The sequence below is a fragment of the Cnephaeus nilssonii genome (genome assembly GCF_951640355.1).
Source record: "Cnephaeus nilssonii genome assembly, chromosome: 4".
NCBI classification, from domain to species: Eukaryota; Metazoa; Chordata; class Mammalia; order Chiroptera; family Vespertilionidae; genus Cnephaeus; species Cnephaeus nilssonii.
In genome coordinates this window covers 78,782,131-78,900,638 of record NC_137075.1, presented here as the reverse complement: position 1 = coordinate 78,900,638, position 118,508 = coordinate 78,782,131, and the positions used below count along the sequence as shown (strand labels likewise).

Sequence of the window (118,508 nt, the reverse complement as noted above, 5' to 3'; positions counted from 1 at the left end):
CCTCCATCTCCAGTCACTCATCCCTATGCCCAAATGACTTTCCGTTCCCTGACCCTTCTGAGTTCCCTCTGACTTCTGAGTGTTCTCATGCTCTTTCTCTACCAAGTGTCCTTTTCCTTTCTCTACATGTTTAGTCTCAAGTCCTTCATGTGCTCAGAAGACAACTCATTCCAGGAAGCCTTCCCTTCCTCCTCCTTGTTGGGTTAACTGTCTCTCCTAACCTAGAGCCTCTATACATATATCTACCATAGCCCTTATCACTGTTGAAATTATTGATTTATTTTTCAGTCTTTCCTAATGGCAAGAACTATTAATTTGTTTGTCATCTCTAACCCAATACCTAAAATGGTGCTCAATAAGCAACTGCAGAATAAATGGTGTTGAAGAGGCAACTAAAACCTCCAAATGAAAAAAAGTGGTCAAGTATTTAGGGCCAAGTAAATGACATTCAAATAGATCTTACAGAACTGATAGCAGAACCATCGCTAGTGAACTCTTGGAAGCATGGAGGACAACAAGAGAGCCAAGAGATCAGCAAATGCTGCTTAAATAAAAAGCAAAACAAAATGAAAGGTGAATTATTGAAATTAGACAGGTAAGATTGATAGGTGTACATGCATTTAAGAAGGCACTACTTAAAAGCGATCAACAGAAACTCACAAAAATGTCATGCCAAACTAAAAAAGTTACTTTGAGAGATTTATGAAGCCACTAGATAAGGAGGATACAGAGCATATTGATTTTAGAAAAGTGCCTCAAATATCTTATTTTCAAGATAGAGGAGAGACCCAACATGGTGACTGTCATTAATGATATTCCAGGGGCTCTGTTTGTGGCCCCATCTGTTTTCTCAGCCTCTCCCCCCTTCCCCTAAAACTATTTGGGAAGATGGGCCCATTGGCCAGTAATTTTTTTTAAATATATTTTTTATTAATTTTTTACAGAGAGAAAGGGAGAGGGATAGAGAGTTAGAAACATCGATGAGAGAGAAACATCGATCAGCTGCCTCCTGCACACCTCCTACTGGGGATGTGCCCGCAACCAAGGTACATGCCCTTGACCGGAATCGAACCGGGGACCCTTGAGTCCACAGGCCAACGCTCTATCCACTGAGCCAAACCGGCCAGGGCAGGCCAGTAATTTTTAACAAGAATTGAATGAGAAAGAAAATACTTTGCTTTGGGTTCAAAGAAGATTCCATATTTGTGCCCATTTGCCTATCCCATTCGTCCCTCCTTGACATTTTAAGTCATCATAAGGTCCTTTGTGGGAACTTTGGGTAGGATGAAGAAAAAATTATGCAAACTTCTTTCTCCCTCTCTTTATTGAAAACCTATGTAAAAGTTTTAGCAAAGAAATGCAGTACATAGTTAAAAAGAGCTATAATGAAAAATGGCGTTTTCTTGCTCTGTCCCACCTCACTCCAAATTCAGCTCTCCTGCAACAACCATTTTTAATACTTTTTAGCAGTATCTTTTGTAATTTACTTCTTTATTTCCAAGTAATATGCCTCTATTGCTATTTCTACATGTATAAATTTCAACCTCTCTGTATTGACTTTGAGCTATGGAAGATGAGGGGGCAGTATAAGCCAGGCATGATGGTAAAATAGAGCACACACATCGCCAGTTCTCTTCCCCTTTCCTTGTCCTTCAAATGCAGTTACCCTGTACCCTCCTGCTCCCATTTGAGCCTTTATACAGCTGTTATATCTGGGCTTCTCTTCCACACTCTTATGTTAGATCCCTAATTCCTGCTTTCAATGTTTTCTTCTTCCATTATTTACTTCCTTGTTTACATTCTTTGGGAGCTTCCTGTGATCATGCATGTCTGAACATTTATTTTTTTCTTTTTAATCCTCACCCGAGGATATTTCTCCATTGATTTTTAGAGAGCGTGAAAGAGAGAGGGAAAGACAGAGAAATATCGATGTGAGAGAAACACATCGATTGATTGCCTCCTGCACGAACCCTGATCAGGGCCTGGGCCGGGGATGAGCCTGCAACCTAGGTACATGCCCTTGACCTGAATCCAACCCGGGACCCTTTGGTCTGCAGGCCGACGGTTTATCCACTGAGCCAAACTGGCTAGGGCTGATCGTTTCTTTATTCTACTCTCATGCTTGATTAAAAAGATGCCTGGGTATAGAATTTCCCAAGATGAAAATAATTTTAATTAGAATTTTGAAGGCATTGTTCCATATTCCTGTGAAGAAGCTGTGGTGGAACACTACTATATGTTCACCAATTTATTTCGTCTTCTTGGGCTTATAGGACAACCTCGTTCCTCAGCTTCATTTGCAGTTAGGTCAGGGTTGTTCAACTGAGTTATGGCCAGTGGATATGGGTGGAAGGGATGTACCCACTTCAGACTTCCACAGTCCTCCAGGCTCTCTCTTACCCTTCCATGGATGTCTTAACAGGCCATACCTTGGAGATGGTGGCACCACAAGATGGATTCTCTGTCCCTTAATGTTTGCAGAGCCCATCTCTCTGCTTTTGCTGACTGTGACTGGTTTTATTATCTTAAGTCATTGATATTTGGGGGCTATTGTTAGCTGACCCTGATTCATAATCAAAACTTATGTCATTCTGATTCTAGGTCCCTTTTACATGACTTGTTTTCCATATGATCTATTTTTCTCTTTGGAAGATGGATGGGAAAAACACAACAAAGATATGTTATTTGAGCACATTTCTGAAGGAAGTGTCTGTTGAGCAGAAGGAGCAGTATAAGCTAGGGTACAATGATATAATAGAGTGTGTGTGAAGAACAGTGAAAATCTGCACGGGAATTCATTCATTCATTCATTCACTCACTATTTATTCAGTGTCTATTACCTGACAGGTACAATACTAGGGTATATAAGAAAAAATGGCCTTTATGGGTTAGAAATAGAACTGTAAGCAAACATTTATAAAATAATATTTAAACACTGTAAGAACAATATAACATATTGACTAAAGGCATGGGCTCTAGATATAGACTGCCTAATTCAAATTATGTCTCCACCAGCTTTAGATGTGTGACTTTGGGCAAATTACTTACCTTTGGTTTCTCCATAGGTAAAATGGAGATAATAATATTTTAACAGTATTCTTGTTGTGAGAGTAAAAGGGACAATGAAATGTAGAGTGCTTCACAGAGGAAGACTTTAAAAATATTACCTGTTATTATTATTCAGTATGTACTCTATAGGGTACATCTCAAACACCTTGACATATCAGATCCTTCCCAGCCAAGCATCAGCCTACACCTACATACTGAATAATAATAACAGGTACTATTTTAGACATTAGTATAGACATTAGCAATTCTTTCAAATCAGAGATGGAGAAATCTATTTTTTTAGTGCCTTGTCATTCTACTTCCTTCCAAAACTCAATTTTAAGGGAACAGCAATTTTCCTAAACTTTTATAAGCCTTTTTCATGGCTACCCTCAACAGCATGCTTGGGGCATGTTCACAAGTTCTTATTTTTATTAAACTGACACTAGTTTCAGAGTTCATCATTCTTTCATCATATACTAGTTTGGCATGTACTAGTTTTGATTTCCCAAGGCCAATGTGAGTCAAATTTCTTCCTTCCATAAAATATCTGAGGCTACTGTGATTTGACTTACTGCTTCGAGACATTTGAATGTCAGGGCTGGAAGGAGGCTTTGGAGATGCTCTCATCCAACCTCCTAGCTTTCCAGATAAAGAAACTGTGGGCCAAAGGGGTGATGGTGATAGATTTTCCTATAGTCAACAATGCTCCTGGCAGTAATTGTTAATGTTTAGGGGTGATAAGTAATCATGACCCTTTCCTTGCTCTGAGCTGCAAACTAATAAAAATAAAATAAAAATAAGAGCCCTAGCTGGTTTGGCTCAGTGGATAGAGCATCAGCCTGAGGATCAAAGGGTCCCAGGTTTGATTCCAGTCAAGGGCACATACCTCGGTTGCAGGCTCCTCCCTGGCCCGGGCCCTGGTCAGGGCACATGCAGGAAGCAACCAATTGATACATTTCTCTCACATAGATGTTTCTCTCTGTCTTTCCCTCTCTCTTCCACTCTCTCTAAAAATCAATAGAAAAATATCCTCGGGTGAAGATTAGAAAAAAAACACCCAAAAACACAGAAATATAACAGGAGGAGGTAAAAATATTGGCTTTCGTACTGAATGAAGTTAAATTAGAGAGCACAACTTGATATGTAGTCACATGACTTTTGCTCTGGGGTTGAGTATGCTATGGTCGTGCCAGCTCGCCACAGTGTAGAATAGAGAGATGGAGGCCTGAGTGTCCCATCAGACTTTTTTCTCTTGTCTGCTACAGAAAAATGAGAGTGGGAGATAAACACCCCCTCCCCCCAACCAGCTCTGATCATAACAGTGGGAGGAAAAGATTAGACTGGTGTCTAAAAATAAAAGGATCCTGTATCTTGCGATTGTTTAAATTGAGAACTCAGACCGATAATTTTCTGTGATGAACAGAGCTGATCTGTGTGTGTGTGTGTATGTGTATGTATGTGTATTCTGACAGTGCTGCTAAAGAGTCACGCCTTTGGCTCAGTCTGCTTGGGCCTCACGGATCTTCAAGGCAGTTCAGAAAGCAGAGCATCAGCCACAGTGTTAGGCTGGCCCGAAATACGTGTCTTCTTTCCAGAGTCCTAGGCATGAACAATGCAAAAAGGATGAATCTAGTGATTACATCTTTGAGGCACAGCAATTTCATTATGAAGTTTCCTTCTTCACTTTTGACCCTGAAGGGAACGGATTATTAAAGTTATGTCATTACCTATTAGGCTGTCAGAAAAGGCCAACTCCTTTAGAGAGCTCTGGGGTAACAGCAGTGATGGAAATGAATAGCTCTCTGCCAGTCAAATCTGATTTCCATACTCCCCACATTTCTTTGAGGAGATATTTCAAGCTGCAAAGAGGGAAAATATTTCCCCCCCTCTCCAAGTAATTGACTTGGAGAGTGGGGAAATTAATCATAAAACCCAACCAGACCAATGTGCCAAGGAGCCGATGTGTGCCCTGTTCAAATTGGTGGGGGTGGAAACCATGAGGTTTCCTGTCCTGTGATGGGCAAGAAAATAATGAGGAAGTGGACAGTGACCCTGCTCCCTGGGCCTAATGCTTCTAGGATTGCTTGTTGACTGGGTCAGTCCACACCCCCCCGTGTGGCCCCACATGGCACTAACTTGAAGCTTGAGGCATTTCATGAGGGTGCCTGCGCGGACCCACTGAGTTTTCACTTAGATATGGGAAGGCAAGTCTTGTTGAATGGACTGTTTGCTCTTCTGGACATATTTGCTACACTTTAATGGAGACTGACAAAGTTCTGAGTTGGAGGAAAATGCAAATGTGATATTTGCTGTTCTTAATTGTTTATTGCCTACCACGTGCGGGCATTGGGGATGGAAGGGTGAACAGATGATCACAGTGCAGCTACTTGGAGCTAACATCTGGAAGCGGTTGGAGACAAGGGAACTGTTGATGAGGTTGCAACGTGAAAGGAGCTGTGACAGGGAGGTACGAGCCACGATGAAAGCACGTGACTTGGGCACCCACCTCCGACTTTGAAGATCAGAGGAGGCTTCCTGAAGGATGCAGTAGCTAAGCCAAGTCCTAAAGGATGCATAGGGGTGAAGCTGAGGTAGGGGTTGGGGAGGGGAAAGGGCGAGTGCGAAGACCTGATGGGAGAGAGAGTGGTGCTTGGCTCAATCTATAAGTCCTGAGCTTGGAGTGAGCATGGGGAGAGGCAGGAGGAGAGGCGGCGGGGCTAAGCAGAGAGCTTTGGTGAGGAGTTTGTATTTTATCCTGCGTGCCGTGGGGAGCAGGGCAGAGTTTCAACCAGAATATACAAATCAGGGTTAGACTAACATTTACAAAGTTCCTCTCCAGCTACAGTGAACAGAGAGGAAGGAGTCAGAGGCATCAGTAAGAAGGGTCCTCAAGGATTCTGAATTAGGAAACTGAGTCACAATGTGTTTGGAGATAGAACTGACAGAATTGTGTGTGTAGGGGGGTGTGGGGTGCGGGACAGGGAGGTGCCTAGAATGAATCTCGGGTATCATTTAGAGATGGGGAATGCCAGGTGAAGGGGGGGAAGAGCCTGGAGAGAAAGATAATGAACTTTGTTTGGGACATAATAATTTTGGGGTATTTCTGTGATATTTACACAAAGAGGTCATGTAGATAGGAAGGAAATCCATTAGATATTTAAATGGTAACATTCAGACTGTTTCAGCTTTGTGTTCTGGGCTTAGTTGGCTTATTATCCATGGCTTGTTAACTCAGAATCATGGTTTAGAGACTTTGACTATACTCAGCTCTGAGGTCCCAGACTACATCTCTAATCCTTGGCCAGCATTTTGCAAAGATGAGTCAGAGGTTCCAAGAGACAATGGGTTCCAAGAGATGCCCTGGCCCCAGGGGCCACAGCTAGAGAGAGAAATGGGCCTTAGGTCCGTCTACCCTTTATTATGAAATTCCTCCAGCCCCAGATTATATTAGCTTCCTTTCTCTCGATCTGATTACTCTCTTGGCTCCATTGTTCACGAAATGTCAAGGCCATCTCTGCTTTGGAAAATTTCTCCTCGTAATTTATTTTGGTGCAGGCCCTTCAGTGACACTAGGTAAGAAGCCGTGCTTAAGTCAGGCAAACAACCCATTTCCAGAAATCTAGACTCTCAGACAACGTCATTAGGCGCAGCAGATCGGAAATCAGGTTCTGGATAAACAAGCAGTTTGACAAATTCCCAAACAAAAATATTTTGTGGGCTCTTGGCTGCTTTAAGCTTTGAAATTTCCCATGCATCAGCTGCATGGGCTCAGCTGGCGAGGACTCAGAGATATCAATAAGGTTGATCTAATAATCCCTTTCCCGTAGGCCATGGTTTCTCACTGCAGGAACAACAGTAGCCATGGCAGCCGAATACAGTCAAGATCAGTGGATTTGAATCCTAGCTCCACCATTGATTCGTCAATTTGTTTAACTTCTTGGGTCTCAGTTTCCTCATCATAAAGGGTAGGTAATAATACTTCATAGGATGTTGTTGTGAGAATTAACAGGCATGCCACATGAAATAGGGCTAGAAAGAGTTCAAATGATTACTCCTTTCCACTGGGTGGTAAATCTATGCATCTGGCCTGCACTGTAGCTCTTGAACACGTGAAGTGTGGCTGGTTTGAATTGAGATGTATTGTTAATTATACGTGTTATCAATACAAATCAGACCCAAAGACTTAGTGTAGGAAAACTATGTAAAAAGAGTATAAAATATTTTATTAGTAACTAGAGGCCCAGTGCACAGATTCGTTCACCAGTGGGGTTTCTCAGCCTGGCCTGTGGGGATCGGGCCAAAACCAGCTCTCCAACATCCCCTGAGGGGTCCCAGATTGTGAGAGGGTGCAGGCCAGGCTGAGGGACTCCACCAGTGCACGATCGGGCTGGGGAGGGACTGCAGGAGGGCTCCAGGGTGTGTCCGGCCCATCTCGCCCAGTCCCCATTGGCTGGACCCCAACAGCAAGCTAACCTACCGGCTGGAGCATCTGCCCCCTGGTGGTTAGTGCACGTCATAGCTACTGGTCAAATGGTTGAACAAACGGTTGGACACTTAGCGTATTAGGCTTTTATTATATTGGATATTTTAAATTGGTTACTTGTTAAGATATATTGGATAACATTAAGCTAAATATAATGTTTTATTTGTAGCATTTACCATACTGGAATTAATTATTAAAATTAATCTCACATGTTTTCTTCTTCTTTTAAAAAAAAATTTCTTTTATTGATTTCAGAGAGGATGGGAGAGGGAGAGAGAGATAGAAACATCAATGATATAGAGAATCATTGACTGGCTGCCTCCTGCACACCTCCCAAAGGGGATTGAGCCAGCAACCCAGGCATGTGCCTTGACTGGGAATCAAACTGTGACCTCCTGGTTCATAGGTTGATGTTCAACCACTGAGCCATACCTGTCAGGCTTCTTCTACTTTCTTAATGTGGCTACTAGAAAATTGGAAATTGCGTATGTGGCTTGAATTTCATTTTTACTGGACACACCTGTTTTGAACATAGGACTTTTTTTTTTTTCATTTTTACTGGACACCCCTGTTTTGAACATAGGACTTTTTCTGAAGGGCTTCCAAGATCTGAGGTTGTGAGTAAAGTGCTCACCTGGATCACCACTGCAACCCCCCAGCTGGCATCTTTGCTCTAATCTGTCTCCTCACCATGTCCACAGGGTCTTTCTAAACACAAACTTGGCTCCCACTTTACGTTAAAATAAAGACAGAAACATTGATAGTACCTGTCTGACAGCCCACCTGCTGTTACCTCCTCCTCCCTGTCTCTCTTCCTGGACACACTCTGTGCTCAACCATGACTACTCCTGTAGCTTCCCAAACTCACCACACCCACTTCCATGTCTTTAGTTATTCATTCAACAAAACGGTTTTTGATAATTAACTCTGAGCCAGGCAGTGTTCTAGGCATTGGGGAAATAGAGGTGAACAAGACAATGCTTCTGCTCTGAATTCCAACAGTAGAGTCCATGTGTGGATTCCTCTGCCTGTAATGAGGCCTCTCCCAACTCACGGAAGTCACCTCTGTAGGAAGTCTCTCCTGACAACACCCCATCACATACCCTCTCATAGCATCCTACCTCCATTTTATGAGAATACTTATCCATCTAATGTTATATTGATTTATTTATTTTTAAGTTTCTAGTTGTTTTAATTCAGTTTCTTAATAGTAATGCTTAAAAATAATCGTATTTATCTTAATACATAATAATAACTATATTATCATTTAGAAATGGAGATATAACTGATATATCATATCGTATTAGTTTTAGGTGTACAAGGTTGTTGTTTTTTTCTTGTGCTGAGAACTTTTAAGATCTACTCTCTTAGCAACTTTCAAAGATACACTATGCAGTATTAATTGCAGCCACCATGCTGAAGATTATGTCCCCTGGACTTATCCTATATAATAAAAGGCTAATATGCAAATCAAACAAATGGCGGAATGACCGGTCGCTATGATGTGCACTAACCATGAGGGGGCAGACGCTCAATGCAGGAGCTGCCCCTGGTGATCAGTGTGCTCCCACAGGGGGAGCGCCACTCAGCCAGAAGTTGGGCTCACGGCTGGTGAATGCAGTGGCAGTGGCGGGAGCCTCTCTTGCCTCTGCGGCAGCATTAAGGACCTCTCAGCAGACATCTCCCGAGAGGTCCCGGACTGTGAGAGGGTGCAGGCCAGGCTGAGGGACCCCCCCGTCCCCCCAGTGCATGAATGTCATGCACCAGGCATCTAGTTTATCTTATAAGTCTGAACAATTTTTTTGCCATTTTTTAAAAATAAATCTTTATTGTTCAGATTATTACAGTTGTTCCTCTTCCCCCGCCCCCCCCCCATCGCTCCCCTCCACCTGGTTCCCACTCCATCTTCTGCCCTTACAACCCCACCCACTGTCCTCATCCATAGGTGTATGATTTTTGTCCAGTCTCTTCCCACACTCCCCACACTCCCTTCCCCCTGAGAATTGTCAGTTCACTCCCTTTCTATGACCCTGATTCTATTATATTCACCAGTTTATTCTGTTCATCAGACTTTTTATTCACTTGATTTTTTAGATCCACTTGTTGATAGATATGTATTTGTTGTCACTTTGTTGTTCATAATTTTTATGTTTACCTTTTTCTTCTTCTTTCTCTTCTTAAAGAATACCCTTCAACATTTCATATAATATTGGTTTGGCAGTGATGAACTCCTTTAGCTTTTTCTTATCTGTGAAGCTCTTTATCTGACCTTCAATTCTGAATGATAGTTTTGCTGGGTAGAGTAATCTTGGTTGTAGGTTCTTGCTATTCATCACTTTGAATATTTCTTGCCACTCCCTTCTGGCCTGCATAGTTTCTGTTGAGAAATCAGCTGACAGTCGTATGGGTACTCCCTTGTAGGTAACTAACTGTTTTTCTCTTGCTGCTTTTAAGATTCTCTCTTTGTCTTTTGCCCTTGGCATTTTAATTATGATGTGTTTGGGTGTGGTCCTCTTTGGATTACTTTTGTTTGGGGTTTTGTGCACTTCCTGGACTTGTAAGTCTATTTCTTTCACCTGGTGTTATTATTTCTTCAAATAGGTTTTCAATATCTTGCTCTCTCTCTCTTCTTCTGGCACCCCCATAATTTGGATGTTGGTACGCTTGAAGTTGTCCCAGAGGCTCCTTACACTATCTTCATATTTTTGGATTCTTTTTTCTTTTTGCTTTTCTGGTTGAGTGTTTTTTGCTTCTTCATATTTCAAATCGTTGACTTGATTCTTGGGATCCTCTAGTCTGCTGTTGGATCTCTGTATATTATTCTTTATTTCAGTCAGTGTATGCTTAATTTCTAGTTGGTCCTTTTTCATATCCTTGAGGGTCTCACTAAATTTCTCGGAGGTTTCTAGAAGATTCTTGAGTAACCGTATAACTGTGGTTTTGAACTCAATATCCAGTAGTTTGCGTTCCTCCATTTCTTTCATTTGTGACCTGTTTCTTTGTCTCCACATTTTGGCTGCTTCCCTGTGTTGATAGAGTGGCTTTGTGTGCTAAGTGTCCTATAAAGCCCAGTGGCTCAGCTTCCCTAATTACCTGAGGTGGACACTCTTGGTGCACCCCTTTGTAAGCTGTGTGCACAGTCTTGTTGTAGTTAAGCCTTGATTGATGTTGGTATTGCTGAGAGGAATTGACCTCCAGGACAATTGGCTATGAGGATCAGTTGTGTGTACAATGGGAGAACTTCTGTGCTGGAGACACCCTTATGGGGCAAGACTTGCTTCAGTGGGGCTTTGGCACTCACTGAGTCTGCCCCCTGAGTGTGTCTCTTATGGATCTGAGGAGTTGTAATCTGGATGGTCCCACTCTGACCCCTGGGTACACTGGCTCTTGGATCTCCAAGGAGGTGCTAATTTAGCCTCTGCCTGAGGCCACCCAGCAGGAGCTACAGAGAGATCTGCAGATTCCTCCTCTTTGTCTGGGGTTTGGAGGTGCCCAGATGAGGCCCAACTGTGAAGCAATGAAAGCTGTTGTTGAGCCTTGGGCCTTCTTTTGGAGGCTCTGGGGCTCTCTGACCCAGCTGCAGTTTGTTAGGTTTTAGATTGCAAAAGGCCAGGCCATTCATATGCAAAAGCCTCTGTGCACAGCTTGGTTGGGGTTGTAAATTAGGTGGGGTGGGGTCTCAGGGAATCACCAGGGTGGAGCAAACAGCAATGGCTGACCATCAGCCCTGCTCTGAAGAGGTCCCCGGGTCTCTGTGACCCGCAGCACTGTGCAGGAGCAATGATCACTGCAAGCACCTCTGAGAGAAAGCCATCCTCGTGTTCTGGCCCAATGCCAGATAGTCCAATGCCATATGAGTCTGGGTCCCCAGAGTCTCGTCCGGAACTGGAGTTCAGAGAAGTTGGGAGCTTGTATCTCCTCCCAATTGAAAAAGACAACAGCGTACCCAGTTGCCAGCCTTTTTCCGTGAGCGCCTCCATACCTCTGCACTTCACTTCCACACCTCCGCACCTCCTCCCAGTCTCAGTGTGCTTTTCTTTTTACTTCTAGTTGTATAAGTTCCACTCAGCCAGCCTTCCAGTGGTTCTGGATGATATCCATTTTCTCTTTTAGTTGTAGTTTTGAAGTAGTTGTGCGAGGCAGCAAGTTCAGGTGTTTATCTATGCTGCCATCTTGGTTCCTCCTCAAGTCTGAACTTTTTGACCACCTTCACTCACATTGCCCATCCACTAAATAAAATGTTGATTTGTTTTTAAATCAAACATATTTTGAGATAATTGTAGACTCATATACAATTGTAAGATATAATGCAGAGACATCCATGTACCTTTTATTCAGTTTCCCTCAATGTTTTTTATAGTTAAAACTACAGCACATATCACAACCAGGGTATTGACATGGATACAATCACCCATCTTATTTATCTTTACCCAGTTCTACTTATACTCATGTGTGTGTATTTTACTTCCATGCAATTTTATGACATCTTTTGTTCATGTATTCACCACCACAGTCAAGAGACAGAACATTTCCATCACCACAAAAAATCCTTCATGTTGCCGCTATATGACCACATCCACCTCCTTCCTACCCAGGCAACCACTAGTCTGTTATCCATTTCTATAATTTTGTCATTGCAAAAATTTATGTAAATGGATAATACAGAATGTAATTTTTTGGGATTGGCTTTTTTCACTCAGCACAATTCTCTGGAGATTCATCCAAGTTGGTGTGTGCTCATTTCTTTTTACTGCCAAGTAATATTCCACGCTATGGATGTGCCACAGGTTTTGAACCATTCACCTCTGGAAGGACACGTGAATTGCTTCTAGTCCTATATAATAAAAGTCTAATATGAAAATCGACTGAACGGCGGAATGACCGGTCGCTATGACGTGCACTGACCATGAGGGGGCAGACGCTCAACACAGGAGCTGCCCCCTGGTAGTCAGTGTGCTCCCATAGGGGGAGCGCTGCTCAGCCAGAAGCAGGGCTCATGGCTGGTAAGTGTAGCAGCGGTGTGAATAAGACGGCTATGAACATTTGTGTACAGGTTCTCGTATGAACATACATTTCCATTTCCTAGGGATAGATGCCTGAGAGTGCAATTTCTGTGTCATATGCATGTTGGTATATTAATCTTCCACACTAGACTATTGACTTTTTGAGGGAAGGTCTTAGCTCTATTCACATTGGCATCATGTGTACTTGGCATGTATCTGACATATGGTAACACTCAATAAAACATGGAAGGACAAAAAGAAAAAGAGGTGACAAAGAAAAGATAGAGAAGAATTAAAGATATCTATCATTATTGTCAGTTGTTAGCTATTCTACCCCCACGTCTCCCTATATCATCTTTTTTATTGTTTTTAAATGAATCTAGCGACTCCAGTGCTCGACAGTGCCTGGCACACAGCGTTGCTTAATAAACACGTGTTAAATTATGTAATGAATACTCTGGGGAGTGGAACAGCTCTCATCGTCTCCTCTGTACCCTCCTACCACCTTGCTCCTTCACCCAAGCACAAGCACGGGCACACGCAGACACACGCACGCACTCTGGGGCCATAATCCTAGGAAAACGTTTCTGGAACAAAGCCAATAACTAACAAATGAGGTGCTGTTGCTTCGTAGCTTAGCTAACAACAACCTTGGCCTTGTCTGTGAGACTGCCTGGGGAATTACAAATGAAGGATTTGGGGACCCAGCAGCTTTGTGGACTCATTCCAATGAGAATACAGGGTGCACTTGAAATAAAGAATGCCTCTTTGTGACTCATTAAGCTCCTCTCTGTTCCTCTCTATTAGGCATGTGTCTGCCATGCCCTGCAAAGCTATGACATTCAAAAGTGGAAGAGTCAGGCGGAAATAAAAACATTCCACTTCAGTGCCTAACCGTGTGCCCTTAATTTGAAATAAATCTGTGACAATTGACAGATACTTCTTTCAGTCAGCTGTGGAGGAAGGCTTGACTTGTCCTAGTAAATCTGACACAGGCTTCATTATTTTTAGTATTGTTAAAAAAAAAAAAGTCACCATAGCAACTGTGCTATCATCTAGCAAATGCTATCTCTTTAAGTCAAAATGAGGAGCTGTCCCACAAATACCCAGCGCTGCGAAAGGAAGAAATGACTTTTCAGTAAAATAATTTCTTCCAAGACTTCGCCATTCATCTTCATTTGTAATCCTAGAATTTCCTCCTCCGTCAATAAGGGATATTACAAGCAACATACAACTTTATAAAATCCAATGCTAACCTTTCTTGTATCTGGTTTTGGAAAGTCATTAATTTTATTACTTCCTTGAGACACGTAGCTTCATTTGTGGCTTTTTAAATTCATGCACAGGAGGCATAATGCTGATGAATTTGACCCTTGGACAGAACATTGTGTATTTTGAGAGGGCAACAGGGAAAAACATAGGGGAGCAAGCACATCCTTTCTCAACTCTCAGGAGAGCACTCATTGTAAGGGATGCAGCCAATGGCTTCGTTCTCTGGGTCCTCACTTTAGGGTCTGTGGACCAGAGAGGGTTCGCAGGGCGTGTTGATTGGCTCAGTTAGTTTGACTCCATTCTTGGTCAGAACTGAAATTGTTTGGAAGCAGTCATGAAGATTTATTAATATATTGAATTTTGCTACTATGGTAAACCCTACACCCCACAAAGTGTGATTTATAACTTAACAATTAAATCTAACACTTCAGCCTTTTTTTCCCCCTACTGCAAAACATGTTAATTTCAGTGTCTGATCAGAGCCCCACAGGCTGACTTTGCTTGGTGCCCAGTCTTCCAGTTTCAGAGCCCTGATGAGGTCTCATCGCCCCCAAAGACTTTGCTTCCTCTATTCTCAGACACATTTTTCTACATCTAATACCTTTGATATCAGGAAATGCCTAATAGCTAGTGGTGTGACATGTTTTTTGTTTATTATTATTTTCAAGAAAAACAATTTTATTTTTATTATTTTTTATGTACATTTTTATTGATTTCAGAGAGGAAGGGAGAATGAGAGAGAGATAGAAACATTAATGATGAGAGAGAATCATTGATTGGCTGCCTCCTGCATACCCCTTACAGGGATTGAGCGCGCAACCCAGGCATGTTCTCTTGACCAGAATCGAACTTGAGACCCTTCAGTCCACAAGCCGATGCTCTATCCACTGAGCCAAACTGGCTAGGGCAAGAAAAAATATTTTAAATATAATAATGTTACATGCAATAAACATTAATATTTCAAGAAAAAAATGATTTTAAATATAATAATGTTACATGCAATAAAAACCAATATTTCAAGAAATTTTTTTAAAATATAATAATACTAGTGGCTCGGTGAACAAAATTCATGCACGGAGGGGGGTTCCCTCAGCCCAGCCTGCACCCTCTCCAATCGGGGACCCCTTGGAGGATGTTCGACTGCTGGTTTAGGCCTGATCCCTGTGGGACATCCCTTATGCAATCTGGGACTGCTGGCACCTAACCTCTCACCTGCCTGCCTGCCTGCCTGCCCCTAACTGCCTCTCCCTGCCTGCCTGATTGCCCCTAACCCCTCTGCCTGCCTGCCTGATCGCCCCTAACTGCTCTCCCCTGCCAACCTGATCTCGCCCCCAACTGCCTCTGCCTGCCTGATCACCCCTAACTGCCCTCCCCTGCTGGCCTGATCTTGCCCCCAATGGTCTTCCCCTGCCAGCCTGATCTTGCCCCCAACGGCCCTCCCCTGCCCACCTGATATCTCCCCCAACTGCCCTCTCCTGCCAGTCTGGTTGCCCCCAATGGTCCTCCCCTGCTGGCCTGATCTCACCCCCAATTGCCCTCCCCTTCCAGCCTGGTTGCCCCCAACTGCCCTCCCCTGCCAGCCTGATCTCACCCCCAATGGTCTTCCCCTGCTGGCCTGATCTCACCCCCAACTGCTCTTCCCTGTTGGCCTGATCACCCCCAACTGCCCTCCCCTGCTGGCCTGATTGTCCCCAACTGCCCTCCTCTGCTGGCCTGATCTCGCCCCCAACTGCCCTTCCCTGCAGGCCTGAACTCGCCCCCAACTGCCCTCCTCTGCCGGCCAATTTGGTTCTGATTGGCTGGTTTCTATGCCAGTCAGCGTCAAAAGCTCCGCCTCCTAGGCAGCTGTTGGCACCTCATGCTTCCCCCAGATTTGGTTCTGATTGGTCAGTTTCTATGCCAGCCAGTATCTCTGGGTCTATCAATGGGGCCTGATCAGAAAGACAGGGCTGATCAGCAGCTCTGGTGGAGGCCTGGAGAGAAAAGGAGGTGCGGCTGCTGGCCTACCCAGGAGAGAAAGAGAGAAGCAAGTGCTGATCAAAAGCTGCCACACAGCTACAGATCAGACCCTGCTTCTCTCTTCAGGCCTCTCTCTGGGCCTGATTCACAGCCCCCTCAGCAATCAGTGCTGGGTCACCAGGCCTGCAGCCACAGCAGTCAGAGCTGGGTCACCATGGCAACCCAGCACTGACTGAAGGACTGACTTCTGGCTGGTCGAGAATCTGGTCATGATGGACCCAGGGTTTTTATATATTAGGATTACCAAAACTAACATAGTATAGTATAATACCACAAAAATTGTTGGAAATATCAAAAATCTGAAAATAACAGGATTACTTCTATTATATTCTAAAAAATTTTTCCCCCTCTGGCTCTATTTTGGTTCATCAGTTTATGTTGTTCATTATATTCCACAAATGAGTGAGATCATGTGATATTATTATTTTTTTAAAAAGAATATTTTAAAAATTGGTTTCAGAGAAAGGAAGGGAGAGGAAAAGAGTGATAGAAACATCAGTGATGAGAGAGAATAATTGATCAGCTGCCTCCTGCATGCCCCCTTCTGGGGATAGAGCCCAAAACCCAGGTATGTGCCCTGACTGGGAATTGTGCTGGAGACATCCTGCTTCATTGGTTGACACTCAACCACTGAACCACACTGGCTGGACATGACATTTTTTTATTGGCAGCTTTGTATTTCTTAGGGGTACATACAATGGTGATGAGATACGAAAGAGAAACTACATTTATTGCCTATTTATCACGTATCAAGAACTGAGATAAGCAATTTTTGGACATTATTTTGTAGAATCCGCCCACGAACCCTATGAAGGTGGCATTTTCAGTTTTGTGGGAGGCTTAGACTCAGAGGGTTACAAGACTTATCCCAAGATCACAAGTTGGCAAGTGTCAGAGTTGAGATTTGAACACAGATCAGGATGGCTTTATTGTAATATGAGCCTTTGGATTCTCCATCTGACTGTCCCTTAGCTTGTTATGGTCATAGAATAGTTGGCAGACCTTTAAATGCTGGTGCTAGGAAGGACTTTATGATCACAGGTTCCAATTCATCATGTTACAGAGGAGGCAACTGAGGTCGAGAGAAGTGAGTTTCTGCAGGCAGTCACAGAGGAAGGTGTGGCTTTGAGGATCAGCATGGCCGAGGGGACCAGCCTCGGTTGCCCATCCTCTCTTTGAGGCACTGGCACTGAGCTCATTCCTCCCCTGTTGTCCTGCTCCTTCAGACCTCGGGACAGTTGCTCACCCGTGTCCTTTCTCTCCTCCCCTGACCCCTAGAGAACCTGTATCTTGTGACTCACCCTCCGGAGTGACAGTGAATGCTTATGAAGATGATAATGGAAGAAGATGAGAGAGGATTCTCTGGGGCCTGTGCCTGGAGACATCACCCACACCTTTGTTTCTTACCTCAAGAGAGTGACTTTAATGGTAGGAATGCCAGCAGAGATGGAAGGGAAAGTGGTGGATGTGTGGTGGCGATGCTCTATAGGGATCAGAGCCTCAAGCACCTTTGTCTCACCAGCGGCCCCTCAGTCTGCCGGTAGAGAGGCAGGTGACGAGGCCTAGTGCAAGGATTGGCCTCCATGCACCGTTCCCCTTCTCTATACCCACGACGAGGCTGATGGGCCTCTGCCCTCCACTGGGAGTGGGTTCAGAGGCCTTTTTAACAGGGTTCCAGACAGAACTTTTCAACTGACCCCAGTTGGTTATAGGGATGAAACACCTATCTGCCATCCCCAGTGTCATTGAAGGCAGTTTACAAAATAGCTGAGCCTCCATTTTTCCCAATGGGCAAAGGAGAAAATAATCATGGTTGCACAGAATTGTTGTAAGATTTAGAGAACATATGTAGGAGCACAGCAGATTTCATAGAGCCTGGTACTTAGTAGCTGCTCAGCGACTACAAATTGTCATTATTATCACATTAATGCTGGGGGCGGGGTGGGGTGGTGCACAACTGCGTTATAAGGAAGTTAGCGATAGTAGAAGAAAGGTACTCGTGGCCTCCTTTTGTTATCTTCCTTTACCTCGTGACATTGCAGACACAAGTCCAGATGTTTCAGGTCAAATCTAAAAGGCTTGAACAGTTTTCTTGAGAAACCCAGTTCAGGGTGACAGCTCACCACCAATTGGCTGGCTCTAGACCCAGCAAGTTGGGAAGATCACACCCGGTAAGCAGTCTGTCCCCATCACACCCAAGTTCTGATCATGCTACTCACAGGCTGAGGGTTGAAGAGAGTCCCTTATTCCCAGCCTAGTTCAATTTTCTATAAAACCCATATAATAGTCTGACTCTAGAAATAGGTATATTGATACAGTGATGGATTCACTGAGGGTGGTTTTATGTTTTGAAAGAAACTCCAAACATTTAGTGAGTAGGATGTATGTTTAAAGAACACTTTATTTTGCAGAAATTGGGAATGCTTTAACTTACTTTTTTTAAAGTATCATTTATCCATTTAATGTGCATCCTAAATGTCTCTGGCTATGTCATTATTTTCAGTGATATGCAAACTCTAAAGGGCAAAGATGATGTCTGCTTCATTTATTTTTTTTAGAGCATGCAGAACAATACCACGAACAGGAGGTTTTCAATCCATTTGTATGCTGCTGTTGCAGATTTGAATACAAACTGTGTCCCATACTCATAAAGAACACTATTTCATTCTTAGTTTAGACTTTTAAGAACCAGAAATCATATCATTATATGTAGCACAAATGTAACTTATTGGTTTATTTTAATTTTTAAAGTATCACTATTCATTGACTTTCTATTACAAAAGTCTGCTCAATGTAGAAAATGTGAAAAATGCTGAAAACTATGTAGAGGACATCCAATGTCATCATTAATTCCCATGCTGGAAGATAAATCGCTTTGAACATCTTGGTATTTTTCCCCCTAAATGATTCATTTTCAAGTGCTATTAATATTATCTAATCCTTAACTCATCTTAAGACTTTCAAAATGATTCTTCTCCCTGCGATTTCCATCCTTTCAGCTAGTGATCCAGTGTTCTTTCCAGGAAGAATTATTGCTTTGTTATTTCTCAATGTATTGAATTGTATTGTGAGTTAAGGGAAAGAGTTTGCCATGAGCTACTAGTGACTGACTCCTGTTTCGAAGGAAAGTTGTGGTTACCACGAAGGAAAATTTAATCCATCTTGCCCCAATGCATTTGTTGTCCCTAGAGCTAGGTGAACTACCTTTGACTGTTTCCCTAGGATTATGTCACCCACCGAGGTAACTTTCTGTTTCAGTAGGTGATGTTAAGAAACAAAACAACACCCTTTAAGTTGATCAGTTTTGGAAAATAGAGACCTGCTTTATATCCCTGGTCTTTGATGTGTTCAGTGGTTCCTGTAAGGATCTGCCTCTCTTTTGTGTTGATTGACAAGACCTTTCCTATATATTTGAGCAGTGAAGCAGCCCAGTAACAGAGGGTAGAGACATTTACCCAGGGCGAGCTTCTACCACTCATTGTGACTTGCTGAGACCTTGGGCAAGTGTGAGCTCTAAGAGAAGAGTTGGCTCCAGCAAGAGCAGGTGAGTGCATCTCATCTCTGTAACTTCATTCCTCACAAGGGGAAGTCCAAAGAGCCCTGCTGAGGTGACAGGTCAGAAGCAGGAGCTGGGAGATCAGGTTTGAAATAAATAACTCTGCAGCCTGTTTTAAGTGATAATGAATTGGGGGTATTCCATAAGTGCAATGTCCACTCTCACTTTAACACCCAGGTATGTTCTGTCTAGTGGGCCGAGCGTGAAGGGAGAGACTCTGGCTCCCGAAAGAGCCAGGAAATGACCAAGATGCAAAGAGGACAGACTTACAGTAGACTGGGATTATGTTTTAGCACCTCCGAGCTTTCCATCATCTGGATTTAAATGGAATCACAACGAGGTGCCATTACAGCGGAGGCACAGAGCGGAGGCACCGGGCAGTGAAGGGGGGCACACTGTTATGGATGGCCACCAAGTCAGGTGCCAGGTTTCATAATATCTGTGCATGTCCAGGCTTTGTGGAGGGTTGGGCTAGTAAAAATATAGAAGGGCGTACAATTATTATTTACCTACCTCCCCACCTTGATTCCACATCCACGACACTGAAAATATAATTTTAAGCAAACATGTAACATGGCACCAAATACAGTGGATTTATGTGTATCCATGTAGTAGGTTAGGATATGCATAATTTGGGGTGTGATTCATATTTTGTGTTCATTGGAACAGCTTTTTTATTTTTTATTTTTAACACCCAAGTCAAGTCCAGCAGTTGAACCACAATAAGGAAAAGCCTGAGGGTGTCCTTGGAGGGCTGGGTGTCCAGTGAGCACATGGGCCCATGGAATCCATATTGGAGTCAGTGAGAGGAAACTTAGGGCCCTTGAGGTGGAGTTCGTGGGCATCTGCAATTTCTTGGCTTATTTCTTCTGAAATGCTAAGAGCCAGGTCCCTTCGGTATCAACCTCGTTGGCTGCCCCACGGAGGGCAGCTGGATCAGCTAACAGACTCTCTTTCCTCTCCCTCTCCCGGGGAGCAGCATGAAGCTGGCATACCTGTTCCTCGGCCCCATGGCCCTCCTCCTCCTGGCTGGCTGCTGCTGTGTCCTCAGCACCTCCAGCGGGAACCTGCACACCTTTGTGGGCTGTGCCGTCAGGGAGTTTACTTTCCTGGCCAAGAAGCCGGGCTGCAGGGGCCTTCGGATCACCACCGATGCCTGCTGGGGCCGCTGTGAAACCTGGGAGGTGAGTCCGAGACAGGTCCACTTGGCCTGATTTCTAAGCATCTGCTTTTTCCTGCGGCTTTTAAAAACAACAACAATTATTCTCCTGGTTGGTATGGCTCAGTGGTTGAGTGTTGACCCATGAACCTGAAGTCTAGCTTTGATTCCCTGTCAGGGCACATGCCCAGGTTGCGGGCTCGATCCCCAGTAGGGGGTGTGTAGGACTTAGCTGATCAGTGATTCTCATCATTGGTATTTCTATCTCTCTCTCTTTTCTTCTCTCCGAAATCAATTAAAAAACTCACACAATTATTTGGCATGCTCCAGAAATCCTGAAAGAAACCCGACCTTGTCCCTCTAACAATGCATTGATAAAATTAATACTTTTACTTGCGTGTATCTGTGTATTTGGGAATCATCTCTGGGAGGTTAAGATGTGCTATTATTCTACCCACTTTACAGATGACATGGGAGGAATTTGAGGGATAAGTAACTGCAGAGTCATGTTTATTTCTGTATGCAAAGGTGGGAATAAATTCTTGCTTCAAGCATGTAACCAAAACGCTCACAGTGTTCTCCCAGCTGTGAGGAAGCCAGCCAAGAGACAGCCCTGAGCTGTATAGCGGGCGAGGGTGGGTCTTCAGTCCCTCCTCAGTGCCTCTCCCAAAGCCCTGCCCCCGCCCCACCCACCCACTCAGGATTATCACTGGCAGAACCATTAAGTTCCTTTATATTGAATTATATTCAGCCTTTTCAGCGGCATTGCATTTAAAATGGGGATAAAAATCTCAAATTTAGAACCCTACAGGGCTGTGATGAGGATGTGTTTGCTGGGTGAGAAGAAAGAAGGCCATTCGGCACCCCATCAAATTACACGGAGTGACTGCTAACTCTTCCCCCTGAGCTCTGAATTGGTTATAATGAAGGACCAGCTCTGATCTTGTCACCATCTCAAAAATCATTAAGGACCACCCACTACTGCCCAACCTTCAAGGTCCTTAGCAATGTGACAGCCTGGCTGTTTCCCCAGCGGTTATACATAGCCTGAGGCCTGGCCTTGTCAGGTTGATTTTTACAGGTTTTATTAAACACCCTTCATGCGATCTCACCTTTGGTTCTTTTTGTATCCTTTCTCCTTCCCACCTGTCATGATCAGACTTCTTCTTTGAGGCCCATCTCCAGAGCTGACTCCTTCCCAGGGGCCTTCTGACTCCCTGGCCGGCCTATGACTCTACCCTGCCTTGCTTCTTACTTCCTTGCCCGCAATACAACTCTAGATTTGAAGTTTTTTCAGGGATAGGTAAATTCTTGCACCTTTGACAGCTCTTGTCAAAGTCATGTACGGACAAGGCATTCATAAGTACCTGTTGAATTACATGGGATGGACTCTCCCTGGAGTTACGGTGTTTATCCTCTAGCTTAATCAACACCAGCTTAGAAGCCCTTGAGCACCACGAGAGGACACGCTGCCATTAGGAAAACTGTGCTTCTGTTCAGGGACTCAGACAGCAACCTGCTGTCACTGAGATAAACGATGGCCCCACGACGGGGACCGGGTTATGGTGATGAAACCACCGAATCAAATGAAACACCGAATTAAGTTTTATTTTTGCATCCTTTGGGGGCTTGAGACCGAGTAGCCGAATGGAAATGTAGTTGCTAAGGATACTGTGGCTGTGACTTGACATCACACATACTCAGGGAACGTTGACACCTTCTCATAGTCAGGGTTTGGCCTGATGGTGACCCCTCTGCTCCAACTCCATTTGTGGGCTCTTTGGAGCTCTTTCTGGGCCCAAGTCTCAAGCCACCATTTCCCTCAATTCTGTCTTCTCTTCTCCTTATTTATTGATGAATGTCTTTAATTGGATCATGGTCACCCAGAGGAGGTCCCAGGAGAAATGGAGGCAGCAAGGCCATTAGAGACAGGATTCTCCTTGATGCTAGCTAGCTTTTATTTATTGTGCTGTGAAAAGGGAGGTTACTTATAGAAAATAAGTAAAAGGATGAGATTTACTTTCCCAGCAATCTGAAAATTTCTGAGATAAAAAGCACTTATTTTTATCTGGGAGCACATCTGAAAATAGGATGTTCATGATGAGAAAGTGGCTGCATTTACTTTGAAGGTCGGACGTTGCTGAAAATAGCCTTCGCTCATGGCCCAGGTTTAGGGTTTACAGATTTAGCAAAAAAAAAATAAAAATAAATAAACCCAAAACAGAACAAAACCACAATGCATTAAACTTGGATGCCAGATAAACACAACTTTTGGGGGGCATAAGTCTGCCCCATACCGGATTGCTCTTGTCGTCTTGGCTATTGTCATTCTTTCATTTGACCATCTAAGCCAGTGGTTGGCAAACTGTGGCTCTTTGGCCCCTTGAGTGTGGCTCTTCCACAAAATACCACGGCCTGGGCGAGTCTATTTTGAAGAAGTGGCATTAGAAGAAGTTTAAGTTTAAAAAATTTGGCTCTCAAAAGAAATTTCTTGTTAAGCTGATTAACATTGTCTCCCTCCACACAACCACATTTGACTGACTTCGTATAAAAAAAAAAAAAAGAGAAAAAAAGAAAAAAAAGAAAGAAATTTCAATCGTACTGTTGATATTTGGCTCTGTTGACTAATGAGTTTGCCGACCACTGATCTAAGCTAAGGGAAGAGAGGCCAGTGCCCTAAATAGTCAGGTGTTGTATGTTTAAAAATTCTTGCGGCACCTCGGTTGACTATCGCTGTCCTAATGGTTCCCTGTTTTCTACTTGTGGGGACAGAAGCCCATTCTGGAGCCCCCCTACATCGAAGCCCACCATCGAGTCTGTACCTACAACGAGACCAAACAAGTGACCGTCAAGCTGCCCAACTGTGCCCCGGGGGTCGACCCCTTCTACACCTACCCCGTGGCCGTCCGCTGTGACTGCGGGGCCTGCTCCACGGCCACCACCGAGTGCGAGACCATCTGACGCTGGCGAGGCCTGCAGCACCATGGGAGCATTGAGCCTCGCAGACCCCCCCTCCCCCCCTCCCCATGCACGGGCAGCACCCGCAGCGATTACCCCTGGATTGGAGGACTGTTTAACTTGGACCACACCGCGGAGGAGGTTGCCTGTCTCCCTTGGGTCCAGCTCAGGCACCAGGCCCGGAGGCAGCACACAGCTAACCATGCAAAACCATATTTGCGCCTTCGCTAGAATAATTTCTCTGGCTCACACACCTGCAAATTAATTTTTCTCTGCCTTGAAGCTCAGGACATAATTTGTATAGCACCGTTGTGGGTTGATAACATGCCAATGGTTTAAGTGCAGTGGGTGTAATCAGGAAACGGGGCTAGAAAGTCTTTAAATTCTCATGTCCTCCTTAATGACTGGCCTCCAGTAGATTTATGACGAAAGGGCCAGACATCGATAAAACCAATGCTTTCGTCCCCAGGCCTCCACCCCAAACCCCACTGCACGCTTCCTTAGAGAAAGTACTCCCTCTCCTTTGAACTGAGCAATTATTAAAGGAGGTAGGGAAATGGTAGCTCAAAAGGAAAGGAATCTGGATTTGGGTGATTCTTTTTTCAAGCAAAATTCCCTAAGTCCCCTCAAGATCCTTACTAACGAGGTTCCTTCTAAATAAAAGTTCTCCGAAACAACAGGGAACGGCAGCTATCATTTACACTTAAACACTTACAAAATTGAACTCATGTTTTTAGACTCATGGGATGCTCTCCCAGAGCTAAGCCCAAAACGATGAACCACAAACATTCTTTCCCCTTTAGCCTATTTTAAATTGAAATTGTAATTTCTTTTTTAAACTCATAAAAAATGTTTGTAAGGGGTAAGACGGCATCGCTGGCTCGGGGAACGTGACTGTGTAGCTTTTGCCCTCTCTAAAGCCTCCGGCAGCTGGTTCTCTGGGACTCTTTTAAAACTCTAGTGCTTTGCAAGTGTCTTTAATTCTGACATTTTGGGGGTTGACATTGACCTTGTTCCTTATCCACAATATGCCGTAAGAATCTTATTGCTGCAAATAAAGCATGTCTTCTGTCTTGTGAATTGATGAGAACTTTCCAAAATAGTTTTTAATACACCTGGGATAACAATAACAAGCCCTCTTTAAAATGAACCAGGAAGTTACTTTTACATTAATGTAGGATGTCGTGTTTAGTAAGGAACACGGAGCCGGCTGGGTAGCATGAGTCCCTGAAGTGGCTCCGTCTGTGTTCCTACCCCTGACGCATCACAGCTGGGAGCCAGGAGTCCTCTTTGAGTGGGGTGAATAATGAGTCCCCACAAGAACAGTAAAGCAAAAGTTGGGATTGATGGTCAGGGACTGGGATGGTGAAGTGGACATCCGGGAGCAAAATCCACCCCACTCTTTAGTGCAGGTCTGTTTGGGAGGCAAGAAAGTCAACTCTAGCGTGACAAGTAGTTGAGTGCCTGGGGTCTGTCTCTGAAGGATGGTGGGCGGTGGGCGGTGGGCGGTGACAGGAGATAATGCCGGGTAACACCATTCAAATGTTCTCAACCCATCCCTGAGAACGTCCCTCAGGACTTTTTGAGAGAAAGGGCTGCTTCTTAAGGAAACTCTGGGTGAAGAGGCAGAGGTTATGGCTTGCCAGAATTTGAGAAACTCATCAGGAAGGGTCCTGGCAGTAAACAAATGACGCACTGCAGTGGGACATTGAGGAGAGCTTGAGCAGAGTTAGGGAAACCAACAAGGGCTGTGAAACACTTCTAGAAGCAATGGGCAACCCTAGGCTAAAGGAACAAGAAGGGGGAAGTGACTATCAGACCCCAGAGAGAATGCATAGGAAGATGCAGCCATCATCAAAGTGAGGCCTGGTGGGGAGGGAGGCTGGCACCCCCCCCCCCCCCACCTGACCCTGCTCCCATGCCTGGATCTCCTGCCGAATCAAACGGGAAGGCAGAGAGTGAGGGAGCCCATGATTCATTCCATAAAAGCTGGCCTCCGGGAATCAGGGGGCTACGTGCACCTGGCGGGTCCTGTGGACACGCCCTGCAATAAGGCAATATGAGGAGTGCACAGGTGAGGGGCGCGTGCCTCACCGGAAAGCTGGACAGTGGCGGTCCTCTGTAGCCTGGGGGTGATGGCAGGAGAAACTGCCCTGAAACGGAGATTCTCGGTGTCGGGGGAAGGGAACGGGGTTCTGGAATAGCAGACCAGTGGTGACACGGGGCTGGAAGCGGCATGATTGCTGTACCAGGCAGCAGAGCGCCTGGCAGCCAGGGCACTCCGCTCTGCAGGGTCTCTGGGGCTGTTCAAACACTTCTATAGTAAATGCACACTGTAATCAGAAAAGTTATTAATTAAAAGGAGGAGACTATCTCTGTCAGTGCTAAACTCAAATCTTTTCAAATTTCTCTCTTCACCTTTCCTTTCTCCTTCTCTCTTTCACTCCTCCCACTTCCACAAATATTTATTAACTCTCATTTTGTGCAAGGCACCGCGTTTGGGGAATAAAGCTATAAATATTGCTGCATTTTATGGATTTCTGACCACATGCAGGACGCTTTATATTAATTTTTTGTAATGCCTGTGTCAACCACACTCAGAGGCGTTGTTGTGACCCTTCTTCAGATGATGACGCCGAAGCTCAGAAAGGTCAAGCACCTTGCCCCAGAGAGACAGCTGATAGACAGCACGCGCCAGGTTTCTCTGACCCAGAACCAACCTCTCCCTCTGGGAGCGCGATGCCTTCTCGGAGAGCTCCTTCCGAGTCCTTCCTGCCCGGAGAGGCCTTTACGTTCATTGCTGTCAGCCTCTCTCCACACTGATGAGCAAGTTGCAGTTTCTGCTGGAGGTGCTTAACGCAGACTGGGCTTGTTTTACGGAGGTTGCAAATTTTCTCTAGTTTCCTGTATAACCTCTAGGAAGACAATGCTTTACTGTTGCTCAAATCACAGCTCACACCAGGAGAGACAGATGGGGGAAAGGAGCCGGGCCTTGGAGGGGAATTCAGAGAGACTGCTGCCGAGAGGAAGGTTGTGTGCTTGCAACTCGCTGCCCAGGTAATGTGAACACTGGGTGTAGGAGAATGATGGCCCCGTGCTTGTAGGGGAGCTCTGGATAAAACCAACTCTCAGCAGCTCCTTACTCTTGGAAATACGTTTATTTTGCAATTAAAAGAAGGTAAGGGGAATTTCCCGGATTCCCCCTCACGAGAGCATTTTTGAATGGAGAATATAGATTCTCACAGCTAATTCTACTTCTGGGTTTATTAGCTTCATTGATGGAAATGAATGTGATTGTTTGAAGGTCTAGGCCCGTGGTCGGCAAACTGCGGTTTGCGAGCCACATGCGGCTCTTTGGCCCCTTGAGTGTGGCTCTTCCACAAAATACCATGGCCTGGGCGAGTCTATTTTGAAGAAGTGGCATTAGAAGAAGTTTAAGTTTAAAAAATTTGGCTCTCAAAAGAAATTTCAATCGTTGTACTGTTGATATTTGGCTCTGTTGACTAATGAGTTTGCCGACCACTGGTCTAGGCTTAAGGGCTGGTTGTAGCGATTCTGGAGCGAAGGGGCTGCTAAAGGCCTCTGAGGGGATGGTTTCTATGAAAGGAGCAAGAAATAGGGAAAGGATGAGAACATGAGGAGCACGTGCAAAGCACTGTGATGGGAGGGTAAGGCAGAGACTTGTCTCCCATGGAGAAGAATTCGAGGGGTTATTCTATGCTCTGTTCCAGGTCCTCCTTATGAGGAGTAAACAGTTGCTAAGGTTTTGGCTTGATCTTTGACTCCAAGTGCTTCCAGCTGTGCCACTTCTTTAGCATACTGGGTAACTGAGTTAACAAAAAAGACTTCCTGATACACAGAATCAATTACATGCTTTGTCCTTGATTATTAAAAAATTGGGGCTTTTGGCCCAGCTGGTGTGGCTCAGTACTTGAGCGTTGACCTATGAACCAGGAGGTCAGTCATTGTTTGATTCCCACTTGGGGTACATGCCCAGGTTGTGGGCTTGATCTCCAGTAGGAGACGTGCAAGAGGCAGCCGATCAATGTTTCTCTCTCTCTTCCCCTCTCCTTTCCTCTCTCTGAAATCAATAAAAATATATTTTAAAAAATTGGGGCTTCTGGAAAGTCATTCAAACCTGCAATACAACCACTTCCCAAAAGCCAACCAACCAACCAGACAACATTCCCCAAAAGAGAAGAAAAACATTTTATTTTAACAAAGAATATCAATATTACCAAAATGAGAATGGTAACTTTTTTTTGGGTGATGTTGAAGATTTCCAGCAAGGAACAGATGAAAATAACCCTAAGTTGCAAATAATATACAACTTAAAATCATTTGAAAGATCATCTGTTCACCTAAAATATACTCTACCACAATAAAGGATATAGGTGCATCATAAATAGTCATTATCTTGAGAAAGTGTGCATGCAGGATTATGCACTTAACATAGAAATTTAACCTTGTCTGTTTGCATGTTCTTTCTACAGGAAACGCATGAACAGATCATGCCTCACTGTGTTGGTCACGCAGATTCCTGAGGTGTCTACAACACGGTGAGGTGGAGCTTCAAAGGAAGGTGAGCTAAGCTTCGAGGCGCTTTTAAACCTCCAACTTCCATCTCCTCTTGGAATCTGCATATTGAAATGAAAATATTTTGGGGGACCAATGTTACTGCGTGGAATTAAGACATCCAGCCTTTTAAAATATGTGGGAAATGTTTTCAAGTTGAAGATTTTGCTCAGCTTTTGGCTCCTGCTTGCGCAAGCTCAGAAGCTAGTGCTGAAACATCTCCCCCTTGAAACATAAGTACCAGGTAATGAGAACCGAGTCCAGCTGAAATCGGCTGCAGATTCCAGCATTAACAAATCCCGAGCCAACTTCAGGACACAGCCAGAGGAACTACTGTAGCACCTGTTCACTCATGCCAACCTCCGGGAGCTGCAGCCAGGTGGAGGGACAGAAGCCAGTGGGTCCTCTTCTTTAGCACTTAATTCTTTCTTTCTTTTTAAAAATATATTTTAAAAATTTATTTCAGAAAGGAAGGGAGAGGGAGAGAGAGAGGGAGAGAGAGAGAAACATCAATGATGAGAGAGAATCATTGATGGGCTGCCTCCTGCATGCCCCTATGTGGGATCGAGTCTACAACCGGGGCATGTGCCCTTGACCGGAATGGAACCTGGAACCCTTCAGTCTGTAGACCAACACTCTATCCACTGAGCCAAACCAGCTCGGGCAGCACTTAATTATTTCAATGTGCTTCATTCAGTAGAAACATTTTTTATTCAAATGAAGAGAGGCTGTCAGATATCTTGGACTGGGATTTCATGTTATTGTCATAGTAAAGGGACAGTGAATCAAACATTTAAAAATTACAGGTGAATAGATTCTTGAAGGGAGAATGATTATTGAGGCCAGTTCTCTTGCCTTATTCATTGCTCTTGAAGGAGATAAAATAGACTTCACTGTATGGCCTGGGGAAGGAAGTGGATGTGTGGGTGTGCGGGGCTGTGGCAGGCAGCAGGAGGGCAGGCCGTCCCCGGTGTGAGACGCTTTGGGCAGCTCGCACCAGTGGTTATGAGCAAGAAATCAGGGGTGCATCTGCAATAGTGAACATAATCCTTGGTAAGTCTCTGTTTTTGGATTTGATTAAACCCTTCCAAGAACGCCAGCCACGTTGGGTAGCCAAGCTGCTCCCAGATGTAAACACTTTCCCGGTTTAAAAGCCTTTCAGGGTAACAGCATCGTGAAGACAAGTGGGTTCCCGCAGCCTAGAGCGGGAAGGCAGACCTGTAGCAGGGCCAAGGGAAGCGGCTGCAGGGAGCAGAAGCGGGTCCCGGGCAGAGGAGGTGACACCGTGTGGACGGGCTGTGCTCAGTGACATCAGGCGCTTATTCTGCCATTTCCAGGTGCAGAGGGGGTGGCAACCCTCGTGCTCTTCCTTCATTTGTTTGAAGGGAGGCATGATTTGCCTTCAGAACTTCTCCGGCAACAGTGGAACCTGAATTAGACGGTAGGGTTCAGTGTGTATGTGTGTGTGCGCGCACAGTGTGTACTTTCTTAAAGGGCTCTTGCACACAAGGTGGGATGTGGGCGGGAGAACAAAGCTGGTTCCCTGTGACGGTGAGTAAAAACCTGCTGAATAGGTGACTACAACTCTGGTCGGCGCTCGGGGCCTGCAAACAGAAAGAACTCTGGGGAACTCCCTGCTTAGGGGGCGAGCTGTTTGCAGTCAATCCTTATTCTGGCATCTAGAGTGCTGTGTCTTAATGACGTTTCACCAGAAACTTTATGCCTCAGAAATGTGCTTTATCTCCATTTTCTAACTTCCTGTGATATGAATCTCTCTTACTTCTTCATGGAAAACCATTCTAGGGAGCATTAAAAAAAAAAAAAATCTCCTTTATAAACACCAGAGAGGGTTTCAGAACAGCAGTCCTTCAGAGGTAGCAGAGTTAGCAGATCTTTCTCTTTTGATTCCAAAATATGCCTTTTCCTTTTCTGCAGCTGGGCAGCACATGAGGAAAAAAAGAGAGGGCGTCCAAAAACCTTTTTATCCATCCAGTAAATGAACACCTCAAATATTAGCTTAAGGAATACCCAGAAGGGAGCATCTGAGAGGCAAGCGAAGCTGATGGTTTCTTCAGCAGGTAGTGATGTGTCTGGATGTAAAGGCTGGTGATAAACTTGGCTGTCTCATAAATCAGCATTCTCAAATATTACTGTGCACATGAATCACCCAGGGTCTTAGTAAAATGCAGATTTGGGCCCGGCCGGCGTGGCTCAGTGGTTGAGCGTCGACCTATGAACCAGGAGGTCAGGGCACATGCCCAGGCTGCAGGGTTGATCGCCAGTGTGGGGCGTGCCTCCAGGAGGCAGCCAATCAATGATTCTTTCTCATCATTGATGTTTCTTCTTCTCCCTCTCCCTCTCCAAAATTAAAAAAAAAATTAAAAATAATAAAATAAAATGCAGATTTGGATTCATTAAGTCTGGAGTGGGCCTGAGGTTATATAGTCCTAACTAGCTCCCAGGAAATGCTCACGCGGTTGGTTCCTGGACTACACTTTGAGTAGCAAAGGACTAGACAATATTCCCATTTTTACAGAGGCCTGGGGAAGGCAGTTTCCTTGACTGGTTGCTGTAGACACCCTCAGACTACCCAGAAATGAAAATAGGAGAAAAGACTAATGGCTTAAAAGTCAGAATATGGCACAAAACAAATTGCAAGGTTAAAGAGAACATGAAATAATATTCCATTCATTATGATAAGTAGACATAGAAAAGTCATTACGTAAGAAGAAGATGGCAAGAAAGCCAACCATGAGCAGGTCAGCCATCCTTCCCTTGTCAGATCGTTTCCTCTGTGGAGATTACATGGGGAGAAACAGGGGCTGTTTCAACTGGGATAAAATTCTGCTGAGATGTCCTTACACAGCAATTGCTGTTTACTCAGAACAAAAAACAATTTGAGCCAGGCGAGGAGAAGAACGTAGAATTTTGGACCTTCTGGCCCAGGGCTCCTCTAGGGAGAAAAAATATCCAATTCCTTAAAAATAATTTATTCAAAAAGTGGTAGTGGGTGATACTTTTAGGTGTGTATGTACAAAGCTGCCACAAACATACCACCTTGCCATGAAAGAGTTTTTATTATTTCTCCAAAGAATTAACATGAACTCAAAAGACTGACTTGTGCAGGGCCCCTGGGAGGCGAAGTGGGCTATGGTGGCTTCTGGGCAGGAGTCAGTTCTGGGCCTTGGGGACCCTCTCCTCAGATTGCCCCAGACATCATATTCCTAAAACAGGGATCAGAACCTGTTCACCAATCAAGATAACTGCATCTACTGGAAGGCTTGGAGGATGTGGCTGAAAATGCAACAAAATGACTTCAGCTAGAGAGTATCCTGAAGTTTCTGAGTCACCACAGAACCCAGAACAAAATGCAATTACCAGGGTAGAACATGTTTTAAACACACACACACAATGACTCTGGATTGTGATGTAATATTCCCTCAGGGGGAAAAAGTAGATTGTGACCAAGATTAATCATGCATCCCTTACTCTCATTTCCTGTAGTGGAAGTGGAAAGCCAAGAACTGTTGTTGAACTTGCATCCCACAGATTCAGAGATGAGCCACACCCTCCTTGACGCACTCCTGCCCTAACCCAGAGAGCTCTCTGGGGAGCAGGGCCTAGCCTCTGCTGCCTGGAGTGCCTCTGGGTAGAGTTTGGTGCTTTACTCTCCTTTCTGATCTTTGTTGGCCATGGAAGCACCATCAGTTGTTGCTTTGTCTCGTTTTTTTTGTACTCCATTATTGCTGCTGTGCATTTTACATGCAATGTTTCCACTCAGATATGTTTCACTAAAGATGATTTAAACATCATTCTTACAAAGAACTGTCTTTACAGATATCCCAAAGTCATCCATTTCAGGTTTCGAGTCATGTCCATTCCCAAGGAAACTTTCAAAATGCTTTATTTATTCATCTTTCTCGACGCGTTTCCCTTGACTGCCTGTTCTGTGTTAGCAGAGAAAGTGTGAGGGTTATGACTTGCCCTTGCTGTTAAAGAGCCCCCTGCCCCCCAAAAAACCCAAAGAGCATTGTCCAGCATTTTGTCCATTTTTAAGGCATTGTGGGGTGGGGTTATCGAGAATTATCACACAATTTACCCTGTTGGCTGACTCTGGTTAGATACCGGGAAATATGGAACGCTCTTCCCATTGACAGCTCTCCCTTCTTCCCTATGCCTCTAGAGGCCAGGCAGACACGTGCAGTTCTCTGGGAGAATTGTCAGGTATGTGTTTGCGCCTTGTGTGTGGTTTTACTTTTCTCTCCATTCTCTAAACATTTCCTTTAAAAAAGTACTTAACTTCCTTTGTAAGAAACTCAGTTTCCCCGACCTTCTCTTTTCTGTAGAGAGCGCCTGGGAAGGCACATGGGCATTCTTCCTTAATGATTGCCAGCTGAACCCAAGGCGACAGGCAAAGCTGCGTCTTGGTTACACATCTTACCAAAAAGGCAGATGTGTTCTCAGCATTGACTCTTATCTTTGCCCAGGTGTCGGGGAGTGGGTTTTGATATGTAAATCCAGTCAAACACCAGGAATGAATAGGACTTGGGCCTACTCAAGAATGCAAATAATCTCCTTTGTCTTGACTTTTGGTGAAACTTCCTGGTATTTGGGGGTATAAAATAAACACGCTGCATCAGCTCTGGGTCACTGTCTCTCCATCAGAAGAGGGCATCGGTTCACCTCGTCCCAGCTTTTTCCTTCTATCTCTGTGTCTCTTTCTTTCTTTTATTTCTCAGTCCCCAGCCCCTCTACTTGAAGAACCTGATCATCTCTCTTTCCGTGTTGGACGCGGAAAAGAGAGACCCCGCCATACTTTCCCTCTGTGTTCCTAATGGTCCTTGAAATGAAAATACTTAGTTGAGTTTCCTGATTTGTACTTGTCAGCCTACACAATGGCTCTCAAGAGAACACCTGGTGACCTGTGGCATTCTCTGTTGAGAGAAAATGCACATTTTGCATTCTGGTGTCTAAACATAGGGGTAGATTTAAAATCAAAGACATACATGGTTAGATAATCATCTCCAGTATGGTATCAAACCCTCCTTCAAAGCAAAACCTCAATCTCTAATCTTCCATCACTTTGGTGTCATGGATGAGTTTGCCTTTAGGAATGCAATACTGCATTGTTAAAGGCTTACCTCAAATCAAATATTTCTTCTTGAAGACCTTCCACTTTGCGAGATCATTGCTCACAAGAACTTAATGCTCTAAATAACGACATTTTTTGGGCTTCAAATTCTGGGTTTCAATTTTTAAATTTTCTCCTTAAATTGTGAGCATGGTAGTGATTTATTCTTTACTACTGTTTAAGTTGTATTTCCTTCTTGGTGGTTCTGTGAAAATAGTGTGTGGTTATATCCACTTCATCTGGCATTTACAGACGAAGATCTTCCAAATGGTTCTTTGTATATCATGATCAGACATATTGTTATCAAAGTCTCATAGCTAAAACTCCATTCTTGTCATATGTGTATGACTTATTTTTTGATTCCTCAGTTTAGTGCTTCCTGGTTTCGGGTTGCTGTAGTTATTACAGTTATTGAGTAACTGTTCGTTGAGTATAATTTTTCTTGGCAGAAATCAGCCCAGATTTCTTCCTGTGACATAGCTTTGACTTGTGTCTTAGTACTTTTGTGTTTCTAAAATAGTTCAAATAGTCCATTAATTCTACCAAACAACCAATCATCTGATTGAAAAAAAATATCTGTCAAACTAGTTATTTGAACCATTAGAGTTGGATTACATTACTGTATACTGTGCAATTAAATTAGAATTATATTACATTGTATACTGTGGATTCCAGGCATATCATATGTTGATCAAATTCTTGTCCCTAGGTTTGATGGATTACCTTTGTATAGTGACCTAAGTCATGCGTTTGAAATGTGGCTGGGATCTATAGGAAAAACAAATGCATTCCAGTAATATACCTACAAACATCCAACTTACTATCTGTGATAATGATATAGTATGGAGTTGAAGAACACTGGGTGGGAAGTAGAAAAGCTGAGATCTGTCCCAGCTCTGTTACACAATGTCTTCTTTAACCCCTCTAGGCTTAAGTTTCCTCACCTGTACAACGAGGGGATTGGACTATAGTTTCTGAGGCCTCATCTAGCTCTGAAAAGTTAACATCTACCAGCAAATGGAGATGGGTTGTCCCTTCTTGACTTTGGAAAATGGTGTAGAACATGAAAGGACACTTCTTCAGGTTTCTATGCCTCTTCGTATCGTTGGTTTTAGGATATAACTGGATTCAATCTTCTGGCAGAAAATACTTTTTCATGAGATGAACTACATCTTGCCATGAAACGGGATAAATGGGTAATTGGTGTAATGATACTAACTCATTTAGGTTGCTTTGTTCTTCACGATTTTATTCAATCATTAGCTCATAAGACCTCTAGGAGCCTATGTCCCACCCACACCTAACAGTCCCTCCAGGTTCTGCTTCTGGGAGAGAGCGAGTGTGATCTCCCCGCTGTGGCCGAGGTAATCCCTGTGGCCCATGAGGGAGGGGATGGCCTGGGAACCATTTGCCTGTCAAGTGTACACATCTGGGCAATTCTCCTTGGCTGCGCAAACATACTGCTCTCAATTTTTCATTCATATCAGTGAAAGGTGAGGAGAGGCCCTCTCATAAGATATAACTATGCAATAATAGAACAAAACTGGCTAATGGCACTTCATTTATTACAGGGCTAAATGCTCATTATTGTTTGTAAAGGATGAATTTATAACCTCAGCAGAGTTAAGTTTATACACGATTGATTTCTTACAAAGGTAGAAAAGTCCTTGCGTTCTGGTCAAGCTTTGACTTACAAAACTTTCGTTTTCTTTTAGGTTGGGGTGTGTGTGTATTTAAGAGAATGTTGAGCAACTAGATGGGGGAGAAGGGATATAGAATGTGAAATGTGGAAGAAGGGAAAACACATTTCAGAAATTGTAAAAAACACACACAAAACCCAAAACACTGAGGGGGGGGGGGGTCATGGGAGGTCTTAACAGAAAAGACCCACACCATAAGCTCCTGTGTTTATGTGCTTCCTGCAGGGTCTAGAAAGACTGGATTTTCCTAACGGAAGGAGTGTGAATCTGGAAATTTTCTTAAACTAAAAGTGGTGTAATTTCATGCTGCAAAGAGGCACTTGGTTTATGCAATTGAAATAAAAAATAAAGTGCCTACCTGGGTGTTTCTAGGGTAATTGTAGGCAAATGAGACTAATTAGAAGCCTTTGCAGTCTGTAATTAAAAGCTAGGAAGTAACGAACTCAGTGATAAAAGATCCCTGGATGTTTGGGATAGTCATACAGAAAGAACACTAATCCTTTTTGGGGGTTTTTACTTCCCCAAGGCCAAAGTCCCTGTTCTATGGACACATTATTTTGAAAAGCAGAGCTTGGTCCTCACAGATCTAGCCCCTAAATACACATTTGGGACCATGAGTGTAGGAAATAGGGAGAGGCAATATTTTAGTACCAGTTATACTTGGAAAATGACATTTAAATAGAATGGGAGCTTACAAGGGGCAAGCTGAGAAGTACAATTGTCCTCCCTTATCTGTGAGGTACATATTGCAAGACCCCGAGTGGATACCTGAAACCAAATCCTATATATACGTTATGTTTTTTTCCTTATACTAGTACACACATACCTTTTCTCACTTAAAGGAGGCACTTTACAGCTTCTCTTTGGCATATCCAAACTGCCAACGTCATTACTCTTGCGCTTTGGGGCCATCATTAAGTAAAATAAGGATCACTTGAACACAAACACTGCTCTATCATGGCAGTGGATCTGATAACTGAGATGGGTACTAAGTGACCAAGGGCAGGTAGCATATACTGTGTGGATACGCTGGACAAAGGGATGATCCATGTTCTGAGTGGGACCGAGTGGATGGTTCGAGATTTTATCACACTACTCAAAACAGCATGAAAATTTAAACTTATGAATTGTTTGTTTCTGGAATTTTCCATTTAATATTTTCAGATGGCAGTTAACCATGGTAACTGAAATGGCAGAAAGGGAAACCACAGATTTTTGGGGGGGGGGGGGCGGTGAGGGAGAACTGTACTTTCAGTTGAAGCAATAGGAAAAATTAAGGTCCTTTGCTTAACTTTCGGGGACTTTTAAACACATACTTTTTCACGCCCCATGGCCAGACCCTTCGTTTAGATCTGGTTATTATTGGGAATGGGAGAAAGTGTGAAAGCAAAGGAGGTAAAGGGAATGCAATGGGGAAGGGAGGGAGCAGGAAAGTCCACTTTGCTGAATAAAGAATATTTCATACGGTAAGTCTGCCATATTCTCCCCTCAATCACTTTGATTGAAAAGCAAAAACACTACTTTTAAAAACACAGTTCATTCCTAATTTGCCATGACATTATATAACAGAGAAAATAAGGCTACCTATCAACATAAGCATTTCCAGGGTGAATCTTTGGCAAAAATGTAACCGGCAACAATTCATTCAACCAGGTTCCAAAATCATGGCCCTGAAGTTTCCCAAAGTTTTCACTCACAAAGGTTTTTCTTGTATCTTCTTACAGTCAGGCATTCAGAGGTCCAAGTTGGTTCTAATAGCTTTGGTAGAAACAGGCTGAAGAATGAAATGAATACAAAATACTTTGTCTTTAGGCTAATTTGGTACGGATTTGTAAGGCCCGAGTACACTGGCAAATTAGTAAATTTCTTAACATAATACCAACGACTGTAAGCCACACAGGTAGAACAGCTGATGCAGTGAAAGAGGTCAGTACTGCATTCCCATGTTTTGTAAAAGACATTTGAGTAAGGCCACCGGGACAGGAACCGAGTGTCTCTTTGGGTTTTCCCGCGAAGATTTCCCATCAGCTGCACGTTCGCGGGAGGGGGAGATGCAAGACAGTCTTGGACGTGGCGTCCACGCGGTCGGCAGCGGCGGCGCGGGCTGCACCGGCTCCGCATTCTCTCCGGTGCGCAGGGCGGGCGCTGTGGCTGGCGGGGCGGGGGGACGCGGCAGTGGGCTGGCTAGTGGCTGTGCGTGGAGGGCGCAGGGCGCAGAAGCCCGCGGTGCAGGGACTTCCTCTCGGTCCGCCCTCCTCAGGGGCTTGAGCTTGGTCGTAGAGGCTGGCTGCCCTTCTGGCCCTTAAATGGGGTGGGGGGTGGGTCGCACCACCTCAGATAATCGAACAGCAGCCGTGACACCCGGAGCAGCGTTTCTTTTTCTTGGGGTGGAAAATGGTGAAGATGGCTTCGTCGAACACCGCCTTGAGACCTTTCTGAGTCAGGGCCGAGCATTCCAAGTAGCACTGCGCTCCGATCTTAAACACACAGAGAGAGAAAGGCGTGAGAGGAGGAACAGAAAGCCACCGTGGGGTCAGCCCTCTGCCCGGCCAAGGGCTGCTGCAGCTGGTTCCTCAAACAGCCTGGGCGGTGGTTTGGATGTTTGTTTGTTTGTTAATCCTCACCCAGGGATATGTTTCCATCGATTTTTGGAGAGAGTGGGAGGGGGAGAGACAGAGAGAAACATCTACGTGGGAGAGACACACCACATTGATTGGTTGCCTCCCGCACACACCCCAAGTAGGCCCGGGAATTAAGCCTGCAACCCAGATACATGCCCTTGAACATGCCCTTGATGGAATCGAACCCTGGACCTTTCAGTCCGCCCGTAGGGCAACGCTCTATCCACTGAGCAAAACGAGCTAGGGCATATTGTTTTGTTTTCTTTTGCATTTCACTTTGCCTCTGCTATCCTGATTTTTTGTATGTTTATTTTTTACTTTCTACCATTAATAATACATGGTTATGAATCACTTTTGGTAAGCAATACATTCTGAAAGTCATCCATAACCATTTATTCCTTATTTAAAATTATGAAAATAGAGGATTGTATTATGGTCTCAATATATTTTGTGAACAACAGGTATGAGCATCCTCTCATTTGTACCCAGAATGTATAAATTTGGTACAAGTGAAATATATTTATCACCTTCTGTACATGGTAAGGCCAAGTGCCAACTTGATTGATAAAACATGAGAAGAGAGTGGGTATATGGTTTTACAGGTCATTCTTGAATACAATGCACTTCTGATAGGGTATCTCTCTGCAAGGTAATATCCAATTGATATTATTATTATTCAGTTTTAAGATAATTTAAAAGGCATATTTTTAAGCAGTTAAAAAGCCCAAAGCATGAAAAAATAAAAATCATAAAACGCACTTATTGACAGAGCCAACCTCCTTGTCAGTAGATAGTCTATGCATATTTAAAGATAAAATAGTTTGTGCTTGCTTAGAGCTTTATTTCAAAGCTTTTAATGATTTCATACTATGGTATACTTGATAATCACAAAATCCCTATGAGAAATATAAAAACTCAGGCCAGAATTATAGATTGTCATTAGAAAAACTGTAGGGCAAAGCAGACCATGTTTTGCAGTCAACTTCATGAGATAATTCACGAGAGGGCGACCCGGAGTTTTAAGTTCTCACAACCTCAGTATGAGCCAACAGTTTGATGAGGGCCTTTTAATATTAAGGACATATAGAGAAATGCTTCTATTATATGCTTCACATTACAAGAACAACTGAAGAATTAAAGCAGGTTTAGAAGAGGGTGGCTGAATGGCGAGCTCCTAGAAACCGGAGCAGATAAATGACTCAACCAGGGTAGCAAGACCACGTGTCTATTAGGGCCAGTAGCTTATGCCAATGATAAAGCAGGGCTGGTGCCAGACGATAGGGAGTGGTGGGGATTGTGGCGGGCTGTGAAGTGCACACCACCTCTAGAGTTGGCGGTATTACTCAGCTTAGGGCAATGTTGCCATGCAGGAATGTGGGTTCACTGTTGCCCAGCTTTGTATTTTTCAAGAGGAGTTGGACATTTGGATTTTTAGTTAATGTTTACCAATTTTCAAAATGCTCTGTGGGCCAAGCAAAACACTGATGTGGGATGTCTTTGGCAGCAGCCAGCCAGTTGGTAATGTGTGGACCACAGAAATTTATGGCTTCGCTTAGAACAGAGTGGGAACAGCTCCAGAAGGCAACATGAATTGTTTAAGGACACCCAAATAGAAAGCGAAAGAACTAGACCCAGAATCTGGGTCTCTTTTCTGTGTGCTCTCTGCCTTGTTCCAGGACAGAAACTGTGACCCTTATCACTCAGCCAGAAGCTGGTCAAGTAGACAATCAAAGAAGTGAGGTTGTGCACTCACTCGAAAGCCCACAGATATAAAACTAAGCATGAAGTAAAATGGTTCTGATTGGGTTCAGATATTATGCACTTTTTTTCTTTTTGGTGTGTGTGTGTGTGTGTGTGTGTGTGTGTGTGTGTGTGTGTGTGTGTGTAAAGAATGGTTACCGTCTGAGCCAAAGGAGAAGACCCAAAGAAAAGACATTGGATCTTGAAGATCGATTTTATGGCTTTCATTTGACCATGGCTTGACCTTTGAGTTAGAACATAACTTTTGTTTTCTTAATAATGAAAAACAGTTTCAAGAGAGGGATAAAAGGTAGAGAAAATTTTCTTAACAAGGCCATGAAATGTCACTTGTCACATTTTGGGGTTGTGTCCAGTGCTCGATATAAACACCTGCGAAAAGCACACCACCCTGGTGAACGGTCAACCGAAGGACTGCTCGAAGTGTGCTGGCTCTTGTCAGTCATCCTGAAGGAATGCCCAGAGAGTGCCGGGGGCCCTTCTCTCTGGAATACCTCCCCACGAATGATCACGAGCCTCAGCAGACTCTGGAAATTGCAGGGGAGCTGGGCTGAGCTCGGCTCACACATGGGGTTCTGGGCTGTCTGGTCCTACAAGATGGGCCAGGGCACTCTCTCCTTGTCCTCCCCCCCCACCCCCACCCCGGTGCTGCTGCGTGTGTCACAGTTTGCCTTTTGATGGTGCAGGAGGAGCCCAAACTTGTCTTTCCCGATTCAGACATTTCTGAAGATAATGAAATAGCAGATCGGGGAATTACTGTGTCACTGGCTTACTGTAACAGTATTTTGTACTCATAGACCCTGGAAGAGTAGCAAGCAGATTATGGGTGTGATTTGGGAACTGTGTGTGAGAAACAGAACCCAGTTAGGAGGTGAGTCCTATTAACCGCGTATCAAGTGCTCTGAGGGTCAGAGGGAAGAATGCATCCTGGTGCAGGGAAAAGGCACAGCCATGTTATAGGGATTGCTAACAAACAAACACACAAACACCCCCACCCCCAACGAAAACAAAAGCACACCATTTGCACCCTCCAAGATGTGAAATGGAATACTGATACTGTCTCAAGGAAATATTGCTTTTCTTTTCAAAAAATATTTTTATTGATTTTCAGAAAGAAAGGAAGAGAGAGGGAGAAAGAGAAATATGGATGTGAGAACGAAACACCTGTCAGCTGCCTCCTGCATGACCCCTATTTGTGATGGAGCCCACAACCTGGGCATGTGCCCTGACTGGGAATCGAACCAGCAACCTTTTGGTGCACAGGACGATGCCCAACTAACGAGTCACACTGGTCAGGGCAAATATTGCTTCTCTACAGCAGCTACGGCCTCTGCTTCTTGGAGCAAAGTGACCTACAGAGACACATATTTAGAACCAACCTATAAGAGCTCAGGATTTGCAGACCCTTGTTGAGATACACATGCTAGCAATCTGGAACATGCCTCACCAAGAGGATTTCTTTTCAAGAAAATAAAAGAGATTTAGGAATGTAAACTGAGCGAAAACTTTTCTAATAATTTTATAATAGCTAAGATGCATTGTCTCAAAGCTGGGACATTTATCAGAGGTGTGCAGAACTTAAAGTATCTGGTAAGAAGAAATGGAAAACAAATAAACAAACCCGAAATGACTAATCAAGAGGAAGAAAATTTAGTCCTCCTTCCAGGCTGTCCTTGCTGAGGTGCGACAGGGTACAGAATAAGGGTGTGACTGGAAGGAAAAGAGGCAAAGAGGTTTTCCTAGCTGTAGACATGTCTGAGAGGGCACACAGATCCAACAACAACTATAGTTTGCTGGGCCAGACCTTGTGTTAAATTAGCTAATTTAATCGTCCACAAGAACCTTATGAAGTAAATCTATCACCATCCTCATTTGCAGCTCAGAAAACTGATGCCCAGAGAGGTTAGGGAACCTCCGTCAGGCCTCAAAACTGAGATAATGATGGAGGTTTGAATTTGTTTGTCTCCAGAGCCAGAGTCTTAACCACGGCTGTGTCTAGCCAACGTAAAGATGTGGCTGAAAGAGCACAAGTAATGAACAAACAGAGAAGGAAAGGAAAAGTAAGGCGTTTCCTATAAAAGGAGAGGAGAGGTTAGCGGAATGAACAGAGTAAGCTGGAACCTAAAGAAATGGCTAATGGCAGGGAGGCTCTTTATTTAAGAATTAGAAATGATACACAGCGAGGGCAACTTGAGAGCCAAGAAACGGAAAAAGAACCGAATGGCTGTGTGAGAAAATCCATCTCCACAAATCTAACTGCTGAAAGAGGAAAAGCGTTTGTAAGCTCAGTGAATCTGCTATTGATTTTTTTAAGACTATAGAGAAGAGATTGCCAACTCCAGGGTGGATACTGTGAGTGCATTGCTTGAGTGTAGGTAATATGCAGTGGTAGGGATTGTGGCAAACTGAAGACTCACATCTTGTCTAAAACACGGTTTAAAACTTGTAGTTGATCTGGAAATGCTGGCTACTTTGGACAGACCTGATTTTTTTTAGAAGCCAGAAATGTGTATATTTATGTAAAGTTTTCAGATTGTTCAACGTTGGCCACTAAGTCACATTAAAAATATCTGTGTGGACCGATCAAAAGATTTATAGGTGAAATTTGGCCCATCACTTGCCAATGTGCTCCTTAGGCTTTAAAGGATGCTTTTGCATGTACTGGTCCCCCTATTTGAAAATTTTCTCCTCAGTCTCCTATCTTTGTCCACCTGACACATATCCTTATCCTTTAAACCTGGCTCAGATACCGACTGCTCCAAAATTTTTTCTCTGAATTCTTCTCCCCTGAATGTATCTGTTGCTCCCTTTTCTCCGGTACATGAGTTGTATTTATTCGGTTGCATGCTTTTGTTTGTCTGTCTCTCTGCTCTTCTAGCCTATGGGCCTTTTGAGGGCAGGGGCTATCTCTCTCATCTCTGTAACGCACACCTCAGCGATGAAGTGACAGGCTTCAATGACAACAGGGGAAAGAGGACATGGTTGGTATACAAAACCAACCACGGAGGGTAGCAGTGACTTTTACCATCAGGGGGAGAGTAGTAAAGCCTACAGTTGATGATCATGGCTGAACATTGATTACAGGATTTTTGCAGCAATTTTGTTGCTTTAACCACGCACCCTTCCTCTATAATAGGCACCGGCGGTGCCTATTATAAACCCAGCAAGAAACAGTGCTGAAACAAAGAGTGAGAACAACAATATATAGGCACAAGGTGAAGAAAATGGCAGGAGAGGGGAAAAGAGGCCAAAGACAGAAAAAGGAAAAGTGGTAAGTGTTTTAGTAAGAAATACCTTAGGACGACTGAGCTTAGAAAATCATGTTTAGGTTATATCAGGCAGAATTGGGAAAAAGATGCACAGAGAATTATAATCTTAGAGCTAAAGTGTGGCAAAGCCCCTGGTACATATTGGGTATTCAGTCAATTATTGTTGAATATATCTAGCAATGTGGGCATACACAAATGAGCAAAGAATGGGAAAAGTAGGCTGAAGATGAAAAAATGCAACGATGAAAAGAAGAGGGAGGATCAAACAAGTACAGGGATAACAATGAATATTTATTATAAATTGATAGAAAGTACTTATGTAAACGTGATTGACTTTGAAGTGTAAAAAATTAGAAATATATTATATGATGCAAAGATGTCCTTTAAAAATAAAATGCTATTGAGAGCAAAAAGAGATGGTAGATGAAAAATGCTTTGGAAAGTGAAAAATACTAAAAAAAGGAATTGGATATGAAAAATCTCAACTTGCAAAGTGTTTAGGTATGGGGAGAATATGCACATTAAAATATGGGCCTTAAGTCTGGCTGGTGTGGCTCAGTGGTTAAGCATTGACCCAGGAATCAAGAGATTGTGGTTTGATTCCTGGTCATGGCACATGCCCGGGTTGCAGGCTCAATAATTGAAAGGGGGCATGCAGGTGGTAGCCAATTGATGATGTTTCTCTCATTAATGTTTCTATCTCTCTATCCCTCTCCCTTACTCTCTCTAAAAAAAAAAAATCAATAAAAACATATTTTAAAAAAATATGGGCCTTCAGCATATAAAAAGAAGCACTGAATCTAAGGATTTCTTTTCAGATTAGGGGAGGGGACAAAGAAACGTTATGGTTAAAGCCCATTTTCATATCTCAACTCTGCCACCTTCTAGTGGTGTGACTTTAACTACTCTGAGTCCCAGTTTTCTCTAGGAAAGTGGAGATAATAATATACACGCCTCAAGGGGTTGCTGTGAGGATTAATGAAGACAAGGCATGTAAAGTGTTGGCACCAGGCCTAGCACACTGCGCACACTCCGTAAATGCCAGATGTTATTATAAACTGCTTGACAGGAAAGTGAGGGAGCAGAGAAACTTAAAGCATCTCTATAATTACATGAATTGTGATGAAACCAGTTAAGCTCTTGTTTGGTTTTCTTCTAAATTGGATCTTGTAAGCTAAACATGATTCTCTCTGTATCTGGTAGCAGATTTGTATGGAACCACAAAATACCCCAAAGAGCCAAAGCAATTCTGAGAAAAAAGAACGAAGCTGGAGGTATCACACTACCTGACTCCAAATTATATTGCAGAGCTACGATAATTAAATAGCATGGTATTGTCAGAAAAACAGACACACAGACCAATGGAACAGAATTGAGAGCTCAGAAATAAAACCACACATATAGGAGCAAATAATTTTTGACAAAGGAGCCTAAAACACACAAAGGAGAAAAGAAAGTCTCTTCAATAAAAGGTGCTGGGAAAATTGGAAAGCCAAATACAAAAGAAAGAAACTATTACAGTTTGTCCCCAGGTACAAAAATTAATTCAAAATGGAACAAAGACCTAAATATAAGACCTGAAACAATAAATTACATAGAAGAAAACATAGGTACTAAACTTTGGACCTTGGTCATAGAGAACATTTTATGAATTTGACCCCAAAGATGGGGAAGAATAGACTATATTAATCTAAAACGCTTCTGCAAAAGAAACCACCAGTAAAACAAAAAGACAACCAACTGAATCAGAGAGGATATTTGCAAACAACAGCTTTGACAAGGGGTTAATATCCAAAATATATAAAGAACTCATACAACTCAACACCAAACAAACAATCCAATTTTAAAAAAATGGGCAGAGGATATGAATAGACACTTCTCCCAAGAAGACATACAAATGGCCAACAGACATATTAAAAGGTGTTCAACTTCACTAGCTGTTAGGGAAATGCAAATCAAAACTATAATGAGAACCACCTCACACCTGCTAGAATGGCCATTATCAACATGATAGGTAATAACAAGTGTTGGAGAGGTTGTGGAGAAAAAGGAACCCTCACTCACTGGTGGTGGGAATGTAGACTGGTACAACACTATGGAAAACAGTATGGCAGTTCCTAAAAAAATTAAGAATAGAGTTACCATATGACCAGCAATCCTGCTTCTGGGTATCTAACAAAAAAACCTCAAAAACAGTTATTTGCAAAGATATATGCATCCCTATGTCAACTGCAACATTATTCATGGTGGCCAAGACATGGAGAAAACCAAAGTGTTCTTTGACAGAGGATTAGATAAAGAAGATGTGGTATCTATAATAATAAAAGCATAATACGCTAATTAGGCCGGACATCCTTCTGGACGACCTTCCGGACAAAGCCGGGGCTTCAAGGGAAGCCCAGGTACTGGGTGCCAGAGGGAAGCCGGTGCTGGCGGCCAGGGGAAGGAAGGCCTACTCTTGCACAAATTTGGTGCATCGGGCCTCTAGTATATACATAACGGAGTACTACTCAGCCATAAGAAAAGATGGAATTCTGCCATTTGTGACAACATGGATAGACCTTGAGAATATTATGCTAAGTGAAACGTCAGACAGAAAAAGCTAAGAACCATATGATTTCACTCATTGTGGGATATGAAACTCATACACACACACAAGAGTATGGTGGTTACCAGGGGGAAGGGGGTGGAGGGTAGTAAAGGGTAAAAGGGGCCAATATATAAAAGGAAAAAGAAGCCCCAAACCTAAGGGTTTGTTTTCAGATTAGAGGAGGGGGCAGAGGTACTTAGTGGTGGTTAAAGCCCACTTTCAGATCTCAGCCCTGCCACCTTCTAGTGGTGTGGCTTTAACTACTCTGAGTCCCAGTTTTCTCTAGGAAAGTGGAGATAATAATATACACACGTCAGGGGGTTGCTGTGAGGATTAATGAAGACAAGGCATGTAAAGCGTTGGCACCAGGCCTAGCACACTGCGCACACTCCGTCATGCCAGAGGTTATTATAAACTGCTTGACAGGAAAGTGAGGGAGCAGAGAAACTTAGAGCATCTCTATAATTACATGAATTGTGATGAAACAAGTTAAACTCTTGCTTGATTTTCTTCTAAATTGGATTTTGTAAGCTAAACAGGATTCTCTCTATATCTGAGAGCAGTTGCTAGGAGAAGCTGGCAAAAGGCAATAAAGTGGTGAACTCAGCCATTGTTCCTAAAATAAGTATGAAATGCGATGGGAGGCTCTGGAACGACTTCTTTTCAGAGGAAAAAAAAACAACTTCCCAAATGAGAAGTCAGGCTAGGATGCTGATGATGGCGGGAGACAGGCCTAAAGCAAGGGATACAGAAACTGCGCTCCTGGAAAAAAACCCCGCTGGTGCTGAGCCTCGGGGACCTTGTTGTGAAAAATGTGTAGCTGGGAATCACATACAACTATTTGTGGAGGTATATATTCATGCACCTTCGTAAGATTGTTTAAGCTTAATGTTTGAGGAAAAAGTAGGAGAACCTATAGACATATCTACCCATTTCACAGGAGGAAAAATAAATGGTTGGAGGAGACAGTTTACACAACGGTCAGGTGCGCAGGTGAGACGTCCGCAGAGCTGGAATAGAATTGTTGATGTTATCATCAGCTGTGTCAATCAAACATGTTTGTCTTCCCAAGACTCTGTTTCCTCATCTGTAAGATGGGACAAACCCTATCTACTTGGAAGAGTTATCCTGAGGCTGAAATGAGACAGCTTGTGAAGTGCAGAGTATACTAAGAACGGCGAGAAAGGCTCACACGGGCAGTTCTGACATTACCATCCACAGAAGTAGGAAGCATTCAGTCTCTCAAGTATTTGTGAGATATTCTCATGTATCACACCCATAAAAACATATTGTTATTGAACTGATTTCTGCTCAAGTGTATCGTGATTAGTTTTGGTACCTACAAGAAAGTTTTAGTAAGAGGAATGCATGTGCTTTTGTTAATGAAGCATTTGTAGTTAATTCATTCTTCATCAGTTTAAAAGGGTGACTCCTAACTCTGCTTGGGGCATGCATTTGGCGGGGTTAGTTTCTTCAGAAAATAAAAGAAATTTCTGAAAACGCTGGCCTGGGTTGATGGATTTGTGGCAAAATTAACGAAGGGTGGATTCAGGTTATGAAAAATGATTTATAATCCTTTTGCCTATTTTAGTGTCTGTTTTTGCACACATCTCAGTGGTAATCGGGAGACAAAGATTTGGTGTCTGGCAAATACTTTTTAAAGTATCTCTCCCCCCCCCCCCCCCCCGCTCCCCGCCCCACTCCCCACATCACTATTCATGTTAAGAGTGAAGAAAGGTCTGAGAAAACAATCCAGCTGTGAGCGAATTGCTATTATCTGCAGCTTGGATTCTCCAACTAGGTACCTTTTGGTCTCTTTCACTCCACTAGATGCTGTTTGTGACACCAGCCAGCCTCTCTAAGTGGCTGTGCATTATGTGGTGAGAAAAACTGAACACACATCACCCTGCCAGATGCTTTACCTAAGTTTCTCCCAAGAAAACCACAAAATGCCTTTTACGGGGTCATTTAAATGAGTTACACTGATAATAAGCAGTGAGATTTACAAATACATATCTAATGACTCTCTTTATTCATACTAAATACGGCAAATGGATATTCTAGAGGTTGCTAAATCACAGGCTAAGTGCCTCAGCTGTTTGAAATTCACCAAGTTTCTTCCCTTAATGAAAAACAGATAAGGCCGGCTGACAAGAATGCCCACCAAACGGTCCCTTCTGGCCTGGCTGGAACAGAGCGGGAGAAGAAGAAGCCGAGAGGAGGTTCTGAACACAGTGCACTTTAAGAGCAAAAGCCTACGAAGCGCATGCCTTCCAAAGCGTACAGCAAACCCTTCTCGGCGTACATTTAAAACGAAATTCAAACCTGACCCTACCGCCTTTGCAAGCTTCACGCCGTGCTCGTAAGTGAGAGGCTTCTCTTTCATATACAGCAAACGGGCCAAGGTTTTGGGGTCATCCCGGAGATCAATCTGGCAAAAAACACACACACGTGATAAACTCCTTCTTCTCAGGCATGACCAGGGATTTTAAACTGCGACATCGTAGATCTCTCTCCTCCCCCCCCGTGACATCTATGAAGTTGACACATTTTCTTTAAGGAAGCACACACACATGCCCATATTAGGCCTAACCATTACAGCGACTTCCTTGTCAATGTACACACCAGGCTTTCCTTGTCCTCTCCCCTTCAAAGCAGTTACCCGGGGGCTGAGGACTTTCTCCAAGGATTCAAAGGCTGTCTCAGGTGCTTTTGAAATTTTCTATTTATTTCCAGAGCATTCTGATAGGGCATACAAGATAACGGATTGGTCTCATTACCTTACAATGATGCTTAGTTGATCCCACACTATATTATTCATTTTTAATAGTTTATTTCCTGGCAAAAGAGATATACATTGGCTTTTTTAAACCAAATCTCCCCCCTCACAGGGATGAGGGTTTGCCCACTGGGAGGATATTCTAACAAATACACTGCAGGGTTTTGAAGGAAAGTCCTAAGGAGAAATTTCCAAAGGGTCTGTTTGCTCAAGGAATAAGCATTCATCTTTTCAAAGGCAGAACGACTCAGAAAGTAGCATGTATGTTTGGTTAGGTTTTATAGTTTAATTAAATATTTTAGTTGCTATAAAATCTCACTGAGTATGAGGACCCATGCATACATGAATGGGTGTGAATGTGGCCCATGCCCTTCAGCATTTTCCCTTTCTGTGTCTTGGGGCTAGTACTTTGGGTTTAGCACAAAGAACAAAATCTATTTAAAACTATAAAAATTGGAACAACATTTAACACCTTTGTGCAATTACTGTTGGAATTCTAAGCAGCGGAACTTCATTCGCTTTCAAAACACTTTAAAGGCGTCCACAGTCGCAGTTAAGTTGATCTGGAATATCTGCCTTCACTTTGTCCTAAGATCTGGAAGACCCAGGGGCTTGCAGCTAAGAGGGAAGAGTGAATCTGTTTGCAGGAGTGTCACCAAGGCATTCCTGTCGTAATATGGCCATTCTGATTGCTGGGGTTACTTTGCTATTCACACCTATTTTGTGACTTTCAAACAATCATGGAACTTAGATACAAAAAATATCAGCTGGTAAGTGTAATTGACATCCCCTCTTCATTCTTCTGGCTCAGGGCAGGAGAAGGGTGCCAATTTCAAAAATTACTTGGTTATTTAAGAATAAAAAGCCAAGTAATTCATTTTTAAAGGTCACTTTAAAACGTCCTGTTTCGAATTAAATAGCTCTATTCTTTTCAACTATGGCTAAATAATTATGCAGACCGTAAGAACGGCTGGGCTGTTCGTAGGATTGATCTCGCCTGAGATCCTCTTCTATAGTGTTTGGTAGAAAAAGGATGTTCAAGAGATCCCCAAAGGGCCTTCCCTTTTTTGCCACCTCCCACCCGCCCCACCCGCCCTGCCATCGCCGCCCGTTATTTAACCTGGGTCCCGATGAGGACGTAAGGCACATGAGGCATGCAGTCCTTCAGCTCCGGGACCCATTCCTCTTGGACATTGTGGTAAGAGGCAGGATTGACGACCGAGAAGCAGATCAAAAACACATCCGTGTTGGGGTAGGAGAGAGGCCTCAGCTGGTTGTAGTCCTCCTGTGGGAAGAGCAGAGAGGTGGTACAGCCTGGTGAGGCGGGTCCCGTTTGGTGCCGTGGGATCCTGACGCAGGCAAGATTCCACAGACCCCGTTCCTTCCCCTGCCCCGGAATCCGGTGCTTCCTTATGTTACTAGAAATAAAGGAGCCATCAGTTAGGAAACACCTTTTTGTTGTGTATGGAGATGATAAATTGCTCCCTTTTAAGATGAACTTTAAAAAAATATTTTTAACAGCTTAAGTGAGATAATTTACATACCATAAAGTTCAGCCATTTAATGCGCATACTTCAATAAGGATTATTGCAATTCTGTCACATTGGAACGGTGTTGTACTGAATACGTTTTTATAAATTAGCGGGCCGTTGGCCAAGGCACAGAAATTCTTTCCTTATACGCTTTTTAAAAGTTGCATTTAAATTTAACTTAGAAAAGCTAACTAAAATGCAAAACAAAGAGTTGAAGAATTATGTTGTGTGAAGGTTTAGAGCTCAGAATTTGGGCCCTGACCGGTTTGGCTCAGTGGATAGAGCGTTGGTCTGCAGACTGAAGGGTCCCAGGTTCGATTCTGGTCAAGGGCATGTACCTTGGTTGCGGGCACATGCCCAGTGGGGAGTGTGCAGGAGGCAGCTGATTGATGTTTCTAACTCCCCCTCTCCCTTCCTCTCTGTAAAAAATCAATCAATTATAAATAAAAAAAAGAGCTCAGAATTTGGGATTTGTTTCTAAGTCTACCTACCACCATAGGGTGGCCTTATAAATAAAATGCCAGTTTAGTTGTTTTCTCCCCAGAGACTTTTCCAACCAGAATATGCTCTGGCAAGAGGCCCACATGCTAAGAATGCTCCTTCCCAGGCCACAACCTACAACTGTTGATGACACCACCTGCCCTTTTCACTTATTCCTCACACCCGGGGAGTTATAAACGGAGCAGGACCTTGTGGATTTTGTCCTCATGCCCCACTTGTACTCTGTTCATGGCAAATATTCCATAAATGCTGTTGACTGATTAGATGACACTGGTCTTCAGTGACCTGCAAATGAACACATGGCTTTTCCATGGGTCACTTACTGCTATAGAATCACCTGGGGAGTTTTAAGATCATCTTGATGCCCTGTTAGCCAACTACCTGCCCTTACCCACTCTCCTACTCTGGTGCCAATTAAATCAGAATATCTGGCTTGCATATCTGGGCATTTGGACTTCCTTGGTCTGGAGTTGAGAACAGTTAATTACATCATCATTATCATCATCTTCACCATCAAATATATATATATATATATATATATATATATATATATATATATATATATCAAGGACTCATTCTTTTTATTTTTTTTTCCAATTTTTTTATTAAGGTATTATATGTGTACATATCTTACCATTGCCCCCCCACCCCACCCCCCCACCCCCCGCTCAAGGACTCATTCTTAAGGGCCAGGCATTGTTTCAAGCACTTACAATGCATTATCCTGTTGAATCATCACCACTGGAAAGATGGTACCATCAATGTCCACATTTCATAGAAGAGGAAGTTAAGGTTAAGAGAAGTTCAGCAATTGACAAATGTCACAGAACTATTAAATATCAGGATGGGCTATTTAGCCTGAATCCAACTCTAGCTCTTAATCGTGACCACACTATTTGCTTCAGAATTTTAAGTGGCAGATTAAACATTTTCTTGAAAATTCGGTTACCCAGGAATCTTAATATAGACTCATGCCTTACCCAGGGGGCTAAGAAACTTAAGAGACCACAGGGTATATAGTATAGTCATCTATTTCATGGCCTGCATCTATTAGAAAAATACCACCAGATGGCAGCAAACACTGTATATTTAAAACCTCAAAGCCAAAAAACAGAACAACTGGGAGGAATGTCACAGCTAGATGAGGTAGGAGCAAATAACTGGTAGTCGGAAAGGATCACGTTTATTTGACTTTGTACCCAGAAGCTATCAAATGAGTCCCTCCAGCTGAGGGGCTTCTGATCGTGTCCTTCATTGGACCTTATCCTGCTCTGTATTCTGATCTCTCTTCTGTGGAAACGTTAGTCTTGCTGGGTTATTCCCTTTAAAAAGATGTATTAATTGCCTCCTGAACGTCTGTCACTGGTAAGGATGCTATATGAACTATAGAAAGTGAATAAGAATTGTCAATCCAGTTGGGGGAAAGAAAGGAAAATATGGGAAACAATTCAATTTATGTGGAAGCGAGATGGGTGAAGTATTTCTTGTCCTTTGTTAGCTCCATGATCATAGAATAATGAGAATCTTGACTTGACTGAATGATCTGACAGTCAGTACCGTGGCTCCCAAAAGCATAGTCTCCGACCAGCAGCATTGGCATCACTTGGGAGCGTGGTAGGCATGTCCACTCCAGGCCCCGGAGCGGAGGCTCTGGGGGAGGGGGTGCTGCACCATGTGTGTCTCTGTGTGCCCTCCAGGTGACTCTGTGGCATCACGTTTCAGAAACACAGGTTACCATGCTTCCCTTTCCCCCCAGCCAATTTTGTAGTTTAAGAAACCCCAGCCTAGCCAGATTGTCTAAGTGACTGTATTGGGACGATAGCGCAAACATACCTTTAAAGAAGCCTCACACCTGGGCGGCCTGGGCTCTTTCAGCCCCCACTTGCCACTGGCCAGAGCTGTGAAATGTGGCAGGGGCTGGGGATGAATAACAGGAGCATCTCCTGGCACTGAGAGCAGGGCAGTGGGAGGTGGAGGGATTTGAATGTGTACCAGCTGATAACTTAAGTGATTTTTATTTTTATTTGTGATGGAGCACATTGAGAGCCTAGATTGGAGGTTGAGGTGGTGTAAAGGGGCTGAGAGGAGTGGATAAAAAGTCTAGCCGGTATTTGAAATTACTGGTAAGAGTGGAAGACCAGTGCTTGAGTGCTTCTTGAAGGGATAGTGTTTTAATCTAAAAGAACAACTCAAATGGGGCTTTGGAGGGTTAAAGTGGACAAAGAGGCTGGGGTGAGGGTAGGGGTGGAAAATTGGGGCGGGGGCGGGGGGGAGATGTTAGGGAGAGATTTGGGGCAAGGTAGGCTTTGTACTTCCCACCTAACTTCACCCCAAAGGCAGGAGAGTGTGTGGTTTGAAGGCACGCCTGGTGCTCTGGGAGGACTGTGGGTGAGTATTAGAAAAGTTCAGGGACCGCCTTAGCATCAAATGGCACAGGTGGTGAGCGAAGCCATTAGACCAGCCCTCCTCAGACTTTACGCACATTTGAATCCCCCGGGATCTTGTTAAAGTGCAGATTCTTATTCAGCAGCAGGTCTGGGATGAAGCCCAAGAGTTTGCATTTCTAACCACTTCCCAGGTCACACTGACCCTGCTGGTCCAGGGACCACACTTGGAGTGGCAAGGACAGTGCATCGCACATTCCTTCCACCTCTCTTAGCTCCCGGTCAATTGGAAGTAGGAATCTGCTTCCAAGTCTTCTTGGGTTGAGTGACATTTATCCCAGATTTTCAGCACAAGTCTCATTCTCATGTTATCCCAAAAACACACTCATAGCTCTCAGGCTTGGCTTGGAAAATCTGGGCAACATACCTAGGGCGGGAGTGCAGCACAGCGCTTAAGAGCATGGGCTAGGGAGGCACATTCTCTGGGTTCAAATCTCACCCTGCCCGGTGACTACTGTGTAGCCTTGGGTAAGTTCTCTCTGCCTCAGTTTCTTCATCTATAAACTGGTTGGCAATAGTGTTGGCCTCAGAGGACTCTGATGGGTATAAAATGTGTTAATATTTGTGGGCCACTCAGAACAGAGCCCTGAATGTAGTAAGCTCTTTAGTAGTCAAGAGTCCACCCTCCATCCCGTGCCAACGATCGCTGCAGTGTCCTTATCCTCATCGGATAGCAGGGCTGAATCTGAAATGAGCGTTTTCTAAACTGAGTAGTAATGAGACCCAAATGTTTACATGCTCTGGTCGAAACTCTGATTCAATGTCTCTACAGATTCGCTTTTCAAAATTGGGGGGGAAGTAAGATCGTGTCCTAAGGTTGTCAGGTGGGGGAACTGCTATCTAACCCCCAATTTGCACACTTCTAAAACCACAGTAAGATGCGTGTGATCAAGAAAGGGTGAGTTACTCGTTGAGGAAAAACAATTATTTTGAGGTTTTAGGCAAACTTTCCATGGAGGATTGATGCCAGGGTCTGTTCTCCAGATGGCCCCACTGGGTGAGCCAACAGCGAAGGAAGACTGACGTCCTTCCAAGTAGACCCTGGGTTGCCATTAATGAACCCCAGCTGTACTTGCCCCCCGGCCTGTCCCATGTCTCTGCAGCCCATTGGGGAAAGGGGCCTTCAGAAATCAGGGCTAGAGCAGCCCTGGCTGAGGCGTGCAGCTGACAGCCTTCCTGCTCCCACGCGCCCATGGTCACTGGTGACGGATAAGCTGCCGTGGGCTGCGGTTTCTCAGTGACACACCCATTCTGTGCTTGCCCACATGCCGATCCTGCGGGGCTTGCATGCAGGGAACTCTGGGATGTACCCTGCTGAGAACCAGACTCCTGACACCAAAAGATTCTTGTTCCTCTCTGGCAGCGCCACTAACAGCCACTTTTGCAGATGTTGCCTTGAGATATGTCCATCCTGGAGTTTGGTCCGAGAGGCCTCAATTTGAGCAGCGCTTTGCCCATATGTAAGCCAGGGCCTACTCAGAGAAGGAGGCAAGACGTCTTAGTACCATGGCTGGCTCCACTCTGGGTGGTGGGAAGGGGGTGGGAGGAGGCTGGGCGCAGAGCCATGACCTGGGAAAGACCCCTCTTCTAGCTTGGCATTCCTCAGCCTGCGAAGGGCCAGGCGTTGCTCCAGCATCCCCACCCCAGCATCCTGCTCTCCATGGGTCTCTCACGATGCACTCTAAACAACTGGCCTGCAAGCACGTCATGGAAAAGTTGGCTCTCGGATTCTTTGAAGCTGAGCCAAAGACCTGAACTCAAGAGATCCCTTTCAGAGAGACGCTCAGAAATACACTCCTAGGGGCATGTGCCGGACAGGATGAGGCGGCAAGACCTAGAGGGATCTGGCTCCCAGGCCTGGCCTTATTGCCTCCCCAGTGTGAGCTGAGGGGCAGCATGCAGAGTCACCCTGAGAAACAGCCCTCGTTTCATTGTCTAACCCAGTGATTTTCAACTGGTGTGCTGCAAGTATTTTTAAAACATGCAATACCTGACTAGTTAGTCAGGGGCACTGACACTTTCCCCTTAGATTGTCAAATAAAAAAGTGATAAAAGCCAACACAACAACAGTTGTCCAGTGTAGCTGAATCAAAATTACACTTATTTTTTGTCAGATCGGCAAAAAGTATAGTCTTCGATGTGCCGCAGAATTCTGGTAATTAGTTTATGAGATGAAAAGGGTTGAAAATCCCTGGCCTAACCTAATATTTGGAATTCTAACAGATGAAGCGGAGTTCTGAAGACTGTTTGTAAAAGACTCTACTCCAAGTCCAAATATTAGTTTGTTTCAGGCTTTGGGGAGAGAGCTAATGCCTAACAGCAGCTGCCATGTGCTGGCAGTGTATGTGTGTGACTTCATTATGAACTGTTTTTATAAAGCAAATGCTTGGCTGGCTTGTCAGGGCTGGGTTAAGGTCTCAGTTCTGCCCAAGGCCAACGAAATGCGGCCAAGTGGTGGAAACCAGGTCAAAAGATTTGTTCAGGGGTAACTTTGAGGGTAGAAATAATGAGTTCCTATCAATTTACCTTCCAGAACACGTGCTTTTTGAGGATGGTTTCATTAATTCTGACCCAGAGTTAGCTCAAGCAAAGATGAGGGACACTGCTCCTTGGTTTATTCATGAAATAAAATTATGCACAGCAAGCCATCTTGCTGGGAACTCTATAGCCGGGCTCAGAGACTTATTTCCTTTTTGTGGTTCAAAAAGGAATCAAGTTTGAGATCACGGCTCTTTCTTACTAGCAACTCTGGCCAAATGAGTATTTTTGAGTTTGTTATAGATGTTCCTTAGCCACATGACTGCAGCAACATTATTAGGATATAACTGAGGAGGGTGACTACTCTATCTGAGGCAGGGAGTGGAAATTTTGGGACAATGCTTCTAAATTAAATTTGTTATAAAGACTGATTGGCAGAGTCATAGAACCATGGGAATCAACTCAGGTAATATTTTTCACCACCTCTTCCTAACACTAGGGACCATGCCTCAACCACCAAGGACTTCTAGAGGAGTGGTTTTCAAATTTTAATGTGCACATGAATCACCTGGGGACCTTTTAAAAATAAATTTTAGAATGTAGTAGGTGGAGTTGGGGCCTGAGATCTGCATTCCTAATAGGGTCACTGGTGACATTGATGCTGCTGGTCATTGGACCATACTTTGAGTGACAAGGATGGTGTACAGACCAGTAGCAGTATCACCAGGAAACATGCGAGAAATGCAAATTCTTGAGCTCTACCTGTAGAACAAGAAACTGGGGCTGGGGCCCAGTGGCTGGTTTTTGTGTGATTGTGATGCCTGTTCAAGTTTGCCAACTGGTCTACAAAATGAACTACCTGTCATCCTTAGAGTAACGAATTTCAACATTTAATAATTCTTTACTGCTGAAAGGTTTCCCTTAGGTCTAGCTTCAAATCATTTGGCTTAATTACTCGATTTCTTTTAGCCTTTCTTGGAGTCACCTTTTTTATTTTTAATCCTCACCTGAGGATATTTCCCATTGATTTTCAAAAGAGAGGAAGGGAGAGAGAGAAGGACATTAATTGGTTGCCTCCTGCACGCACCCCTGTTGGGATCAAACCCACAGCCTAGGTCCTTGGAAATGCAAATGCCCTGATTGGAAACAGATCCCACAACCTTGTGATGCACAGGATGATGCCCAACCAACTGAACCACTCGGCCAGGGCTCTTGGAGTCATCTTTTAAAGTTCCTAACCATAGAATTTGAGGCCTAGAGGAAAACGTAAGACATGTTCTGATTCTTTTTCCTCGTGTTTTATGTTCCCCTATGAGCCTTGTCTACCTCCGAGCTTTCAAAGTAGCTGCTGGAAAACATTAAAGTGAAAGTTAAGTTGAAGAAATACCTAAAACCATTTGTTGTTATATTTTATCCGTGCTCATCCCTTTCCCCTGTGTCAGAGGTTTAGGTCATTCTGCTTTCTTCAGTTTGGTGTTTAAAGATATTTTTGCACTGCCTTAGAGCTTCAACTCCTATACTAGTATTGTCTACATTTTTTTTTTTTCCTAAAAAGGACAGAGCAGTGGGAAAGAAGAATTGAACTCCACATGCGCTTTTAAGCCATTTTATTGAATTTGAAATTAAATAGAGGCCTGGAGAGGTTGTTCTGGGGACAATTAACACACAGAAGCTAACAATTGCATGGACTGCTATACAAGAGGGAGGGCATGAGGGGCACAGAGCACTTTTTAGAAGGCACGGGAAACAGGTTTCAGAGTCAGGCAATAATTCTTGCTGTACAGAACTTTTCAAACTGGATTTACTATCTATAAAATCTGACTATAGGGGAGAAGGGTGTAAACTCCTCTTTCTTTAAGGCTGTGAGTCCCTGACGAAGGGGGACACCCCAATGATTATGTGATTGAGTTTGGCAACTCCAGACCAAAGAGCAGCGTACCCTTCTTGCTGGTGGAGGAGTAGCCAAGTATGAGCTGCACTGAGGCCCCTGTACTTAGCGCAGAGGAGACAAACCAATTTTCCCATATTGGGCATCTGGGGGTATCCTGTCCTAGTTCTGTGTCTTGGTATTACTGTGAGGTCCCACTTCCTGAGAGTAGATGGCCCAAATAGCCATCTGCTGATGAGGGGAAACTGGATGCTCTTAGAAGCCTTGAGTCTGGAGCTAGATTCTCTAGGTTCCCCACTTCCTAGCCCTGCCCAACATTAGCCTTTGATGTCCCACAGACATTTATACCGTGGTCCTTGCAAATGACTACCGAAATCCCCAATAAAATTCCATTTACTTTTTTTTTTTCTAGTAAAGAGCTTTCAAGTTGAGCAGAAAGACATATAACCAGATAATTGGGGGGGAGGGAGGGCAGGGGAAGGCCTAGACAAATGTATAACTATAAATAACAATTACCAGGAAACTCACAGAGGGAAAGAGCATGGTCAGATGTTCACTCCAAAGGACTTAAGATGTAAAACTAAACAACCCACTGATTTTGACCTTAATAAATGACCCAAGACATATGGTAACAAAAGCTCTATCAAAGAAATTGGCCCACAGCTATCAATTGCTTAACCACATCCTCTCCAACCCATGAACTTACAACATTAGAAACTTTTCATAATGGAGTATGGGGTGTTTTGAAAGAAAGTTAAGGTGGCATTTTCACCAAGCAGAGCATGTGCTAACTGATTAAGTGTGGAGAGTTCTAGTTCATTGCTTTAAGTTAATGGTCGGCCCGGTTTTCCAACTTGAGGAAACATATCTGACAGAGTGAGGATATTTCAAAAATCTTAGAGAACTGAGAGTCAACTTCTAATTATTCACTTTTGGAAAACATCTAGTTCTGGCTTTTCTTTCTCCCAACACTTACTCTGTCTTCTTCCTACCCCTCACTCACTATCCCCTATCTCATTTGGAACCTTTTCACAGCTCATTAGGCAATTCAAATAAAGGGTGGGCAAAGAATATAGTGCAAAAATATAATGGGTGAAACTCAAACTTGAAATTGACTCAGTAATCCTAGATCTGGAATTGATATGGGTAGGAAGAACTTGAGAGTCTTGGCCAAATACATTATTTTGGTTATTGTTAGTCATCAATCAATGAATGAATTATTATTTGCCTATTAACATCTTGAATCATGTAATGGTTTAGTTTTTTGTAATTATAAATATTTTTAAGATACTAAGAATATGCTTTGGTTGTCATTTAGGTAGATAATAAATTTGCCCCCAATGATCAGAAGAGGTACTATCTATTGAACGAACCAATATAATAAAAATAAATCAAGATAATAATAAATCAAGATAATAAAAATATACCTGTCCTGCCGTGTCATACAGTCCGAGCAAGTGTTGCTTGTCTCCCACGGTCACAGTAACTAGGGGAGAAGAGAAGAGGAGAGTCCATAAATACAAGCTTCAATCGGGAGCCTTCACATTTCTCCATGCCAACATCTCTTTGGGCAGCGAGGATAAGCATATGCCTCATCCATGTATATTCTAAACCAAGATGACAGCATGATTTCCAAATGAAAGACAGCCTTGGGCTGCAGTAAGAGTGGATGGCTAGCCAAGTCCAAATTTTTCAAATGAGATTGTTATTGGGGGAAGTTGGGGTATCATTTTCCCACTGACTGCCAGGGTTGGAGACCTTATGATATCTGGAGAAAAAGAATTTTCTGAGACTTGCATGTGAAGATGAGTGATTTTTATTTGCATGGAATTACATCCCTGGGTTCCTAAAGTCCCATCTCCCTTAATCCAGTCCTGGAAGAAGTATAGTTGGGGTTTTAGTAGAGCTAAAAGCAAAGCCAGTGCCCAGAGTTTCCTTTCCATGTTGCAGCCGGGTCCAGTTCAGCATCAGGCTAGTTTCAGTCCATTAGTTCATTTGGGTCTTGGGACCCAAAAGAGTCCCAAGAGAACAAAGAGAGAGAACTTCTTTGTTCAGGGGATTAAATATTCCAAATTTCTTGCCCTTGCAGTGGCCACACCCATTCTGGCCAATGACCTATTCCAGGTGTGACTGACAGGAAAGTACCCTCCCTATGTCACCCCAACTTTACTGGGCATTTGTCTATCTTCCCTTGCTGGACCCCTGGGGAGTGTAAAATTGTAGCTTCCTGGCAAAGCTGCCCAAATGATATGCCTATAATACTTGGCCTTCCCTTTGCTTTTTTCCTGTTATTAATAACTAGGTTAATTACAATGATATCAAGATGAATATTATTGGTGACACTAAGGCACTCTGTAGACTTCTCATTGATTCTTATTAAGCCCTAGAATATCAAGCTCCTGAAGGGAAAAAAATGCTGAACTTTTTATTGGTTAGGTTATTTTTTCATTTCATTTGTTTGAGCCACCTTTCAGGACACAGAATTGTGTAAGCAATCTCTCTGTTAGAAATCTCTGTTTTTATCTGTCTTTGAAATGTTAATAAAACCCCCAAAACAAAGAATATTAACCCACCTGCATATTTTATAATCTCTAAGGCAAAGCAAATAATGAAACAAGATGGACTTCATATTTATTTTAAAAAGTTTCTTAAATTGAATATTCCCGTGCTTTAGCTCAACTGATTCATTACAATTTTGAACCTTATTTGCAGGAGGACATGTTGTATGGGTTCAGTTTCACATACCTAAAGGTGTATGTAGAGTGAAAAGTGGACAGTTTGATTTACCCAGCAGGCTTACTGCTTTGCCAAGCAATTGTATCCAAAAATGAGAATAGAGGGATACCATCCACTCTGTACATGTCTGGAAATGAAATAGAGTCTCAACTTGAAACTAAACTGAGATTGAACAGATTGAATGCATAATACACTTCTCTTGGTGAGTAGAAAGAGCAAACTTAGATTTCCAAAAAAAAAAAAAATTTAATTTCTCTTTGGAAAAAGGATATAAAATAATAAAGGAGAATGTGATTTTTCCTATTTGATTAAGAACTGCAAATACAATGTAAAGATGCCTCCATTAGCTATGCAGGAAATGAAAGGGAAACTGAATTAGCAATCTTTTATTTTTATTTATTGATTTTAGAGTGAGAGGGAGATAGAGCTAGAGAGAGATCTAGTTGTTGCCCCACCTATTTATGCATTCATTGGTAGCTTCTTGTATGCGCCCTGACTGGGGATCAAACCCACAACCCTGGCATATCGGGGATGACACTCTAACCAACTGAGCTACACAGCCAGGGCTGAATTAGCAACCTTTTAACCAGTTAACTGCCACGATATTTTGAATTTAATTAAAAAAGGTCCACCGCTTGCGTCTATAGATGCTTATGGCGTGCAGATGGTTAAAACCCTATCTCCAACATATGCCAGCCAAATTCTCCAGTCTGCTGCTCAGCTGCTGATTTGGTATTGATTTTACTTTTATTTGTTTTCAGGTTGATGGGCTACATGTATGCAAAGTACTTCTTAAGTGGCTCATTCTTTGCAAAGCACTTGTTTAAAAGCACTGACTCCACAAACACTGGGAAAATTTTTTTTTTTTTTTAAATCTACACAGGTCATCATGTGTTAAGTTTGATAACATCGCTGTAGCCACTCAGCTTTTAAACGTGTACTTTAAAGTGATGAACCCGGCTCCATCCAACCCTGGGGACAACACTGACAGAAGGGATTTCAAACATTTTTACTTCCTTCCAAACGCCAGGCCAGTGATGGAAGTGAAGGTGAGTCGTCGTGGCCCGGAACTCTGTCCTGTTCTGTTTCTCTCTTCTTGAATACTTTTGCTTAAGTCCAGCCATATGTTCCTGAAATCTGCCTAAATGCTTTCTTTCGTGGCCAATTCACTACCTAGTTATGGATCAGGAACACAGGGAAGAAAGCCAGCCATTTCCAGGAATTTCCTACCTCTACCAAGCCCAGGACATGCAGGTCAGGGGCAGCTGTTCCAGGGACCCCCTTGGACCATGCCACGACCTACAGGCCCAGAGCCTCCTGTGGTGCAAGCCCTGGAAGCCGAGTCACCCCCAGGCTCCCCCGAGAACCGCAAATATTCCTGAGCCATGGCTCCGACCTTTGCCACTGGAGGCCTGAAGCTCCTGCTCGGGGTTTCTCAGAGAACCATGCCCTCCAGCCTGCTGGTCCTCAGGCCTCACCCTGTTCTCCCTTGGCAGCTTCGGGGCCAGCGCCAGCCCAGGAAGGGTGGGCTGCGGGCCGAGAGCCTTCTTTTCCCTCCGGCCTTCCCGCCCTGCAGGGGTGTTTGAGGCCCTGGTCCTCCCTAGACTGGACGAGCTGGAGAGGAGGGGTTACCAGCAAGGCGTGGGCACGCTGCAACATAGCGAACGCCATGCCAGGGCAGCGTGGAGAGGCGTGGGAGCTCGCAGGAGGGGTAGTACTGTGCGTGCGTGCGCACGTGCGTGTACGTACATGTGCGTGTGCGTGCAGTGGGGCGTGGGAGCACCAGAGGGGCACTGCTGGGTGTGCGCACGCGCACTGCTGAAGCGCGGTCGGAGAAGGCTTTCCGGAGGAGGTGTGTGAGCTCAGTCCCCAGGATGGGCACACGTTACCCAAGGTGCATTGGCAGAAGGGACGAGGGCGGTGCAGGAGCTACCAGGGTGTGCTGGGGGCGGGGCAAGGGGTGGCGCACTAGCTCCCTGGGGTGCATGGGGAGATGGGGCAGAAGAGGTGGGCGTGCAGGGTGGGGCTAGGCTGACTCACTAATGTAGCCTTTATTCCGAAGGCTTTGTTTATCAATGGAAGCCTCCAGTTCTCTCTCCCCCCTCCTTCCCCCCAAGAAAGTGAAAGAGAAGGAATGAAAACAATTTCCTTGGGTTCTGGCAAATGGCGGGAAGATGGAGGATGACATGTTGGGGTAGGAGTGGTGTGATTTTCAGCTCTGCTGCGTAGTGTCTGTCTCCTCTGTGTGCTTGCCCAGCTCTGCTGGAGGAATCGAAGGGAAGGGAGCAGAGCTTGTGCCCCTGTCTCTGGAAATCACTTTTATTCTCTCTTCTCTGCCCTTTCATTTTCCCATTTTATCGGAAGGAAGATAAGTGGATCGCACAGTTGATGCTAGAGAACATCTAGGGACAGCCAGAGACCCATCCGAGTGTTAATCACAGATGTGGGTTATCCAAATGGCTTTGTGAGCCCTTATCTTGGACTAGCAGTGGAGGCCTTATTGTTGCCAACAGGCTGCAGTGTCCTCTGAGGCCCCTCAGTTTGGAAATGAATCAGCCACAGGAGCACAGAAGGCAGGTGTGCCCTAAAGTGCTAATAGTAAATGTAGTGAGGCCGAAAGAGCAGGATCTTTTAAGTCAGGTGGGTCTCATTACAATCCTACCTTTGCTATTCGCTGTCTGCGTGACCTTGGGAAAGTCACCTAACATCTCTGAGCCCCTGTTTCCTTATTTGTTAAAAATGGGGATAACACTGCCTACCAAGGTGAGGACTTGTGAGAAGGAAATTAAATGAGAAAATGCCTGGCACACAGCCTGGCCCATCCATAGCGGGTGACGAACAACTGTTCTTTTCTCTCCTTCAGCAAATGCTTATTAAACCTCTTCTGAGGACAAGTCTGTCTTGCTCTCCACTGTACACCCAGTGCACATTAACTGGCACATAGTAGAGTCTTAATATTTGTGAATTACTGGTCACTTTCTGTCTTAAACGGTAGCTATTTAGATCTTTGTCTTATATCTCCCACTGGACAGGAAGACCCCTGAGGACAGGATTCCCATACCCCATGTCCCACACAGTACGTGGCACACATCCTGGTAAGCGTAGTAGATGCTGAACACAGAAATGGAGCACCAGGGGCAACTCAGGCAGAGGAGAGTCCTTCAAACTGTGCAGACCTGCAGCTTGAGGCTCCCGGCAAGGCACTGACTGCCGGGAAGTGCCTGCAGCCAGCAAATCTGCCTGGCAGACAGTGGTCAGGCTAAAATCCCAGATCACCTTCTCTTCTCAGACTATTAGCACTGTTTCCGAGTTTGGAGAGGTTTTAAAGAGAGTGGGTCATATGACATGCTCAGACGGTTCTCTCCACAAAGTGGGAAAAGTTGTCAGTGACCCGTTAAGGATGTAAAATGAAGGCCTTCTTTGTAAACCTTTCGCTTCCTTGTGTTTCTTCTCTGTGCAGATTTGAAGTGGCCTCTGTGAGTTGGAGTGAAATCTAAGCCCTGGCTTTGATTTCTTTCACCCAGGGAGAACTGACTCCCCTCAGCATGTCGGCCACCTCACAAAACCGCGTGTCATTTGCAGGATGAGGACGTGTTGGTCATTCCCTGTAAGCCAGCCCAGCCCACCCGTCTAGCCCATCAGCAGCAATAGGAACCTGGTTCAAAGCCCCTTCCTTGCTGGCCCATTCAGCTGCCAAGAATGGGCTTTTGAAATCAATATTGTGAATATATGATGAATCCTGAAAACTCGAAGGCTGGAAATGTCAAGCCAATTAGGAGGAAGCCTCGAAGTGCCCTTCCATTCCCAGCATATAGCCCGCTGACTGCATCACTCATGCCGAGTGTATTCTATTTGGCAGGTAGAATGAGGCAGGCCTGATGAGGTGTGTGGATGTAGTACCGTCAAGGTGCTATTTTGGAGGAAGAAACACTAGGTTATAGACATAGCAAGAAATAGAATTTTAAGAAAGTTAATAACATGACTCTCATGGAAATATAGGGTGAGGGTATGTCAAAGATTTATTAACTCAATAATGAGAGGACCAGTAAGATGATGAATCTTGTTCAAAGGGCATTTTGAGGAAGCCGGCATAGATAGGTACTTAAAAAGCAAAATGTTAGAACAAGATGGCTACATTCAATAAAGAACTGGTTATTGTCCTGTGGAAAAGATAGCCTTTGTGTTTTCTTTTATACTAAACAGTAACTATTGGCATCTCTACCCAACAAGATTTACAAGTTAGCATGCAGCTTCAGGAAGTCTAAGCTTTTAGTTAATAGTAGAATCAAATGAAGGTATATTATCCTAGATTGTTACTTCTTGGGGGAGGGAGTTAAACACTGCCCCAGCATGACATTGGACATTGGAAGGACAATTGCATGCTCTTTGCCTTATATCCAAGTTTCAGATAATTTTTCTCCACGCCTGAATTCAGGTCCCTACTTTGCTACTCATTTGGGGAGATGTTGGGCAACTCTGTATGTCTCCCTCTCACCTGAAAAATGAACAAATCATGTTTACCCTAAAGGTACATAAAAACTCTTTATAGTTATTCAGAAGTCAGGGGGTAATCATCACAGCAGCTTGTCTGTGTCTAGGGGTTGGCAAGAAATGGGAGTTTAAATGGAAACCCACAATCCTGACCCTCATCATACTTGCTGATTGGCTATCTTCAGCAGCATCCACTCACCTTCCCCCTCCCCATCCCCCTCTGAACTGACCCTCATCCGCTGCTCTGCTTCCTTCCTAGAAGATCTTGTCTGCGACTTACTCACCTGGCTCAGTGTCCACTCTTAGGGGCAGCTTTTTGTGTGTTTGTGACCTGGTTTAAACCTCCCAAATATGCATGCACATTTTATAAGGAACCATTTTATAAGAAGCCTCTGGGATGAGAGCCCCCTCAAGTTAAAATAAGTTAGGAATCAGTATGAAACTAGAAATAAACAATACATTTCCATAAACAGGAATGGTGGCGAATTCCTTCCTGGTGAGGCCGTATCCATCCCACATATGTGGTCCTCTTAATGTGGCTTGAAACCCTTCTTACTCATCTGCATGGCTCACCTCAGCCTGCTCTTTTCCCTTATTTGCTAAGAATGCTTCTTGTTTTCTGAGCAGCAGCCTGTGTGTGTGTGAGTGTGTGTGTGTGTGAAATAAACGTTGCTCGTGGCTCAGGGAAGTCTTGTTTGATAGGCTGACATGAGGTCCTGTTTCTGTAGAACAAAGAACGAGGAGAAAATCTCATAGGCTTCCTGAAAATCTGTTCGGACTCTGAGCTGAGGGCTTGCCTTTGTGAGGTCTGTGTATTCATCCTGCAGTAACGAGAGTCCATGTGAACAGAGTAATGCATCTGCCATGCATCTCCCTCCCTGGTCATGTTTCTTTGATCTGTTAGGTATGCCTGTTGTGACAGGGCGTTTGGTGTGTAGTTATTCCAAGTTATAACCACCCGGAATTTAAGACAGAAGAACTGGTTGGAGCCCTCAGCTTATTGTGAAATAACTCTGGGGCCTTGAGCAAGCCACAGCTTCCTCATGTCTCCATTTTTTTTTTTTTTTTTTTACTGGCAGAATGGAATTTACTGAGGAGCAGAGGAAATCATGAATATGAAAATTTTGTACACCAAAGCTTACACAAATGTAAGGTGGCATACGGAGCACATGGCTTCTTAAATAATAACACTTGGGAACAGAGGTTGCTGGAATGAAGTTGCACTGGTTCTGGGTGTGGGAGACTGTTCAGGAAAGATCTTTCCTCACCAGTACTTGTTTGATGATGGAAGAGGAGGAGGGAGAGGTGTGGGGAAAAGAGAAGGGGATGACTTGGAACTGACTGGGGATGGGGCCAAACCGAAGACAGAGCCATGGTTCCGTGACATCCACATCCTGGAATTTCAGAGGCTTGCTTGGCCTCACCCTTCCTCAACATTCACTTGGTCTCCATGCCCTGCCAATTCTACTTGCTAAATATCTCCAGAACCTAACTCCTCTTTCCCATCTCGGCAGCTATCTCACTGCAGCCCCTCACCCCCATTACAGAGGGCTCCCGGTCCACATTCGTTCTCCAGACTCCACCTTCTGTGCTGCTTTTCCCTCACTGCCACCCGTCCCACAGCTGTGGCTCTGTCGTCTCTAAGACAATTAAAATACCTTCAAGAGTGTACGCAATCTTTGTTATCTGGCTTCTGGTTTACCTTTTCCAGATCTCTCTTATTTTTTACTGTCCTACAACCCAGACTGATTGCAGTCTATTATACTCATGATGCCTTTGCTTAAGCTGTTCCATGTTCTTGGGAAAAGAAATTCTAGAATGCTTTCCCTATACTTGTCAGCCTAGAAAACTCCCATGACCTGGAAAACTCACTTCCATAACTCCTCTTTGATGCCCGCCAAATACCTTAAGCCCCCTTTCCCTGCTTACTTGCCCACTGGGGCCATAAAGTGCTGTGCGTTATTTATTCTCATGTTCCAGCATCTAGAATGGGCCCGGCACGTAGCTCCATAAATAGGGGTTGAGAGACTGGCAGTGCATTAAACTCCAACCAAACTGGAGGTTTTCTCTGAGGCATCTCTTTTCTCTAGATTAATCGTTGGCATTTCCTAAAGGGTCACCATGAGTGTTCCTGGACACTGAGGGGCAGGATGGAGTCACCAGTGATGACAGCCTACACTAATGCTGGCCTGCTTGTTGTGAGGGGATGCCATGGAAACGTGGCTGTCCTGAATGGCCTCTGTGCTTGGGGCCCTTTCCCACTTTTCCAGGCAACTTTCACCAGCTACAGGGCTGCCGACTCCAGGCCAGTGAGGCAGGGCTAAGGGCAGGGCTACTGCCTAGGTGTCCTGTGGGTCACTGTGACTACAAGTTATAGTAGTCAGACTTCCTGGCGGCAGCCACAGAGTACAGGGAGCTGTCTTTTCATTGAGACTTTGGGAAGAAGTGACTGCATTGTAAATGAAGCCTGCGTGTGGAGGCTTGTGGTCTGCAAACCAGAGCATGCTTTTTGCAGGATCCACTGAATAAAGAAATCTTAAAAAAATGCAAGCTCCTTTAGTCATGTTCATATATGGCTAGGAACTCACAAGAATCCAGCTGCCATTGAGGGATGGTAGGATAAATACCTAAATTAGAGGCAGAAACTTTAGGTTTTAGCCTGCACCTTGACTTGGTGATCTAAACGCACCATGGCAGCCACCAGGGGAGCGAGTAAAAAACACAGATTCCCTGGTTGCACACCCTACCCCTAAGATTCAGAGGAAATAGGTGTGGAGTAGGGGCCAAGAGGCTGCATTTTTATCAGATTCTCCAGGCAAATGATTCAGATCTGAACCTCAGTTTCTTCATCATTAAAATTCTGAGACTAATAACTCAATTACCCTATAGTATTCCATCCACTTTTGACAGGTTTTGTGAATAATAGATGAAGTAACGTAAAGGAAAAAACTTAACATTTATAAACTCCTACAGAGAGATTATCTTTCTGATTATATCTGTCTCACAGTACAGAAGTAGGCAGTCTCTTTGTAGCAACTCTCGCCCCTTCTTGTCTAGAAATAATCACAGAGGAAATTCAAATACCAGGTGTTGATAAAAGTGGAATAGTGTGTTCCTACCAAGAGTTTTTAAAGAATTATTAGGCTCATAAAAATTCTATCAGGTACCAGCTATAACTAGTTAGAAAAAAATGATGGAAGGTATTATTTTCACGACAACAACAAACGCTGTAATGTGTCTAGTAATGGGCAAGACCTTTATGAGAAACAGCACAGGAAGCACTTGGTTGAGATACATAAAGGAAGACAGATGGGGAAACAGCGCATGGTCTTGGGTGGGAAGCTCTGTGTTGTAAAGATGTTACACCTCCTCAGTTAATAAGTTTAAAGTAATCCTGATAGGATTTTTGAGTTTGGGAACATGACAGAGTGATTATATTTGATACATAAATGCGTGCTTACTAGTCAATAAGGATAATAATTCAGAAGCAAATAAAGAATAAAGACAACTTATAAATAAACGAAGGGCCAATAAATTCTGGAGTAAAAAAATTCAAATTAAACAAAATGAAATCTTTGGCCTGTGAAACTGACAAAGACAGTGAGTGATAGCCAGGGCTGGTGAAGCAGCACTCACCTACTGCTGCAGGAAACGCCAATTGGTTCAAGTGCTCTGGCCAACGGTTCGGCAGGATAGATCGAAGGCCTCAACGTGGGTCTGTCTCTGACTCAGCAAGCCTATTTCTGCAGTGTACTCCCAGTAATAATCATATGAGCGCACGACAACATATATGTAAAGGCTGTTCATCAAGTGTTTATTATAGCTGACAGCTGGACACAGCCTAGATTTTCAAGAGTTGGTGATTGGTCCTCATCAGTTATGGGGAAACTTACTATGTAACTTTTTAAAAAATATATTTTTACTGATTTCAGAGAAGAAGGGAGAGGGAAAGAGAGATAGAAACATCAGTGATAAGAGAGAATCATTGATTGGCTGCCTCCTGCACCCCCCCACACTAGGGATTGAGCCTGCAACCCAGGCATGTGCCCCGCCCAGGAATCCAACCGTAACCTCCTGTTTCATAGGTTGACATTCAACCACTGAGCCATGCTGGCTGGGCTATGTAACTTTTTAAAGAATATTGAGGGATGTGGTCAAGTATTGAGGATATAATGCTAGATGGTAGGAGATAAAATTCTACATTGTATATGTAAATCAGAAAAAGGATATGTGGGTGCCCAACAATTGTGGTTATGTTGTTGTTATTACTGTTATCTACAGATATGATTAAGTGTCATCACATTTAAGTGATGTTGTTGTTATTACTGTTATCTACAGATATGATTAAGTGTCATCACATTTAAGTGAAATTGTCTCCCATCACTTAACTTCTACCATTTATTCTTGGTCCTCTCTGACTTTGTCTTAGGCTTGTCTAGATTTACTTTAGCCTGTAGGGCCAACCTTGTATTTTTATGAGTGGAACATGTGATGACTAGGTCTGCTGCAGTGCAGATTTATAAACCGCGTATTGCAGAGCAGCTTATCTTTTCCAGAGAATTATGATGAAGCACTAATGTTTACCAGGTACCAGGGAAATATTGTGCATTTGAAGATGCTAGAATCTGCCAAAAACACATTCACTGCAAACTGAACGAAGTACATGAGCTGTAAAGACAACAGCAGTAAATTGGTTCTAAATATAGCCCTTTATTGACAATGTCTAGGCCTAGCAAGATGAACTAGTCAAGTGAATATTTGGAGTGTGTGTTTCTGCTCTCAATAACTTCTTTTCCACAGTATTATAAGATTAATTTGGAGAATGTGATGAGATTGTTTCTAGTTGTGCGTGGTGGTTATTCTAGATTATACTTACTTGTCTGCCTGATTGTTACTCAGGGTCCTAGCATTTTATGTATTTGTGAGTTTTTTCTTTTTGTTTCACTTATTTCAGTCTAATATCCCTAACCAGAATAGGTGTTCTTTTCTGTAACTATATATATTTTTTACTTTTTAATATTTGCTGGTTAATTATGATTCAAGAAGGATGTATGTATGACAGTTTGAGATAAAACAGTTCTTGGGTTCTTTCTGCAATGAATACTTGGGAGCCCATCTTGTAACTTTATTTATTTTCTCAAAGTTTATATAAGGTAACATCTACCACTTTTATGTCCTTGTTCACATATTTTCCCAACAATTGTTTTCCCCCCAAACATCTAAAAATAAAAGTATAATTTTGGGATGCTTATCAGCAATGTAAGGTTCATGGCTAGCCAGTCCTATTAAGGAGAGCCAGTGAAGTGTTGTCTACCATTAGAACCTATGTTAAGTATTGTCATTCAAAGCTAGGAGGCCTCATGAAGTGCTTGACACCTGGGGTCAACTGGGTCAATGAATTAGCAATATGAGGCTTTGAATTCTTATTCTTGGTTTTGCTGATGTTTTTTTTCTGTTAGGTTTTAGGTGAGGTACAATTAACCTAGTAGAGTTTCTGTGCATTTTCAAAGATTTAAAAAATATAATAGATAAGTGGGGACCCATATGGTATGGTCTCAATATAGCTTCACATTCAAGAACACAACACTAACAACCCAAAGTCCTTAAAGCCATTCTGACTTTAAGAGAAAGAGCAAGACACCAACGGGGGATTCAAACTTCTCAGTATTTTTCATAGACTAGTTCAGCCTTGACCCAGCACACCTTCTGTAAATATTTTAGTCTTCTTTCTGCCAACCTGAGAAAGACTAAAACTTGACTGGTGTTCTCTTTTGGGCTTTGGAAGAGAGGGAAGCTGAGTAGCCAAAGACACTTTCTCTCCTCATCAGAAGTGGGGAGGGTTTGGGGGAAGGGAAGGATTATAGGCATTTATAATTTAACTAGTGGCCCGATGCATGGATTCATGCACATTGAAAGGAAAATAACTAGAAGAAATATTTTAATATCTCTATTCACCCTTTCTCTATAATAGAAGTGTCAACCAAATTCACAATTGACAATGACAGATTGAAACACATGCGTGCTTTTGGCACCAGTGATAGATAGATAGATAGATAGATAGATAGATAGATAGATAGATAGATATATCTCAACTTGCTTAACACATTGCAGACGGATCACGAGAATTCTTGTGTTTTAAGGCTTGTGGCCAATCACAAGGATTCTTTAAAAAGATATTAGCTATAAGAACATGTAATAAATAACTTCAAAATGCAATGGGTATTTAATTTTAAAGCATGCCTTTAACATTTATGTAAAATGTTTTTTGTACTCGTTCAATAGAAACTTATCTGGCCACTGGGTAAAACTAGCAATAAAACTACTGGTCCGCAATGTATTAATTAGACCTGCTTTCTGATTTAGCTAAACTTTTTCCAGCCCAGTGAAGCACCCCAACTTCTCTTTTAGGTAATTGTCAGCAATACAGCAGTAAATATCAACATGAAGCAGATTATTATTGTAGATCACGCAGGGAGAACAAAGGGTAAAATATTTTTTACTGCAGCAGTGTTTGACTATATTCTTTGCAGTGAAAAAACCTGAAGTCATTTTCAAGGTCCACCATTTCTTACTTCTTTTCAGTCGGGTCAAATTTCTAAGCTTTCTAAATCTCCGTTTTCCAGATAATGAAAAGAAAATAGGATTCCACTGAGTCTCCTATCTACCTACTTCTGTGAGGATCAAATGAGATGAGGCATGGGAAAACGCTTCATAGACATTTGGTTGAACTGTAAAATGTTTATACCTGGCTATAAAGCAAGTCGTGTTCCTGGGCTGAAGAAACTCCAAGGAGGCTAGTTGCTAGGGAGAGGAAGCCGGGCGTTGCTACATGACATCCTTACCAGGCGCCCACAGCCACCATTTCCGCCATGGGGTCTCGTCAGCATTGTCTCTGATTTGGTGGGGTGTCACTCCGGGGTGGTGGCAGGGCCTGTGTCCCACTTGGGGGAAGCCAAGTGTTGTTTTGTTGGCACCAGGTCTGCGGTGCTGTTTCTCTGTAAATGGCCAGTGCATGTCGTGGCAGCTCCTCTGCTGAGCGTTTGGCCCTGGTGGTCAGTATGCATAGCGACCAGTCAGACGATCAGACACTTAGCATATTAGCCTTTTATATGTATAGATACCCTTTTTTGTGTCTCCAACACATTTTTTTTTTCTTTTTGCAGGTCAAGGGGTCGTTTGCCAAGCTCTCTTAGCATACTAGCATCATATCTTTTTCCTGGAACCTAAAGACACTCAGCAGTTTACATTATCACATTGTCAAGGACCCTCAGGTAGTTGGGACTGCAGTTCCTACTAGACCAGAGGTTCAAGCTTCAAGAGTAGAAAGGGGAATTTGAGATAAGATGATGGCCATCCCGAGTTATCACCAATTGGTCAGTAGAAGGTTGAGATTGTACCTGTGGAAGCCATGTGGACATGGGATGGGGAGTGCATTTGTGGAGGTCTATAAAATCTTAACTCGAACAGCAGTGCCCTGTTAAGTTAGGCATTCAGGACCTCATGTGGCTGTGGAACTGTGGAGGAGGGGTATTCAATGGCTTTGCCAGTAACTGCAGAGAAATTGTAATATCAAAGAGGAGAAATAGAAGTTGGATTTGCTGGAGATAAGGAGTGGTGGTGGAAGTGAGAAAGAAGATGGAGAAGAAAGAAAGGGGACTTGGGAGGAGTGGGTTACTGTAATTGGAACCAATCTTTGGAAGGCCCATTTCAGGGCAGATTCCAGGAGCTGGTTTAGTCTAGATATCTAGGTTGTTTGGGTCTAGCTCAGACTTCCATGATATCTCTAGGGTTGCCCTAAATTGGCCTTATCACCCAGATTGCTTTCTGACCTGTGGCCTCTCTGTACTTTTCTCATTCTTGACCTATCAACTCTCCAAAGGGAAAACCCAAACCTGTTCTGAAGGAATATTAAAGTCTTGGTTTGAACTGGCTGTGGCAGGAAGAGTGATTGGGCCTGGACCTGGGCTCAGCTCTTTCATGAATAGCTGTCAGGGATGCCTGGGACTTGGTGATAAAAGAGATGCTCATCATTTCTGTCTAGCTTATTCTTTTCTGCATGGAATTATATGCTCCTGAGCCCTGGCCTCCATTGAGGGCACTGGTAAAGGGAAAATGGTAGATGAAGGATGTTGCAGAAGACCTAAGTGTTGGCCTAATAAGGAAGGATGCACCAACATGTCTATAACCTTCACTGTATTCTGGTGACCCACCTTGTAATGCTGGTGCCTCTCCCTCCCCTTCCTATCATGAATTTCTAATAAGGCTGTGATAGTTCATTTTATGTGTCAACTTGACTGGGCCGTGGGGTGTCTAGATATTTGGTCAAACATTATTTTGGGCATTTCTGTGAGGGTGTTTTGGGATGAGATTAAAATTTTAATCAGTAGAGTACAGCAGATGTCCCTCCATAATGTGGGTGGGCCTCATCCAATTATTTTAAGGCCTGAAACAGGAAGAAAAAAAAAAAAAGACTGACCCTCCTATGAGTAACAGGGAATTCTCCACCAGATTGCTTTGGGACTCCACTGGTACCATCAACTTTCCTGGGCCTTGAATCTGCTGACACAGCCACACTGCAGATTTGGACCCGCTTGTATCCATAGTCATGTGAGCCAATTCCTTATAATAAAAGTCTCTTTCTATATATATTCACATCCTATTGATTCTGTTTCTCTGGAGAACCCTGACTAATACAAGGGCTGTGTGATAGGACTGCACAGTCTGACCTACAGGCTCTCCGCTAGAGGACGAGTGTCTAGCACATTGTTTGGCCCACGATAGGGGTTTAACAAATGGATTTAACAAATAAAAGGATATGTTTCGTCACGGAGCTTTTTAGGTGAGAACTGATGCCAGTGCCAGTTGATGTATAGTGTGGTGGGTAAGGGACGCAGGGATGAGCTGTGGAAGCATGAAGCTGATGAATGAGGTGTGAAGATGATTTTCAGATGCCTTGCTCCACAACGACACAGACCACCCTTCTATTCATGATGGAGGAGGCATCCTTAGTGAAGCCAACGCAAGAGGCGCTTCTTCAGCCACCGAGAAATGTGGCTCCAACACAGAGACAGAAAAGATAGCACGTGGAGCAGCGGCCCTTCAACTGAGTGGGAGGCAGGAGAAAGCAGGGCTGGCGCTGTTTTCATCCCCAGCTGCCATTAGAAGGTGCATGTGAACCATGAGGATGGTGGGTAGGGATGGGCGTTGGGGTTGGGTGGTGATGGTGGATCTTGTTGAAGTGCAGATGCTGATTCAGTTGGTCTGAGTGGGGCTTGAGAATCTACTAGTACATTTCTAATAAACTTCTGGGTGGTGCCCCAGTTACTGACCTGCAGGCCACACACAAGTGACAAGGCTCTCATCCTTTCTTTACATGTGGCTCTTTGAGCCCCTCAGGTGGTTGACAGATGTTTAGTGTCTACTCCACTAAAGCAGTGTAGGAGGAACGGACTCTGAGCAGTAGCAGGCATGCTCGCTCTCACCTGCCCACTCACTGGTCTTCAGAAATTAAGGGATCCAACCCCAATCTGCTCTCAGGGAAGCCCGCAGAGAGGGCTGCCGCTTCCCGCCGCGGAGATTTGAGGCTGGGAAGGGATTTGGGCCAAAAAAGAGGACTGTAAACCGACGAAATTATAAACAAGTAATTTTGAGGCCTGGAAAATGTTGCCTCACTCCCCTGGGTCATCACTGAGGGGAAATTGACCTCAAAATGTGAGAGCATGAGTAAAGGAGGGAGGCAAGCAATTTGGGCAAATGAGACCATAAAAAGGGCTGATTTTCTCAGTCATTTATTTCAATATTTCAGTAGGTTGTACTCAGCAGCTTGGAGCATAATAAAAACTAATGTGTTTCCTTCTATATGGGGATTTCTGAGTATCTTTTTGGAGTTCTGTGACCTAATTTACAAAAGTGTGCTTCTGGACCTTAGGAAGCACCTACTGCTTGTCTGTCTGCCTCCTAAGGGCCTGGGTGGACATGGTGAAGTCAGACTAGTTTGTCTTCTTGGGCAAGCACCCTTTACCCCAATTTCTCCTCTCTGGCACTGTCATTAGTCTCCTTTCCTTTTCTCCCTCATCAAAATCCATCTTCTTTGCAGTCCCCTACACACCAAGGTTCTACAAATGATTAACTGTGAACTCCTTACACGCAAAGACAAACCTCTAAGACCCAGCATCCTGTCTTGAAAATAATGTACATTCAATGGATACTTGTTGAATGAATGGTTAGCTTTAGATGACCCGCACCCCCAAGGAGGATATTCATTTTAGAGGATCATGCCAAACTGCTACAGCTCTAACTGGGATCCCAGGAGCAGCTGGCAGGCTGGGCTGGGGAGGAGTGGGGAGGGGAAGGAGTTTGTGGAGACTTGCAGCTTTCCTAGCACTCAGGAATAACAGCAGGAGGTCCTGGAGATACTTTCTGGCATGGATGTCAGGAGACAATTGTAGAATTGAAAGTGATCAGTTCTAGAAAACAAAGAAAGCTATTGAGTCCATGGCTTGGTCACACTCTAAGACAGACAGTGATGAAGTCTGGCTAGTTCCCAGCACTGCCAGTTGAGATGACACTGATTCAGTCTTGAGGGACAAAAGCAGCCATTAAGGGTGCCAATTTTAAGGCCCGAGGGGAGCAGCCCAAGCCCTTGACCCTAACCTCTTCCAGGGACGGGCTCCATCATCACTCGAACTGCCATGCTGCTGGGAGGACTGTGGGGAATATTGTGAGAGCTGCAGACTCTGCTTCCAAATCTGACTTCCCAGCCAAGCAACAGAGAGAAAGATAGCAAAGCACACCTGCTAAATACATTTCAGTAAAAACAAACAAACAAAGAAACAAACAAACAAACAAAACTAGTGAGAATAAATGAACACCAACCATACCTCTTCAGACATATCTAGTTTTGCTTAAAAATATAAATAAATAAAGTCATCACATTGGCTGATCCTTGAGAGGTCAGCAAAAATTTTTCTGTTTTAGACTTTGGTCTGAGGGTCAGGTCTTCTGGTTCGCCATGAGGTACTGCATTTGTAACTAGTTGTCTTAGATATATGACCCCAGGAAGAGTGATAAGATGTAAAAGCAGAAATGGCTGGGGGGGAAGCAGAGATAGGCGAGAAGGGGCAGTGATCTGAACCAGTGAGAGAAAATACTAAACAAATGATTTAAAATATCTAAAACCTACATGCTTTTGAAGTACAGCTGACCCTTGAACAATGGCAGGGTTAGGGGCCCTGATCCCCACACATTTGAAAATCTGCCTATAATTGTTGACTCTGTAGTTAAGTCTCTGCATCCAGGGATTCAACCAACTGCCGATCAAATGCAGTATTTTTGATCTGCGGTTGGGAATCCATACTTGGGAGTGCGAAGACACTGTTTTCCATCTGTGGTGAGTTGCATCTGTGAATACAAAACCCTTGGATTTGAAGGGCCACGTGTATTTATTGAAAAAAAATCTGCATATATATGGACCTATGCAGTTCAAACCCCTGTTGTTCAAGGGTCAACTGTACTTAGGTGAGTGTACTTTTAGAAGATGAGGGAATTAAGAATTATAGGCAAGTGGCAGCTGAATGCTCCTGATCTATATATATAAAAGCCTAAGCGACCGTCGCAACTGAACGGACGACTGAACAGGCTGCGTGGGGTGACTAGGTTGTCAGGGGGGTTAGTGAGGGGTGACCAAATGACTGAGCAGCAGGCTGTGTGGGGCAACTAGGCTGGCAGGGGGGTTAGTGAGGGGCAACCAAGCAGCAGGCTGCGTGGGGCAACCTGGCCCACGGGGGGGGGGCATTTGGGGGCAACCAGGCTGGCAGGGGGTGGGCAGTGAGGTGTGACTAGGCCGGCAGAGGGGGGCAGTAAGGGGCAACCAGGCCAGTGGGGTGGCAGTTAGGGGTGACCAGGCTGGTGGGGGGGCAGTTGGGGGCAACTGGGCCAACAGGGGGGGCAGTAAGGGGTGACCAGGCCGGTGGGGGGTAGTTAGGGGTGACCAGGCTGGCAGGGGGGCAGTTGGGGACGACTAGGCTCTGAGGGGGGCAGTTGGGGGTGACCAGGCCAGCATGGGGGGCAGTTAGGAGCGATCAGGCAGGCAGGCAGGTAAGCAGTTAGGAGCCAGTGGTCCCGGATTGTAAGAGGGATGTCCGACTGCCGGTTTAGGCCCAATCCCTGGGTCCCGGATTAGAGAGGGTGAAGGCTGGGCTGAGGGAATCCTCCCACCCCCTGTGCATGAATTTCGTGCACTGGGCCTCTAGTTAATAATAAAAAAAGTTTTGTTATTTGCATGACACTATGCTGGATTCTGAAGGGCTTTCACCTTGAGCATTATAGAGGTCTTGACCTTTTGGTCAAAAGTAAGAAAAGGCAAGAAGAATAAACAATATGTATAAAAAAAATCTAGAGGTAGCAGTAAGACTAGAAAAATTGTCTAAAAATCCAGCCAAATTAATCTTAAACAGTTTTGGGGAATTTCCTAATTTCTCTGTCAAATATTACCTCATCACCTTCCTGTTGTTAAGAGATGCTTCTCATCCCATCCTCATATCCCTGTTCAGGGGCTGCTGAAGTTCTGGGGATGGGAGTGGAGGCATGAAGGGAAGGTAGGAAATAGAGAGAGAGACAGAGAGAGAGGAGGGGGGGAGAGGGAGAGGGAGAGGGAGAGGGAGAGGGAGAGGGAGAGGGAGAGGGAGAGGGAGAGAGAGAGAGAGAGAGAGAGAGAGAGAGAGAGAGAGAGAGAGAGAAAAGAGAGCGAGAGAAAGAGAGATCGAGTGTGCAGTGGGCAGGGAGAGTCTGGGGGATCATAGAGAGGGTGGTGAGTTCCAGGCAGGAGGAATAGCAAATAGCTTCTTTCTTCAAAGCTGCATGCCAGAGGGCTATTGATTAGGAAGCAGTGACATTTTCCCTAGGGTTAAAATCAATCGTAGAAATACCCCTGGACTACTTTTCCAGGGTGAAAAAGTATTTTATATCATGTCTTTGGAATTCATGTTGGAATACATGAATTGGCTTGAATGGATGGTACTGGACTGGTAACAGTTCTTTGATATGGTTTTAAACACATGCCTAATTCATACCTTGGCATTTCACAGGCTCCTAATTACTTAGTGTGACAATGGTAGACAGAATAATCCATACTCACTCCCCCCCCTCCAACAGCAAAATAATTATCTACCTTCTAATTATCCCAAACTATGAATAGGTAACCTTATATAGTAAAGGAACTTTGCAGGAATGATTAAGTTAAGGATTTTGAGTTGAAGAGATTATCCTTGATTACTTGGTGGTCAGAATGGAAGTAGGGGTAAGAGGGGTGTAAAGGAGACCATGAGCCAAGGAAGGAGGGCAGCCTTTAGAAGCTGGAAAAGGCAAGAAATAGGTTGTCCCCTAGAGCCTGTAGGAATGCAGCTCTGTGTACCCTTTGACTTTAGCCTAGTGAGACACATTTCTGATCTCCAGAAATGTAAGATAACTAGTTGTGGTAATCTGTTACAGCAGCAGTAGGAGATGAAGACAGGGAAGTTTATATGATAGAATATCTACCAGCTGAAATAAATGCTTTGAAGTGGATGATTGAGGAAGAGGATATCCTTTCCCTTGGCTTAATGTTTGCATGTGAAGGGCATCACTTAATGTTAGCACTCGGACCTGCTTGCTCCCAGGGGCGTGGAGACGATGGAGAACGGTCTGCTTGGTAAATTTGGGAAGAGTAACTGGGCAAACATCACTTTCCCTTTGAAATCTGTCTGCCTAGGGAAGTAGAAGCTCTGCTCTCTCTCTGTGGATACTTAGGCCTTTGTTTTCAATGCTTTTTGTGATGGATTAGGAAGTCTACTGTTACCCATGGTCCTAAGCCCATCTGGTCTTTTTCTGTTTGACTCTTTTTTCTCTCTCTCAAGCAGGGGGAAAAAAAAGTGTTATTTTTTGACTCCCCTGAAACACAGTTCATCACATAGATATTATCTCTTTTCCTCGAGTAACTTATTTGTCACTATTTCATTTATTTACTATGTCTTGCTTAGTTCTAGAGAGTATTTAAGATGGCTTATAAGTACATTATAATTAAAAATGAGCAGAGGAAAAGCAAAGGAAGGATTTATTGGATGCAACTGGAGGGAGATTAGATGCAAAATACATATCGTGAGAGTGTTCTGGTGCTGGCACGGGTGAGCTTGGGGAGGGCCAACATTTGGCTCTGAGCTTCTTATCAGTCAAAGCAAAGAGGGACGCTTAATCGGGTAATGATTTGCAGAATCATAGAATCAAAATCAAATGATTTATGAAATATGGCAACAAAACACCAACTGTTTACTCAAGAGAAGCATAACTGTTCCTAGAACTGATACTGTGAAAAACTCTCTCTTATGGGTTTTTGTAAAGAGAACACTTACAGAATGTAGTCGTTTTGAGTAAATAGGGCTATCTTCTTCATAAGCTATTTCTGACAGTATTCCTCAGTGTAAGTAACTGCTACAATAAGGACACGTCCCCTATTGCGTTGAGAATTTACTCTGGGTTGGGGCAAAGGTTGGTTCTGGGGCATACATGGGTGAGCAACACAGAATCATCATTGTCTTCAGGGAGCTTATGGTCTAGAAGGGAGCCAGATACCGTACAAGTAACGCCACACGATGAAGGTATAAAATCAGGCTCTAAGACAGTGTAAGACAGGGGACTCACTTTATTTTTTTAAAATATATTTTATCGATTTTTACAGAGAGGAAGGGAGAGGGATAGAGAGTTAGAAACACTGATGAGAGAGAAACATCGATCAGCTGCTTCATGCATACCCCCTACTGGGGATGTGCCCGCAACCAAGGCACATGCCCTTGACCGGCATCGAACCTGAGACCCTTCAGTCCGCAGGCGGACGCTCTATCCACTGAGCCAAACCAGTTAGGGCAGGGGGACTCACTTTAGATTAGGGGTGAAGGACAATCTCTTTGAAGAAGTGACATATAAGTTGAGACCTTAGTAGTAAGTAAAGTGAGCAAGCAAAGAATGTTTGTGTGTGCAGTGAGAAGAGATCAGGTGGTAGTGCGTGCGTGCGTGCGTGTGTGTGTGTGTGTGTGTGTGTGTGTGTGTGTGTCGAATATTTTAGACAGAAGAAACAACACATCCAGAAGCACTGAGATGGAAAAGATGGAGGAAATGAAAGGTCAACGTAGCCAACATGTACTGAATGGGGTGGTGGGAGTGAGCAGACAGTGGCCTGGAGAGCTTGTGTATTTTGTAGCATAAGCAGTGGAAAGCCTTTGAAGGTTTCTGAGGAAGGATATGACATGTTATAATTTATATTTTAAGAAGCTCAACTCCGGCTGCTATGTGACAGCAGGCAGGAGAGAATTGGGAGACTGTTGCAGGGGCTTAGGGAGAAGGTGATGGTGGCTTTGACCAGGTGGTGGCAATGGAGATGTGATGTGTCTGTGGTGGTGGGGACAAAAGCATGCACAGATAGGTGCTTGCTGTTGATCCAGAGAACATTTCTTCCTATTGCCGAACTTGATTGAATCCTAAATCAATTTTAACTGTTTCTTAATGGATTATAGCATTTAAATTAGTTGCGGTTGCAAATTGGGCATATTTCCTAGGAGAGACATATCTGTATCTCTAACAAGGTTCTGCTTAGAGCAATGGCTCTCAACCTTGGCACACCCTGGACCAATGAAAACAGAATCTCTGGGGCTGAGACCTAAGCATAGATATATTCTAAAGCTCCCCAAGTGATTCCATTATGTGGCTAAGATGAAGACCCGCTGATTGAGAGCAGTATATTGATGATGCGGTGTAACATGTGAGTTAGAATGAAATCCAACATTCAAGATGATAAACAAGCTGGAGAAGGAATATTACTACTAATGTGAGCCAACTATTTACAGTTTTCTCTAGCCAGCTCTACATGGGAAAAATTAAATCATAATTAGCTGAGGAAATGAACATCCTTGCAAACATTGCATTTCAGCATCTCCTGTCAAATTTATCTGAAACCTTGAACTTTATAAATAACTGTGAATTCTTAGGCACTGCATGAATCAACGTGCGGGCTAATTGGACTTGAAAGGTTTCATCTCTAAAGCACTGCCAGAGGCCAGCAGTTTTGAGCATATGGTGGCTGCTCAGTGGCAGTTTTGAACAGAACAGTCGGCCTGCATCCTGTTGCTATGGAAAGATTCCCAGGGTACACACTTGTTAGCCTTCATGTATCAGAACTGATTCATGCATGCACTGAGCTGATGGGTTCCCATCATCCTGCCAATTCTTCAGAGGCTACCGGTTCTGTAAGGACAGGGAGTGTAGTGTATGTATCTTGTTCCTTCCAGCGTCAATTTCACACCTTCCTCTGTTTTCTAAAAGTGCCCCGAGCTTCTCAGCATTACGCAGTGGGCTCTGACTGGTTGTAGTGGTGAGCTGTGATTACTGTAGGTCTATAACGTATATCCTGATCACATTAATTGGCTGGGAGTTGGCTCATGACCCAAGTCAGACCAGTTGGAATCAACAAGACTCAATTCAGGGTCCTTTATTTGAGCTACAGGGGAATGGATCCTCTTTCTAGTTGGAAGTGAATGGGCAAAGAGGTAGGTCCAGGAGCTGCTGGTAGCTATTTAGGAACTGTGAAAAGAAATCTCCCTGAGAATGAGCCAGTCCTGAGGAGGAAGGGCTGAAAGATGTGAAAGTCATGTACAAAACTCCATCCGAAGCTAGGACTACCTATGCAACTTGCAATGATACAGGGACTGTGGCTCCAGCACGACAGCAAATGTTTGTTGAGTGAATGGTAAACAGAGAAAAGAGAAGAATGTTAGGAAATAAAAAAATCAGTGTTGAGCTTATGTATTTGTAGAAGAAAAGTCTGTTATCTAAGAGGCCAAACTTTTATTGTTTTTCTGACTCTGAGATCTACTTAAAATAGCAAAATATGGAATTTCCTTCTGACTACCTACAATGACAAAGGGAGCTAACATGGGAACGATCAGTAATAAGTAATGAATCTGGCTGTGGGATGGACAGGAAGGAGCAAATCCTTTTTCCATAACACTAGTATCAAGGGAAATCTGACTCAGATTTAGGCATGTAAGTCAGTGACTACCCAAACTGAAGTATTTTATCATTTCCTCAGCTTTACAAATGATTCACTTCATTTAATCACCTTTACTTTGACTTAAGTTATTAACACGTTGGCCATATTTGAATTTATAGAATCACCATATCATGAAAGAAAATACGTTCATGTGTTTCAATACACTTATCAAAAGATAAATATGTCTAGTCAATGAACTACATTATAACTTGTTATATCATAAGTTGTTGGGGCTACAAAAATACTTTATATAAGAAATCTGTCTCATTTCACTCATAACATGTGGGTGAGAAAACAGCAAAAGAAAGATCTACCACTGACTTCTCTGATGACTTTTACCCAAGGATGTATTCCAATATGAGAAAGAGAATTCATTTTTATAAATGGGAAAAAAAGATATTTTGTATTTGCCAGTTGAAGATTATATAGTCTCTTCGCAGACAATGTACAATGAAAATATCATTTCGTCCTTTCCTGATTTCTCTCTCTCTCTCTCTCTCTTTTTAACCTACTCACTAGAACACACTAGATTCTAGGCCTGCAGGAAAGAGGGAAGCAGAAACAGAATGATAAAAAGTGGGTAGAGTCTGCAAAGAATAGAAATTTTAATTTCACATTTCATGCTTTGGAAATCCAGATACATTTGGTGAGCAGGTAACCACCATTGGAGGTGCTGCCTTACAACTCTGTACTAACTATAGAACGGGCCCTTGTAAGTCCACTGCTTCAGAGACTTGTGAGGGTCTAAGGGGACAATGTAATCCTGAGTGTCCACACTGAGAGAACCTCAGTGTATTATCTCAACACAATTACATAAACTTTTGCTTAGTCTTCGATCTGGTTACTCTATCTTCACTTCATCAAACAATACGGGCCAAGAGCCATATATCTATTGGGAGCCTCCCTGATTATCTCTAATTCTTTCTGAGCCCAGCCTTGTTCTGCATCCCCTTCTAATTCTGTCTCCAGACCTGTGACATGGAGCTTGGGAGCAACCCAGAGGAAAAGTTAAAAGGAATTTATCACTCTATTTCCACAAGGGCTGACTCTAAATCTTCTCTTATAAACCTGTAAACAGATTGTGATCTGAATTTGTCAAGCTGAATTTGCAACTTGGAATTTATTCCCCCTCATCCCTCAATGTTTAGGTTTCTAGGTTAGTCCACAACAGCACATAATAAAGCTGAATTCTTAAGAATGTATATAAAAGCAGTAGAAAGTTTTCTTTTTTAAAAAAGTTGAAGTTATTTGGGTGATATTTCTTAATAAAATCATATAGGTTTCAGGTGTGAAGTTCTATAATACACCATCTGTATATTGTATTGTGTGTTCACCGCCCCAAGTCAAGTCTCCTTCCATCTCTATGTATCCCCCCTTTACCCTCTTCTACCTTCTTACTCTACATACTGTTATAGAAGAAAATGGTTAAAAATGTACCTTGAATCTTAGTGGTGAAAGAAAATCAAGGTGCGGGAAATAGGAGGAGGACAGTAACAGGATTAATACTAGCTAACATTCCCTGAATACTTGCTATGTAGGCACTGTGCTAAAGTGCTTTACCTGAATTATCTCATTTAACAGTTAAGGAAAAAGAGTCTCAAGTTATACAATTTTTCCAAGAACACACTAGTAGTAAGAGTCAGAGCTGCGAGTGGAATGTAGGTTGGTCTGATTTCAAAGCCCAGGCTTTACGCAGTATGTGGTTTCTGTAGAGATTCTGAAGAAAATTCTGGACACTTACCAGGCTCTTGATGTCATTGGCTTATTATTAAGTCCAATTTTCCTAAACACTTAAGACTTTTTTGATTTTTTTATTGCATGCTGTGCTTTTCTAAAGCTTATACATGAAATGTTAGAGGAGAGACTAAAAGAGAAATATTTTGAAGAACAAGATGAAAGATGGGGTTAGAGATGAGTGGTGAGAAGTAAGAACATGAAGAGAAGGCAGGAGGGGAAAGTGAGTATGTGAGAAGGTGATAGTAAACAGACATGGGGTTGGGCCCTTTCCCAGAGTTCAGCCCAGTTCCTTTGGTTGTTGCCAGCAGAGAGCTGGGGGGAGGGAGGAAGGAAAGGTAAGACTGTCCTAAACTGGGTCTTTGAAACATGGGAAATCCTTGTATTAACTATGGATCCTTGCACTAACTATGGGGCCTCCTTTGGGTTGATGAAATAGTTACACATCATCTGTGTATAGCAACACAGTGAATTGCTGATTAAACCAGGATTAGAATCCAGGTCTATACAAATTCAAAGGCTGGGCTCTAACCACTTCCTTCATTCGATGTCTCTGATGGTCTGAGCGACTGTGTGTGACTGTGGATATCTGGATATCTTCTGTGACATCCCTCCCATTGGTGGATATGGATCTTACCTTTTCCAGACCCTCTGGTTTATAAGCATTTGCCCATGAAGAGATCATCGACCCAGATTTATACACTGGTCTATACTTAGGTCAGATTTGGACAGTTTAAAAAATATATTTTTCTCAGTAATACATTCTGTGTATTAATGTAGCCAATTGAGTCTTTTGCCTTTTTTTCCAATGAAGCAAAGCCATCTTGAACTTTTTCCCGTTGTTGAGCTTACATCATGATGACTCAAAGGTAAGACAAGTAATGCTGACAAGTGACAGCACTGAGAGAATATGGTTGCTCCAGTACCTTAGTGCATACAAAGTTCTTCAGAACTCAACCCAAGCCCTTTGGGTTTAGTGTTTCCATAGATGTGATTGAGGAGATGAAGAAATGTTTTGTTTTTAGTTATTCAGTGAGCTGATATTATGTTGTGCTGGATCAATTATTTATTAATAATTGATAAGTTGTTCAATTCTATTCTTTATATGTTCAATATTATACTTCTTCCAGAAAGGGTCTAAAGGGGCTGGCCAAAACAAATACAAGATTTTTTCAAGTGAGAAAATCAGGTGAAAATAAAATGAATGAAGGAAAACTTAAGCGAAGGCAAACAAAATGTTAAACAAAATGCACCATCTAAGCTCCTGTACACTGACTCGTGAGAGGTAGACATAAATTTGGTCCTGCACTTTCCACAGTCAATGTGAAGAGGGTCATAGATGACTCTCAAAGTTTGTATAGGTGTGTTATGTAGTTAAGGACACGGATGTGCAAAGAGGGTCACACAGCTAGTAAGTGCTGGACATTGTATTTAAGTTCTTGTCTGTCTGACTCCAAGGCTCATGCTATTTTCAGTAAGCTGTGCTGCTTTTGTGCACACACAAATACCCGTGTGTGAGTGGACTCAATCAGAGACAAGAATGACATCAAAGCTAAGGCTTTGCATGCCTGAAAATGCCTTTATTTGTTGAAAATTAATTTTTATGTAGTTTTGTGACCTTGGGAAAATTAATTTATGTATTTGAGTTTGTTTCCTTGTTTTTGGAATTGGGATCTAAATACCTTTGTGCTACTGGTGTAAGGACTAGAGATAATGTGTATACGTATCGCTAATATAATGCTTGATTGAGATTTGACAGGTGTTCAAAAATGATAGCTGTTAGTAATTTTCAAAGCTGTGCATTTTAAACTGGGCATTACCATGATTTGATCACATCTCTAACAGTTTTACCAATGCCAAAAATAATAGTAATAATAGCTAAAACGTATTGTCTTCTTATGCTAATAGCAAAGCATTTTTTTCTGGGTGTGTTGTATCTCAGGTATTCCACCCAAAAGCCCACGAAGACAGAGCTCTACCATCCCCCTGTTAGAGGCAATGAGACTGCGGATGAGAAGTTAATAGAACCATCTGTTTTGGAAATGAATGTTGTATGTGTTCTGAACAGGAATAGGTGCTATTAATCAATTGATGTTATTCAGTTGTAGGAGTTCACCTATAAAACCTGCTTGTTATGATACTACCCTTGTTAGCATCAAGTCAGTGATAGCACCTTTTATACAGCTATGTAAGTGATTATGTTGTCTTAGAAGAGTCTGTGACTCTCACAGCCCAATTCAAAAGAAGATCACTATTCTAGAGTAGTTGCTGTTATTGTGTTTCCCGCGTCATGTTTTTTTTTTTTTTTTGTCTAAAGTTTTATATATGTCTTCTTTTTCCCCAATTGACAACCCCCCACACCCCGCCCGCCATTCCCACCCCGGGCAAGCCCCCAACGCCCCAGTGTCTATGTGCATTGGTTACCGCATCATGGTTTAAGGAGTCATGCGTTAAGCCTTCCTCAGTTGCTGGGGAGTTGTTTCATGGCAATGTTTTTCAGGGTGTCCTTGCCATTTAGGTAGAATTCTTTGCTAGGACATCAGAAATACCAAGTTTCATGCCACCATGTCATTCCAAAGAGCAGAGGAATAGGAGGAGCTAGCCTTGGTTCTCATGGGTGGGTCATTCCAATTGAGAGACCAGTTAATGATGCCATCCGAGTTACCTCAAGACATATAGGGAAGAAATAATTTTCTTTTCTTAGCTTTTCTTAGCACTTGTTCAGATTGGCAGTAGGGAGAGACTGACGGTATATTTCATCACCTTTTTCCTTGGAAGTTATTTTTCAGATTACTTTAAGTTTAAATAAAAAAAAATTACAAGATACATGGAACAGACTGACACCTGAGGGGAGGGGGAAGGGGGGACTGGATGAAAGAAGATGAAGGGATTAGCCAAAGAACATATATGCATAGCTCATGGACACAGACAACGGTGAGGTAATGGCCAGAGGGAAGGGGGCGGGGGCTGGGGCTGGGTGGAGGTGAGCAGAGGGCGGGGTAGAAATGGGGACATCTGTAGTCATGTCAAAAATAAAAATAAAGTAAAAAATTACAACAAAGTGCAATTACTATAGTTCTCCAGTAGGCCACCCTATCATTTTGAATATTTCTATACCCCTAGAAACCAGTGGGTTCTTTGTGTTTGGCGATATCAATGACACGGCATATGACCTCTATTGATTTGAACTGTAAAACTCAATAGAAAATGAACCTTTATGTTTGTATTATTTGTCAGAGTTTTTCATTTATATAAAAATAATGTATATAGCAAATAATTGTGGCTATTTCATGTTTTATCTCTGAGTTATCTATCTTATATAACCACAAACATAACATAACTGCTTGCATGGGTCTGTTGACAGTTGTATTTACTTTGGATAAGAGCTTATGGATTTTTCTCACAAAATGGGAGTGGGGAATGGCTTATTTACAGAGAACGATAGTGATTGCTTATGTATGCCTTTCCCTCAGGACCAGGCTTCTCAAACAGGCAGAACAGAGGTACTTCTTCCTGCAGCATCAGCTCCCAATAAAGCAACTAAATAACACCTCATTTTCATATTAAAGCAAGAAGGCCATTATAGGGGAGAATATCAAATTCATATGGATATTAGAGATAAAACATGGAACTTCAGAAAAATCTTTTACTTGCCATTGCTGGATATACTCTCCTACATTCTTCTCCTCCACCCCTCCCCCCCCCCAAAAAAAAAAACCCAACAAACTACATTTGGTGGAAAATTTTGAGAGGTACCAGTGATTTTACTATGACCCTTTTATTCACTTGAGGGTAATGTGGTTTTTAAAAATAGTAAATAGTATCCTTATACCATTTATTCATTTAATACCATGGGATCTCCTGGCCTGAATATAAATGAGCTTGACATTTAGCTACTGAATCAACCAGTGCCTGCAGGGGATCTGCTCCTGCAGACCCCCTGCAGGCCTCAGGCTGACTTCCTAGTTGGCCCTGGATGCCAGCCTGCCCTTTTTTCCTCTTCAGCTCTTAACAGCATAACTAACTGCTCTGCAGAGTTAACTGGGCATTGATGTCCCTGTCAGTGACAAAACTACAGAAAGCACATAAAGGTAGTTGATGTGAGTGTCTTTTGCTTGTACTTGCGTTTCTTTTTTTTTTTTTTAAATATATTTTATTGATTTTTTACAGAGAGGAAGAGAGAGGGATAGAGAGTTAGAAACATCAATGAGAGAGAAACATCGATCAGCTGCCTCTTGCACACCCCCTACTGGGGATGTGCCCGCAACCAAGGTACATGCCCTTGACCGGAACCGAACCTGGGACCTTTCAGTCCGCAGGCCGACGCTCTATCCACTGAGCCAAACCGGTTTCGGCGCGTTTCTTTATATCAATAAATCCTAAACCCTCCCTTTGAAGTGACCCCAAACATTTGGCAAGTCATTCTTCTGAATGTGTGCCTAGAGACAGGGGGGAAAAGTATCTGTTTAAAAATTAAAAATAGACCAGCTGGCGTGGCTCAGTGGTTGAGCATCGACCTATGAACCAGGAGGTCACGGTTCGATTCCTGGTCAGGCTACATGCCCAGGTTGCAGGCTGGATCCCCAGTGTGGGGCATGCAGGAGGCAGTCAATCAGTGATTCTCTCTCATCCTTGATGTTTCTATCTCTCTCTCCCTCTCTGAAATCAATAAAAATATCCTGAAACAATTAAAAAATAAAGCTGACAAGTCATTGATGAGATTAGAAATCTCTTCTTTCCCCCCCTCTTTCTCTTGAGTATTTATGAGTATATCAAAGACCTGGGAGGATGCTAATGATTTTTGGTCCTTTCTTTCTCAGAAGCTTAGAGGACAGAAGATCAATACTATTAGGATGGCATTGCATTTTTGACTCACAGTTTAAAAATGCACATTAAAAAAATAATGTCAATGGCCAATGACCGTGAAAAGAATGCACATGTGGTGTGGCCTCCTGGTGTGCTTGCCCAGCCCCCGAGCAGCATTTCGTGAGGCACCCGATAACTGGCAATAACTTCACAGAAACTTCCCTGTGCAGCGCCCTCGCTAGCTGGGATTTATATAGATTAGTCATTATTTTTCATGAGCACCCTGGGAAGAAAGCAAGTGAAATATTGAGAGAGGACTTGCCATGGGTTGAATCAGAAATCAATAGCTTTAGGTACTTAGTCCACTGTTAAACACGTTCTTATCAAAATACAGTTTTTATCTCATGGAACCATTATGACAAATGGGAAAACAAATGCGGTGGAATCCTGTGACAAATGTCTTAGTTACATGAACTGAGTTGAATAATTTTCCGTGAACATTATAATTCCATGGGGAATGTCCTGATATTACTTGATCTCATTATTTTTTACTTGTTCTGTAAAGCTAGTAAGTATTTATGAAGTATCCTCTGTGAGGCTTAATAACAAGATTCTAAAGTGGTCCTCTAGTCTGTGGGCTTGTTTCCTTCTTGACAGCTGCTGCTGCGTATTGATCATCTGCTCCCTCCCTCACTGCTTCTGCCGCATGTCCCATGTAAATATTCCAGTATCTTTCATTTATTCACTATTTCTATTCTGTTGCCTGGAGCCCTCCACATCTCCAGTCACATCATTTTCCCCCTCTGTGATCAATCAGCCAGCAAGTATTTATTTGTTATATTGTTGTTGTGGCAGGCTTTGCAGGAATTAAGCTCTAATTTCTAAAGGAATGGGGAAGACTTCAGTTCAAATTGCTTTGCCTAGCAACCAGTATAGTAATATTTCATGCCAAAAAGTACTTAATGGGCCCAGCTGGTGTTGCTCAGTGGTTGAGCATCAACCTATGAACCAGGAGGTCAGGATTCAGTTCCTGGTCAGGGCACATGTCTGGGTTGTGGGCTCGGTCCCCAGTAGGGGGCATGCAGGAGGCAGCCATTCAATGATTCTCTCTCATCATTGATGTTTCTATCTCTCTTTCACTCTCCCTTCCTCTCTGAAATCAATAAAAACATATTTAAAAAGTACTTAATGGTTTTGATGAAAATAATAAATACTGTAGAAAAGGATAGGATCTTTAATTTCTTTTAAACACAACCACATAAAGCCTATTCTAGAAAGAAAGTATATTATACTCTTAATAGTAAAACATTTTATGATATTTTAAACCATGAATAACATTTATTTCTTCCTATTAATCAAATTCAACTCCTTTATGGTTTTCTCAACGGCCCTATTTTCAGTATTATAAATTATTCATTTTATCATTCTTCCATACTTTCATAGTACTTATTATACAGAATAAAATTCCGTGATACTTTATAAAGGAAATGCAAGTCAGGGCCATTATCCCTGAGGACTGGAAACAGTGACATTCAGATGGCCACAAGGTTTCTATTTTAGTTCTTCAGAATTTCACATCTGGTCTTTCAGCATGGAGCCAACTTGTTTGATACTCTCCCCTTTCTGCTGCTCTTAATTCCAGAAAATATAACACAGGTTGGCGAAGAACCTTCTCGTTTCCTTCCCCTACTCGTCTTGAGAGGTCTGTTTTCATGCCTCTCTGTCCTGCAAGTAGTCAGCCGTGCCCATCACAAAATTATAGCCACGGCACCCTGACCTGACTCCCTGAACCCCTGAAATAGAGAAAAGTCCTTGACAGATGCAGTGGGTCAGATTCTGACAGCTAAATTAGTGGTTCTGGTCAAAGCAACATTCAGAAACAACATGTAGCCATTTTAATTTCCCAAAGGAGTCAGTAAAAGTATTTGGACTGCTGACTTCTAATGTTCTTAGAATGATATGGGAACTACAGAAATTCTGTGAGGCTTGCCCGAAGTTTCTCTGGTAACATGGGTCAAATTTGTTGGATGAACTCTTCTTTCTATTTCTACTTTAAAACGATTTGTTACTCTTTGAATACGTTATGGTCAGCCGTGTGCAATGACGTAGAAAGACCATGGGCCGAATTTGGGTTCCCAGACCCCCAGCACCCAGCCGAGGCTGTGACAGGCAGCGTGGTTTTATGGTCTGAGCATGGGACGGAATGTCAACTCTGCTGCTTGCTTGTGTGTGATGTGACCGAGGACACATTCCTTAAGTGTGCTTTATTGTCCTCATCTCCAGAAACGGAGAAATCAGAGTTACCTCCCAGGACATGTACGAATGTCCCCATCGCCGTTCCTGAGGCGGGAGCCGTGTTCCATAAACTCCAGGGTGATTGTATCATCGTTCTAAGCATGACTGAAAGTGCACAGCTTAAGACTTGCCCTGGCCTTGATTTCTCAAAAGCTCATGTTATGTGATCTGATGATGACTGCAGCTTTAACCCTTTCCGCAGCTTCCTAAAGGTGGTCTGCTCTGAGCTCTGTGGTTTTCCTGTGCCCCAGGAAAACAAAGGCACAGGTGAGGAACCACGCAAAATATTGGGACGACCTTCAATAACACTTCTAAGATGGACTCGACTCAGCTTTCTAAATGTACCTTGAACGCTGCAGTTTTCCCCCTCAGGTCTTACTTATGAGTTACCAAGAAAAAAGTTTTTCCTACATGAAAGATTTGTCATGCTAAGCTGGAATCTACTGCTGGTGGAAACCAAGGCCAAGAGAGACCCATTAGAGTGAATCTAAATTGTGTTGAACACAGTCTGGAGCTTGCCAACGCTTGGCAGCTGTAGGACCAGCAGGACAAAGCAGGGTGCGGGGGCGGGGGGCGGGGAGGGCAGCCAGGCTTACGTGGCAGAGAAAATTCCTTTCATACCTAAGTTGTACTTGCTAAAGAACGAGAAGCATGTGAAAAATCCCTTGACCTCACTGTGACGTGTAATAATAGGACCGGGTGTGATGGAGATGGTCCGATGATACCCATCAATTAATCCAGCCTAACCTGCAAATGCAGTAGAAGTTCATGATTAAATCTGGCTTACAAAATGTACATCTACATTTCATCAGCATTTCTGTCACATCTCTTGTTTCTACCATATTTGAATACAACTTTGGAGCTGAATTAACCTGAAGCTTAACAAGTGCATACTTGGAGGTTTTGATTAATTGATCGCTAATTGAATGCTAGGTTACACAGCACTCTCTTGCTATTGGCCTACAAGGGAAACCAGGAGAATTTAAGAAATACTAATGACTCTCAAGAGCAGATCTGTTTTAATGTTTAAAATGAAGGTTTCCAGGAACTGGTAGTGATCGGACATTCATGCTGTTTTAAGTGTTGTGTAGCATACTTTGGAAACTAAAGGGAATTATTCTTTTTAAGTTTTAAAGTTTTTTTTTCTCATGAGATAAACCGAACTGGTTAACGTTTTGGCAGATCATACTTTTGAGCTTATGTCATCTTGTTTCCTGTTAGCGCCAAGCTCTTTCTTAACAATAGAGAAACTCTGATTTTTTTTCTCTTGCTCATATTTTCTCTCATTTCTATAGACAAACTATATCTCATGAAACACCCTCTTTTGTCTACCCAGTGTTCATTGAAATAAGGTTTCCCACTGTGTGTGTGTGTGTGTGTGTGTGTGTGTGTGTGTGTGAGAGAGAGAGAGAGTGTGTGTGTTTCAAAGTTCTTTCTCCAAAGAGAAAGTTCCAGACCCTTCACTGCTTTTTTTCCACTAGAAAACATTCCATGACACATACGGACTTGGGAAAGAATATCCCAAAAGGCATTCAGCTGGGTCATCTACCATCACAGCTGGTTCACATAGCACATTTCGTTGACAAGGCTTTTATAGAAGCAAAGGAACTATTCAAGTGCTTCATGAGACTTGCATCCTCTCAGGACGTGCAGCCTCTCTTGGAACTTGCTGGCCATTTAAGAGACTTTCTGGAGTCACAGGAGAAAGGACGTGGGAGTGGAGATTTGATGTATGTAGAAAAATGTAGAAACAATGTAAACTCTTTGTGAGTGCTATGTTTAGCTTTTAAAACATTGAAATAATGAAGAAATATGTTTATGAAGGGAAATTTCTTCTATGTGTCCCATATGCGGACTTTTGGGAAATTATTTAAGGAAAAAAAGATATTTTTAAAGAAAGTAATACATTTCCTTTCTGTGTGAAAATAATTCTAAGCTGAAGTGTTTTGGTAGGTTCTAGAGTAGGATTAGGGAAATTAATAATCTGATTTAAACACAGGTCCAGATATAATAATCAGAAACAAGCCACCTCTGTAGTGTCAACTTCAACAACACACTGATTTATGTCTAATCATAAATGACCAGCTCAATTTGAAAAACTGTGTGTTGTAGCACAGGGCACAATTATCATTAAAAAACACACAAAACTTCCTTTAAAAAGGACTTTATCCCAATTTTTTGTTTTGAAAAATTTGAAACATACTGAAAAGTTGAAAGAATGAACTCTATCACCCACCTAGATTCAACAGTGTTAACATTATGTCACATATGCTTTATTTCTCTCTCTGCACACATTCCCTCCTCCCCCCAAACCATTTGAAAGTGAATCGCAGACATGGTGACATTGTACCCATAAGTACTTTAGCAGTATCTCCTAAAAATAAGGACAGTCTCCAAATAACCACTGTTATTGTATAGTAGAAAATTACCCACAAAACTGTTATCATACACTAGAAAATTAACATTAATTTTCTCATAGAATCGAAAGTAATTCATAATAAAAACTCCAAGTTTTTCTTTATAGTCAGGACCCAGTCTGGTTAAAACATGGCATTTAATCTAGAGTGGTATTTACCTTTTTTCCTACCTATAATAGTGTTACTTTATTTTTTTAAAAATAAGAGTCCGGGCCAGTTTTCCTATGGAAAATATCACATTGTGGAACTAGTAATAGTTTTGATATGCCTTTCAATAATTTAGAATCACAGAAGCAGCAGCCTAAGAACTTAGTTTAGTATAGCAGTAAACAGATAGTTACCAAAGTGGCAAATGCTTTCACAATATAGAAACCACAGGAGATTTATATAAAAAAGAATACATTTGGCAGGAAACATCATAGTATCTTGGGATCGCAGTGTTGACAAGTTTTCTGGTTTTTAAATATCCTACAATCAAAAGAAAGGGAACTAATTTCTTTACCAGGCCATCTTTCCTCAGTGGATATGTTTAGCAAATGGCTAAGAATGCCAGTTTGAAGGCTGCAGGAAAAACTGTGGCTAAAGAAAACAGTTATTTGTACAGCAGATAGAGATCTGTGGGAGCAGGAACCTTTACCTTCACCACACGTACAGGTTCACATACGGTTTTTTAGAAGTGGCGGCTCTAAGAAGTAGACTGTTTTCCTTGTTGCCCACTTCCCAGGCACCCTAATGTAGCTTTCTGCCTTCTGCTTTCTCCCTTTGCTGTTGTCTGAACACTCCTTGAGATGATAATCTAGCAAAGTGTAGTCTGGGGGAAATAAGACAGCTTTTCCTATCCATCCTGAATTTAACTATAATAAGCGCTTTTGAAAATTAATCTTCTCAAGTATCAAAAAGGAAGAAAGTATGGCCAAATACCCAAGAATGTAAGAATTTACTCGAGGCAGGTAGTAATAATTCTCTAGTTGAAAATGATTTAATGAAACCTATAGTGTGGGAAGGCTTTACCAAGAAGAAGAAAGTGTAGGTTTTATCTAGAAGGGACCCCAGAAAGTCATTTCATATCATCGACTGCCTCAAGGCATGTCAGTGTCCTAACCACCCAAGTATTGTCATTTTCTGTTCTCTCTACAGAGAGATATTCATATATACACACTCCATAAACTCCCATCCTCATTTCAGTGTCTCATGAACCAAACCAAGTGAACATTCATTCTATACTGGTTTAATATGTGGACATTTTGTGTTGTGTACTCTTCCCTGGATATTGGAAACTGACCAGAGTCAGGGAAAATGCAGTCTAGGAGATCAGATGTTACAGAAGAACACAGAAGTTGGATTAAGTACCTCTTCCACATGAAAAACAAACACAATAATAGCAAAGCCACTGATAGTTATTCAACACTGATGCATATGTTGACACATTGGCTCACCTCATGTCCTTGATGAATTAAGTCCTTATTATGGCCCCATTTTACAAATGAAGAAACTAGCTTAAAGGATGTAAGTGAAGACAAGACGAAACTACCACTGAAAGACAGAGCCGAGTGTCTAATTTAGGTATATTTGATCCAGAACACATCTTCTTGACTACATGTGTGTGCATCCATTCCTACCATGGCTGTGCAATATAGTTATAGGGTGAAATTTTGTAAAAGCATGACTAGTTCTTTGCCCACATAACCAGGAAAAACAGTAGTTCAAGTATGCCATGTTTTACAGGAAGTAATCTTGATTTGTTTGACTAGTTGTAATGTCACCCAGCAAGATGGTTGGGTTCACTAAATTATGAAATTGTTTAAATTTTCTGTGCTTATTCATAAGTATGCTCTAATATCTACTATAAAGGACTCAAAAAATCAGAGGGAAAAGGTGGATATTAATAAAAATTTAAGGAAAAACCAAGATATAAAAATAACTAGAAAGTGAAAACCCTTGTAAACTTAAATCATTCACTCAAAAGATATTTATTGAGTACCAAGTATTCTTTTAAGTGCCAGAGATATAGCCCTCATCTTAATGGACAGATGGTAAAGAAATGTGCTGTGTGAGCGCATGCATATGTGTGTGTAATATATTATGTGGTGATAAATTCTGCAAGGTAAGTGGAAGTAGTTCATTATTATATAGAGAGACTGGGGAAGACCTTGCTAATTAAGTGACATTTGAGTAGCTCTCTGAAGGAAATGAGCAGGCCAGTTGTATGGCTATTGGGGACAGAGTGCCAGGTAGTGGGAACAGCAAAAGCAAAATCTCTAAAAGAGAAGTTTACTTACAAGGAACAGCAAAGAGACCAGAATGAGTGGAGGAGAGAGAGGAAACTTAAAAAAAAAAAAAAAACACTAATATTTTTCTTTTTTATCCAAGTGCATCATCTTGTAGCTCCCATAAGGTGTTAGATAAAAATGGTAATATGGGAATCCTTACCTTATTTTTTACTTCAGTGGAACTATTTCTAGCCTTTTCCAGTTAAGCATGGTCTTGGCTTTTGGACTGATAGATAAGCAAAATACCCATGTGTAAGTGGTCTATTGCTGTATGAGAAACCACACCAGAATTTAGTGACTTAAAACAATAATCATTATCTCCTGTTTCTTTGGGTTGACTGGACTTGGCTGGACAGCCTTTCTACTTTACAATATGTCAGTTTGGGCTGCAGTCTTCCTGGAGCTTGACCTGGTTGGAGCTTCCAAGACGGCCCACTTCTATGTGTGGTAGTTGGCGCTGACTTGTCAGGGAGTTCAGCTGGCGCTGTTGATCAGAGTGTTTTAGTTCTCATTTTGTTTTTTTCATATGGCTTGGACTTCACAACACTGACAGTTGGATTCTAAGAGAAAGGAAGTTCTGAGTTTTGATGTATCAGAAAATCAATTGCTCTTCATTTTCTTGGTCAAAACAGTCACAGGACCAGTCCAGATTCAAGGGTTGGGGAATGAACTTCACCTCTTGAGGGTGGATGACATAGTTATACAGGGAAGGGAGAAATTTGACAATGGTCATCTTTGGGGGCTATCATATCATCAATTCCCTATTTTGTTGTTATTTAAATAAAAGTGTAAGGATTAATTATTATAATTCTTTTTCAATCCTCATGAAGATGATCATACTACTTTTCTCCTTAGGCCTATTAATTTTATTAACAGATTTTCTAACATTGAAATATCCTTAAATACTTGCCAGAAACCTCTCTTGCATCTGCCTTTATCTGACTCTTTATGAAGTACTTAGCTTCTGTGCTCTAAACCAGGTCTATGGAGGCTTCTGACATCTTCAGGTTATTCTTTTTTCTGGACTCTTTTATGTACATGGGCTATAGATCTTTTCTCATCTAGGTGTATCCTTCACTTTCTTCAAAAAGCATATTTTTTGTTGGCAGTTTTTGAGACCTATCACTAATAGGATCTCTCTCAGCTTCTTACTACTCCCTTTGTTTCTTCTGAGAATTCTGTTGTTTTTGGCATCCTTTAAAAAATATTTTGGAATATATGTCCTGATTTTACTGAAAATACAGTTTGTATTTTTGTTTTCTATTTTTTTTCTTTTGGAGGTTTTCAGGAAGAGGAAAACACTAGAATTTTTGCAATTATGGTTATGAGAAGTCTCAATGAAATATTACTAATTTTACAGAAGTAAATATCAAAATATTAAATTGATTTTCACAAGCTCTGAATAAACATTTTAGAGTTGAAATTGCTTGAGAAGGGAAATATTTTTGGTATTTATGGAACTTAGGGATGAGGTTATTATAAGTTAATAATTTATCTTCTTTGTTAGCAAACAGCCCTCTGGAAAGCTAGAGGCAATTTATATTGCTCAAGGGAGAATTTATCTCCTGCCTCAACGTCCAACTATAGCTTAAAAATGTACCAGTGATAATTATTTAAGTGAGAAGAGTTGTTTAAGTGATAGTTGGATGCAATTAGGGAAAATGCTTTTTCTTGATGGGGTTCAGGGGTTGAGGAGGAACAAGGCTGGGAGTTAGTGAAAGTCCTCGGGATGTGGGTGTGGGATAAGGCTGATCTTGAACTTCAGAAGTCAGAGAATGCTAGGGAAATCAGAAAAGCAGCAGACAAAATCTTCTAAACAACCAACTTCTGCATTGATCCCAGTAGGGACTAATTGCACTTATTAACTACTTAGAATTTGGTATAAAGTAGGCCTGGATTTTTCAGTAGGCAATAAATTGTTTGAGGTACATTACCAACAGTAAACAGTAAAATTACAATTATGTCTTTAGAATAGAGTGCTTTAATATCCAAATGTTCTTACTGTGAGTCTTTTTAAGGTAATAAAAATGGATTTACATGCCTGATTAGAAACGATTTTTTCTGGTATTGCAGCTGGATGGCTTGGGCTGTGGAGAACCTTACACTCCCCTCCCACCTCTGCTGCTGAGATAATGCCAGCAATTCTGAGGCGTTTTCTACCCACAAAAGGAACAAGCAGCCTGTATGCGTGAGGTACAGCACACGAAGCAGAGATCACTTGTCCTGAGCCTGATTTCTGGCACTGGAGCATCCATGCTGCTTAGGCATGTGTAGAGGAACAAATAAGGATTGATTGCATTCCTAGGGATGTGGTCCTGGGGAAAGAGGATGTTTGGTTTTATGCCTTTGCTGTACCTTGTGGCTAATTACTTCTTATGTCATTCTATACTTGTAGTGCATTTAATAAATAATGTGATTTATTACAACTAAGAAAAAGTAGCATTTGATAGTGTTTTCTAGACACAAAATGCTTTCATGTGCATTATGTAATTTGTAATTTCTTAAGGATGTTTGGCTAATACAGATTAGTTGCCTGGGGAACCTTACAATATTGTTATCAAGAAGACAGGTTACTTCCTAGATAACTTGTTTTCAATACAAAATTTCATGTTAGAGAGAGTTATAGTGATAATAAATTTGCTCAACAAGGTATTTTTAGAGGTACTCAGAGTAGAGTAAAATTGAACTATAAAATGAGACAATAGAAGCTTTTGAAGAGTGTTTATGGATAATACCATCTTCTCTTAAAAACAAACAAAACATGTTGCAGTCAATTTGCGGGGATGAGATTGAACCCTAATCTGGAAAAGCAGAATTGTGTAAGGGCGATACCTGAGGAATATTAATATACTAGTGTCCCAGTGCATGGGTTCGTGCACATTAAAAGGAAATTAATTAGAAGAAATATTTTAATATTGCTATTCGCCCTTTCTCTATAATAGAAGTGTCAACCAAATTCACGATCAACAATGACAGATCGAAACACATGTGTGCGATTGGCACATGTGTGAGTCAATTTAGCCTTTTATATATATAGAATAAACTTGCTTAATTAGACCTGCTTTCTGATTTAGCTGAACTTTTTCCAGCCCAGTGAAGCACCCCAACTTCTCTTTCAGGTAATTGTCAGCAACACAGCAGTAAATATCAACATGAAGCAGATTATTATTGTAGATCATGTAGTGAGAAGAAAGGGTAAAATATTTAACTGCAGCAGTGTTTGACTATATTCTGCACAGTGAGAAAACCTGAAGTCATTTTCAAGTTCCACCATTTCTTACTTCTTTTCAGTCGGGTCAAGTTTCTAAACTTTCTAAATCTCTGTTATCTTGCTAATGAAAAGAAAATAGGATTCTACTCAGTCTCCTATCTACCTACTCCAGGACTTCTGTGAGGATCAAATGAGATGAGGCATGGGAAAATGCTTCACAAACATTTGGTTGAACTGTAAAATGTTTGCATCTGGCTATAAAGCAGGTCGTGTTCCTGGGCTGAAGAATCTCCAAGGAGGCTAGTCGCTAGGGGAGGAAGCCAGCCATTTCTATGTGACGTCATTACCTGGCACCAACAGTGACCATTTCCAGGCTGGGTGGGGCTGGGCTGTGGGCCCCATTTTGCGCCATGGCGGCATCAGCTGCGATTTGGTGTGCTGTCACTCTGGGGTGGTGGTGGGGCCTGTATCCTACTTGGGGAAAGCCGAATGTTGGTTTGTCGGCGCCAGGTCCGTGGTGTCATTTATTTTTAAATGGCCAGTGTGCGTCATGGCATCTCCTGTGTTGAGCATCTGCCCCCTGGTGGTCAGTGAGCATCATTGCTACTGGTCAGAGGGAAGGACGAACACTTAGCCTTTTATATATATAGAAAGATATATCTCCTTTCTTCTTTTTCCTACGAAGAGAGTTGGGGTCTCTCTCTCTCTCTCTCTCTCTCTCTCTCTCTCTCTCTCTCTCCCTCCTTACACCCTCCACCCACTCTCTCACACACGCCTCTTTTCTAAGAACATCCAGTTTTCTCATGTTACATGCCTACACTGATCCAGTGGAACAGGACTCCAGGCAGATCCTGCTTTTAAACAGCACCTCTCCTGGGGAGTAAGGTGTTGTTACCTAGTCAGGGATTCCAGGGACAAGGTATTTCCTCTATTAGTCTTCATCCCTAGAATATAAGGATCTTGTTGTTTCTGAGACTTGATATTAAAACAAGAAAAAAGCAGAAATTGGAGAAATAATAGAGGAGGATTGTTGTCTGTACCCAAGAAAGGATTCTGATGGATCCATGTGGAAAAAGTACAAGGATTTGAGCCTGAAAGAACTTTGTCCTTGAAAAAGCACAGAGACAATTAACATAATTTTCTCTTTCCATAGATTTGATAGACATTGCTCAGGGTGGACTTGCATTCTTCCTTCCGAATCACTGATTAATTCACCAAGGAAGAAACACTCAACTCTTCTTCATTCCTCTTCTATCACAATGTAATTTCCATAACTGAATTTCTATGATTCTCACATATACCATTAAAATACTTCTTACACTTTTCCCTTAATAAAGGATAACATTTAAATGGTATTAGCATGAAATCTGGCTAATCAGGAGCTGCTTATCAAGTTAATACAGCACTGCCTTTCTTTTAGAAGAGGGGTCTCCCTTTCCTCAGAGGGGAAGCAAAGCTCATGTACATACCAAAGCAAGTTTAGGGTCCTTAAAAAAGAAGTAGGAGAACATGAAAAGACTAAATATGAACCAAAACCATTTTAGTGTGGCTCTTTCTTGAATATGTCATAAATCTTTCAATAGCAGATTATTGATTTTAAGAACCATGAAAAGAAAAAAAATGTGCATTAAATCTTCTGAAGTCACCATTTTTGGTTACTTTGTTTAAAGGTCGTTGGTGAACAATTTTTAATGGGCCAAATGGGTCATTCTGTGGGCTGATTCATCTCAACCTAAAAATGCTTTACTTGGGCTCCTTTTCTCTGGGCTTTGAGTTAATTGCAGTGTTTGTGACAGTGACCAGAAGTTGGCTGTGAAAGTGGAACTAAGTGTCTCCGTCAATGGAGTAGAAATTCTCTTCCCCATTTCATAGGCAGCGGGCTTCTTCACTGTTCACAACATGGTGACAGATGGGAAAGCTGAGGCAGTGATGATTTCACATAGGAAACCTATGAGGGATGTACTAGCTCCTTGTTACAGTGAAAGCAAATAAAATGTGTTTTTTCAAGTGATGTGTGGATCCTTTGAAAGCTATGCGTCGATGAATCTATGTTCCTGACCCCCTTCCACAGCTTCCCTACTACTGTAAGCACTAACACTTGGATATCAGTTGAAATTTTGGAAATGACTTGAGGACCCACATATATAAATAGGCACAATGTGAAATAACTTCTTTTACTGAGTACATTACTATGCTTCAGGCTAGTTCATAACGTGGTAGGGTCCAAAATAACTTATGACCTCTTGTAGATACTTCAGGGTTTGTGTATAGATTGGCATGAAGATTTCTTTTTGCATCCAGAAAAATCCACGGAGTTCTAGATGACCTTGGGCCGAGTTCTAGATTACCATGGAACATTTCTTCTTGCAAAACTGGAATTCAATCTGTGGTTACTGGTGAAATTGCTAAATAGCATGCTTGGCTGATGTACACTACTCTTAAGAAGGTTTTACTATGTTAACGGGTAGGAAGTGAATGAAGCATAAAAGTCAGTTAGGGTGATTTGTAATCTGCTGCTTACTAAATCCCAGTAATACTAGCTTGTCTGTTACAATGTCAGCATGAGTATTCACTGCTATAAAACACAGTGATCTATGGTAACCACAGGGACCAAAATGTTTCCTGTAATACCAAAACATGTGTCAACCTAAGAACACATTATTTTCCTCACAACAAGGGCAAAAGACATCAGATAGTGGCGATCAAAAGATTATTTTGTCTAGACTTCTATATCCTGTTAGGGCTGCACCTAACCTGTTGACAAGATACCCATTCCTGCCAAACAATTACAAAAGCTACTGTGCGCTGGCTATGGATTTGAAATACAAGTTGTTTATGATGGACTTGAAGTGAATTCTTGAGAAGCTTTCCATTAAAAATGGGAAAAGAATGGGTCATATATTTAATGGGCGTTGGAAAGGTCTGGATGTATGTATTATCTCAGGATGACAAGGATGAAAATTTCCTTGATCTTCAAATACATTAAGACTCATTATTCTGTGCATGATAATGAGGATATCACTATCCTTGCTGAACTTGTGTGAGAGGAAGTGGCTTTGATCTGCCACCTGATTAATTTCACCTAAAAGGGAGGCTTTATAGAGTGTTATTAAGAGAGTAAATGAATGAAAAGAATAGTGTAAAACCTCTACAGCAAAGTTTGTGCCTAATATTGACACTTAAGATTGAATATTCACTCTGTCTCTTTTGAAAATTTTGGTTAAAATATTCAATTTATTATTGAATATTCTTAAAGCTCTTATTTACCATCTTGAACTATTGCAAGTGCCATATGAAATTCATTTTAGTTGAGAAAAGAAGCATTTAGGGCTCATAGTACAAGATAATCCAATATGATCAGAGGGGAGAGAGAGCATAGCCATTCTTCACCTAACAACTCTTACTTTGACAAGTATAAAGTGCCCCATTATTATTATATATGAACATGTTCATTGAATTTCTTGCTAGCATACCAGCTGAAAATTAGTACACTTTCTAGAGAATGAATGGCTGCAATTTATAAACATCACTTATAATTCTTAAGAGGTTCATATCTGATATACATTAAGGAGATTATTGACTTACTGTTTTTTCCCCCTCTTAATTTATCCCATTATTTGAAAAAAAGTGGTACAGTACATACTTTAAGGATTTAAATTTTTCTTTTTTTGCCTGTAGTATATGACATCTGAAAAACAGATATAAAATAGAAATCTTTAATATAATTGGGAAAACAACTTTTTGCCTAGTTAAATTATTCAGAATTCATAAGTTTGAAATTTGGAAGCAAAACCTTTAGGAATTTTTTTCCTAAAAAAATAAAATTGTTTTTTATGTTTTAAACAAGGCCAGTACAATATTTCAGAATGAATGTTCATGATGCTTAGGATATATCCTTTTAGGATGTGGGAGGGTTAAATTCAAGATAGAAAATTATCTTGACACTTTACACAGGCTTCTAACTTTAGTGTAATGCAGTGGTTAAGACTGTGAGATGCTTAGATGTCATTCATTCATTCATTCATTCAATTAATCAGTCATTTATTCAGTAGACATTGCTGAGTTGTAGCCTCATTTCCAGGCATTGGGGACATAAAAGTAAATGAGACAGAAAGAACCTTGCCTTCATGAAGCGTACATTCTATGGGGAGATAAGCAATGGGCAATTAAACAAACAACATAATAACTACAGAGGGAATAAGCAGGTTTTGAAAGGGAGCCAATTTAATCAGGGTGGTCTGGCCTCATTGAGGAGGTGACATTTGAACTAGGTAGATATGAATATCCATTCTGACACTTAGCCATGTGATGTTAGACAAGTTACTTCTCTGAGTTTCAGTTTTCTTGTCTATGAAATGAAGATACTTATTACCTGGAGATAATGTTAGGCTCAAGAAAGATAGCAGTGGTAACACAGGGCTTGACACATATTAAATAATTAGCTAATTACTATTTTATTAAGTAACTGTAAATATTGCTGCAAAATGATCAGGAAGCAGTTTTGTTCCTTATGGTGCATTCTGCTTCAGCCGCACAGATCATTGTTTCTCTGTTGTTGGCAAGTAGAATCACATTCTAAGTCTGATTTACTAATTTGCTTTAAAATAGCTGGAGAGGCTCCAAAGGAAGGCTTGGTTCCCCACTAGCAAGAGCGCTTATCAATTGGTTGGTTGTTCAGATAAGGTTGCCTGAGTCCCAGTTACGCAATTTCTGCTTCTTACATAATTTACACGCTGTCTCTTTCAGGAACCAGATTCTAGTCCAAGTTGAAACTTTTTGGACTCTGAGAAATTGAATTTTAGGCGACTTTCCATTTTTTTTTCCTCCTTTTCTCCAAATGTTAGGTCAAAGCATGAAGAACAGAAGGATTTGAAGAAGGGAAACAGATGTTTCTGTTCATTTCACAATAGTAAAGTTGGATGGATATGGAAGAACTATAACAGCGTCCAAGACAGAACCACCCCAAAACACCCCAAGGATTTCAGGCTCTTTCCTGTTTTTTAAGATTCCTTTGCTCCAGAGGGTAAGTGTTCTCTGATTTCCCTCAGTGACCCCTCTGAAGGTCTGACAGTCTTGCTGATCATTGTTTTACAGGCAGCAGGCTCAGCCAACACCCATTCATACTTATGAAGCTTTGGTAATCAGGACTGAGGCCTTTCTCCCAGCAGCTCATGCTTGGTGCACCCAAGGTAGCCTGGTTAGTCTCCTTCCTGTTTAGTGCCTCCAAGTTAGCCTGGTTAGTCTCCTTCCTGTATGGTGTCCCCAAGGTAGCCTGGTTAGTCTCCTTCCTGTGTAGTGTACCCAAGTTAGCCTGGTTAGTCTCCTTCCTGTGTGGTGTCCCCAAGGTAGCCTGGTTAGTCTCCTTCCTGCCCTAGTTTATAGTCCCCACTTATCTCTGTTCTGAGTCTCCGAGGCTTTCCCAGCCTTGCACCAGCCTTCTCCCAACACTTTCTAGTTCTCAGCCTTGTATGTTCTCTTTCGTTCTGGGTCTCTATGTCCCAGCCATGGGTACAGATCTTTTTGGCATGCCCTCTGGTTCCTCTTTTAGGAAATTTCTAGCTGTTTTTGAGCAGCTCTGAAGGCCTCTTCTGGTTTTACACATTTTCTCCTGTTAGAAACTATCAAGTCAAGAAATTATATATATATATATATATATATATATATATATATATATATATGCACACACACACACACACACATATATATACACACACACATATATATTAGTAATTACATGTTATATTTATTTATAGAAATAAATATAAAATTTGTTGTTTTATATATATATACATAATTCATATATAAAATTATATATGTATAATTTATATATTTTAAATTACTTTTTTACTGATTGATGGTTGATTATAGAATTGTTCCTCTTAACTTGATTTATAGGCATCTTTATACCATAAAGAAGGGTTTCCTGAACTTGCTAAATTACCTTAGATCAAACTATGAACGTACAAATGGTTTTGAACTCTAACATGGGAGTTTCATAGGGTTCATCTGATCAGAAATGCCTAAGATGCTTGTAGAAGTTTGTATTTGCAGCCCTGTTTCTTAGTGGGTCTGGTGTAGCAGCCTTGGATGACCAAAGACTGCATGTTTAACAAGCAGATTTTTCTGATGACCAGGCAAACTCAAGAAATACAGGCTTGTCATTTGTAGTTGAGTAAACACCCAACTAAATGTGATGCTTAGGGCAGTTTATATTGTTATGTGGGTCTAGTGTGTTTAATGTAAAATCTGTTAAAACCGGTTTGCTCTTTCTTTGGGCCTACAGCTCACTTCTCTTACAATTATGTGTGGCCGAGGGTCTAACTTCTCCAATGAAATGTGAACAGAACTGGTGTGTAAGCAGCTTGTGGAACTGGCCCATCCATTACTCCTTGCCTTCACTACTTCATATTCGTTCATCTCTCACTGTCTAGATACAGAGCACTACAAAGTCCTAGGCAACAGCGGAGTCACAAGATGGAAAGAAGTCTGTCTATGAATGACCACGTGGAACGAACCATCTCACCAATGTGAACACTTGCTCAGGTCTGTGATCTGAGCAAGAAATAGAATTCTAATAGTTTAAATCACTATATATTAGAGCCTATTTGTTATAGCATCCTATCCTATCTTGTGTGCTGCTCTCATTAAAAAAACAACAACAACACTTAAAAAGTGTTGGCTTAGCCATTAAGTGGCAGGTGATAAAAACAAACACAGAACAGGCTGGAAAGATATAGATCTTTGTTATTCTGTGGCAAAATATTTTACAAGGCTGTTGTCTGCGAAACATGGAAGATAAACCTCGTTCCTACAGAGTCTGTAGCACTCAAAGGAAAGGTTGGGAAGTGCCAGAATTCTTATTGTGTTTAGCAAGGTGTTACAAGGAAGAAAAGAGCTGAATTAGTTGTTTTTAAAGCAGAGATAAATAGAACACATATTAATGGCCTTATAGAATTGAAAAATTGATTATTTTTAAAAGATATTTATTTATTGTCCTGACCGGAGTGCTCGTGATTAGAGCATTATCCCGAGTACCAAAGGGTTGAGGGTTTGATTCACAGTCAAGGGCACGTGCCTGGGTTGCGGGTTTCCTCCCCACTCCCCTACTCACAACCTTGGCATTGGGACGATAATTTGACCAACTGAGCTACCTGGCCAGGGCAAATTGATTATTTTTGGATTCCACAAATAGGAGATACAACTAAAAAAGGGTTTGAGAAAAAAAAGGATTTGAGCAACAATATTCATTTCTTTATTTAATTAGGAGAATCAGCTCTGTGTCAAAGATAAGACCCAACAAGTATTGGCCTTCCATCTAAGCCTACTGCTTCATATGGCCTCCAGGCAGCCAAGGTTAAGTTGAGAGCAAAAGGCATTGGTTAGAGGAAGCAGACAAATAAAGCATGTTTAAGAAATTATGTCTAGGAAAGACACTTCAGTCTTAGATGTGGTTGCTGACACATGGAACTTACCAGAAGCCCAGTAAATTTTGGAGAGTTGTATTTCCAAAGAAATGTCAAGCTTGGATTAAATATGCTATGACTACAAAAAAAACCACTTGAGCCCCCAAACTGCACAAGTAAGAAACAGGTTCTGAAGTTGTGCAGCCCCCAAGGAAAACATACCTTCTAAGGTCCAATTCAGATGAGAGTCCTACAGGATAATGGATAAGGAAGAAAAACCTCCTGGAGAGCCTCGCCAGGCAAAGTCAAGAAGAATGGATGAAGGAATTCCTCTCAGAGAACATCATTAGGATCAATTTCCCCCAATTCCAGGGCAGGGTCTTCCCTGTGTTTGCCTTCAGGGGTCTGTTATTGCTATGTGTCACCCATTCTTCCCTTTTCTGAAAGGGGGCTGGAATATTTTAGTTATCCCATCCCCATCTGTCATTGTCCAGGGGGTGATTGTGTATATAGGATAGATAATTAGTCTTCCATTGGACCACAGGAGCCACATCTCCATCAAATGGAAAGGACAGTGTGCCACCTGCAGATGCTGGGCTTTGACCTGCTTCAGTGACAGAATGGGACGCTGGGTGGTTCCTCTTAGGAAAGGGGTGAGTTTGTTTTGCATGTGGGAAAAAGTGTGCAAGCATATCTGGTGACTGGAGAGTCTGATGCAGGCAGAGACGGCTAGTTTCCATTAGAGTCCATTCTTCCCTCTTTTGGCCACGTAGATGGCCTGCATTTCCCAGCCTCACTTCGAGTGAGGTGTGGCCTTGTCACTAAGTTATCCCCTCCGGAGTGCTACTAGAAATGATCTCTGTCACTTCCAGACCTGGCCCATAAAACTTTCTATTCAAGTTTCTCCATGTTCTTTCTCATTAGGCTGCTTGGATGCAGATAACTGGAGATCCTAGGGGCGGCAGGGTCACAAGATGCAAGGAGCCTAAGTCCCTAGATGACCACATGGAAGAAAGCAGCCCCACTGACTTGAATGCCCGCCCAAGACCATAACATTAGCAAGGAACACCCTTAACTGTGGTGTTAATCCCTTACATGTTTGGGTCTGTTTGTTATAGCAGGCTAGCTAACATTGGCTTTTTGATTAATGTTATTAGCTTAAACCGATACACTGCTTACTTGTTTGTTTACTGTTTCATGGCCTTCCCTTCTTCCATTACAAGGTATCTGACCTTGGGTAAATTGGTAAATACCTTTGGGCCCTCATTTCCTCATTAGTAAAATTGGGAAAATAGTAGCACCTCATAGGGTCATTGTGAAGAGGCAACCATCGATGTAGGAAAACACAAGTGTGACTGAAGGACTATAGGAGTGTACAGTTGTCGTTATTGCTATTAACACACATTCTTGTGGCGTTTGGGTTTCGTAATTAATACTACCACATACTGAGATTGGGAATGATGAACACCCTGAATAAAAGTTGTATTGTGAACCAAGACAAAATGCTGAGTGAATACACATGAATCAGCTCTTTTTGTTTCGTGAACACTGGGCAAATCCAAAAGTTCAGAGTATCAGGAATGATGCCAGGCTCTCCATGACTCATGGACGGTCCCTACTGAATTCATGATGGGATTTATCCTGACCGCGCTACACCCAGAAAATTAACTGTTTGGATTCTGCTAACTTACCCAAGGGGTGGCGTGGATTTTTGTTTGTGGTAAAGTAAATTTTCTGCCTGGTCAGAACCTGTATCCTCACACAGTGGGCAGGGCCTCCACAGACCTTTGTGATCATGTGCTCATGATGGATGAGAGAGACAGTCTCTGATTTCTTCCCTGTCCTTTCCGGAGAGGCCTTGTGTTGTTCGCCTTTGCCTACATTTGTAGAACAGGCCAACTGTATCAAAGACATAGACTTCCAGTGTACTGAGCCCAATTCGACTCACAAAAAGAGGAGAGATGGCAGATTTTGAGAAAGATATCCCAGAGATAAAATACTGTTTACTTGAAGCCCAACCTCAACAGGCAGTTAAGTAGTAAAGTTTATGAAGCATTTCCTAGCTGGTCAGCGAAGGGAGCCAGGAATTAGAAGCCTCAGTTGCTGGGAGCCTGTTCGCTGCAGCTTGAATTGGTCACAGTCCTTGTTTTGTGGGCAGCTAACCCTGGGAGGCAGGCAGGTTCTGCAGGTGCGGTTTCTAAACCTGGGAGCATGGCTTTTCCTGGGTCACTCTGGTCATAGATACTTAGTCTTCCTTCCTTCCTTCCTTCCTTCCTTCCTTCCTTCCTTCCTTCCTTCCTTCCTTCCTTCCTTCCTCCCTTCCTCCCTCCCTCCCTCCCTCCCTCTCTTCCTTCCTTCCCTCCTCCCTCCCTTCCTTCCTTCCTCCTTCCCTGGCTCCCTCTCTCCCTCCCTTCCTCTTCCTCCTCCTTCCTTCCTTCCTTCCTTCCTTCCTTCCTTCCTTCCTTCCTTCCTTCCTTCCTTCCTTCCTTCCTTCCTTCCTTCCTTCTTCTCTTACCACCTCTGCACTATACTTTTGCTTTCTGAGTGTAATTTCTACCCCTGGAGACTGATCCTGATGGGTCTCATAGGCATCTCAGTGTAGACTGTGGAAGGCACTAGCCATATAATTCCTGTCACTGGGCCTTTGGTGTAGCCTCCCAGAGTCCAGAAAAAGCATTAGACACACATCACAGTGCCACAAAAAAGAGATATTGGGGGGTTGGATACCTATGAGACTGGGTTTTGAGCATCATTACATTTAGAAGGAAGAGAGTGAATGATTCCACTGGCCCATTCTTGTCTCCCCTTTCACTAATTTATTTTAGATTTGTGTCTAAAGTTAAAATCCTGGTGATTAATTTCATAGTCCCATGAGAGTTGTTTTAGGTTTCCTTTTTGGCTTACAAAACATGAGTTGGATCCATTCTCCAGAGACTCTCAGGTGTCTTCCGAAGGAACAAAAGAGAAACTATTGAGTATATGTTCTCAAATGGGCGGAACTGTATAGGCCTGGAGCTTTTAAAAATTTCACTTTTTATTTTATGTTATTCCTCCCCTCCCACCCCCACCCCCTGTGCAAATTGGACCCCATCCTCTGCTTTGGCCATTAATGTTATGGTTGAATCTACTTTGGACCCATCACCATTTAATTAGGTGGAAAAGTTAGAATTGACTTTTCAGCTCTCTGTGAAAACTTCCTTTTACATATCACTCAGTTGATAGAGCAACTAGATTCCTCCCCTTTTCCATGAATTGTGTTAACTTCCTGCATAGGCGGCCTGGGTTTGCAAATAGTGGCTTAAAATGAGTTTCCAAACACAGGTGGTTTTCAACAAGCTCTAGGAGGGATGGGTGATAGAAGAAAGAGCCACAGACAAAATGAACTCTGATTCTGAGAGTGATGGAAATGGTGCATGAGGTACGTCTTTTCCAGATTTCAGCTGAATGGGCTTATTTCACACACCCACGCACATAAACATACAAACCACGGTCACAGTCTGACTCAACATGCACTCTGACTAAACTCAAAATGGAAGTGCTATCCTTTTGTCATGTCATGTGAAATATTATTTGCTAGTACTTTCTCAGTGGCGGGTCTGCTACAAAACTCAAAGCTTACAGACAGGATAAAAATAGGATTGGAGAAGAAATGTGGTTGTTCATGGTAAGCTGTGAAAGCGCTAAAGGTTGTTAGGGCATCTTGAGCCATTCTGAGGGGAGTTGGGAGCAGGGCCCAGAGATATTTCTTAGGTACACCTGTAAAAAGCATGAGTGACCTTTTCTACCATCATTCTACTGCCCCCTAATTTTAGTCCTAGCCCTTAGTTGAACTTGGGGCTACCCCAGAACATGCTCTTTATATAAGAACTTAAATGTTTGATTGTGCCATCCAAAATTTAGGCAGGCTATTGGACATATGTAGGAATTTTAGTACATCCCATTTGTTACCAAATGAAATTTACACACTTAGACATATATATTTGATAGATCTGAGAGGTTAAAGAGTGACTCTGCAGCCCTAACTGGTTTGGCTCAGTGGATGGAGTGTTGGCTGCGGACTGAAGGGTTCGATTCCGGTGGAGGGCACATGCCCTGGGGTTTCAGGCTTGATCTCCAGTGCAGGAGGCAGCCAATCAAGGATTCTCATCATTGATGTTTCTATCTCTCTCTTGCCCTTCCTCTCTGAAATCAATAAAAAAATTTGGAAAAAAAAAAAGAGTGACTCTGCATGTGTATGAATGTGTTAACTAGCATAGTCAGTTGAAGTTGAGGAGGATCTGGAGAAAGAGTGTCAGGCTGGATACTATAGAGGAAGAGCAAATACAAAGTCTTCCAGGGAGGACAGAGTTGAGTGTGCTTGAAGAATATCAAGATGGCTGGCGTGGCTAGAGCAGAAACACTAAAGAGCAGAGTTAGGAGATGATGTTGGAGAGATAACAGGGACGAAGTCATGGAGTGCCTTGTAGACCATGATAAATGATGGGGTCTGAGTGTGATGGAATTGGAGGATTTGGGGCTGTCAGCCATGTGCAGAACTGACTATAGGGGACAAGATTAGAAGCAGGGAATCTGGAGGTGTTTACAGTAGTTTGGATGAGGAATGATGGTGGCTTGGATAAGAGTAAAGGCAGTGGAGGTGGGGAGAAGTAGTCAGGTTTGAGATATATTTTGAATGTTGAGCTATTGGCAGAGGTTGGATGGAGAGGGAGAAAGGCACGGTCAAAGGAAGAAAGAACTTAAGGAGAGTACCAGCTTTTTTGTTCTGAGCAACTAGGTTCATGTACTTCTATGGGGAAGCCTAGGGGAGAAATAGATTGGGGGAAATAAAAAGTTCTGTTTTGGTCAGGTTAAGTTTGAGATGCCTGTTATCCAAGTGGATAGTTGGATATCTGAGTCTGAGTCTCAGGAGGTTATTGGGGGCGAAGTACATATTTGGAAGTCATCTGTGTCTAAGTAATATTTAAAGCAATGACTCAAGATACAATCAACAAGGGCATGAGTGTAAATAAAGAGGGCCAAGGACTGAGCTTGAAGGTATGCCAGCACTTAGTGGCTGGGGAGAGATAGAGGAAGCAGCAGAGGAGATGGAGAGAGATCTGCCAGTGAGGGCAGTAAAGACCAGGAGACTGAGGTGCCTCTGAAACCAAGTAAAGAAAGTGTTTCAAGGAGAGTAACAAACTATAAGAAAAGCCTCCGAGAGACCAAGTAAGAGGAGGACTGAGCATGGAACACTGATTTGGCAAGACATGACCCTTTGCCTCAAGAGCTCACAGCACAGTGAAATTGGGAACCTAAGGAAACGGATAAATTGTTATCCAATGGTGGAAGTTGTGTTCTAGAAATGTTAACACATTTCTGGAGATGGGTTGAAGATGGAGCAAGGAGCTCCCCTTGGAGAGGCAGGGAAAGCGATGTGGAGGAGATGTACTTTCGGATTCTGGTACATGAGGAAAAGGGGAAATTATTGAGATTCATAAAACTGAAAAAATATTTTTCTAGTTGGTTATTGATTTTTCTATAATCACTCATGCACAACTGATATTTCCTCTCCCAAGTGAATATCCCACTATTATAACTCTGTGTTTATCAATTATCATACTCATGATAACTATAAGGATAGTACACATACTCCATCACACCCTACTCGATTTGGAGGCCATTCTTGAAATTATATTTTTTTGGTGTTATAGTCTTTATCTTTTATTGATATTTTAATTCCCTTTTAAAGGTGTGTGTGTGAAGAGACCCTATTTTTAATTATAATAGCTATGATGTACCTAACACCAACCATTGTAAGGCACTGTTGTAAGAACTACATGTATTAATTTATTCCCCCCTCCCCACAAAAATCCTAATACCTCTGTTATCCCTTTTATTCCATTTGTGATAATTGAGGCACAGAGAGGTTGAGTAACTTGCTCAAGGTCACACAGTAATGGCAGAGCCAGTATAAGAACCAGGCTATCTGGCTTCAGAGCTTACCATTTTGAGCGGTATGCTGTACTTCCATCCTTACTATTTTATCTCTACCTTCCTGGGAAGGCCATCTATTAGCGAAACATATTTAAAGGGATAGGCTTTCTTTGACTTGAACTACAATTTTCTAAAGATTCAGTAAATCAGTTGCATGCAGGTTGTCATTTCAGAATAGTCTGGTAGGACCCAGGGACTGGATACTGGTTACTCCACATGGAGAAGAGAGCATTAGTTTTGTTTTGTTTTAACAATTGGTTATAGGTTCTCATGTGTAAGAATTTAGCTCATAGATTTAGAGGATGGTGTTAAAAGGAGCTAGAGTCTTTGTGATGGAGGAGATCCCTTTATTGATGGAAACATTCACTTCATTACTATCCTAGATGTATTGGCTCATGTCTCCATTTCCTTTGTAATCTAGTTGAAAGCACATGAGAAAAGATTGCCTACTTAAAAAGCTATAAAGTGCCAGGTCAGTATGGTTCAGTGGTTGATCCAGGAGGTCATAGTTTGATTACTGGTTGGGGCACATGCCTGGGTTGTGGGCTCAATCCCCAATGAGGGGCATGTAGGAGGCAGTAAATCAATGATTCTCTCTCATCATTGATGTTTCTATCCCTCTCCCCTTCCTCTCTGAAATAAAAAAATATATATATTTTAAAAAAAGGTACAAAGTGTAAATTGGAGCAACAATGTTTGGCAATGCCTACTATGTGCAAATGATTGCTTTGGGTATAAGGAAGGGCTGTGATTTCTTAAGAGCTAAAATCATCGAATAGCCAAAATCTTTAAGATGCTTTCATGTTCAAATAACAATAAGTATATGCACAATCCTATATAATAAAAGCCTAGGTGGCATCACGCCCTCACGTGACATCATCACAAGATGGCTGCCACAAGATGGCCAGCAGGGGAGGGCAGTTGGGGGTGAACAGGACGGCAGGGGAGGGCAGTTGGGGGTGACCAGGCCTGCAGGGGAGGGCCGTTGGGGGCAAGATCAGGCCAGCAGGGGAGGGCAGTTGGAGGCAGGCAGGACAGCAGGGGAAGGCAGTTGGGGGCAATTGGGCTGGCAGGGGAGGGCAGTTAGGGGCAAACAGACTGGCAGGGGAGCAGTTAGACATCAATCAGGCCAGCAGGGGAGCGGTTAGGGGGCGATCAGGCTGGCAGGCAGAAGCGGTTAGGGGTAATCAGACAGGCAGGCAGGCGAGCAGTTAGGAGCCAGCAGTCCCGAATTGTGAGGGGGAGGTCTGACTGCCAGTTTAGGCCCGACCCCTGTAGGATTGGGCCTAAACTGGCATTTGGACATCCCCCAAGGGGTCCCAGATTGAAGAGGGTGCAGGCTGGGCTGGGGGACATGCCCCCCCCAAGCACAAATTTTGTGCACCGGGCCTCTAGTTGAAATACAAAATAATTTGACTGTAGTGGAATTTAGTGGTGGTTCAGCCTTTGATCTCTAATATTTTTGGTTTTGTTTGTTTGTTTTTTATTGGCTGGCTTTATCTATAAAGATGGTGTTATTCTCTTTCTTTCTGACACTACACTGTAATTGCTTCACCCAAGGATGGGGATGGGATACATATGTTTCAAAAACACTTGAAACCTCTTCCTTTAGGAGATTTTGAGTTCCACCTTGGATCGAAACATTTTTGAAATTAAGTACCAGCCAGTTTTCCTTTTCTGGCAGAAAGAGGGTGTGGAATAAGAAACCTTACAACTATCCTAGTAACTTTAAGTCACAGACCCCATAGTTTCATTATTTGTTCTTTCCCCTCAAGGTGAAAGCCTACCTGTTCTTCTCTTTATTCTATTCTCATTAAAATATTCTTCCCTGGGCATAGTCATTATCCTATATAATAAAAGGCTAATATGCAAATTGACTGAACAGGAGAACGACCACTCGCTATGATGTGCACTGACCACCAGGGGGCAGACACTCAATGCAGGAGCTACCCCCTGGTGGTCAGTGTGCTCCCATAGGGGAGTGCTGCTCAGCCAGAAGCCGGGCTCATGGCTGGCGAGCACAGTGGCAGTCGGACATTCCCCAAGGGCTCCCGGACTGTGAGAGGATGCAGGCCGGGCTGAGGGACCCCCCAACTCCCGAGTACATGAATTTTATGCACTGGGCTTCTAGTATTTTCAGAAAAGCTTAAGGGAGCCAGCATTCAAATTCACTCTTAATTTCTACAAACACAGAAAACCAGCTGGGAAATGGACACTGTGGCTCTGTCCCTGTCTGCTCTGTAATATTGCCGTAAGCCATGTAAGCCGAGGAGAGGGGCGGGAGACTTAGGTGATTGTTTAGCTCTGGAAAGAAGCTACTTCCTGCAGAAAGAGGCTTCCAAATGGCCACATAACAAAGCCAACACTCACACAGGTTTCCTGTGGGCCGCTTCCCCTCTGGGGAGTCTGACCCAAAGCCAAGGGGAAGGAAATTCTCCTCTTACAAAATCTCAAATCTCTGATAACTCACCAAACTGATCACTATTTAAAAAAGTTATAAAATTGAGGCTATTGTGAACTTCTGAAGAATTTTATGAACTTGCTTTTAAGAAACTGAATAAGATTTGTTTTGGAAATTAAGAGAAAAAGAGTAAAATGGAAACATTTAGATAAGATATCACATTGATAAGCAGTCACACTACGAACTTTAGAACGCTTAAAAATATACATACCTGGAAGAATTAAGTCGTGACTAAAGTATGTTAACTATCATGCTTTAAATTATTTTACCCCCAATTTTGTCCTTTTGGGACATACTTTAAAAAGTTTTAGATTTTATTTTTACTTTTTAAAACCTATCAATTAAAAATATTTCTTTTCCTTCAAGATACAGATCGCCTAATAAATATTTAAACCCTTTTATGACTTCCCCCCCACCCACAACCCCCCAGGAAAATCAAAGCATAGTAGTACAGCACCAATTGTTATAGCAACATGAAAATTCTGATGCTTATTATTCTCAACATTTTCATTTCTGAATGGCCTGTGGTGAATATAGGAAAAGTGGCAAGAACACTTCTTTGACCAGTTGTGTGGTTAGTGGTGATTTTTTTAAAAAAAGAATTGTGGTGCAATTACACTACATTTTAAAATATTCACAATAAAAAAAGTTGCTGAATCTCTGGCGCATTTCAGGGAATCTCCCCAGTATTATTCATTTGATTTTTTTTTTTGGGGGGGAGGGGGAGTGTTACAATACAAATCGATGTACCAATTGTTCTCCTAATAATTCCAGCAAAGTCCTTGGCTGCATGTTATGCTAAGTTACCTGGGTATTGCCAGGCCCGCACCCAATACTGACATTAGAAACCAGCCAGGCTCTTGGGAAGTCGGGGTGTCGCCTGCCGCCTCACTCACCCCGCAGGCAGGGAGCGGTCCCCCACCTTCTCTTACCTGCATAGTGGTCAAACACCGTGGGCACGTACTCCTCTGGGAAGGCGTCGTTGGCGTAGCTCATCAGCAGGCAGGTTTTCCCCACGGCCCCGTCCCCCACCACCACGCATTTCAGCATCTTCTTCTCCTCGCTGCCCCCGCAGCCGCAGCTGCTGTCACTCTCCTTGCAGTTCATTCTCGCGGCTCCCGCTGCTGTGCCTGAGCTGCTGCTGTGGCTTCTCCCGCTTCTCCCAAAGCCCATGAAGCTGCGGGAAGTGATCTCAAGCACCAGGCTCGAGATCACTTTGCTTTACTTTGGGTACCTGGGATCCTCCAGACCTGTTGGAGGCAGCTGGCACATGCCCTCTGGCTTACCATACTGGTAAAGAAAGGTAGCACACACTTGGGAGCATTACTAATCCCTGTTCCCTAGCAGTTTGAGTCCAGAAACCCTCATTTTTCACCGAGTGCTAGGGGCTTCCTGGCAGTCTGGAAATTTCAACAGCCTGCGGGTTTCACTCTGCTCTCCCCCTCTCCAGCCTGGCTGCAGACACGGGATTGTGCTGAATCTTCCCCATTTCCCACTTCACAGCTAACATGGAGGAGAGCTGGGCTTTTTAATGGAGTTTCCCCCTTGCTTCCTCCAGCCTGCCGAGTGTCAGGAAATCATGGGTTTCCTGCTGCATTCCATATTAGGATCCGTGGGCTGGGGAAGGCTGCAACAATGGGAGCTCTGTGTGCGTGTGTTTGTACTTCTGGGGAACGCTGCCAGGACCTGGAGTGGGAAAACACTAGGGGTCCCACTGCAGACTCAAGCTGTCAGACTTCCTGTTCGTCCGCTGCCGGGGAGGCTGCTTGCCTGTGGCTGGCTGGGAAGAGGCTGATGAAAGGATGGAAACTGGAGAGTACTGTCTGCCACAGAAACAGGGGAATGGCTTAAGTGAGCAGAGAGAACCACACCAGCCGTTCTAGGATAACATATGACATCATCCCTCTCTGAGTCACTCGTTAAAAGCTCTGTAAATTAAAAATGGACAGTTCTTCACATACTTAAATGAGAAATTTTAAGCGATTCCTTCCTGCAATAAAGAGAAAAAAAACCATCCACGTTTTCAAAGGGAAAGGTGGATCATAGGTGTAGTGCCTGTTCAGGATTATAAGTTGCCACAGTTGAGCACCACGCTCAAACAAATGTGTATTCCAGACACAAGCATTTTTATGGTCGTAGCACATAAGAAATCAATCAGATGTGGGACATTTGCATCTTCTTATTAGTGAAGAAACACACATGTGCTTGGCTCACCCGTACTCTTGGAAATGAGTGTGTGGGACGGCTGTATTGATTTGGGTTAGGCCTCCAAGTGCTGCTTTTACTTGGAGGGCTCCCTTTTTGATTTAGCCCCATCCCCTTGGGTCAGCCTGGTTCCCTTCAATTACAAAGGAACCATTGGCAGCTAATTTATTTGCCTGTTGGATCACTCAGAATGAAGCCCCTTTGAAGCTCTGCGTTTGATTAATGTACTTGGTCTTAGAAAAGAAGTGGAGCTCGGCAAATGATTTTGACAAATGAGTCAAGTCCTTTTTTGATGGAGCAACTGTGTTTCTTTGAGATTTTTGAGCACTGATTTTTAAGTATTCAGAATATCTAATTGACTTGAGGAGGTTTCTTTCTGTGTGTGTGTGTGTGTGTGTGTGTGTGTGTGTGTGTATGTGTAGAGGGTAGGAAAGAAGTCTCTGTATATCCACATATACACTGAGTGGACAGATTATTATGATATTTGAATGCATAATAACCTGGAACCAGGCTGACCCAAGGGGATGGGGCTAAATCAAAGAGTCCCAGTGCATGAATTCATGCATTTCGTGCATGGGTGGGGTCTGGCCAGCCTGGCCAGGGGGAGGGGACATGGGCAGTTGGCTGGCCTGCCTCGTGGTCGAACTCCTGGTTGAGGGGAAAATTTGCATATTAGCCTTTTATTATATAGGATATACACTGAGTGGCCAGATTATTATGCGTTCAGAGATCATAATAATCTGGCCACTCAGTGTAAATACTACTGTGTAATAGATACAGCCCAGATTTCTTCTACAGTTACATTTGTCATAGTGCATAATGTCCCAAAATCTTTCCTATAAAGGGCTGGTGTTTCAGTCAGGTTACGGTATATCTACTAGGTTGCCATGATAAACAGCTCCCAATGCTCAATGATATAGAATAACAGGTGTGTTTCTTGCTTACGCATATGTAGTGTGTCTTTTTGTTATCTTCATTCTGGGATCTAGGCTGATGGAGCAGCCACATGGAGAACATGGACGATCATCTCCATGGCAGAGGAAGAAATCAATGTGGGAGGTGGCATTGGCTTTTAAGGCTTCCTTCTGGAGGCAACACTCAGTTGTCTACTTGTCAAGTGCTGTGCCTATGGGTTTACCTGCGTGTAGACAACTGCCTTTTCTTAAGCTCTTGTTAAAAAGTCTTACACGGGCTGATAACCCAACCTGACTCTGTCTCAGGGCTTCAAACTGGGACCACCTCTCTCTCAGTTGCTGGGGGTGGCAGCACCCAGGTTCCAGGATGGCTCCATTCGGACTGCAAACCAGAGAGCGTTTGTGGGACTCGTGTCCAGGGATCACAGGTGGTTTAGGAAACCAGAGATCTCTTAGTTGAGGTGGAGTTAGCAGTGCAAAAGTTAAATTGTTTATGCTTCGTGCCATTCTGAAGCATTTGAAAGCTCCCATTACTGCATGTGATCTATATACTTGTATTTTCATCCAGTCTACCTGAAACATCTGGAATATGGTGTAATGAAATTGCAATTTGAAAACTTATGTTTTCCTTCTAGAAAATAGGCTCAAGTGTGGAAGTGGCAGCCGGATAAATCTGTGCAGGTGAAGGAGTGACTGACAGTGTCGAGAACTCCATCCTGAGGATGAACAAGACCACTTTGAGCACAATGTGATGATACGTGTTTGGCAGACCATTGAGGAGTTCTGCCTTTGACCTTGTCCCTGAGACAAGGCAGTGAATGTGGCCTGGGGTAAGTACACTGTTCAAATACCATGTGCTCAAACATGGCTGCCCAGCCTGAACTCCTCCGTTACAAATAGGCCCCAACCCACTAAACACTTGGTCTGGAAAATACCGTACTTTCTGGCGTATAAGATGACGTATAAGATTTTCCTGGGTTAAAAAGTCGTTTTATACGCCGGAAAATACGGTATATTGGACTATATTGATGGGATTAGATATAATGCATTAGATATACTGGACTACCGTATTTTCCGGCATATAAAACGACTTTTTAACCCAGGAAAATCTTATACGCCCAGTCGTCTTATACGCCAGAAAATAAGGTAATTGAAAAATTGGATCGGGTAACATTTTGCTACATCCATATATAACCTAAACCTTGTGCCATCAGACACAGATATTTAAGTTCGTGTCCATTGCTATGTGAACTGCAATTTAAGAGACAATTAGGAGACTTGACACAACCAATTATGGGTCTTTTACCTCTGACTCAGAGGGTTGGTACATCTGCCAGATTGGATCATATGCAAACATGGGTCTAGGCTGTTGAGGATGTTGGCTATATTTCTCAAACTTGGACCGCCCCCCTCCCCCCCGTTGAATTTGTACAGGGAAAAATGTGAGACATTCATATGAAAATGGCAGAAAAGTTAAAATTTTAATAATCTTCTTATTATATAGACCAATTTGTCCATGTAAGAATAAATCTTTTTAAATATTAAAAGATATACCTGAAGCAGAGTGACAGAATTAAAAAAAAAAAAGATAACTCATCATTGTCCTTATAGGTTCACGAGTTTAAAGAATTGTGCTTTCTTGCCCCGGTAGAATGGTCAAGAATGTACTTTAATTCCAAAGGTTTCTAGGTTATGAATTTAGAAGTGCTATGAAGACCGTTTGCTAAAATGTTCTTTGCCAGATGCCTGTC

At 42.7% G+C, this 118,508-nt stretch overlaps 2 protein-coding genes across 3 annotated transcripts; one reads left to right on the top strand and one right to left on the bottom strand.

Annotated features, from left to right (window-relative positions):
- Positions 1 to 20,364: 20,364 nt before the first annotated feature.
- GPHB5 (glycoprotein hormone subunit beta 5) lies at positions 20,365 to 23,504 on the top strand (the record flags this gene model as incomplete). The annotated part of the gene is made up of 2 exons (XM_079769821.1): positions 20,365 to 20,568; positions 23,316 to 23,504. 2 exons carry the CDS (start codon positions 20,365 to 20,367, stop codon positions 23,502 to 23,504), a joined length of 393 nt encoding a protein of 130 aa, XP_079625947.1.
- An 11,251-nt stretch (positions 23,505 to 34,755) lies between these two features.
- On the bottom strand, positions 34,756 to 115,529 carry RHOJ (ras homolog family member J). Of its 2 annotated transcripts, XM_079767987.1 has the most exons (5): positions 114,571 to 115,502; positions 58,195 to 58,253; positions 49,045 to 49,209; positions 47,481 to 47,576; positions 34,756 to 37,384 (listed from the first exon to the last, which is right to left on the bottom strand). In XM_079767987.1, the coding sequence occupies exons 1-5, from the start codon at positions 114,809 to 114,811 to the stop codon at positions 37,241 to 37,243; spliced, it is 705 nt and encodes a 234-aa protein (XP_079624113.1). In that variant the 5' UTR covers positions 114,812 to 115,502; the 3' UTR covers positions 34,756 to 37,240. The 2 variants fall into 2 exon arrangements, with proteins under 2 accessions (XP_079624113.1, XP_079624112.1); XM_079767986.1 differs by lacking the exon at positions 34,756 to 37,384 and having other exon boundaries at positions 39,401 to 47,576; positions 114,571 to 115,529.
- Positions 115,530 to 118,508: the final 2,979 nt, after the last annotated feature.

Excerpts from the sequence above, each read along its gene's own strand:
- RHOJ (XM_079767986.1), bottom strand. The coding sequence starts at position 114,811 with ATGGGCTTTGGGAGAAGCGGGAGAAGCCACAGCAGCAGCTCAGGCACA. Across the intron at positions 49,210-58,194 it reads TGTATGACACGGCAGGACAG|GAGGACTACAACCAGCTGAG; the intron begins GTATATTTTTAT and ends CTCTTCCCACAG. Across the intron at positions 47,577-49,044 it reads ACGTCCTCATCGGGACCCAG|ATTGATCTCCGGGATGACCC; the intron begins GTTAAATAACGG and ends GTTTTTTGCCAG.